General features: G+C 38.4%; 1 protein-coding gene, 1 non-coding gene and 1 pseudogene across 2 annotated transcripts; all 3 read right to left on the bottom strand.

Moving 5' to 3' along the window:
- Positions 1–18003: 18003 nt before the first annotated feature.
- Positions 18004–18110, bottom strand: LOC128098139 (U6 spliceosomal RNA). The gene has a single exon (XR_008214154.1). It is a non-coding gene; the product is annotated as a U6 spliceosomal RNA (small nuclear RNA).
- A 4903-nt stretch (positions 18111–23013) lies between these two features.
- Positions 23014–23621, bottom strand: LOC128096949 (astrocytic phosphoprotein PEA-15-like). The gene has a single exon (XM_052717160.1). It carries the CDS (start codon positions 23521–23523, stop codon positions 23131–23133), a length of 393 nt encoding a protein of 130 aa, XP_052573120.1. The 5' UTR covers positions 23524–23621; the 3' UTR covers positions 23014–23130.
- A 26442-nt stretch (positions 23622–50063) lies between these two features.
- Positions 50064–122965, bottom strand: LOC128097012 (signal recognition particle subunit SRP72-like; annotated as a pseudogene).
- Positions 122966–144179: the final 21214 nt, after the last annotated feature.

The raw sequence follows: 144179 nt of genomic DNA, 5'->3' as shown, positions 1-144179 counted from the left end.
ACATTCAAAGACTCAATTTTCTAGCCTTTGTGTATCCGATTTTGTCAGCTTAATTGAATGTCTGGTAATAGCATCCACTTTTGCCTCCGAATTTATCTCCTTTTTCAGTTCTATTCAGAAGAATGTGTTATTATGTTTAAAATTGCATACTGCTTTCATTTGTTTAGTACAAATGTGAAAGAGTGAAGACAAAGCCTTGAACTTGCAGGAACAAACATTCCATCTTAGATGTTCATCTATAACTCAGCATACTTTTTTAGGCATACAGACAGGATACCTGAAAAAATATCAATGATAACTTGTTTTTTTTCTAAGAGTATAAGTGATTAAATCAAAACAAACAATAGCTCTCTTATTTAATATGAAGAAACATGTTTCTGCAGCCTCACACAAACATAAGGCAGAGTTTCAAATGCTCTATTATTTCTAAGAGTTAGCAACAAGTATCTGAGTCAGGCAGCAACTGGTAAAATTCTGATACAGTTGCTATCAACAGGTTTTGCAAAAGTGATAGGAAAAACCAGGACCTTTTACTCTAAAATTATCTAAATTGTATGAGAACTTGAGTCATCCATTTAGAACTATTCTCATACTGATGCTCCAGCTTTGTTTACAAGGAAAATGACTCAAGAGATAAAAATGAAAAGAAACAGGCCAAAGAAGAATCTGAATTAAAATACAGCTCTCCAGTTATTCACGCCAGTCTTTTGTCTGGATTCATTATTCAGTATCTTGCTTTTCTGAGGAATTAAATGGCAAGATATTTACAGAGAACCTTTGCATGGTGAGTTAACTCTTCTATGCTTTTTCTCTTTTGCTTCTCTTATCTACTGCTCTTTGTTATCTGAGCAGTCTCCCTCTTATCAGAGGACTGAGGCTCTGTTACATATGTGTAATTTACATCCACTGAAAGTCTAGAGTTCCTGTGTATCAACCCTTCCTCCCCATCTTAGAGATAAGAGCCATCAGTCAAGATAAGGTTTCAGTTCTTACTTTGTACTATTAAAGTTTACAACTGATTACTAACTTCAAATATGTTCATACATTTGCATATTTACTGCTGCTGATAAAATACTACAGCAAGTATCTCTGATTTTCACAATTCCCAGGTCTGATTTGAGACCTAAATTAAAAAGCACTGTTGCTTCTCTGTAGACTGCTTCTTTAGGAACTTTGCTTTTTCTGTCGGATATTAAGAAATAAAATGTCATGTCTTTTCTAAATAGTACCCTTTAAAAAGGATATTATTTCTATCTGAAGCTTTACAGTGGTTTATTTTTTATTGATAAGTATAAATGAAAACAATACTTCTAGAAGTCAAACATCACAGTATTGTATAAGTTCTAAACATAGCAGACATGCTTAAGTTTCTCATTTACAAATTGAATATGAATATTATATTCTGCAAAAGGTTAGAATTTTTAAATTTGTTTCAGTTTTAAAGTTGCATTCCTTATTTCAAAAAAACTACTTGTAAATGATAAGAGCCTGCTGCTAAATATACAACATATGCATATATATAAAATATATATAGTATGAAATTGTCAAAGAATAGATTTTAAAAGTTCTTAAACAAAAAGGTACTAGTTGTTCTGCCCTGTCTCTTTGTTGAGATAATAGTATTAGAGACAGACTGATGAAGTCTGATGCCAACTGACTGACATCATGAACATACAGTCTATAGAAGGGCCTTGGTAGTTATTGACTTAGAGCTATCCAATCTTGAAATTTTTCATTTGTACATGGAGTTAAACTTTGAACAGGGAGTTCTACATTTTCATTTCCCACTGACACCCATAAATTACATAATGGATCTTGTTGATAATAGCGTGAAATATCCTGAATCCCTGTATATAGAAGAAGACAATGTCCTTGGACCATTTTGCAAGGGGTCTTTTTTGCAGTACTAAGACAAACAGTAACAAACAGTAAACTCCTTGAGAATATAGGAAATCCATAACTCTACAGTGAAAGGGATGATGTTTTAAAGCCTGATTATAAAAAGGAACAGAGAAGTAAATGAACAAGAAACCAATATTAATGTGTATGTCTTTTTTTTTTTCTTTTTTCAAGACAGGGTTTGACCAAGCTGGCCTCAAACTCACAGAGATCCACTTGGCTCTGCCTCCTGAGTGCTGGAATTAAAGGCATGTGCCACTGCCAGCTGGCTGTGTATGTCTTTTGAAACTGATAAATCTGTATTACTCTCAAAGGTGAAGGTATTTTGTGTTTACCCCTTTGGTGATATGAACCGCTCATGTAAAACATTCTAAATTCAGGATTTTAGTGGATATAATAAACACAAGTAAAAAAGCATTTGGAATTTAACACATTCTTTTTCTATATGTTTATATAGATATGCTGTAGGGTTTTAAAAAAACATGTACTTTATCTTTCATTCCTGGAAAGCAAACTCTCAAGTTGTTAAATGCCTCAAGAATCAGAATTTGGTACAAAAGGCAATCAACAATCAGGTAAGAATTATCGGGTGGTGTCAGAAATCATAAAGTACTACTATGTCTTTGACTTTAAGATGATGGTAGCTTAATTTAATTTATTTTTCTGTAAATGAACACCTCTGGAAGGTGTCTTCCGAATTGGGAGAGTTCTTGAAACTTCCTATATATCCATAATGGCAAACTATGCTCTTCTTAATTTTCCAGAGTGGGTTGGTCTAGAATTATGCCCAGTATCCAAGGTAGGCAAACCCAAGTCTTTTCCCCTGAACTTTGAAATTGCCAAAAGCAAAGAGCAAAGAGAAAGAGAGAAAGCAATGCTCCTTGTGAACCAGTGAGCTTAGCAGGTGCCATAGTCACCTCTGCCTGTCAGTCAAGAGAAAATCAGCAGGGGCACTGAGGAAGCACAGAGAGAACAAGGGGTAGAGAAAGAAAATAAAGTATGGCTGCTTCTCTTTACCTACATAGGATTAAGTTTAAAAAGGTCATTAATAGGGAAAATTGAAGTAAACCTTATTTCATATGCATGAAAATTGCTATTATGCAGCAATTCAATATTAATTTGTTGGATTTTAATAATTGAGGGTTATATAAACAAAATATAACATTAAATGTTAATAGCTTTTATCTGGATTAATGTATTACTATTTGAATCTTTGTTTTTTCTCATATTTGTCTTCAAAGTGTATTTTTAATAAAATAATGTCTTTTGATCATAAAATACATGTTATTATCTCTTTAATTTTCTGAACTTCACTTGTTAACAAAGGGGCCCTAATTGCCCAGAAAATTCTGTTTGAAACCCAAGCCCATTTTATTGTGTATTACATAATTATTGCCTAGCAGTAATTTTTTCCTAGTTTGCATTTAATGTTGTATTGACACTTCAGAAGCTTTTTCAGAAGTAATAGACAAAATACTAAGCAATGGTTTCTTTTTAAATGCTTCTATATTTATAGTACTAAAAAAATAAGCATAGCTAGCTTGATTTGTTGTTTGCTGTAACAAGGTGAGAAACTGAAACATAGCGAAAGGGAATATGTTCTTAAATGTGTGGTCTAAGAATGGAATTATTGTTACATTTTTTTTACTTAGTTAACATTTTCCTTTGGCAAATGTTATGTTGCCCTATACAAATTAAATACATAAGTGGTACTACAGAAATTCAATAGGTAATAATAATGTGAAAAATATAGGTAATATAGGCAATAATAATGTGAAAAAAACATTCAAATTCATGTCAAGTTCATGGCAGTATTATGTATTTTTTAACATTGTGAGAATGTTATTCTATTAATGAGTTTATTTGACTATGTTATTTTTAGTGCTGATCACACAATTGTTCTCCCTCCAATAACAAGCAAAAAATAGAAATCAGTTAAAATAATAATCCGAGTCCATAGGCCTGTAAGCTTAGAAGGGCTCAGACATTTCAATGGCCTCTAAAAAAAATCTTAAAAGTTTTCATCATCTGAAAATATTAGTGCAATCAAAATAGTTAGCAGCACATCTATTCATAATAGGACTAAAGATACTTTTATTCCATGGGAAGATGATCTTTATTAAAAACAAAACAAAAAAATAGTAGCACAAATCTAAAAGCCAGAGGGAGATGACACAGTTATCAGCAAGTACAACAGTAAAAACTCTCGGAGATCACCAACTCAGCTTGGTGAAGCCAAGTAAGGGACTGATGCTAGCTGAGAGACCAAATATGGGGTCTGGTAGTTAGTCTGTGCATACATGCTGCCTGTGTTTCTTCATTTCTTGTATTTGTACATAGTCACTTCTCAACCTTTTCTACTTCAAGTTGAAAAACAATGCAGCAAAATTATGTCCTATTTTAGGACTCTAGGTAAAATTGTACCTCAATACACAGTTTCTCTCCAAAGCAATTATTTCAGGGCTTGAAGAACATACCTTGACACCCATTGACCATATACTTGTCCTCTTGTCTCCACATCACAGGATAACTTAAAGCTGAATCATGAAGATGTTTGAACAGTCTCTGCTTATTCTTAACAATTAGGATCCCCTTGTTAATCACTGGGCTATTTTTACATGTTAAATGCTTTCATGTGGCATGATCTGCCATCAAGTGGCTAAAGTAATAAACAATCTATGGATGGACACATTAAGAAGCAAATGATAGTACATTCAACTCACCCCAATCTTTGATGAATTACATCAGCATCTGAGGGTTTATGAGTTAGAGATAGGACACTCTGTGAATATGTATGGTGATATTTTATTTGTACTGAAATATGATTTTATTTGTATGTTAATAAATAAAGTTGCCTGTGGGTCAGAGTTAATAGCAAGCCAAAGCAGAGCTGGGAGTTCATGGCACACGCCTTTAATCCCAGCACTTGGTAGACAGAACTAATTAGATCTCTGTATGGTCAAGGATACAGCTAGCATTGGAGACACATGCCTTTAATCTCAATACTAACCATAGAAGATCTGGAGGTCTGTACAAACAGGCAGTGACGAGGCAGTCATGTGGTTGGGTTTATAACCAATGAGAAGGCAGAACAGAAAGTCTATATAAAGACAAACAGACAGGAAGTAGGTCTCTTTCGGAGAGGTCTCTTGACTGAAGAGGCTAGCTACAGCAGGCGGGTAAGGCTCTTAGCTCTGATCTCTTGGCTTTCATCTTTGCTTTGGCTCTGTGTTTCTTATTTAATAAGATGGTTGGTTACATCTACAAATCTGTTTATGTCAAACCAATAAAGAAAAAATTCTAACCATCTACATGACTTTTCATTTAAGGCATCCTTTTTTTTTTCTTTTTGTATTTTCAGGAGATGGGTCAGAAGTCTCCAAAGGATCAGAAAACAAACATTTCAAACTTCATTGTATCCATCTATCAGCAGGGAGTGTATCACTTTTCCAAGATATGACTTTCAATTGGGCAAGTTGGTGATGAATTTTCATTAACAACCTGATTGGAACAAAAAAACATCATCAGGACTCACTTAGGTGTGTCTATAAGAATGTTTCCATAAAGCTCTAACTGTGGAAGGAAGAGCCACACTTAATATGAGCAGCACTATCCCGTAGGCTGAGGAACCTACCCTGAGAAAAGGGGCAAAGTAAGCCGAGTAACAGCAATTCATTTCCCTGCTTCTTGACTGTTGCTACAGTGTGGCCAGCTGCTCCATTATTCTGCCAGTATGACTTCCTGTCATATTTGAATGTACCCAAAAGGTGTGAACTAAAAATAAACCCTGCCTTCTTTAAGTTACTTTTGTCAAGTGTCTTGTTTAGGAATGAGAAAAGTCACTAACAGTTAGTGTCCAAAGTGGGCCTGTAGCTATGGTAAACCTGATACTATGGTCCTCAGGCCATTGTAGCTGTTGCTATGATGAACTTGACCCCATGGTCCTCAGGCCCTTGTAGCTGTTGATTTCAATGTAGAGACCATTGGTATTACATTATAGGGGGAAAAAAAACAAAACAAAAAAACCAGAAACCAAAACCAAAAAACTGGCTTCATTTTACCCATGTCCTGAGAACTTGTTTGAGGTTGAATTAAAAACTAATGAACTAATTTGTTTGGTGTTAGGTCTTAAATCAGGGACAAAGGCTAACTGAGGTGGAGGTGCCTATTAACATAATGAAGCAGATGCTGTTTACTAGTCTCTCTCAGTACCCTGGTATACCACACAGGGTCTGGGCTGGGCTTCTCTTTACCCCTTCTCTGATTCCTATATAACCTAGCCTCTTGGCCGCTTGGCCTTTTGGCCCCTGATCTTGGTCTTTCTCCTTTCCTCTCTCCTCACATGATCTGGTTCAGTCTGTTGGGCATGTTCATTCTGGACTTTGCTAGATACCTCTGGTCTTTGTGCCTGTGTTCTCCTTTATATCTATAATAAGACCCTCAACCCCATTCATGCCCTCTTTTGATAACTTTTTTAAAAAATTTACTTGGCAGAGGACATAACAAGATAGTTATATTGATTACTTTTCCATTGATGTGATAAATTATCACAACCAAGGCAACATATAAAAGAAAGCACTCAATTGGATAACTTCCAGAGGGCTGGGTACCATGATGGTAAAGTAAAGGCATGGCTGCAGGAATAAATGAGTGTTCATATCTTCAGCTTCAAACAGGGGACATAGAGAATATACTTGGGATGACAGGAGGCTCTTGAAAGATACTCTCAAGCCAGCATCCAGTGACACATCTCCTCTATCAAGGCTGCACCTTCTAATCTCTTCCCAAAAGTTCTATTAACTGGGGACCAGCTGTCTTAGAGTTTCTAATGCTGTGAAGAGACACCATGACCATGGCAACTGTAATAAAAGAAAACATTTAACTGGGCGAGGGCTTACAGTATCAGAGGTTTAGTCCATTATCATCATGGCCAGACATGACAGAATTCAAGCAGACATAGTGCTGGAAAAGGTGCAGAAAGTTCTATATCTTGATCCACAGGCAGCAGAAGGAGATTGTGTGCCACACTGTGTATAGCTTGAGCATATGAGACCTCAAAGTCTACCTCCATAGTGATACACTTCCTTCAACAAGGCGACACCACCCATTAGTGCCACTCCCTATGTGCCAAGCATTCAAACTTAAGAGTCTGTGTGGGCCATACCTATTCAAACTACTACACAATGTACTCCAATATGTGGGTCTATGGAGATAATTGTCATTCAAATGACTGCAGAAAGGAAATGCTTATTCTGTGCCATTATAGTTAGAAGTCTTTCACTTGTTTCTCTGATTATTAGAAAGGCACACAATAATGAGATATTTTTTGAGTCTCAGAGAAGAATTAGGTGTGTAGACTTTTCAACATTACTGGAATTGTCAAAGATCATGGGTATTTTAGAGATATACTTGATGCATTTAGCATGGTGAGATGAAAATGAGACTTTAGGAGTCAGGGGTAGAATGTGATGATTTTCAGTGTTGTGTTTGAATGTTTGGATGACAAGGAGTAGAGTGGTGCTATCTAATCTTCACTGTCAAGTTGACTGGATTTAGAATCACCATGGAAACACACCTATCAGTATGCCTATAAAGGTATTTCCACTGAGTTTTAACTGAGGAGAAAGAATCATGCTGAATGTATATGGTGCCATCCCATGGATTGGGATTCTAGGCTGAATAAAATGTAAAAAGCAACCTGAGAATCAGTTTTCTTCTCTCTTTCCCTCTGCTCCCTGATTTCTATGATGATGGAATGCACCCTCCAACTGTGAGCCTCATGTTTCTGTCATGATGAATAGTATCCTCAAACTGTGAGCCAATGAAGCCTTTCTTCTTGAATTTTTTGTCATGTATTTTCTCACAGTAATGGAAATGCTGACTAATACATACAGGGATTACTTATTTGCATGATAACCAAATTATTGCAATAATGTAAAGGACTTTTTAAACAGTTCTCATATGTTAGAGATGATAATGCTGGAGATTATTTCTGTAAATATTTCTTTTGTCTTTTGCTTTTTTTGTATTTTAATTACAACATTTCTTCCTTCTCTATCATACTTGCAAATTCTCCAATATATCCTTCCCCACTGTTCTTCAAATTCAAGGCCTCTTTTCATCATCAACTGTTATTGTATGCATAGATACATTGTATATATATATACATATATATGTATATATATATATACATATTTACCAGTATAACTTGTTGAGTCTACTTGTAAGTGTGTTTGCAGCTGACCATTTGTCATTGGAAAACCAATTGGTGTTCTCTTACCTGGGGAGAGATACCTCTCCTGCTTCCAGCTTTACTCAGTTGTTTGTAGTTCATGGCATAGAATTGAGGCCTCTTGATCTTTCCCCATGCAGTTTAGCGTATGTTCACCTCACATTTGGACAATCATGCTGGTGAGACTGTACAGATATAGATTCTGATTTTACTAGGAGACACAATCTCACAGCAAAGTTCCTGATCCTCTGTCTCTTACAATCTTTCCACCCCCTCTTCTTTAATGTTCACTGAGCCTTAGGTGTGGGAGTGTTTTGTAGACTTATGCATTTGGACTCGGATCCTTAACTGTGCATGTTGATTATTTGTGGCTTTCTATAGTGTAGCTGGAGAATTTCTCTCCAGCTCCCTCCAAGTCCCACCAGTCCCAGAGCCCACTTACAAAATAAACACACAGACTCTTACATTATTTAAACTGCTTGGCCATTAGCTCAGGCCTATCATTGTCTAGCTCTTACCCTTTTTTTTTTTTTTTTTTTTTTTTGGTTTTTCGAGACAGGGTTTCTCTGTGTAGCTTTGCGCCTCTCCTGGAACTCACTTGGTAGCCCAGGCTGGCCTCGAACTCACAGAGATCCGCCTGGCTCTGCCTCCCGAGTGCTGGGATTAAAGGTGTGCGCCACCACCGCCCGGCTTAGCTCTTACTCTTATAGTTAACCCATTTTTATTAATCTATACTTTGCCACGTGGCTTGTGGCTTATTGGTACCTTATATCTTCCTTGTCCTGGCGGCGGCTCCAGCCAGTCTCTCCCTTCCCTTCCTGTTTCCTCCCTTCTCCTCTCTGTTAGTCCCGCCTATACTTCCTGTCTGGCTATTGGCCAATCAGAGTTTTATTTATATAGCGTGATATCCACAGCACTATAGTGATATCTTTCTGTTGCAAAGAGAAGTTTCTCCAAGGAGGTGTGAAGACTACACTTATCTGTGGATATAAGGACAAATGTTTATAGATTATTGGTAAGAATTTTGCTAGTTTAGTAAATTAGTTGTAGATACTTCAGGAACCATGATTTCACTAGCACTGATTAGTTGGCTTGGTTTTCAATTCTAGGAATGGCATCCCTCTTGTTGAATGGGTTTTATGTTCAATTAGAGAGCCATTGGTTACCACTAAGTTATGTGTGTAACTACTGCAACGATAGGGTTATTATGCCATGCTGATAGCTGAGTGGTACTGCTGGCTGCTTTTCTCTTTTGGAAGCTTGCCTTATGCCTTCTAGTATGAGGAAAACTACACCTCAGAGAGCTTTCAGGAAAGTTCCAGCTCAAGGGCTTCTGGTACCTATTTTTGAAGTACATCTTGTCTTCAGCAATAGGAATTTACTTTCAGCCCCTGAAGGATAACCAAAGGTGTCAGCAGTAGACTATATGTTTTGGGAGTCTTTTAGACAGCCCTGGCAATGTTGTAGGTCTTAATCAAACATGTTTCACAAAGGAGGTATTGGGGGCCATTGCTAATCTTTGTAAGGTCTATCATGATGGAGACACTTGAAACTTTTCAAGTACTGCTGTTCAGAATACTGTAGTGATGTCACAACTAGCATCCAGGCTAGTTTCTTTCTTAGAAAGTGACCAGCCTGCAGAAACTTACTGGATTATCTGTGCCCCATTTTGACAGATGAAAATTTGAAGGTTTTATATTATCAACTTCACTTTGCCCAATGATTTCCTGAAGTCACCCTGTCAACAGGACTATTTAATGTCTCCAGTACTGAACAGCCTGCTTTTAAAGTCCTTCATCCCCTGGAACACTCGATGACCAGTTATAAATGAGGTTATGTCTATTCTCTCCCAGCTCCTGACCTCACCCCATTAGATATAGTCATGAGATCACACATCTCAGTTTTTGAGGTTTGATTAGGCATGCATACTGAGTCCCCTCTACTTAGTGTAATATGTGTGCTGCTGATAGCCATGTCAGAGGAGCAGCAGATGGCAATTGACTTCAGGGGATCAGCCCACCAGGAAATAAAACTCTGATGGGTGAATCTTGGATAGGCAAGCCCCTGAGAGCCTCAGTCCTAGAATATTTCTTGCTACTGCTATGTATTTGCATGATTGCTGCTGCCATTCTTCTCTAGTATCTGATATAATGTGAATGGGCATGGGGAGATCCCCACTGTCCTTAGTGCAGTATGATCATCCCTTGGAAATATCCTAGTCTACTAGGGATTTTTATCTGTGGATTATTATGAAGATAATTTTCCCTTAAGCTGTATTGTTTAACTGAAGCAATGATTTTATACATTAATAGTGTTAGCTGAAATAGGATTTTGATGACTGAGGGTTTTTAATAAATATAATAAGGAATTATGATAGAGGTTAGTTTAGTGGAAAAATTAACATAGGTAAATGTAGGATAAAATGTTGACCCAACCTCTGATGAAGTAGAGGTTGCAGAGGATAAAAAATAAAACAAGGAAATGTCACACAGCTAGAACACATGAGTTTCTATTGAGGAGCTGTATAGACTGAGGCTTAGGTCAATGATTAAGAAAAACAATTGAGTCCCAGTATCCCAGCTAGCTAAAATTCTTTTAATTTTGGGAGATGTGTTTACAGATTTCAGAGTGCATCATAGCTGAAAAAAAGCTTTGAAAATAGCTTAAGATTAGACTAGGACGTCTTTTATCAAATAGCTTTGAGGTGAAAAACCCAAGAAGACAACCTAAAGTTTTAGAAAGGTATATAATTGAGTGAGGGACTCATTAAGGTCAGGGAACAAAAACAAAGCAGCCCAATTATTATTGGCTGACATACCTAGGATTGTTGGCTGGTGATCGAAAATAATGATTAATTCCTTATACGCTTTTCTGGCCTCAGCTGATATATATATATATATATATATATATATATATACTGTTGGTGAGTGGGTATATACCCTGAGGATTTAAAATAGAGCTGGCTGATTCTATAAAAGTTTAGATTTGTGATTCTTCTAAGATTTCTTATATGATTACCTTTTGAAATAATAAAATAATTGATCATTTTTTTGTAACCACAAAATGCAGCCTGCCAGCAAAAGAACTGGCTGAGAAAAAGATCTTGCTTGCTCACATTCTGTTAATCTATAACTAGTTGCTTGGACTTGAATGTGTATTGATTCTTGGGGCAACTTGTTTTTCACCTGTAATACATAAAATATTTAATCATATAAGGGATATGAAAAAGATGCTGTTTTTTCTTGTATTCACAGTAATCATTCACTTGAAAAATAGAATGTAACCACATTGTAATTTTTATATTGCTTGAAAGATTTTTGCAAGGGTATATAAGCTGTAATGTAAAAAAAAATAAAGTTAGTTAGAAGGAAAACATCAAGAATGAGGAAAGAAATCACCAGTAAAGGTGTAGAGGAAGAATACAGAAGAATAAAGAAAAATCAGAAGAAAACTATCAAGAGTGTGTGTGTGTTTCTCTTTATTCTCTCAGATAAAAAAGTACACCAACTCAGTGGATCCCCTTTGAGCCCTGTAATACTTCAGGCTGGTCCTTATGACAGCAGTAGTTTGTTTTTGCAAGCTCTTTTTCCTATGTGTTCTTTATGCACTAATGATTTTAAATAAAAGTGAAATATAAAATAAAAGAACCTTTAAAGAGGTTTCAATGTGAGTACAGTGCCTATCTCACTGAAAAACATTAGAGAATGAAACAGTTTAAGAAATATTTGGGGATCAATTAATTATCAGATAGCACTTCCAGACATAAAACAGGGAAACATCAAATCTGTGGGTTCCTAAAGTTCACTGAAGAACATCAAAATAAGTGAAGAAAGAAGTTGTATTTGTATGTCATGGTCTTCCACATGCTTGATGTCAGTAGTCACAAATAAAAATGGCTAAAAGGAGTGAAACTAATAAGAAGAAATTAATACTTCAGTGGATTATGCAAAGGGAAAGAGCTTAATGATAGAGCAAACACAGCCAGGCCTCTATGATCTGTCTGTGCCCCCAAAACTAAGGCTGAAACTTAACTCAATATACCAGATAAAAGTTGAGCCTTTGAGAGGTACTTAGATGGGAAAGGGTCATGAAACTGGGATCCTATAAAGAAACTGCTGGTTTTTATAAGAAGAGGAAAAAAATACATGTGTGGCACACTTCTTGTTTTTAAAAAGTGTTGTCCCAAACATGATACAGCCACAAGGCCCACACTGAATGCCAAGAAAATGCTGGTGCAATTTTCTTTGACTTCCCTAAGCTCAGTTAAAAACCAAAAAAATCTTTACCAAAGCTGTTTCTTTGGGCTCTCTCATTAAAGCCTTCTTTTTTTTTAGTGGAATTATTTTTATGGACAATTTCTTATGGAAGTTAATCATTTAAAGCAATTTACAGTATATATAATAGAGTGCATGAAATATATTCAGTTCTAGCTAACATTTGGTCTGATTTATCTCAAATTCCTTTGGTAATTTTTTTTGGGAATTTGAAATTTCAGGAAACTATGTCTTTATTTTGTATTTATGTATACTACATAAAATGGCAATACATTGATCCACAAAGTCAATCCCATTAATTAAATATTTACATTTTCAAAAGTAAGAATATTATTTCCAATCAACTGATCAAAACATTTGAAATTGTCTAATTGAAGGGTTGCATCAATATAAATATTATCTAAATAAAAATAAAAGTAATTAGTGCTACATATCAAGAAATAATGAGGTATATACAGAAAATAAATATTTTTAATTTTTGGAGCTAATGCATAGTATTGGGTGACTTGTACTGGTTCAATGAGAGTTTAGTTATAAAGAAAATTAATTATTAAAAGTATCAAAATAGAAAAACACAAAAGCTGTGGAAAAATCCTTGGAAAGTAGGACAGTTCCCAATTGTAGACAATGGTTATGTTTGTCTCTGGAAAAAGGAACATCAGATAATTCACAATTGATTATTTCACAGTTTGATAAATTCTCTAGCTGTATATCCCAGATGCCTAATAAATATGCTTTATTCACAATTTCAAAATGCGGTACAGGGTCCTGAGAAAGCTTATTTTCTCTCTCCACATTCTTTTTTATTATTATTATTTTTTATTTTGCAACACAATTCAGTTCTATAATTCAGCCACGGATTCCCTTGTTCTCCCCACTACGATCCCCTTCACCTTCCCCCCAGCCCACCCCCCATTCCCACCTCCTCCAGGGCAAAGCCTCCCCCGCGGACTGTGATCAACCTGGTAGACTCAGTCCAGGTAGGTCCAGTCCCCTCCTCCCAGGCCGAGCCAAGCGATCCTGCATAGGCCCCAGGTTTCAAACAGCCAACTCATGCAATGAGCACAGGACCTGGTCCCACTGCCTGGATGCCTCCCAAACAGATCAAGCCAATCAACTGTCTCACCCATTCAGAGGGCCTGATCCAGTTGGGGGCCCCTAAGCCAGTGGTTTATAGTTCATGTGTTTCCATTCGTTTGGCTATTTGTCCCTGTGCTTTATCCAACCTTGGTCTCAACAATTCTCGCTCATATAAACCCTTCTCATTCTTGCTAATTTGACTCCCAGAGCTCCACCTGGGGCCTAGCGATGGATCTCTGCATCCAGATCCCTCAGTAGTTGGATAGGGTTTCTAGCACGACAATTAGGGTGCTTGGCCATCCCATCACCAGAGTAGGTCAGTTCGGGCTGACTCTTGACCATTGCCAGCAGTCTGTTGTGGGGGTATCATTGTGGATTTCTGTGGGCCTATCTAGCACTTTGCTTCTTCCTATTCTCATGTGGTCTTCATTTACCATGGTCTCCTATTCCTTGTTCTCCCTCTCTGTTGTTGATCCAGCTGGGATCTCCAATTCCCCCAAGCTCTCTTTCCCTTGACCCTCGCCCTTCATTACCCCCACTCATGTCCAGGCTGTTCATGTAGATCTTTTTCATTTCTGTGTCATTGGGCGATCCCCGTGTCTTTCTTGGGGACCTGTTTTCCAGGTAGCCTCCCTGGTGATGTGAGTAGCAGTCCAGTCATCCTTGTTTCATGTCTAGTATCCTCCTATGAGTGAGTACATACCATGTTTGTCTTTCTGAGTCTGGGCTACCTCACTCAGGATGATTTTTTCTAGATCCATCGTTTATTTGCAAACCTCAAGATGTCATTGTTTTTCTCTGCTGAGTAGTATTCCATTGTGTATATGTACCACATTTTATTTATCCATTCTTCAGTTGAAGGGCATTTATGTTGTTTCCATGTTCTGGCTATTACAAATAATGCTTCTATGAACATAGCTGAACAAGTGCTCTTGTGGTGTGATTAAGCATTCCTTGGGTATATGCCCAAGAGTGGTATAGCTGGATCTTGGGGGAGATGGATTCTCAATTTTCTAAGAAAGTGCCATATTGATTTCCAAAGTGGTTGTACAAGCTTGCATTCCCACCAGCAGTGGAGGAGAGATTTCCCTAGCTCTACATCCTATCCAGCATAAGGTGTCTTCAGTGTTTCTGATCTTAGCCATTCTGACAGGCATAAGGTGGTATCTCAGAGTTGTTTTGATTTGCATTTCCCTGATGATTAGGGATGTTGAGCCCATTTGAGTTTCCTCTGTTGAGAGTTCTCTGTTTAGTTCTATAGGCATTTCTTAATTGGACTGTTGGGCATTTTGATGTCTAATTTCTTGAGTTCCTTGTATATTCTGGATATCAGTCCTCTGTCAGATATGGGGTTGGTGAAGATCTTTTCCCATTCTGTAGGCTGTCGCTTTGCCTTGTTGACGGTATCCTTTGCTCTACAAAAGCTTCTCAGTTTCAAGAAGTCCCATTGATTGATTGTTTCTCTGTTTGTGCTACTGGTGTTCTATTTAGGAAGTGATCTCCTATGCCAATGCGTTCAAGACTACTTCCTACTTTCTCTTCTAGCAGGTTCAGAGTAGCTGGATTTATGAAGAGGTCCTTAAGTTTTGTGCACGGTGATAGATATGGATCTATTTGTAGCTTTCTACATGTTGATATTCAGTTATGCCAGCACCATTTGTTGAAGATACTTTCTTTTTCTCATTGTAAAGTTTTGGCTTCTTTGTCAAAAATTACGTGTTCATACATATTCGGATTAATGTCAGGGTCTTCAGTTCGATTCCATTGGTCCACATGTCAGTTTTTGTGCCAGTACCAAGCTGTTTTTATTACTGTAGCTCTATAGTAGAGCTTGAAGTAAGGGATTGTGATACCTCCAGAGGTGATTTTATTGTACAGGATTCTTTTGGCTATCCTGGGTTCTTTGATTTCCATACGAAGTTGAGTATTATTCTTTCCAGGTCTGTGAAGAATTGTGTTGGTATTTTGATGGGGATTGCATTGAATCTGTAGATTGCTTTTGGTAAGATTGCCATTTTTACTATGTTAGTCCTGCCTATCCATGAGCATGGGAGATCTTTCCATTTTCTGACATCTTCTTCAATTTCTTTTTTCAGGGACTTAAATTTCTTGTCATATAGGTCCTTCAGTTGCTTGGTTAGTGTTACCCCAAGGTATTTTATGTCATTTGTGGCTATTGTAAAGGGTGATGTATCTCTGATTTCCTTCTGAGCTTCTTTGTCCATTGTATATAGGAGGGGCACTGATTTTTTTGAGTTGATCTTGTATCCTGCTATGTTGCTGAAGGTGTTTATAAGCTGTATCAGTTCCTTGGTGGAATCTTTGGGGTCGCTCAAGTATACTATCATGTCATCTGCAAATAGGGAAAGCTTGACTTCTTCCTTTTCAATTGTATCCCCTTAATCTCCTTATGTTGTCTTATTGCTTTGGCTAGAACTTCAAGTACTATATTGAATAAGTATGGGGAGAGCAGACAGCCTTGTCTTGTTCCTGATTTTAGTGGAATTGCTTTGAGTTTCTCTCCATTTAATTTGATGTTGGCTGTTGGCTTGCTATAAATTGCCTTTATTATGTTTAGGTAAGTTCCTTGTATTCCTGATCACTCCAAGACCTTTATCATGAAGGGGTGTTGGATTTTGTCAAATGCCTTTTCTGCATCTAGTGAGATGATCATATGGTTTTTTTTTTGAGTTTGTTTATATGGTGTATTACATTGACAGACTTTCGTATGTTGAACCACCCTTATCCCTGGAATGAAGCCTACTTGATCATGGTGGATAATTGTTTTGATGTGTTCTTGTAGTCTGTTTGCCAGTATTTTATTGACTATTTTTGCATCAATGTTCATGAGGGAGATCAGTCTGTAGTTCTCTTTCTTTGTTGTATCCTTGTTTGGTTTAGGAATCAGGGTAATTGTAGCCTCATAGAAGGAGTTTGGTAATTTTCCTTCTGTTTCTATTGTGTGGAACAATTTAGAGAGTATTGGTATTAACTCTTCTTTGAAGATCTGGTAGAATTCTGCACTGAAACCATCTGGTCCTGGGCTTTTTTTGATTGGGAGACTTTTAATGACTGTTTCTATTTCGTTAGGGGTTATTGGACTAATTAAATAGTTTATCTGGTCTTGATTTAACTTAGGTACCTATCCAGAAAGTTATCCATTTCTTTTACATTTTCCAGTTTTCTGGAGTAGAGGTTTTTGAAGTATGACCTGATGATTCTCTGGATTTCCTCAATGTCTGTTGTTATGTCCCCCTTTTCATTTTTGATTTTGTTGATTTGGATGCTCTCTCTCTGTCTTTTGGTTAGTTTGGATAAGGGCTTATCTATCTTGCTGATTTTCTCAAAGAACCAACTCTTTGTTTCATGAATTTTTTGTATTGTTCTCTTTGTTTCTATTTTATTGATTTCAGCTCTCACTTTGATAATTTCCTGGCGTCTATTTTTCCTGGGAGACTTTGCTTCTTCTTGTTCTAGAGTTTTCAGGTGTTCTGTTAAGTCACTAGTGTGAAATTTCTCCAACTTATTTATGTGGGCATTTAGTGCTATGAATTTCCCTGTTAGTACTGCTTTCATAGTGTCCCATAGGTTTGGGTATGTGGTGTCTTCATTTTGTTGATCTCTAGGAAGTCTTTAATTTCTTTCTTTATTTCTTCCTTAACCCATTGGTGATTCAGTTGAGTATTATTCAGTTTCCATGAGATTGTAGGTTTTCTGTAGTTTTTGTTGTTGTTGAAATCTAACTTTAAACCATGGTGGTCTGATAGAACACAGGAGGTTATTCCAATTGTTTTGTATCTGTTGAGATTTGTTTTGTGGCCAAGTATGTGGTCGATTTTAGAGAAGGTTCCATGGGGTGCTGAGAAGAAGGTATATTCTTTTTTGTTAGGATGGAATGTTCTGTAGATATCGATTAAGTCCATTTGAGTCATGACATCAGTTAAGTCTTTTATTTCTCTGTTAAGTTTGGATTTGGGAGATCTGTCCAGTGGTGAAAGTGGGGTGTTGAGGTCTCCCACTATTAATGTGTGAGGTTTTATATGTGATTTAAGCTTTAGTAATGTTTCTTTTACATAGGTGTGTGCCCTTGTGTTTGGGGCATAAATGTTCAGAATTGAGACTTCATCTTGGTGGATCTTTCCTGTGATGAGTATGTAATGCCCTTCTTGATCTCTTTTGATTGATTTTAGTTTGAAGTTTATTTTGCTGGATATCAGGATGGCTACACCCACTTGTTTCTTAAGACCGTTTGATTGGAAAGTCTTTTCCCAGCCTTTTATTTTTAGGTAGTGTCTATCTTTGGATTTGAGATGTGTTTCTTATATGCAGCAGAAAGATGGGTCCTGCTTTTGTATCCATTCTGTAAGCCTATGTCTTTTTATAGGTGAATTAAGTCCATTGATATTGAGGGATATTAATGACCAGTGATTGTTCATTCTTGTTATTTTTTGGTGGTAATGTGTGTGTGTACTTCTCTTCGTTGGGGTTTACTGCTGTGGCTTTATCTATTGCCTGTGTAAAAATATGGAACGCTTCACGAATTTGCATGTCATCCTTGTGCAGGGGCCATGCTAATCTTCTCTGTATCGTTCCAATTTTAGTATATGTGCTGCCGAAGCGAGCACTCATTAAAGCCTTCTTAACCATGTGTTGTAGCAGAAGGAGCAAGCTATGGCTGTAGAATTCAGCAAAGCTCTTTTATCACTCTCCTACTCTGTCCCTGTTCCAGCTCGACCCTCCCATTCCCTTATGTTCTCATCCCCTATCCCCTACCCTCTACTGCCCCCCCTCACCCCCAGTTTATTCATGGAAATCTCATCTATTTCCCATTCCCAGGGCGATACATGCAAGGGGCATTAAGATCATGATGGGGATACCCACAGAGACAACTGAACCAAGATAGTGGGAACTCATGAACTTTAGACAAACAAGTGGGGAGCTTCCATGGTACTGGGCTAGGCTCTGCATAGCTTGATCTGCTTAAGGAACCCCCTGGCAGTAGGATCAGGATCCATCCCTAGTGTATGAGCTGGCTTTTTGGAGCCAACTATCTATGTTGGGACAACTTGCACAGCCTTGATGCAGGAGGAAGAGCTTGGACATGCCTCTACTGAATGTACCTGGCGTCCAACGTGGTGGCAAGAGTTTCCACCTAAAAACTGAAAAAAAAGATTCTAAAACGGAGCTAAAAACAGCTTCCTAATTGTCTGTCTCAAATGAGCGGCAGCTGCCCGTTTGAGCTACTGGCGGGTTGCTGGCGTGCGCGCTCGACCTGCCATATGGCGGGAATGAGGCCTCTGCAAGTGGCACATTAAGCTACATTGTGGATTTATCCTTTGCTAGTACAAAACAAAAGAGGTTTCTGGGCTACATGCTGCTTGGATAAAAGCATAGACCCACGATAGCTCCCAGAGCTGGTGGTAAAGTACCACACCATGTTGGGAAGCTGAGGTGGGCGGAGCCAGCAGCCACAGCTGCTGCAGCTTAAAGCAATAGATTCACAATAAGACAGATTCAGATGTAATAGTTTAAAATGTGTGTAAAATACACGTAGGCTTAAAAGAGACAAAAAAAAGGTGATATATACAGTATAGAAACAAATACATGGTTTTAAAAAATAAAGTCTTTAAAGAGACAGTAAAATTAATATAAAAAATAAGCCACATAGAGATGACTATTACACAGAGAGTCTGGATTGTGTTGTCTTTGGGATTCTTAACTACAGAGAGATATTTGATTGTAAAGGAAGCTGAGTTAAACCAGTATGTATATTTTAAAGATACTTTGACTTCAAAATTTGGATGTAAGGATATGTTGCTTTGGAAAAGAGTCTCTTTTGTTTCCACAGAAAGCAAGAGGCTATGGATTTGTTCCAGATTAAGATACATCAGGTTTGACCAGCCAAGACCCCCTGAAAGGTCTCCGATGACACCATGGCCCAGATGATCCAACATCCAGAACCGTTTCAAGACAACTGGCTCAGATGATACAGCCTCACGGACTACTCCATGATCCTAAAATTTTCTTTGTTTCCCCAGAAGATACAGCGCCCCCCTCCAGCAGGAAGTAGTAAGAGAAGCTACGCCCAAATTCCCAAATATACCAAGCTGACTTTGGAGATGTGTAAAGGTTAAAACCTTCCTTTTTAAGAAAAGAAAAGGGGAGGTGCTGTGGGATGGTCTGTATGTCAAATGTGTTGCTGATTGGTCAATGAATAAATCACTGATTGGCCCGTGGCCAGGCAGGAAGTATAGGCGGGACTGACAGAGAGGAGAATGGAGAGAACAGGAAGCTGGGTGAGAGAGACACTGCCAGCCGCCATCAGGATAAGGAAGATGTAAAGTACCGGTAAGCCACAAGCCACGTGGCAAGGTATAGATTAATAGAAATGGATTAATTTAAGCTGTAAGAACAGTTAGCAAGAAGCCTGCCACGGCCATACAGTTTGTAACCAATATAAGTCTCTGTGTTTACTTGATCGGGTTTGAGCGGCTTGGGACTGGCGGGTGAGAGAGATTTGCCCTGACTGTGGGCCAGGCAGGAAAACTCTAGCAACATGTACCAGGCTCTGCTGACTCCCCATGGAAGGCCTTACCTTGCGGAAGAAGGAAATGGAGGACGGGTTGGGTTGGAGGAAGGCTGGGGGTGGAGGGAAGAGATGGGTATCTGTGGTTGGTATGTAAAATGAATAAAACATTTCTTAATTAAAAAAAAGAATTCAGCAAGGCAACATAAGGCCATCACAGTATATAAAAAGGTTCAGTGTTCAGTCCCTCCATTCCTCCATCCCTTTCTCTTTCCTTCCCTCTCATTTTTCCTACCTCTCCTACATTCTTTCTTCCCATAACTTGATGGCACCATGCCCAGTTGGTGATCTGGAAGTGGTTTTACTGCCTCCCTCCCTCGCTAATCTGGCATTACCTTCCTCCTTTCCTGATTTTTATACTTTGTGTTACTGTTTTTATCTACCTTTGGAATAAAAATGTCTTCACCTCTATTATGAATAATTGTGCGATTAACTAATTATTAACATATAATAAAAATTTTTAAATTTTTTTGTGAATATTCCAATATTTTGGCAGCTCTGAGATCAGAGATCTTATAGATAGATTCAAGATTGTAATTTTAACATCTTTTTATTTCCTGCCTGAAGTGGGAGAGAAATCAATTTCATGATCAAGAATTTATTTACATTGTAAGCCTGGGCAGTGGTGGTGCATGCCTTTAATCCTAGCACTTGGGAGGCAGAGGTAGGTGGATTTCTGAGTTTGAGGCCAGCCTGGTCTACAGAGTGAGTTACAGGATAGGCTCCAAAGCTACACAGAGAAATCCAGTCTCAAAAAAACCAAAACAGCCGGGCGGTGGTGGCGCACGCCTTTAATCCCAGCACTCGGGAGGCAGAGGCAGGCGGATCTCTGTGAGTTCGAGGCCAGCCTGGTCTCCAAAGCGAGTTCCAGGAAAGGCACAAAGCTACATAGAGAAACCCTGTCTCGAAAAACCAAAAAAAAAAAAAAAAAAAAAAAAACCAAACCAAAACAAACAAACAACAAAAAAGAGGATTCACATTGTTATGGAAGATTTACAAAAATTAGTTCATATCTTAAGGAGAACTAATTAGTTGAATGTTAAACCTTTTTACAGAGACCAAAAACTTGAAATGTTCAGTATCTGTCGATGTTGCAGTATTTTCCAGCACAAACCACTGCATCTGTAAAACTTTTTTTTTTTTTTACAGTACAGTCAGTCACCTTTATTCCAGGGTTAGAACAAGGCCATGCACGCTGCAGACAGGGAGCACAGGCTAGGAGCAACCTCACGGCAGCAAGGGGAGGTAGCAGGGTATCAGTCTATTAGGGCAGGTTAGTCTATTTAAAGTTTTTGTTTTTTTCTGACAGAGAAACTGCTGAAAAGCACCCTCTCTTTCCTGTTTCTTCCATCAGGAAAGCTCCATCTCACTTTTGCTCTCATAGACCATCCCAGATGGAAGGATGGTTTACGCTTATTTCCTTTCTCCCGGTTGTACAAGTATCTCTTTTCTTGAAGGAGAAACCAGACAGGACTAGGGAGACTTAGGAAGCACCTTTAAGGCAAAACTGGAGTCTTCGAGGTGTGTGTATTAAGGCAGGTGTCTGCAGCAGTGGCCAGAGGGGAAGGGCAGACTGGGCTGGGCTAGGAGTTGAGGGCGCTCTAGCCAGTCTGGCTTCCTCCCTCTGCTGACAGCCTGACCTCCCCTCCCTGGGAAGCTTTGCTCCCACGCCCTAGAAGCTCCTACCTTCAACTTCCTCTACATAGTCTCTGAGCTTGCATGTAAATTAAATTTTGCTGTGGATGGTTGGAATGCTTTCTTTTCTGTTTGGACTATGTAACAATGTGGCTCTGCCACTCCCTTCACTGTAGCATCCCCTCCCACTCCTGTCCTGGCCTAGACAATAAGTTAATGCTCAAAACCACAAAAAACGGCAGTCATAGCAGTGCGGGTTTAATGTACATATATGTAGAATATATATGTACACACAGTTAGCACGGTCAAGATGGGGAAGGGCATCTTGGGATAGGTAGGAGGCTGGGTTCACTCACTGTACTCTAGTAACTTGGCTTGGAGGCATCCACAAACCCAAATGAGAAAGGTTACCAAGTCCCTTCCTGGATTGAATTGGGGTGGTAATCAGTGTCAGTGCAGAGGAAACCACTGTAAGTAACTTTCTTGCTTGGGGAATTCTAAACTGGAGAGTGTGAAGGTTGCCTTATTGGGACCCTGTAGGTTTGGGCAGGTTGAGGTTAAAACCTACAGATCTCATTCCCCAACCTTCCTAGGCTCAGGGTCAGTATATTCAACAGTCTGTGTTCAGGAATGGACTAGAAAGTGGGCCTGTCTCTGTCTGCATCCCCATGTCAGGCTCAGTAGTGCATGGGTCCCAGCATAGTCTCTCCAGAGCAGAAGTTGAGGACATCAAATGCTGGCTTCTCCATGGGGTTTGATTTTTGGTGCCAGGAAAGGATCTAGTGGTCTTCTCATTAAGATTTCTGGCTCATATCTATCCCAGGCCTGTGACAAGGGCATAAAAGAGGGCCTACTGGCACTCAGAACTTCAGCCTAAGGAATAGCCGGAAACTGGGTTCTAGCCAGTCCAGCACAGATTTACAAGCACTGAATTCTGGCTCTTCTTTCCCCTTCCAGGTAGAGGTTGAGTAGCTCTTATCTTCCTTCCCCATTGGTTTTCTTTAGCTCTAACCATCTCTCCCATACCTCATCTTCACCTTAGATTCTCAGTGTAGGAAAATGCAGGTTCTTCTGCTACCATACTTTAAAGATGTGGGGAAAGAGTGGGGGAAGAGTAGAGGAAAGGGGAGGAGGAGGAATGTGCCAATTCCTATTTACACAGAAATAGCTTCTACCTCCCCTATAGTGGGGAAATTAAGCTCCCCCTCCTCTGACTCCAGTCCTCTCATGAGGAGGAGGAACTAGATGAGCTAGACAGACAGACAGAGCATGTGAACACGCACACATGCGCGCATAGTAAGGGGGTTAGGACCAAGTTAGTATGTGGGTACAAGGAAGGGGGGTTGCCCTAGCCCCTCCCATTGAGGATGGGGAAGGGAGTGGTCTGATGAAGATCCAACCTTCCTCCTCTTCCTCCCCCTTGCTCAGGCCTTCTTTGGTGGGGGAGCCAATTTGAAGATTTCTTCCTCAGAGGGTTGCCGGATAATGTCTTTGTATTTCTTGGCACTGGGGATACGGCTTAGCTTGGTATCCAGTTCGTCCTCCTCCCAGATCTTCAGCACACGGGCTCTGTAGTCAACCACCATAGTGAGTAGATCAGGACGGCAGGATATCTCAAAGATGTGCTCAATGTAGGATAGGTTGTCTTTGTCCAGCTTGTTGTGGCTCTCCAGGAAGCTAAACCAGGCACTGCCTGTGGTGATCTCCTCACTCTCCTCGCTGGGAATGTCCTCCTTGCAGGCTGACTTGAGCTGTTCCAGATCTTCGAGGGTGATGTTGTTGGTCAGGTCCTGAAGGAGAGTCCCGTACTCTGCCATGACGCCTCCAGAGCTGAGAGCTCACGGTGAGGGCACTCCTGGGTCCCCGGTTCCTAAGCAGCTTCTGGAGCCTGCTCCTTGGCTCCTGCCTCCGCTGCCGCAGCCTCTTCTCGCATCTGTAAAACTTAAACTTATGTTGGGACAATACAAAATTCTGGGACATTTAATAGGCCATATTCTGTGAGCACAGTGTAATTTGTTAGAAAGCAATCACAAGAAATATCTAGAAAAACTGCACTTATTTGAAAATTATCAAAATATAGCCCAATGAACAAAATATTGACTTGTCAAAATACAGAAAAATTTTAAAAATAAATTTATAACTCAAACAATAACACCTATAACTAAACAAAATGAGGATGTAACATACTTGCAGGCATAGTATACAAATAATATATTGTTAGGAATAAATTCAGGAGCTTATATGCTTTTAATAAGAAAAGTAAAATCATTAAAATTAAACGTAAAACCAAATCCACACCTAAATGTGCACTTTTAAAAGTTGGAATGCATATCAAATAAAAAGTCCAAAGATATAAGAGGAAAAGAGAAAAACAATAGCAAAAATAATAATGGAAAATACTGAAATCAAAAGAAGATACAATGGGGGTAGAAACAGCATATCTAATTGTTAGTTATCTGAAAGTCTAAAATAATTGACAAACCTACAGCGTGATTAAGAAAAATAAGACAAAGCATCAGAATGAAAGGAAGGCAGAACCAAAAGCTGACATCATTTTGTAATAAGAATACCAGAAAAGAAAAATATTCCTCTTGAACTTGATTATATAAATAACGTAACTTGTGTTCATAAGATCATCATGATGCATCTGGCAGACATTCACTTGACAGAAGACCAGTTACTGCAAATCAATGTTATGAGATGATTAAAGAGATATAGGGGAATATGCAATGAAAGTTGGCATCCCTTTTTTGATAAAACCTCTTTCAAACCAGCAACTGTAGAAAACCAGTCTTGCACATGGCTTCTATTTGATTTCAGTGTGGATTGTACTTTTTATCTACTTCGAGCATTTGGCTGCACATGTCTCTGCTTTCTTGCTTTGGGGATTTTACTAGAAAGCATGAAGGCTCTTAATCTTGGCATGGGCAGGCCAGAAAATGCTAAAAATTCATGCACAGTTGCAATACTTAACTACTGGATTTGAGACTACTTAGTAAAGTGAGTGGCTTCAACAAATAATTAGAGAACTTGGAATAAATTGATTCACCACAATATGAAATTCTCAGAGGAAGGTTTTTCTCTAGAAAAACACAGAAGTTAGCATACCCCATCTTGGCCTACAGTTAGAATCTGCTTTGTCAGAAGAGTGACTCAATGGGGAAGCATAATGCATAGCATTCCTGTGAAGGTCATGTGGAAAGACAGCATTGCAGCATAACCTTTCCTAGAGAAACATGAACAAGTAATCTGTTCACCTCACATAGGGCACTATTGACACACCCAATGAATCCACCCAAGTGAAGCCTAGAGAACCACTGTGCTTATTGAGTTACTTACATGGGTGACTTAGAGGCTACTACATCACCACAAAGCCCACTCAGCATGGATGGTCAACCATGAAAGCTGTATCATAGAGGTTTTCTCTACAACTGATGGGTGGCTCTATAGAAGACTTCTCGCCACAAGAATTATTTCTATAACCATGTGGGAGTTAGACAGAGGTGTCCTGTGAATTTTAAAACTTCCTTATTGTTTCTTGTTATTATGTTGTTGATTTTTTTTTTTTAATTTCTGTGAGTTTTGTGAGCCTCTCATCTTCCCTCCATGAGGGAATGTTTCAATCCTGAGAAATAGCTCCCGAACAAGAACCTGTGGCTAATTAAAACATTTTGTATGAAACATTAAGATAGAGATCAAGTTGAGTGTTAGGGGAACCTACCTAGTGAAACATTTAAGGTTGTTTGAAGGAGTCTGTTTAAAGGAAGCCTTCCTTAGCACTGTGTTTGAATGCTAAATACAGTTCGCCTTGCATAAGCAGGTAAAACGAATGTTATATAGGGAGGAGAAATTGAAAAAAAGGCATCTGTAGGAGTAACAATTGAGTCATTCATCTGTAGAGTAAGGAGTATGGTGACAGGTGGGACAACAGCTTCTTTACCCCATATGGCTCCTGCAGGAGCAAGTGGAGGTCACAAAAGTTTGTTAGAAAGAAGAAATTTCTCAACATGCCATGACCCAAACTGCATTTAAAAGTAAATGTGTAATAATTTTGGGATGTTACAGCAGCACTCACACATGTTGCATTGTGTGACTCCACCTCTGGCTGTGTTCTGAATGTACCATATGCACACTTTGGACAGCATGCCTTCCCATTAACAGAAGCTGCCTCCAATCCAAAGACTATTACACCTTAGGAACTGCACTGTTTTTACTGCTTGTGTGAAGTTTTCTGCTCTTATAGAAACATGAAAGGTTAATTATGGAAAAAAAACCACTTTGAATATTTTCCCACTCTAATTCCTTAGCATGTAAGTATCAAAGTTGCCTATCTTTTTATTGGACTATGTGAGGATGATTAACTTTTAAAACCACTTCTTAATTTGCTAAGGAGGTTCAGAAACATTATCAAAATCATTTTGGGGATTAGGACAGGATTTTTTGACGATTTCTGAAATGATCCTTAACATGCACCTGCCATTTTGTACTCTGTGTTTAGGAAAGATATGTTCTTGCCATTGATTATTTTAAAATTAATCCATCAATCAACTCTGAAAAATGAAGATGCTCTACTTTTCTTAATACCAAGTATTCAGTCAAAGTTTAATGTCTTGTGTAAAAATAAGGAACAGAGCCATTACGGTGGTATGCAGATTGCCTTTCATCTTTAATAAATGAAAAAGATATGTGCTCAGCAAAAAATATTTTTAAATAAATTTCTTTGAGTTTTTATCAGTAAATGCTTAATATGAATACCTATTTGCTTTGAATTGTGAAAAATTCTTAGCATAAAGGATCTTGTGCCATAAGGTTACAAAGCCCTGGGTTGGACCATCAAGAGTTGCATTCATGCAGGCCCTAGGAAAATGGGCACATTTGAATATCTGAGGAAATAATACATAATAGCCTGGATTCCAAATACATGGGAAAATAATAACTGAAAGGTGAAAGTCTTACGGATTCTGGGGAGAGAAAGATGGAGAGGAGAGAGTACCTGGAGAGACTGTGGGGATAGGTGGACATTTAGGTGGTGATGTGGAAATCTTGTGCAGTGGAAACTTTCTGGAACATATGAAGGTGACCCTAGTAAGAATTTCTAGTAATGGAGGATATAGAGCCATCATCTATAACCAGGCTAGGCTCCCAGTGGTGAAACCAGGACACTACCAGTCACAAAACCTTCAACCTAAAAGATGTTCTGGGGCAATAGTGGCTCAGAGCTTGTAGGAGTGGCCAACTAATGTCTGGTCTAACTGAAAGCCTAAATCATGAGAAGGAGCCCATGCCTGACACAGCCAAGATGACCAGAAAGTGGAAGCTAGATGGTCAGAGACCTAGGGGAGAACCAAACACAACTGACAAAAACAAACAATCAAAACCAAACCAAAACAAAACTAATGTGGGAATTTAACAAGGCAACTCCATGTAGTTTATTGAGTAGTTAAAAGGAGGTTTATTTTGGGGTAACTTACATCCAGAAAAGGGATTGATGATAGGATCCGGAAGAGGTGGAGTACAGTCCAGTGGGGTTCTTTGAAGAACTCTAACTTGATCTGCCATCCTGCATCCAGAATCATGAGAAGCCAAGAGGCACATAAGGATCTCAGTTCTTGGGTCTTAAGGGCTCCTGTCTTGGCCACACGCCAGGGGCAGGTCATAGGTAGGCATGGCAGTTAATGCCTGCCTCACTGGGGTGGTGCTTCAAGGTCAAAGCTGGAACAGCTATCCACTACACAAAACAAAAACAAAAGTCAACGAAATAATTCCTAATGATATTCTGCTATATTCATAGGTCAATGTCTAGCCCAAATGTCATCATAGAGGCTTGATCGAGGATACAGAGAACCACAAACAAACAGAACTTGCAGAACCCTGCAGAAGAGAGGGAGGAAGGGTTGTAGGAGCCAGAAGGGTAGAGGACACCAGGAGAATCAGACAACCCTCAAAGTTAGTTAAACAGGGCTCGTAGGGGCACATGAAGACTGATGCACTAATGACCGAGCCTGGACGGGTCTGAGCTAGGTCCTCTACATACATGCTGTGATTATTTAGCTTGGGGTTTTTGTGGAACTCCACACAGTGGGAGGGGGGTGTCTCTGACTCTTTTGCTGTTTGTGGTACCTTATTCCTTCTCCTGGGGTGCCTCATCCAGCCGTTCTATGAGGGTTTGTACATAGTCTTATTATATCATGCTGTGCCCAGTTCAGTTAATATCCCTGGAGGCCTGCTCTTTTCTGAAGGGAAATGGAGGAATGGTTAGATCTGGTAGAGAGGGGATGTTGGTGGGGAGGACTGCAGGAGGGGAGGTTGTGGTCAAGATGAGAGAAGAATATTTGTATGAGAGAAAAATTACAACATGAGAGAAGAATAAGTAAAAAGAAAAAAGAAAAAAGAAAAAAGGGAAGTTCCAAACTTCACCTCCTCTGGGAAAATGAGACATTAGCATGTCGTTTTAGAACCTTGAGGGATGAAGGAGAAAAGGAAGACAAGTTAGGAGGAACCATGTTTTTTTTAATATAAAAGGAAGCAAAAACAAATGTTAATGGATAAGAATTTAAAACATGATTTTTTATAATTTAGATGTTCATTGCATATTCATCTTGAGTACCACATGTTCTTCTAAGGATATGACATATCTTTTAGGAACTTGATTGGATATTAGAGAAAAAAAAGGAAAAGAAAAACCTCCTTCAAAACATTCAAGAATTATTGTATAGGCTAAACAGAGTATTTTTGTTTCTTCAGCATATAAAAGTATCCTAGATTTGCTTACACCAAGGCACATAAAATGACTTTTCAACATAATGAATCTCATTAGACCGTTAACAAATGAAATCACCTACAACAGAGTGTAACTACTCTTTCAGAAATGAAGATATTCTAAAGAGACACTTCTGTCTCCCAATTTGACTATCAGACTGTTGAAAAAATGGAACCCAAAGAAATGAGAATTTTCTTCAGGACTCTCATGCTAGGAGAAGGGAATAGCACCAGCCAAAGGAAGAACTTGTCTCCAGGAAAGCGATTTCACAGAGTTCTAACTATTTGTCAGACCAAGGCTGAAACTAAAACCCAGGAAACATTGGGTCAGTGGTGGGTGTCACCACAGCTTGACTGAGGCTACTTAGATGTGTGTATCATTGGCCATCTATTTAAACTTTAATCTTACTTCAGAACCCTGAAGACGGACTTGGAGGTTTCCCTAGATCTCTCTGTTCATCATCCCAATGTGTCCACATGGAATACATCTTTCTTCTTTTCAGTTTTAATTTGGCTTTTCAGAATATTGGAGCCAGGTGGCCAGACCCGATTTGTGGCAAAAATTGTGATACTCACATTCAGGAACAAGAGGACTTTTTTCTTCCTGTTGCTGAAATGGAAAAGTGGGGAAGAGAAATGAAGTTACACATACATTGTCATAAGCAGGCATACTAGACATGGCAAACCAGCCTGAAACACCAATGGCTCTGGCTTACAGAGCTCTGATGCTTCAAGTGGTGATGGCAGAACCATCTTCCTAGAGGATGATGGTAATGGTGCTTTGTTTGTTAGTGCTGCACCTGGTCCAGTGGTGGCATTTCAAGTCTCACCAACTTCTTTTTGTAAAAATCTGAGCAAATGTCTTACTTCTGTTTCATCAGTGTGATCATTTCTTATAAGGCAATACTTTGAGTTAGATATCTACATGTTTCCCAAGTAAAGAAATAGTTTAGTTAAATATTTGTGTAGTGGGCAAACACATGTGATGTAAAAATAAAAGGGTATACAGTCAGGGTGGAAGTGGCTAAGCAGAGGCAGAAAGATTTAGTAAAAGCTGGGGTGTTGGGAAAGGTCAAGAGAGAATAAGTGTGTATGAAAATGTTATGAGGAAACCAGCTACTTGCATTTGAAATTTAAAAAAAATATTAAAAACTTTATGGAGATTTAGATATGTAATAGATTGCCAAGTATCCTAAATTGACCCAATCTGCCATGTCACTTTTTATTCATGTTGTTTTAGGGTAGTCAAAATATTCCGAAATGTTTATTCAGCATATGCTAAACTCTTTCCTCTATTTTCTATTGTAAGGAGTTAATTAATGGGACAAAGTATGCCTAGAGGTCTTAGAAAATTTCTAAGGTGTTGATATTAAATTGAATTGTATACTCAATAATTCTTGAGTTGAGCCCTGACTATAGTATTCACAATGTATCCTTATTTGGAAGTTGTCGAAACATGGTACTTGAGTGAAGCTGTGTGAGGAGTTTTTTGAGAGCTTGTGAGAAAACTCCAAGTAAACAAGAAAAGAGTGTTGTAACCTATGTTCCTCTTTAAGATGGATTTGTTCTTGATTTGTTTTTGAAATGTGCTTCTGTGCCCCTCCCAGGTGTAGTAAATAGGAGTGGACTTGCTTCAGATTATACAAGACTGCTTACTTTTGTTATTCAGATGTTTCCAAGAATGGGTTGTCTTTGTGACTGGATACAGCCTAAAACCCATGTGAACTTTGTTCATGACCATGATTGGAAAAAGTAGGGAGACAGCTAGCCAGACTAGTGGGAACACATGAACTGTGAACCAATAGCTGAGGAGCTCCCATGGTACTGAACTGGGCCCTCTGGATAGGTGAGACAGTTGTTTAACTTGAACTGTTTGGGGGGCCCCCAGGCAGACCTGTCCTTGGTGCATGGGCTGGCTTTTTGGAGCCTAGTGCCTATGCTGGGACACTTTGCTCAGCCTTGGTGCAGGGAGTAGGGGCTTGGACCTTCCTCAACTGAATGTACCAGGTTCTGCTGACTCCCCAGGGGAGACCTTGCCTTGTAGGAGGTGAGAATGGGGGGTGGATTGTGGGGGGAAGGCTGGGGGGTGGGAGGAGGAATGACAGGGGAGTTCGTGGTTGATATGTCAAACGAATGGAAAATCTCTTAAAAAATAAAATCAATGAAATATTATAATTCTTAATGTCTATGTGTCAAACACAAGAGCAAACAAGTTCATAAAAGAAACATTACTGTAGCTTAAATCACATATCCACCCTCACACAGTGATAGTGGGTGACTTCAATACCACACTCTTGCCAAAAGATAAAATTTAAACAGAGAATACTGGAGCTAATTGATGACATAAACCAAATGGACAAAACACACATTTATAGAACATTTATCCCTAACCCAAAAGAATATACCTTCTTAGTACCACATGGAACATTTTCCAAAAATTGACCAAATATTTGAACACACAGCAAGTCTCAGCAGATAGAAGAAAATTAAACAATACCCTGCATTCAATCTTACCATCACAGATTTAAGTAGGATATCAAAAGAAGAAAGTGTGAGAACTCTTGGAAATTGAACAACAAATTCCTGAATAAAAAAATGTGGCAATACATAAATTAAGAAAGTAATAAAACTGTTTAAAAATTGAATGAAATGAAAGCACAACATATCCAGACTTATGGGACACAATGAAAGTGGTTCTAAGAGACAAGTTCATAGCATTAAGTACCAACACAAAAATTTGGACAGATCTTTTAGTAGTAACTTAATGGCACATTTGACAGCTCTAGAAGAAATAGTCCCTGTGGGAGACCAGCTCCCACTTTTTATGGGATAAGAGATATTAGGTAGAAAGATAGAGAGGAGAGAAACAGATAGAAACACAGGATAGCCTTGAGAGGACCTGGATTATTATCCACTGGCCCCCTTCTGTCTCTTCTAAAAGGCCTTTTATAGGAATGCCAAGGGGTGGAGCAAAAGACCTCCCCCTAGCACAGCCAAGTACAGACCCTTCCAATCACCTGGTAACCACACAAGTGGTCAAGCAATTCTCTAATGCAACCCTGCTGGGTAAAGCAAGCTCAGATCTCACTAGAAAACCTTTGTGGGTCTCCACAATTTCAAAAAGAAGTAGATAGCAAGAAATAATCAAACACAAGGCTTAAATCAATACTATCAAAATGCTACCACCAACAACAAAAACAATACAAGAATGAGTGAAACAAAGAGTTCTTCAAGAAAAGCAGTTAAGATTGACAAAACATTAGACAAATTAACTAAAATGTATATATGGAAAAACCCAAATCAACAAAGTTAGAAATAAAAAGGGGGAAATAGCAACAAACACTAAGGAAATCCAGAGAAACATAAGGACATACTTTGAAATCCTGTACTGCACTAACTTGGAAAATCTAAAAGAAGTGGATAATTTTTCAATCAAGATCAGATAAGCAATTTGAACAGACTATAACTCCCAGTGAAAGAGAAACAGTAATTAAAAGTCTCCCCTCAAAAACCAAAACCAAAACAAAACAAACCAGGGCCCAGAACCAGATGGTTTTAGCACAGAATTCCACAAGACTTTCCAAGAAGAGTTAATTTCAGTCTTCCTTAAATTATTCCACAAAACAGAAACTGGAGAAACATTGCCTAATTCTTTTTACAAAGGTACAGTTACCTTAATATCTAAGTCACATAAAGACTCAAGAAAGAAAGAGAATTACCAACCCATCAACTTCCCTTATGAACATAGATGCAAAAATTCTCAATAAAATGCTTGTAAATCCTATCAAAGAACACATCAAAATGATTATTCACCATGATCATGTAGGCTTCAGGGTAGACAGATTTTTCTTTGGGCTGGCAGCTCACAAAAATGACATAGAGACTAGTTATTAATTATGAAAGTTTGACTGATAACTTAGACTTGTTTCTAATTAGCTCTTATAACTTAAATTAACCAATATCTTTTAATCTATGTTCTTTTAGGTTACTCAGTTACCTTTACTATATAATATTCATTCTGCTTGCTCTGCATCCTGGTGCTTCTTCCCTTCTTCTTCCCGGCATCCTCTGTTCCTGGTAATCTTGCATATCTATTGGCCATTTAGCTTTTTATTAAACCAATCAGCGTGACATATTTACATAGTGTACAAAAAGATTATTCCACAGCATTTCCCCTTTTATTCTAAACAAAAAAGAAAGGTTTTGACTCTAACACAGTAAAATTATGTACATTAAGAACAATTATCAGGTAAGAATTACATTTATAAGGTCAGCAGTCCCTTTGCATTGGGCAAATTTAGAGAAAATATCCATTATCTGTCTTTTCTTAGTCAAAAGTTTTATACCTAAATCATTTTTGTCATAACTTGTATTACCATCCTAAAATATCTTTTTAGATAAACAAATTAAGCTTTTATGTTTCTCAACCATATAAACTTTACATCTCTTATGTAAGTTTTTTTCTGAATTTGGTAATAAGGAAAACTGCAAAACTGTAGGTATCTAGTCTTCAATCACCAACATAGACCCAAGAAGGATTAAATATTACTTGAGTAAACAGAAGTGCAGAGCAAACAATTTTCAAAACTAAGAAATGATAGAGACATCAAGCTGCCTGGACAGTTACCCCAAGGTTCTTCTGTAAGATTGGGACATCCATCTTTGGCTTATGGGCCTAAAGTATCTGACAGACTTTGCTGTAAAGCAGGAATTTTGAAGGACTGTCCTATATTGTCTTGGCAAAGTTTGGCAGACACTTACCTTTGTGTCCTGCTTGTTTAGTTTGGACAGTATACTGTCTGCAACTGAGGCAAAGGCAGTTTCTTTGCCCAGTGGCTTTTGCCACAAAGAAAGCAATCTCCATAAGGAGTTTATTCAATGCCCATCATCTTCACTGAAGCTGCCAGGAACAGATGTGTCTTACTGTCATGAAAATCCTCAGGATATTAAACATCTTAAATGTCATATTTTGTAGGTCTTTAAAGTGTTTGAAGATCACATATCTATCTAAATATATATATGTTTAACCTTAAAAACATTGCAAGTATGATTATAGTTTGATTGTTATAAATGACTATTAGCCCGTATTTCTTACTTATACATTACATTTTTAAATGAGCTGCATAAGCACCATACCTCAAGCAAGGGTAGAAACATACATCCAGTATAACAAAAATAACTTTAAAATTTGTATCAATATGCCAAAATCCATACCGATATAAAATATTTGAGACTAGTGGTTGAAAAGTAGACTCATCAATCCAATCTTTTATTTCACTATTTTTATATTATATCCCCCCTTTTCCCTTTAGGAAGAGATCCTTGAATCCAATCTCCTTTTCAATTTGTTCAATTTTTTTTTCTGACCATGACCAATAATAATATGTAATCAACCTCCTTTAACAATGATAAACATCCATAACCTACAGAATGATAAAAAAAAATAAAAACACCCACTGTTGGCAGCAGACACTGAACAGGCCTTGTGCATAGCCTGTTTGCTTGCCCTAAGTTGCCCTAAGGTGCCTTTTTGTTCTTCCTCTTTTCCTGTGGTCAGTAAGTCACAGGATGTTTACGATATAGCTGTTGCTGGAACATTGTTTCAGCAATCAGTTCTCTGCTGATTCGCTTGCAGTTTTCCTGTTTGGCTGAGCTGCTGGGACGCGGATGGGAACCTGAGGACCGTACCCTGACCCCATGGAGAGTAGGAAGTAGCAGGGTATATAAGTCTGATGGATAGTCAATAAAGAGGCTCTCTTTGAATGACGAATCACGGTGTGTCCTGAGTGCTGCTTAACCTCAAAGTCCCTTGCCAGTTCTCGGTCCCAGGCCATGCGGGTCATGGCAACCTACCCTATCTCTTGAGAATGTGGGTGTTGTGTTCTCTAGACTGTTTCCTGTTGTCTGGGGGTGCTGGAATCTTTAGGGGATCCTGGGAAAATTGGGATAATGATCAAGTTCTGGGAAGGCCAGCTGCTGCCTATTCTTGGTGTGATGAAAAAATGTTGGACTTATCTGAAGTTTGGCTGTAGTAGTCTGTGAGGCTGCACAATCTCAACCAGCAACCTTGAAGCTGTTCTGGATACAAAACTGTGCAAACTGCAGCAGAGGCACTCTGAGAGGCTGGATCACCTGGGTCACCCATCTTTATTGGTGTCTAGACCCATTGCTTCGTCTTGTAGGTTTTTTTTATGTTTATTTTTTTTATATCTATAGCCAGGATTTACAGGGATTCTTCCCTGATCAAATATGATCTCTATCAACCTGTAATAAATCAACAGACTTTCATTTTCTATGGAAACAAAACCATAACCTCTTCCCTAATGTAATACAATTTTTTACTTCCATTTTAAAGTTAAGGCATTTTAAAAATATATAGGTTGGTTTAATTTAGCAGTCCTTTCTACAATTCAATGTCTCCTAGCAGTTTTTGTCTGTTCATTAACATTCCAAGACTTCAAAATTAACAAAGCACCATATATAAGGTCCAAACTCTCCCTATGTTGTAGTATTTCCCATCTTTACATGGCATATTCTTTTTTTTCACTTCTCTCTTTAATGACTTTATTATTTTTAAATGTTTTTTTTTATCTTTAAACGTTTTATTTTTTATGACTGTCTATTACCCCTTCTCTTTTTTTCTTAATCCCAAGCACCTTTTTAAAACTCACTGTAACCTGTTTAGAGTTTTTTTTTCCCATCTGAGCCTGTGTTACTGCTCATCTGCAACCTTTTTTTGTCTGCATGAGCAAAATCTTCAACTACCACAACGATTAGCTCATGGTATGCTGGTGGCTTAAGCCCACAGGCATCAGCCAGGAGATGTGTCTCTGTACTGTGGCCCACATGGGAGATTGTGAGACAGGGAGCCATGTTTGTCTGTGGCTCCATTTTTGTGTATTTAGAACCTTTTTAAGCTTCTCAAGCCTTATGTAGAAATATGTAACCAGACCTTGGATGCCATTTTATCCCAGAGATTCAGACATAATTCAATATATGTAAAATGATAAATGTAATCCACCATATAAATAAACTGAAAGTCAAAAAACCCTTAGTTATTTTTATTAGGTATAGAAAAGTCCTTTGATAAAATTCATCACCCCCTTATGGTAAAAGTCATGGAGAGATTAGAAATGCAAGAGACATACAGCAGCACAGTAAAAGCAATCTACAGAAACCGCATAACCAATGTCAACCTCAATGAAGAGAAACTCAAAGCATTTCTCCTAAAAACAGGAACAAGGCAAGACTGTCTAGTCTCTTCATATCTATCTAATATAGTATGTGAAGTCTTAGTTGGACAAGAAAACAACTAAAGGGGATCTATGAGATACAAACAGGAAGCACAATAGTCAAGGTATATTTATGTTCAAGTGACTTAATAGTATATACAAATGACCTTAAATATTCCACCAGGAAACTCCTTCAGCTGATAAAAACTTTCAGCAAAGTAGCAGGATACAAAATTAATACACAAAAATCAATATCTTCTTATATACAAATGACAAATGGATTGATAAATCAGGAAAATAACACCTGTCATAACAGTCTCAAAAAATATAAAATATTTGTGGATAACTATTGCAGGATATTTGATTGCACTTTTTAAAGATATGTCACTGTGATTGGTTTAATAAAAAGCTGAATAGTCAATAGCTAGTCAAAATTTTCAGGCACAGAGGCCTCTGGGAAGAAGAGTGGAATTGCCAGGAGATGCAGAGGAAGTTGGTCATGGAGGAGATTAGATAACAAGCCATGAGCTACATGGCAGCACATAAATTAATAGAAATGGGATAATTTAAGTTATAATAGCTAGTTAGAAACAAGCCTAATCTATCAGTCAAGTTTTCATAATTAATAATGTCTCTGTATTATTTGGGAGCTGGCTGACAGGACAGAGAACGATTTGCTACAAATAGTGTCCAATGTGGGGACATGTGTTGCCACATAAGACCTGAGAAAGCTTAAAAAAATGGTCCCAAACACACAAAAAGGAGCCAAATGTGGCTTCCTAGTTCTTCAGTCTCTCATGTTGGATTCCATACAGAGAGAGGTCTCTTGGCCATTGCCTGCCAACTTGAACTATCAGTGCACCATGAACTAAGTTGCCTGGCTGTGATGATATTTCATTTGTGCTGAAATGTGGTGATATTTTATTTCTGTTTTAATAAATAAAGCTTGCCTGGAGATCAGAGGAAAAAGTTAGCCATTATAAGTAAACACAAAAGTCATGCAAAAGTAGCACATGCCTTTAATCCTATCACTTGGCAGGCAGGCATCTGTCTGGATTTCTGTGAGTTCAAGGCGACACTGGGAACAGAGCCAGGCATGGTGGCACATGCCTTAAATTTCAACATTAGTTAACCATGGAGGTCTGGACGTCTGTACAGACAGACAGGGAGTGACAGAGCTGGGCAATAAAAGAAGTGATGTAGCTGGACAGAGAGAGCAAATCAGATGGCAGAACAGCAAGGCATATAGACATGGGTAGACAGGAAGTATCTCACTTTTGGAAGTTGTGGGTTTGGTAGGTGAGGTTAGCATGTGGCTGTTCCTGTTCCTCTGATCTCTCTCAGGTTTTCACCCCTGTATCTGGTTCCACATTTTTTATTTAATAAGACCTTTTAGAAATTCATCTATACCTGGCAGTTTAAGGTTTCACTCATGCAGAGAGAAAAGATTACTGGTACACAGGTTCAGACAGAAATAGAACCTCCTAAACAGGTTATAGTGTGTTTAACAATTTGTGTAGGCTTAAGGAAAAAAAAGGGTACAGTCACAAAATAGTTTAAAAATAATAAAATTAAGTCTTTAAAGAGAGAAGTAAAGTAATAATAGTAATAATAATAATAATAATAATAATAATAATAATAATAATAAGCCACATAGAGATGGGAAACACAGGGAGTCTGGATCCTGCATGGTGTTGTATTGACTTTAAATGTTTTGATTGCTGATGAACAAACAATAGCTCCTGAGAGATATTGGATTATAAAACCTACTAAATCAAACCAACCTGTCTATTTTAAAAATGGGAATCAATCTCCCCCAAGATCCAGCTATACCACTCTTGGGCATATACCCAAGAAATGCTCAACCACACCATAAGAGCGCTTGTTCAGCTATGTTCATATCAGCATTGTTTGTAATAGCCAGAACATGGAAACAACCCAGATGCCCTTCAACTGAAGAATGGATAAACAAAATGTGGTACATATACACAATGGAATACTACTCAGCAGAGAAAAACAATGACATCATGAGGTTTGCAGACAAATGGATGGATCTAGAAAAAATCATCCTGAGTGAGGTAACCCAGACTCAGAAAGACAAACATGGTATGTACTCACTCATAGCAGGATACTAGACATGAAACAAGGATGACTTGTCTGCTACTCACATCACCAGGGAGGCTACCTGGAAAACAGGACCCCAAGAAAGACACAGGGATCACCCAATGACAGAGAAATGGAATGAGATCTACATGAACAGCCTGGACATGATTGGGGGTAATGAAAGGCGAGGGTTGAGGGAAAGAGAGCTTGGGGGAGCGGGAGATCCCAGCTGGATCAACAACAGAGAGGGAGAACAAGGAATAGGAGACCATGGTAAATGAAGACCACATGAGAATAGGAAGAAGCAAAGTGCTAGAGAGGCCCACAGAAATCCACAAAGATACCCACACAACAGACTGCTGGCAATGGTCGAGAGACAGCCCGAACTGACCTACTCTGGTGATGGGATGGCCAAACACCCTAATTGTTGTGCTAGAAACCTCATCCAACTACTGAGGGATCTGGATGCAGAGATCCATGACTAGGCCCCGGGTGGATCTCTGGGAGTCCAATTAGCGAGAATGAGGAGGGTTTATATGAGCGAGAATTGTTGAGACCAAGGTTGGATAAAGCACAGGGACAAATAGTCAAATGAATGGAAACACATGAACTATGAACCAATGGCTGAGGGGTCACCAACTGGATCAGGCCCTCTGAATGGGTGAGACAGTTGATTGGCTTGATCTGTTTGGGAGGCATCCAGGCAGTGGGACCAGATCTTGTGCTCATTGCATGAGTTGGCTGTTTGAAACCTGGGGCCTATGCAGGATTGTTTGGCTCGGCCTGGGAGGAGGGGACTAGACCTACCTGGACTGAGTCTACCAGGTTGACCTCAGTCTGTGGGGAAGGCTTTGCCCTGGAGGAGATGGGAATGGGGGGGGGTTGGGGGGAAGGTGAGGGGGACGGGAGGGGAGAGAACAAGGGAATCCGTGGCTGACATGTAGAACTGAATTGTATTGCAAAATAAATTAAAAAAAAATGTCTTAATTTCAAAAAAGAAGTAAAAAAATATGTTGCATTGGAGATGTGATGCTTTTTTTTTTCACAAATAGTGAAGGACTGGATTTGTTCAATATTTAAAAGGATCATATTTGATCGGGGAACATCCCTTGAAAATCCTGGCTATAGACATAAAGAAATAAACAAAAAAACCCTATATTACAGGTAATAATATATTTTAATTGCTCAAACATAAAACAAATCATCATCTTTAACTGACTTGTGCACACTACACATTTCATATTTGTGTTAATGCAGATACATGCTACCTTTGAAAATTTGTGTGTTTTCAGAGCTAGGGACCAGAAACCAATGAAAATGGGTGGCCCAGGTGATCCAATCTCTCAGACTGCCTTTGTTGCAGTTTCCTCAGAGCTTTACATTCAGAACAGTTTCAAGGCTGAGATGGTCCAGCCTCACAGACTATTGTAGCCAGGACTTGACTGCTGTGGGATGGTCTGTATGTCAAATGTGTTGCTGATTGGCCAATAAATAAATCACTGATTGGCCAGTGGCCAGGCAGGAAGTATAGGTGGGACTAACAGAGAGGAGAATGGAGAGAACAGGAAGCTGGGTGAGAGAGTCACTGCCAACCGCCACCATGACAAGCCGCATGTGAAGATGCCAGTAAGCCACGAGCCATGTGGCAAGGTATAGATTTATAAATGAATTAATTTAAGCTGTAAGAACAGCTAGCAAGAAGCCTGTCATGGCCATACAGTTTGTAAGCAATATAAGTCTCTGTGTTTACTTGGTCGGGTCTGAGTGGCTGTGGGACTGACAGGTGAGAGAGATTTGTCCTGACTGTGGGCCAGGCAGGAAAACTCTAGCTACACTTGACCATTTTCCTAATTATCTGAGGACCCTCCAAAGATGTCAGTGCCCCCAGAAAATAAGAAGCAGTCTGCAGAACACAATGCCCATATTCCCAAGAGATGGGGTAGGTTGTTTTTGGTAATTTGGTGGGTTATGTATGTTTGTCATTGTTTAATAGGGGTTTGTTATAAATTGTTGTTGGTCAAGGTAACAAAAAAAAAACTGAACAAAGAAGATTAGATTCAGGGATCTCTTTCTGGAAGGAAGATGGGGATATAGTATAGAAATAATGGGATAAAAAGGTAGATTGTTCAGTCTACTTTTAAATAACCAATAGTCTCAAATATTTTACACTGGTATTTATTTTGGCATATTGATGCAAATTTAATGTTATTTTTGTTATACTGAATGTATTTTTCTACACTTGTTTGGGGTATTGTGCTTATGCAGCTCATTTAAAAAATGTAATATATATTTAAGAAATGTACATTAATAGTTACTCATTTATAACAATCAAACTTGTAGTAATATTAGGCATGTTTTCAAGGCTAAATAGATATGTTTTAGATAGATAGGTGGTCTTCAAACACTTCAGATACCTACAGAATATGGCATTTAAGATGCTTTACTATCATAAGGCTTTTCATGATACACGTCTGCTCATCACAAGATGATGGGCATTGAAGAACCTCCTTATGGAGTTTACCTTCATGTGGCTAAGCTGGCCATTTGAGCAGGATACTGCTCTTGCCGTGACTGCTGACAGTATGCTATACAAACTGGACAAGCAGTATACAAAGGAAAAAGACTAGAACCTTCCCAAGATAAGGTGGAATAGTTCTTTAAATTCCTGCTTCATAGAAGTCTACCAGACATTCTTCAGAACACACAGAAAAGCAACTGCTGAACTTTGCCAAGACTGGGTGGGACAGTCCTTCAAAATCTGTGCTTCATAGAAGAGCCTGTCAAATAATCTAGGCCCGCAGACTGAAGATTAGAGGTCCTAATGTTGCAGAGAAACTTTGGGTTACTGTCCAGGAAGCCAGATGTCTCTGTTGTTTTTATATTTTTGGAAGGTGCTTACAATGTACTTCGTTTAATCCAATAATATTATATATTTCTGAAGACTTTGATGATGTGAAAGACTAGATATCTATAGTTATAATTTTCCTTAATTATGATAGAAGGCAAATTAGGTACTAAATTTGAACTCATCAAGATAGGTAAATAATGAGAGTATTTTCTTTGAAACTGCCAAATACAAATGGACTGGGCATTGTAAATGTAATTCTTACTGGATAATTGTGCTTATTGTATATAATTTTACTATGTCAGAGCTAAAACCCTTTCCTTTTTATTTAGACAAAAGGGGGAAGTGTTATGAAATATTTGATTACACTGTGTAAAGATATGTCACTGTGATAGGTTTAATAAAAAGCTGAATGCCCACTAGCTAGGCAGGATTTCCAGGAACAGAGGATTCTGGAAAGAAGAAGGGCAGTGTACCCAGGAGATGCAGAGAAGCAGGTCAAGTAGGAGATGAGGTAACAAGCCATGAGCCACATGGCATCATGTAAATTAATAAAAATTGGTTAATTTAAGTTATAATAGCTAGTTAGAAGTAAGCATAACCTATCAGCTAAGCTTTCACAATTAATAATAAGTCTCTGTGGTTAGTTGGGAACTGGCTGGTGAGACAAAGACTTGCTACAGATAACTCTAACCAAGCAAATGAAAGACTAGTAAAAACTTATCAGACAATGAAAGAAAAAAATTGAAGAATAAATCAGAAGATAGAAAAATTTGCCATACTGATGGATTAGAAGGATTAATGTAGTAAAAATGGCTATTCTACCAAAAAATGATCTATAGATTCAATGCAAACCCCATCAAAATTTCAACACAATTCTTCAAATATCTTGAAAGAAAACTTTCCAGCTTCATATGGAAACACAAAAAATCCAAGATAGTTAAAAAAAATTCTGAATAATAAAAACATCATGGGAGTTATCACCATCTCCAACCTCAAATTTTACTACAGAGCTATAATAATTAAAAACAGCATGGTATTGGCAAAAAAAAAAACCCAGATACATTGATCAATGAAATAGAATTGAAGACCCAAAAATAATTACATACATCTATGGACATCTGAAATTTTGATGACAAACACACACATACACACACACACACACACACACACACACACACACACACACACACACACACACACAAGACATCATCTCCAATAAATAGTGCTGGTCAGACTGAACTCAATGGCACAGAAAAACACAACCTGAACAGAACACAGTACAGATATTAAGAATAACAATTAACAAATGGGATCTCATAAAACTTAAAAGCTTCTGTGGGGTAAAGACAACATCATTTAGACAAAGCATCATGTTACAAAACGTGAAAACATTTTTACCAACTGCACATCTCATAGAGGGCTAATACATAAAATCTCTGAAGAACAAAAAAATGAACATCATAGAAGCAAATAACCCAATTTAAAAATGGGGTACAGTTTTAAACATAATCTTTTGTTTATAAACTATCTTCTGCTTCATCTTACATGATGAAACAAAAATAGCTAAGAAACACAGAAATACTCAACATCCTTAGTCATCAGGAAAATGCAAATCAAACATGCTTTGAGATTTCATCTTATAATAGTTAGAATGGTCAAGATCAATAAAACAAATGACATCGCATTGTGGATAAGTTGTGGAGTAAGTGGAATACTCATTCATTGCTTATGTGATTGCAAACTCATGTAGCCACTATGGAAATCAATGTGGTGGTTCCTCAGGAAACTGGGAACTGATCTGTCTTAAGATCCAGCCATACCACTCTTGCACATATATCCAAAGGACACTTCATTGACTACAGAAAAACTTGCTCAAACACGTTCATTGCTGCTCTATTCAAAATAGCCAGAAATTAGAAATTACCTATATGTCTGTCGACATATAAATGGAGAGCAAAAATATGGTACATTTACATAATGGCATATTACTCAGCTGTTAAAATAAAGGAAATTTGCTGGTAAATGATAGAGCTAGAAAAAACTATCCTAAGTGAGGTAGTCCAGACTCAGAAAGACAAATATGGTATGTATTCACTTATATGTGGATATTAAATGTTAAGTCATTGATAAGCAACCTACAATATGTATAACTACAGAGGTTAGGCATAGAGTAGGGACAAGGGGGAAGGGAGAGCCCACTCTATGAAGGGGAAATAGAATAAATAGTTGTGGATGGATGGGGTGGGCAGAAACAGGATAAAATAGGGAGAGGGAGAATACAGGGAGTCAAGAAAGGGGATACATAGAGGGACAGCTAGAACTAAGAATGATTGGAGGGATCATATGGAAATCTAATACAGTATAAACTTCACAAAATATATACACATATGTAGGAGATCTAAATGAAATCTTCAAATAACAAGGGAAACAGCTCCCCAACTGGACATTCTCTGTCACCAAAAGAAGCTTCCAGTACTGAGAATGGGTTACTTCTAATTGAGCTATTAGCCAAACAGGTCCCATAGGAATCCCCATACAATCTAGGTTATTATCAAGGCTACTGCTTGCTGTCTACAAATTGATGGTAAGACCCTATTGCTAAAGACAATACCCATACAACTCACTGAACACAGAGAAATTGAGTTGGTGCCAACTTAGAGCCTTCAACCCTATAGATAAATGTTCATGGTACTGGAAGGTACTCTGCAAACTACCAGAGGAGAAAGGTAAAGACCAACACAGCTACAAACAGTGCAATCTGCAATAGTGACTTTGCCTGAAAGATAAGCAAGCTAATACAATAATGGCACAAAAGTTGTGGGAGTAACCAATCTCTGTCTGATTGGATTTAAGGTTTACTCCTTGAGATGGACCCATACCTGGATACTGCTGGGGGACCAAACACTTGCCACTAGATAGACCATAAGGCTAGAAGAAAACTAAATTTAATGTTCTGCTAATAAAACGATTCCTAAAGACATTCTGCAATACTCATAGATCAGTATCTTATTCAGTCATCCTCAGAGATGCTTACTCCTACAGTAGATTGGAACACATACAGATACCCACAACCGAATGATGTACAGAGAGGGAGAGAATTTGGGAGACTCAGTTCTAAGTGGGGTGTCTCCAATAAATCCCTCCCCTTAGGGCTCAGAGAACTCTGTATAAGACGGATCAGAAAAACTGTAAGAGCCAGAGGAGATGGTAAACAGCGAGGAAATACAGCCCTCTAAACACAGCCTAACTGATGCATATTTAAACTCCTAAGGACTGTCTGTGATAGCATTCCAAGGGCTTGCATGAATCTGTACCAGATGGTGTTTGTAGTGGTTTGAAAGAAAATTGTCCCCAAAGGGAGTGGCGCTATTAGGAGGTGTGACCTTGTTGGAGTAGGTGTGGTCTTGGAGGAAGTGTGTCACTGTGGAATTGGTCTTTGAGGTCTCATATGTGCTTGAGCCATGCCCAATGACAAAGGCCACTTTCTGTTGCTTGTGAGTCAAATGTGAGAACTCTAGCCCCCACATTTAAATATTTTTCCTTCATAAAAGTTGCCATGGTCATGGTGTCTCTTCACAGCAATAGAAACCCTAAAAGAGAGTCCTAATTCTGAGAGAAGAAGTGAACACATGCCCCCGTCCCTAACCCACAAGCTAGCTCCAGTTGATTACTTTCAAATGAAAAATTAATTTTCTCTAAGGAAGTCTCCCTGGGGAAACAAACTACTCTTAAGCATAGGCCCTGTGCCCAACATTAGATGGCTAATACAAAATGAACTCTCATTACCATCTTTGGGAGTTCTTTGTCTCATAATGTTGTGTTAGGCGTTTTTTTTTTCCTTTTAACCTTACATATTCTTTTTGCAGGTATATTACAGCTTACAGTTTTGTGCTTTTATGGGATTCCTGTGTGTGTGTGTGTGTGTGTGTGTGTGTGTGTGAACATGTGTTCTCAACTTTTTCTTTTACTCTTTTTCTTTTGTTTGTTTTTGTTTTATCTTTTTCTATTTTATTGTCTTATTTTATTATTATTCCTTAGATGTCTATTTGTTTTCTAATGAGGGACAAAAAGTGTGTGGATCCAAATGAGAGAGGAGGTAGGGAGGAAATAGGAGTAGTTGGCGGAGGGAAATTTTTAAATAGACTATATTGTTTGAAAAAATGTCAATTTTCAATAAAAGAAAAAATATTTAGAAATTGGCAAAACTGCCTGGACTGGAACATATTTTTAAATTTTGACATTTTATGTATTTATGCTGAATGAACTAGGAATGATGGAATTTATTTGGGCAGCTCTGCCAATTTGGGTAGTAATATATGGCTAAAGAGTCTATCACATAATGCTGACACATGTATGTATATATATATATATATATATATATATATACATGCATATATATGTGCACACAAACACCAATTCAGAGAAATGAAGACAGTAAAAACTAGTTATAACTAAATATAAAAGTAAATGAATAAAGAAATGCAAAATGTTTCCAATTATTTTATTCTAAAAATTGTTATGGAGACATGGAACATGGTGAAAAAGTTACAGATTTCCTCTCAATGACGGAATTTTCTCATTTGTGCATATTATGTTTTTTTCTTTTATGCATAAGTGCTGCCGTAAGAGACTTCTGGAAACTTTCCAAACAGCTCTAGTTGAGAACTCTGCAGACATTCCAGGGGAAATATTTGGTATTAGTATTCAGTGGCATTTTACAACTTTCAAAATCTACATGAAGCATACAATTCAATCAGAAATTTTGCAAGTCAAGCACCTTGTCAGGGCTGTTTTGAACTCTTGGTTTCCTACTGGGCAGGATTATATCTCAGCAAACACAAAAGATGTTTAATTATGTTGGATCTCTTTCTAGAAGAAATATATTTTCCTTTAGAATTTCAATGGGTAGGGCAGAAGTATTTATTAGCTCAATTAAATATTGGGAGTAGAAGAATTATTTTGAAATGTCAGAAACAAAAACTTTAAAAACTCCTTTTTGTTATTGTGTATGTTCATTTTAATGGTTATTGATTTACCTGCTAAATAGCCAGATACAAAGTAACAGGAAAATAATTGAAGTTTCTCTGAAATTCTTCTGAATAATTCTCATAATGTCTATGTTTGTAGCATTCATGGTAGCACAATGAGAAAGAGAGAAATCAATTTGATTGCTTGCCTGAAGTTCTATTTAAATTATTTTTATTCTGAATACACCATACATTCTGAATGGGACTGCTTCATTTTTCACTTGAAATTTAAAACATTTGAGTGTTTGTTAAGATGTCATTCTTCTATATAGCTCAGTCTATCCTCAAACTGGTAAACTCTAGCCTTGGCCACTGAACCACAGTGACCTGCATCTTGACTAGCTTCTAAACACTCAATCTTCCTTCTGAAATCTTCCCAAGATTAGGGCTACTCTTCTAATACTTTACCACTGTGACACTCTGAGAAGTCCCAAGTCACATCTGTGGCACCATTCAGGGGAAAGAAATGCCTACATTTGAATCAGCCATGAAGTAAAATGTTCACCTTGTAAAACTGAGAACCTACCTAGGGGATATGAGCAAGGATTCCTGAAAAGAAGCTGAATGTTTATTAAAACTACAGTGATATGGAGAGGTTTCTATTGGATTTAAGGCCTGATCCATGAACTGGAACCCATACCTTACACTGTAAATAAGGCAAAGAACTGGAAGCTAGATAGGACATGGGCCCTAAGTGAAGAACTTCTCCTTTTGTTGTGCTAAATTGACACAGGAATAAAGTGAGCCCTAACGACATTGCTATATCCATAGATCAACCCTCATTGAAGAAGCTTCTCCTAAAAGTACATGGCATTAACACAAAACCCTACAACTAGTCAACATGAAGAGAATAAGAGACTTGGAAATGCTCATCTTTAAATGAGATATCTATATCATGACTCTCCACTTCAATGCTCAGAGGTCTACATATAAGATAGAGTAGAAAGACTGTAAGAATCAAAGTGGTGGATGATTCCAAGGAAAGTTTTCCAGATACAGTAGGACAGATGCACATATGAACTCCAAAATAAACTATCTCATCACTTTAAAATGAGAGCTAGGGATTTTATAGTCCACTTTCAAGGAAACATGCTCTCTGGTATAGGGGAGTGCTTATAGCACACACTACATGCAGAAGATACGCTGCAGCTCAAGCCATACAAAACCCAAGCATAGAAGAGTGTTCCACCCCTAACTGAGGAGGTATTGACATTTGGTAACTACTGGGAGGGGAAAAGCAAGTTTTCTTTAGTGGAATGACAACTTTTAGCTAAAATTTCTTCTTAGATAGGGAGTGAGGGGGCACAAAAGCAATGCCTACCCCTTCTCTTAAGGTCTAAACAACAAACAGTTCCACCAAAGTTTAATCTGTAGAACAAGTGAGTTGGTTCTTCCTGTGATTTCCTTACAGGATATAGGTGAGGTGTCACAAAGATGTTGACACTCTCTTCCTCTAGCAGGTCATACCTGAAAAGCCTTACACAGAAGAGATAATAGCTTCTATGTAACTGTGTAGATGGAGCTTCACTCTGTCCTTTCCTGCTTTTTAATATTGTTGCCTCTCTTCCAGGCCACATTCAGAGATGCCAGGATGTAGGGAGCAGCTAGGTACTCAGGTGGGTCTCTCATGCCTTATTCTGGTCCTTTCTACTGTAGTGTAAACTATCAACAATCCCAACTGGGATGGTACTTTACAAGGGGGCACAGTTGAATGGCCCCAAGAAGACAGTTGAATCTGAAGAAAATCACTGACAACACATTTGGATTGTATATGGACCATACTCCAGGCCAGGTCTTACACAGGCCAGAAATGGGCCAACATATATACTGGACACCATTGTTGTTCTTTAAAGAGAAAGAGAAAGAGAGAGAGGACATGAAGTTGGGCAGATAGAAAGGTAGTGTGTAGGAAGCAGAAGATTAATATGATCAATATATATTATATGATATTCTCAGTGAATAAATAAAAGCATTATTTTTTGAAGTTTGTCATTTGAAGTATGTTTTTGATCATGTTAACCATTCATGTGTGTTTGTATATGTCTTCATGATGACACATTGCTTTATGTAATGCAGATTTTCTTCCAGAAAAACAAAACTCATGATCCTCAAGAGCCTCTTTTCAGTTCACAACATGATTTCCACTTTCACTTTTGTTAAAGTGGTTGAACAATCACAGTTCAGGAATGAACTGAGTTATCAAAGCCAAGACTGAAGACTAGATGTACAGGCAGAATTGGGTTACCATGGTATAGGAAGCTACTGATGAAGATGTCACTTAGACGGCTGGTGATGAACAATAAAGAATTTGGCAAGTTCAGTTATCTCTAGTCAGTAGAGCAAGGGTTAGTTTTAACATCAGAACAGAGCAGCATAAAATGGTGTAGGATTAAGAAATCTAGAAGCCCAGTAATAACAAAATCCATAATAAGTTACAAAGTAACTAGGGTTAGGGTTGGCAAAAATTTTCCTATAAAGAGTATGACATGAAATGTTTCAAGGTATGAAGTATTGGTACAAGCTACTCAGTTCTGTAGGTATGGGACAAAGTCAGCCCAGGCAGCAAATGACCAGTAAATGAATGCACATGGCAAATTCTAATGAAACTTCATTTGTGACAATGATATTTGAATTTCATGCAATTTCTCATGTGGCAAAATATCTCTTTTTCATTTTTTCACTACCTCAAAAGGTAAATCCTATTCTTAGTTGATGGGCCGTAAGCAGATGGTAGGCCAGATTCTTTTTTCAGCCTGTTCTAAACAGTCTTGATAATAATATACACAGTTGAATTAGGACTTTTGAAATGTGAATGAGTATATAAAATGTTAATTAAACTAGATAATTTTTTATATTTTTAATGTTGCTTTATTTCTATAGATCATGAACTGAGGTTCAAACTAGATCAGCAACATTTTTACTGAGGCTTAATTTAAGAAACCGATTGGGCAGCTGTAATTGGCACATGTATGGCATGTGAAATTCATTTGTTACAACTGTATGGTTTGTGCATATTCTAACTCTTTAAAAAATCCATCTCTTACAATTTATTTGCATTCTTTATTAGCTTTGTAATCAAATATAAGATGTGCTTATTCAAAATGAATATGTTAATAGATTTATAGTAAGTTTAATAAAAATATATAGTAATACTCCAGTCATAACCACAAACATTAGTTCATGGAATTTTAATTTTTTTCTCTAAGATAATATTTATATTTCCTATGAAAATAAATAAAGTGATCAAATGAATAATTTTTCTAATATTTCATAGCTACTCTTTCTTATTGAAAGGCTACTTAGTTTCTCATTCTCCTATATGTTTTTCTGTAGTAACAAAGGAGAACTTAATTCCTGTCAGTCTTGGACACACTCAATCTTTCTGTTTTGGGGAAATATTTTACCAGTATTTCTACACTAATAAAAAATTATGAAAAAAAAGAAAAGCTAAACATTCAAAGAGAAGAAGACCAAGATATTTTAATGCCATAATGAAATGAATAATAATTTTATGACTATTTCCAGGGATAACATATTTTTATCATATGTCTATTCAATGCAACTTAAATATTTTGAAAGATTTTAGTATGCTTATTAAAAAGCAAGTTGCTCATTCATCTATTTATTAAATCAGTAAATATTTATTGAGTGTCTACATATGCCAGGCAATATGCCATGCTTGAGAACTTGTGGTTGTAAAAGACGGACACATCCTCTCTGGCCCCACCTATTGTTAAAGATATTTGCTAATCACACACATATTTTTAATTCATACTGAGAAAAAATGATAAAGGTTGTCTGTTAAATAATGGGTTTATTCTGGGATGGGACTCAGGGAAGACTTGTGAGGTGAAAGTCAACACAGCAAAAATGAGATGCAGAGCAAGGCCAGAAATATCCAGGCATAGTCACTCAAGGGCTTGAATATTAGTCTGTCATATAGCGAAGGGCAAGGAGAGTGTCAAAGCTCAGGCCATAGTCAGGGTTTGGGTATGATCATACCAATGTAAAGGGATTGCTGAAGTTTAGGCCTTCAGACTAGGAAATATGGGATAATCTCGTTTTAATTAATTAATTTAATTAGAAATTAATTAAGAAATTGTGTCACTAAGTAGCCCAGGCTGGACTGAACTTGTGACATTTCTGTGTCAGTTTCCTGAGAGCAGGATTCACAGATGTGTACCACCAAACGCATATGAATGGGAAACTTGGTTCTATAGGCCACTCTTCAATCTGCTCTAATCTATTACCTTCCTGTACTGAACTCATTCTGTTTGAAGCCATCTTCTCTGTGACATTGATAATCACTTTGCCTCAGAATTATGAAGGGTACAAGGTAGTCCCTGCTGATGTAGCTGGCCATAGTTTCTCTTCTTATTCTCTATTTGTCATCCATTGTAGATGATGCTCTCATTGAGAAACTGAGCTGGTATTACTGGTTTGCCCTGTACATTTTCTATTCCCTCTTCCCTGAGGGGAGTGAGCTTGTCATCCTCATATTCTCCTACTGGCATTGCTGGGACTACCCATTTATTATAAGATTGGGCAGGAGAGTAAGTACAGATAACCTGGATGAACTACAAAGCACTGAACAGGAACACATTAATTATTGGTGAATCTGTGCATGGAGTCAACAAAATCTGCTATTATAAATTTTCCCTAAGACAAAAATTATTGTAAAATAAAAGGAGGGGGGTTATACATGGCTTGTGGCCCACTGCTTAAATTTTTATAACTCTGCTGTAACCACGGCCTCATTGATAACTGTTCCCACTAACTGAAGCTGCATGGGCTGCCAGTGAGTTTCTGTTGTGATTTGACCATGCCTATTATGTAAATAACTGAGTGGGGAAACAACAGATGCTAAAGAGAACACAAGCTGTTTTGCAAAGCAGAGACCTCTGTATCATCTTCCAAGAGGGGATAGTGAGTAATTTCTACAGCATTATAAGATTAACATAAGCAGGAAAATTAAAAACTATTGCACATCATAATTTATATATCAGCATTCTAGCCTCAGACTCCCTGTTTCTCATCTTGTCATTGTAGCAGATAGAGCAGAGTAGCAGAGTTGAAAATTGAATCTTCTCAGGAATTGTAAGATTTCTACATTTATGTTATAATCCTAGCCCTCATTATTTACACTCTTCTGGCTGCATAAAATGGGAACATCCATACATTCTGCAAAGAATAATTTTAACTCTCATATTTCTTTTTAATTACTGATTCATTCCTATCAGCTTTTTATTCATTTATTCTTCAGTATTCAAACTCAGCAGCACTTTTATTAACAATCTGGTCACAAGGAAATAAAAGCCTGAAATAAATTATATCTTGGGTGGCATAAATGAATATCAAACATGAGGAGATACCCCAATGTGCATCTCATAGCTGTTGAGTGTGAATTCAGTTTGCTAGCAAGGTAAAACAAGAGCAATATCTACTCCATAAGCGATCTGCAAATCAAATTACTTTGAGAAAAGTAGTGAAAGGTCAGACCCCATAACAGAAAGGGGAGCCATCTGAGTGCTAACTGGGCCAAATGCTCTTGTTCATTTTTAATAGTGCCTGATACTATTACTCTTAAAATAAAGAAGTCAAAGTTTATGTTCTTGATAGTGGCCATTAAATGTTCTTATTAAGAAGCCAAAATTCATTTGCCCTCAGAGCACTGGTGTAAGATTCAAGTATATGGATCATTGATATGTTTGTGGAGGTCTTCAAAGGAACTGAATCGGCTGTTAACATAATCTGAAATTGAAAATAGCAAGGGCATAGAGGAGTCAGGCTTGTTCGCATACGCATACAAGTGAAGAAAATCACAATCCCAGTATCACGGAACAGAGAACTTATGGTAAAATTACTTTACACATTGAGTGTTTCTGGCCACTTATTTAATTAAGCACACTAGTATTTTAGTAAGATTCCTTTTCATCACATGATAATCCAAACCAAGGACTTGGATGCACAGAAGAGTCCACATTTAACCTACCCAGGGCCTCCTAACACATAATTTAAGGTGAGACTTAAAAGTGAATGTATGTCTTCTCACATTAATTGAAGCAGGGGAAACACGCTGTATTTAAATTCCGGGAAACCTTAGGTAATGTGTCTGACACTCAGGCATGTTCAGTTTCATAATTTGTGCAAAGCTATTTTGTGAAGTAGGCTAAACCTGATTAGTCAGTTTGATGAAGTTCCCATGTGAAGTACAAGAAATCATTTCCTGACAATGGGGATGGAGGAGGGAGCTCTGGGCTTCTTGCTGTGTTACCTTTATTATGTTGGCAAAGCCAGGAACTCTGGATTTAAAACAATCTGCAACAAGTACATCACAATCACTAGCCCCTTTGCCTCCTTTCTCCTTCTCCTGTTGCATGTTTCTTTTTTGTTTCTGGGGCCCTATATGCTTCTGGTGTCTTGAGGTACGGATTACTTTAGATGCAGGTATTGTAGCAAGACAGGTCTTAGTGAGGTGAGTGGGCTGTTCCCAGTTTTACTGGTGTCTGGTTCAGAGGAAGTTCTTGCAGTTGCTCTCTTTGTTCTTTTTCCAGTCTGGTTCTTCTCTTCACCTTTCTTTCTTCCTAGGTAGTAAGAATGTTTTTGCATTGGTAGCCATCTTTTTACATCTGGTGTTACTTTGGGGTCATAATTCTAAGGCAGTTTCTTCTTCTTCTTCTTCTTCTTCTTCTTCTTCTTCTTCTTCTTCTTCTTCTTCTTCTTCTCCTCCTCCTCCTCCTCCTCCTCCTCCTCCTCCTCCTCCTCCTCCTTCTTCTTTCTCTTCCTCTTCCTCCTCCTCTTCCTTTTTTTTCACTTCGTCTTCTTTCAAATCTCCTTGTTCTTGCTCCTTAGGTTGATTTTCTCCAATAACTTTCTCACCCCTCTTTCTTGGTATGAACCACCTAGAGAATTTTCAAGAGACTTAATATCTACTTTTAAACATCTATTATCTACTGAAGACAAGCATTTACTAAAGGCCTTTGCTTTCACTAGGTCCATAAGCAAGTAAGCAGAAATAATGCTAACTAGGGTGTAAATATCTTTTGGATTTTGTTTCCGTAGCTGTTCTAGGTCAGTAATTACCTCTTACTTACTTCCATATTTAAGCTTAAAGATTGCAATTTCTCTTATCAAGGACAAATTAGCATAGAATAATGGTTGATGGCTTTGATACCACTGGATGGCTGTGTGAAAACCTCAGTGGCACCACCAATATCTTCTTTGTGGCTGTACATGATCACTAAAACAGGTACCATATTTGGATTATGATTTAACTTCTCTGTTCTTCTAAATATTAGACAGGCTTTGGAAATATTTCTTTGAGAAAATTTCAACTGTTACATGGTGAGCTAGATTTCAACTGTATTTTCTGGATGTTGGTCAGAAAATTCCTGAAGCAGCTCTATTGTTTTTGAATGTTGCTTTTCATGGAAGAGATGGGAGATTGGATTAACATAGGCAAGAGATACTCAGGATGTCGGGACTGCAAGTTGGCAGATATTTTGTGGCATTGTTCTGCCTGGTTTTTATAGATAGCAAGCAAAGCTTTGTTAAACTGTTGTAATTGCAATTGTGTCTTCGAAAGCTTAAACTCTACTTCTGCATTGGTTAATTTCACTTTCTTTCTTGCAGTTAAAAACACTTTGGTCCTTATTAATGATAATGATGCTATTTGCAATTAGGGCTAGTAGTACTACATCTGTTGGCTTTAGTTTTATTGTCTTGTAAAGTTGCAGAGCCTCTTCTGTATGACCCTGAAACTATAGGAAGTAACCACTGAACCATGAATGATAGGCAGCTTTTCTCCCTCCTCATTGTTGGAATTCAGATTCCTTGCCAGAAATGGATAGTTGATAGTTCTTGCTTTGGATGCCAGGGGTACTCAGAATATTCACATTTATTGTGGATGGAGGCTTCTGTGAAACAGTGTAAAATCATTATACTACTTCTTTTTTTGTGCTTACTTAAATTTCTTATTCATTTCTTGCCTACTTAAAAAAAGGGAACCTGGGTAAAAACATCACAAAACACAAAGAATTGTAGCATGTTTTTCAAAGCTAATAAAAGTACTCCAAAGTTTCCATTATCAAAGAATATGATTCATTTTACAAATACTTTATGACTATTCTGTGCAGCATGATGGCCATTAACTAATGTGGTTAAGGACAGTGTGACAATTTGACTTCAGTGATGGAAGACCTGAATTTGCAATTGAATTGCTGTGTGATATAAAGGTAAAGTAAATATACTTTGGTTCATGAAAGCTTAGTAAAAAAAACTTGTAATATTTCTCATGATTAGATTTTTATTTGATTTCATGTTGAAGTTTAAATGTATTTCAATAAACAAAATTTATGTTTAAAATAATCTCATCCATTCTTTTTACTTTTTATTGCAGTGGCTAGGAAATCTTAACTAACATACAGGACTCATTTCTATTAGGAGTGCTTGCACATAAATTTTACTCTCTGATCTCCATTTCTCTCTGCTTCTGTTTCCATCTTTGTCATTTTTCTACCCCTGAGCCATTACCAAACCATGTGAAGGAAGATGATTATCGTAAATGAATCAACACTATACTACTAATAAAATGAAAGAAAAGTTAAGCTCTGAAAGGCAACAAAATGCCAAATGGCTAAGATACCTTAATTATGGTAATGGTACATTAAGGTTATGAGCTGAAGTCTTCAGATGGCATGATTTGTACTCAAATTAATCATTTGATATTACTTACTATGTCATTATCATGTGTTGGGATGAGATTCCAAACACGTTCTAGATGACATCTCATAATCACCACCTATGGCTCTGACTCATGATCATATCTTCTTTAGCTGCAGCCTTCAACTGATTAAATTGAATGATGAATTGATCAAATTAACTGTCCTCTTTCATTTGATAAGTGATAATTTTTCTCACCTAATACCCATTAATTGATAATGTTCTGTAATGGGGAAACCTTGAGCAAATCATTCCTTTGGACTATATGGATGGAAGCATGCTTCATTTCTGCAAGTACTTTGAAGCCTCCAGGGGCATTTATGGTTTGAAATCTGAATTGTTGAGATGGACCCAAAATCATTAAATCTCAACTATCCTGTCATGAGATTTCTGTGTCTAGTAATGCTCAGAACATATTTTTTAAAGAGTCCTGTATTTTATTCACCCACAGATAACATAGAAATAATGGTTAAAAACACAGTGCACAGATAAATGCAATCTTGAGTCATGTCTCAACTCCTTATTTACTTGTGAAAACTCGCAAAGACTCTTTAGCTCTGGACGTCCACATTTCTCATCTCTAAAGTAGAAATTATAAGAAAGCCCCATGTGTTGGAATGCCATGAGGACTGATGGGACATTACATATGAAGCGCTTGGACAAATGCCTGTCACATAGAAGGTGATCACTGTAACACTGTACAATGTCACTGTAACTATCACTGTTTCCTGTCATTGTTAGATTTCAGGGCAGTGAAAAGTGGAAAGTCAAGATGAGCTGCTCAGTAGCAGAGTGATCACCTCCCCACATCTATCTCAGATGGAGTTGATTCCTACAGAAATAGCAAGGAAGAAGACACAGCAGAGCACACAGGCCATGATGGGCTATCCATACCTAAGCCTGGAATTAGGCATTTGTTACAGTGCTGTGCAGAACGGTGCAAGTGAGACAAACTCTGAGAATATCTCAGAGGGACCCTGACTTCCCTCTCACTGGGAAAGAGTCTCTACAACCTTCAGTGAGGCACACTGGACCTGAGTGAAGGAACAAGGTCCCTCCTGATGAGTCCATCAGGCCATAGCTGCCGTAAAATGTGGGAAGGCAGCAGGTTAGACAGAAATGTTCATCTAGAAAAAAAAGGAATGACTACTTCTTGTGGGTTACTGGAAGCCAGAACACAAAGCATATAAGAAGCCAAAAGAAGATAAGTGAAAATGGGCAATGTGCCGCTTTTTGATGGAAAATAACAAAGCTTAAAAGAACAGATCAGCAACATGTAAGATGTTTAGCACTTGATGGTACCACATATTTTAGGAAATAAATACCTTTATATTTTGCCCATTAATTGTTAGAGTCTTCTCAAGGAGGAACTGAACAACATCTCTTGAACTCTAACATAAGTACATTTAAATTTAATCAACCCCCTTTTAGATTTTTTTTGCATAGAACAAATAGGATTTAAAAGTACCTGGAAGAATGCAGCATAGAAAATCAGTGCAAATGTCCTGTGGCTGATGCCACAGCTGCCTGTGGGAAGTTGTAGTAGTGCCTGCAATGGCAAGGGTTTGTGGTAGGAAGACAGAGTATGAGAGGTAAGGCAGAAGCCCATATGGATCAGGGCTTTGTTCATTTAATTTGATTTCCAGTAGAAAGCAAACACTAAGCACAACTGCAAATATTTTACTAATCAGTCAGTAAAGGTCTTGCCACACAAGCATGAAGGGAGGACCTAAGTTTGATTACCAGAATTTATTTAACAAAGCCAGGAATGATGGTAAATCCTTGTAATTACAACTGTAAAGATAGAGATGGGCAGATTTCTGGGCTTGATGGTTAATCAGCCTAGAAACATTGGGAAGTCTCGGGCTAATGAGAGCTCATGGCTCTCCCATGGAACAACACCTGATGTTCTCTTGTTTTCATACACAGATGTATACATACCTGAACACAAACATGCACTCATGTACACATGCACATACATATATACAAAACATAAATTAATAAAACCTAAGATCACTCTGGATAAGCCTAGAGAATACATTAGGGGTGTGATTGGGAAAGGCAAGTGTGAGAGACTCTGGAAACAAATCTGTAAAAAGCTAAATCAAACAGAGATTTTTTTTTTTTTTTTTTTTTTTTTTTTTTTTTTTTTTTTTTTTTTTTTGGTGATGGGCATCAGAAATCCACTTCAGGGTGTAAAACAATAAGTGTTTTTCTTGAAAGGAAAGGAAGGCTTTCACATGATCTAAAAGACCTCACATCAGAGATTTCTAAACCATTGAATATCAACCTTATGACTGTAAGAGAGGTTGCTCTTTACCCACAGTTGGTATAGGACACCCAGACACTAAATTCTCAGTATAAAGGAGATTTATTACCCCAGCGGGGCAAGTATGGGGGTGGTGGGGTTTTAATGGCAGACAGCAAGCAACAAGCAAGTAAACAGGTGTTTTTGAGGAGAAAAGGGGGATTCTGTGCTAGGGTGATGTGCTAAATCCTGATTGGATGGGTTAGCTAAATAATGAATTTCGATTGTTGGCCTTGGTATTTTGTGTCAGGAATGAATCAGTGGCCAAATAAGGGAATAGACCTTGGGGGCTAGCTTTAGGAATGTAGTCTAATGGTTTTTAGCAAGGGAGAGGGAGAGGAAGTAAAGGGCAAAACCTGTCAGCACCATTTCCACCAAACTCAGGCCTCTTAGAGCCCTTTGATGATCCCACCTTAGTCTCCTATGTTTTGGCAACACAGATACTTGTCTCTGTCTTTATTTTCCTTTCTTTCCCTCAGTACATTGGTACATTCTTTTTCTCCCCCTCCCTCCCTCTATCCATCCCTAGCTCTTCTCCCTGTCTCTCCTCTCTCTCCTTGTAAATGACCTCTAACTAATTCACTCAGGAAGTTGGGAGATTGGCAACAGATCCATATGTAAGTCATTTGTTTTAACAAAAGGAGAATGAACAAAAGCTAGCAACGTTTTGTACAGCAGTGGTGAGGAACTGAAAGAAAGGTGAGTTCTTTACAGGTGGAAACTCTGTGAGCTCATGGATAGGCTGCTGGACAACTCTAGCCAGAGACACAGTGGGACAATCAGTCACTGGGAGTATGACTCTACTGCTGTGGGATGGTCTGTATGTCAAGTGTGTTGCTGATTGGTCAATAAATAAATCACTGATTGGCCAGTGGCCAGGCAGGAAGTATAGGCAGGACCAGGAGGAGAATAAAGCTGGGAAGTGGAAGGCTGAGTCAGAGAGACACTGCCAGCCGCCATGATGAGAAACAGCATGTGAAGATGCCGGTAAGCCCCGAGCCATGTGGCAAGGTATAGATTAATGGAAATGGGTTAATTTAAGTTGTAAGAACAGTTAGCAAGAAGCCTGCCATGGCCATACAGTTTGTAACCAATATAAGTCTCTGTGTTTACTTGGTCGGGTCTGAGCGACTGTGGGACTGGCAGGTGAGAGAGATTTGTCCTGACTGTGGGCCAGGTAGGAAAACGTTAGCTACACTCTACTACTAGCCTTCTAAAAAGGAAAAAGAAAAGCTAGAACTTTAAATGAATTGGTTTTCATTATTGATCATTTATCAATTATCAATTTGGTCTACAATATTTACCTTTTATTGAAAATGGACTTCATCTCAGATCATGAAATCAGATAACAATGACAAAGTGTCATAAAGGAGTGGGTTGTTTCTTCCACTCTGGGATTTGAGAATCAAATTCAGGTTGTGAGGCTTGTGAAACAAGAACATTTACCTACTGAGCCCTCTTGCTGGCTGACTGCTAACAATTTTTAACATCATTCTATGGAAAGCTTGCAATTCTCAAATGTTGTCTTTTATGTTTTCCTACAAAGAGTAAAAATCACAAATGAAATTTAACTGAAGAATTATGAGTCATGCCATGGTAAAAATGAGATGACTTTTTTTTATTCTGCAACTGAAAATCCGTAGATTTTTGCCTAAAGGGTTGTGAATGACAAAGCTTTTGGGGCTAGACGAAGGAAAGTCAGAGAAGCAGATTTTTTCCTCCTCTTATTTCTACTGTTTTCCAGCTCAGAAAGCTTCAAGTGAAGAATAAGAAAGCATGAAACCTTGCAAGATAAAATGATGATTTAGTCCGTCTATCCTTCCCAGCACTGACATCCACAAAGTCAGCAGATGGAATGTTTCTACCAGGAACCAGATCTTGCATTATTTCTCTATCTACAATTTCCTGATGCCTTCCAAAAACCATCTCACTGTCATTCCAGGGCTCAGAAGCTTACTTGCAGGTTTTCTTGGGTAAAAATGGCTTCACAGGGAAACCCAGAGTTGTTTGGAGTACAACTCGGAACTTTAAAGCCTGAAATGGCTTCATTCACACATGATTTTAGATAACTATGCTTTTTACTCCTCAAATTAAAATTCTGAGATGTAGGTCAGGTTTTAAGAGGAATTTGGATGCCAACCATGAATAATACCATTAGAGCTGGGAAAGACAACTCATGAACTCTACACATCAGATGGCATCAAATGAGATAACATGGGATTAAAGGTTCTCTGAGGCTATTCAACAGGCCCACTTGATTTGTGGCACAAATATGACTTAAATCATAAAATTACCAGCCTGTCCTTTCTGATGTGGGAGAAAAACTAGAAAATGAATTTTGCACCCCATTAACTAACTAGAAATGAGCCAGAGTGCCCCTTCTTTATCATACACTTTGTTTAAGCACTGGCAAGGAGTGTTTATAAGGCTATTATCCTTCAAAAGTCTATCTACCATCAAAATGACAAATGTCATCTGACAAGACAAATATTTCAACATGAATTATTTTAAACCTTTTCACGCATGACCCATTATTTAAGATATAGAGTAGGGTGTTAGCTACTCCCAGAGTCTGACACTGAGCTCACATGCTGGGTGGAATCCTCCCCTGCAGCTGTCATGTGTTAAAAGCCTGGTGCAGTAGAAACAGTACACCCCTAGCTTTCTCTTCCCGTCTTCTTCAGTACTCTTCAGTATGTCTTCCACAGTCAAGACTCTTTACAATTAGCTCTTTAATGATCTATAATTATGAGCACATCACCATTTAAAGGAACATTTACAAGTTGTTAGCTGACTGACTGCCCTGCATACTTAGAAACAGCTGAACAACTTGATCTTCTTGACACTGCCTTTACTCTGGAACTCATATGCAATTGGAACTTGGATCTTATTTCTGTGAACTTACGTTAATCACATCTTTTACCATCTCTCACTAAATGGTACTGTCAATGAAATGCAGGACGTTTTTTCTTGTTTCCATCAACATATACACAGCACTTACTATAAGAAAGACCTGGTTGTACACTGGATACTCTGGGCAACTTTGCATATGTAAATTCAGGTAGCATTTACCATGTCATGTAGAAATGATGTTCCTATATTGATCTTACCCCAAATTTTATGCTTCCAAATGACAAGAAAAAAATGCAACTATTCTCCCAAGTCTAAGATGTGACTTTTAAAAGATAGCTAAATTTTGTCATGTCATGCTTAATGCGAGCAAAGTTTTAGAATCCTCAAAGCATGATTTACTTCAGTCCTCCAATACTTTGTGAGATGCAGAAGATTTTCTTATTTACAAGTAGATGAGGTAGTAGAAAGTTCACAAATATTAAATGAAACTATGTTCTCTAACAGTAGATACTGGAAAAGTGAATAAACACTAACTGGAGGGTAGAAATTTCTCAATAAGATAATGAACCCCACCCCTGATTCCTTTAGGGATGTCCTACCCTAAGCATGTAGTTATATTTCAGTAAGTTCAGATCTACAGAAGGCCTATGTCCATAGGTACTCATCTGTATGTGCTTTGCTTCCTTATCTGATTTAATTGAGGAAGATTTTAAGCTAACCTGTTTGTTTCAGTAACTAGGGCTGTAGAGTTGACTTAGCGGTTAAAAGCATTTGCTGCTCTTACAGAGGACCCAGGTTCAGTTCCCAGAACCCACATGGTGGTTCACAACCATCTATAATTTCAGTTCCAAAGGATGGAACAACCTCCTCAGACCTCCTCTGACACTGTACACGTGGGCTACACATGCATATATAAAGGCAAAACACCCATAAAAACAATAAAATAAATAATTCTAAAAAGCAAAAATATGATTTATTTTTCCCTTTGCTAAGTAAAAGTATATAAACATCATTAAGACAATACCCTGACTATGCAGCTCTCTATAGCTGCCCTTCATGATTAGTAACAGCAAACCGTGGATGATAATCTTATGGATCTATATACTACATAGACATCCTTCTGTAGCCACTAATCACCTCTAGATTTCTTATAACACTAACGCACTATACATAGATGTTATGTTGTATGGTTTATGGAAGAATGGCAAGAAAATAGGGACCTATGCATGCTTAAAACAAACATACTTCTTCATAAGCATTTCCATCTGTAGTTGTTTGAATTCACAAGTAAGAAATGCACATATGTAGCCAGATGACTACATGCAGGTTTTTCTTTATACAGTTTTAGCAGTTGCAGACCTTGGGTTTGATTTCTGAACTTGAAACTCCAGAGATACTGATAAAATCTTGTTTAAAACTTTCATTCTGTAACCTATACTTTAAGATGAGAAAATAAAAGTTTATTAATTATTTACTTGGCCTAAATGATGATAACGATGATAGAATGATAGCTTAATAAATTTTCCTGAGCAGGAATTCACCTAAGAGAAAAGAGAAAAACCTTCAAATGTGATGTCATAAACTCTGAAGTTGGAAGCACACCAAGGTTTGTAGAAATGACCCTTACTTTATAGCTGTTTTCAGAATGTCTGTTAATCAATATGATCTTATGATTTCTGCTCTATCTACTGATTCAGAATCAGGATTTATTTACAATTTCCTTCCATCATGTACTGATCGAGAAGGAAATTGCAGACCTTAGGAACCAATTAGAGCTTAACTCTCCTCCTCCTGACCATCCCTCAGCAGCTGTTTCCAGAGAAAGCTGGAAAGAGCTCAAAGAAAAGCTGCTTTGGAACAGACAGACTCGCCTGGAACTCATAGACCCAGCTAAGGCTGCCCTGCCAGCCATCCTGGCATCTCTTGGAGTGGTGATTCCATTTAGCCTGAGTGTGGTGTTCTGTGTCGGGTGCTAAGAAGAATTTAGATCGTCAATTAGACACGGTTTGTACCCTCAGGAATCTCACAATGTAGTACAGGAAACAAGATAAACAGTCAATTAACAAAAAGTAGATACACATGTACACATAAAAATATTGATTTAGTTTGAGGAAAAGGAGGGTCTTGATTAACATGCTCATCAAGGAAGTCTTGCATATCAGCCTTTATGGACTATACCAGAAAGGGGAGTCTCTGAGTGCCAAGATATAAGGGCTGCCTGTCAGGAAGAGGTTCCCCCTTCCTTCTCCTTCTTCCCTATTCTCTCCTTTTCTGTCTCTTTCCTTCTTTCTCCCTCTTCATTTCCTTCTTTTCTTCATTCTCTCTTCCCAGAGACCCAGTTCAAAGAAAAACTAATTTAAATTCAAGGACTGAGAAAGCCTTCCAGAGGATCTGCCCTTTGAGACTTTGGATGATATCTTAGGATGTATTCATTGGTTGTCACATGATCTGAGATTAGCCTATTTATGATATACTGTGTCTGTCCTTAGGTCTTTACATGTCAAAGGAATTAGTTCAATATATTTTCTCTCTTTCATCAAAATCATCATTCGGACAAGTTAATAACTCCTATAAAGGAAAGCTAAACTTCGTATTTGCTTTACTAAATACTGTATTTGTACCTAATTTGTGGTTGTTCCCAAGCTCTATTTTGATTTAGGATGGTGTGCAGGGAGAGTACCTATCTAGACATTGCAAAATCACAGCCAAACCCTGGAAAATCCTAGAGAACATCCTAAGACCCCTTCACAGTCCTCTCTGGTACCTCTGGTACATCATCCTGGTACGGTAAGATATTCCACATCCCTTTAACAAATAATGCAGTCCATATCTTTGGATGTTGTAATGTCTTTCTCTTCTTTTATTTTAGTTTCCAGCATTTATGGTATTAAATTTCTCTCTTTTACTTTTTGAATCTAATCAGAGGTTGTTTTGCTTTCCCATGTAGTGAGGGACCAGGGGGGAAGACACAGATGGCAACGCTCGCAAAAAGAAAACTGAGAAATTACACATACATCTTTCAGCTTCATGGCAAATGTGATGCCAAGATTCTTGGGTAAAATGTGCAGTGTGCTACAGGCTGAGGCATACTGGAGAGGGCGAGGCCAGCCCATGGAGGGCAGCGCAGTAAATCTCTGTGGGCCGATCCAACCACAGAACATGTGAGCTCTTAAACTCTGGCAGCTATTTTCTGTTTTCCTTATGGAGTTTTTGACCTCTCTTGTACACTGAGATAGGTTTCATCTGGTTAGAACGTGTGTCATATTTAAACTTCCTTTAGATCTGTGGAGTCGAAGTGAAAAAAGATAAAAATAAACCTAGCATAGTCCATAACACATTGAAATGATGCTGGGGTGGGAGAGGGGCAGTAATTGTACCCAGATAATGTTGTCATACTTTGTAAAGCCTTTAATGCTGGAATTTATTTATTAATGATGCATGGGTTATTACCTACCATCTGTCTTGTGTTAGCAGTGGGCTGTTTCAGATTATGGTAATGTGTTTCTGATTTGAGTTGTGTTGAAAGCCAGAACAAGGCATCTCATGTGCAGTCCTCTTTGAGGCCTGCTGTTTTCAATTCCTCTTCACAGAAAGAGCTTTTATTTGATTTGTTATGGGGATTTTTTTCTTCTGTTGCCAAAACAGCTGCAAGCCTGGAAGGGAATAAGACACAGAGCCACATCAAACTTGTTAGCTTGTAAAGGAAAGAAAGAGAGAGGGAGAGAGAGAGAGAGAGAGAGAGAGAGAGAGAGAGAGAGAGAGAGAGAGAGAGAGAGAGAGAGAGAGAATGGATTATTACAACAGCAACAAATGTGGGAGAGGAGGTAGAAAAGGAACAGGCATAATTTGCAGTTTATGCACTGTAGATTGAATTGCAAAGTATTTGACTGATACACCAAATACAATCACTTTCTTTTGGTTACTTTTAACATACAAACAATAAATACAAGTCTTCAATGAGCTGGCTCCCCCCTCTAACCATTAAGGAGAAAATCCAGTGCTTTGAGCTGTGATGTATTTTAATTACTTGTTAATAGATAGAGAAAAAGGAATTACCTAACAGGAGCCCATCCTTACCTACTGTGCATGTTTGCCCTGACGGGGTTCTTTGTCTCTTGAGTCTCCCTGTTATTTCAGGGTACCAGTGCTGATGGAATGCTTCAAGTCTTCCCTGCTTGACATGGTCACCACAAGTTACACAAGTTATTAGATATGTGGCCAGAATTACTAAATCTTGTTAAGTTTACATCATTTTTAATTAATTTAAATTTAAGTAAGAACATGAGCTAATAGCCACTATTTCAAGACTAGAATTCTAGGATTAAAAAGTGATAGAGTTTTCTGCTACAGCCCCAAAGCTGTGTGATTAGAACTTAATCTCAACCAAAGGAATTTGTTTGAAGACTTTTTCCTCTGACATAGCCTTCGAAGTTGGCAACAGTAAACCTTTTTTTACAAGGGCAATGACAGGATCTTCCTTGAAACACATCCATAAATGCTTCTGTCTAAGGAAATACTGTTTTATTTTTAAAAAAAATGTTTCTTATGGCAAAGAAATAGCTGTCAAGAACTGTAGCCAGCCGGGCGGTGGTGGCGCACGCCTTTAATCCCAGCACCCGGGAGGCAGAGCCAGATCTCCGTGAGTTTGAGGACAGCCTGGTATACAGAGTGAGCTCCAGGACAGACAGGCAACAAAACTACACAAAGAAACCCTGTCTTGAAAACCCAAAAACTTAAAAAAAATAAACTGTAACCAGAACTGTCAAGCATTAACAATTATTTTAAATACAGTCTATTTATAAAATATAATAGGTTCACAGAAAAGCCCCCAACTATCTGAAACTCACTTTGTTCCTACAGACCCTTTGTTCATACACTGACTATATTTTATCTAATCAAGTTTTTTTTTCAGATTACATTTATTAAAACCTAGAAGCATATTTTTTGATGATTTTTGTTGTTGTTATAGATCTGCCTTTCCATAGCTCCTTGGTTGGTGGAAAAGAGACTCTAGGGAGAGATGTTGAAATAAAAAGATATGACATGGCAAGATGTGTGCTCCCCACCTTGTGATGATGACTCTGTTACCTATACGCACATAAATCTGTTTCTCACCCACAAATGAAGAATATGGAATTATGCACACAAATTATAGCTAGTGTAGTATATAACTAATATTAGTGTACTTTCTGTATACTTCTCTCCTGTGAGATGCAGAAATGATAGCAAAGTCTGATAGCTCATGGCCATGAGATGCAACAAGCCCAGCGTGAGTGGCAGTTTAGCAGAGCCATCTTTTGTAACTAAGCAAAGTTAGATTGTGAATAAAAGAATGAATTGTTTTCAAGTTAAGAATTACTGAGATTTGTCAGATGCGTTAGCAAAATGACATCTTAGTAAAATAAGTAGTTAGTAAGCCAGAGTACCCACCAAGGGCCTGCTTGCTCAGTGCTCTGCCCTGAGCCCTGCCATCCAGAGCCTTCCTTCCAACAGTCGGCCAGAGTTACGCACATTTAGAGAAAACAAAGAGACTTTTCCTCTAATTACAAGGCCAATTCATACAATATGCTTATTTTGAAAAAGTAGAATTGTCATAAAGATTATTTTATCTAATCATTCTTTCTGTGTTATAAGGTCAAAGCAGCAAGCCAAGCATAGGCCTAGAGCAATGGACCATGGAAAGCACATTCTATCTTCTGCCTAAAACATGACCATGGTTATTTTCCTAAGGCATTAGAGACTTCTCTCTGTACTCCTGTGCTATCTCCTTTTGTCTACTTTGTCTCTTGGCAGTCCTGTCTTCATGACCTCCTTCTGCCTCAGATGAACTGTATAGCATGTTATTTGGTGTTCTCCATATCCTCTAATCCTACATCCATATATCAGTAACCTATCAGCTTTCCCCACTTCTCCTTTCAATCCCCGGATTTTGCCTGGTTTGAATCTGTGCAAATTTGTGCCTGCTGCCATTGTCATAGTCTCTGTGAGATTTTTTTTTTTTTTTTTTTTTTTTTTTTTTTTTGTATATCAAACTGAAACACAAAAGATGCTGTTTCCTTGTCTGTTTCAATTTTAGGTTTTTTTTTTTTTTTTTTTTTTTTTTTTTTTACTTTGTTTTTGTCTTTGAGAGAATGAGCATGAAGCATGAAGTTGGGTGAGTCAGCTGACGGGTAAGGCTCTGGGGGAGTTGGAGGAGGGGAAAATGATCAAAATATAATGCGTGGAAGTAATTTAAATAAAAATAAAAGATACTTGTGGATTGATAATTCCAGGAATAACTAAATTTCTGGCAGGTTTTGCCAGGTAGAAAACAGATTATAGAGGAAAAGCAGGCATAATAAGTGGCTGTTGAAAGAGAAGGACATGAACCTGATGGAATTAAACTTCAGTAGGTCTCAGGATACCCAGCGACAGGAATCAGTCTCTATGTGCAACAGGAGCAAACACAGCATGACCAGGCTGCTGGGGTACCACTGATCTCATCAGTCCTACATGAACTCTGACACACTGTTGGCCTCAGTTCTGTTTTCACCAACTCCATTCTCACCATGTCAGTAAGTGAAACAAATGACTGATGCACATAAGATAGCTCTTTGGGGTTTAAAATCTGATGTTTTTAGACTTAAAATTCATTATTATTTCTGCCTCATTTCTGCATTTAGGTAATCGTGGGATTTTGCAGGCTTTCAGCATTTCAGTGATATTAAAAAAAGAAACATCAAAATGATAAAAATGTTGTCTAAATAATTCAATTATCAAAGTAATACAAGATGCTTTTCAGTAATTTATTCTGTAAATGTAAAAATGTCACTGAATTGGAAGCATGATATATGCTCTGTACTACTGATATGCCAACAACCTTCAAAGATAGTTTGGCTCCAGCCTCCTTGTTTCTATTGCTTTCCCACAGATACTTAAAAGTTTCCTGCCTCCATCTGTTCAGTGGGTATTATCATTTGATACATAGAAAGAAGGTTTAAAAATTGCAACTAGTAGGTCTTTTCAGACTTTAAGTGTTTGATCTTTAAACTGAGTTTTTATTCCAATAAACTGCTCTTTCATGATCATAACACATTTGGTCAAATTACATATCCATATAATAAAAGCTTCTGTGATAAACTTCCCAGAGTAATCTCACCAGTTAAGATAATGGAGTGCTTTTTAGATTTGGTCTGAAAATTTATTTTTGTGTATCCTTAATATATTGGCAAGTGTATGCAGTATCTCATTATATTTTTACTATAATGTTGGCTATGGGAACTAAACCATAAGATGTATTTGATAACTTACAAGGAATCCTCCAAATTAAAATACACATAATAGGCCCTGCCCAATACACACATGTAAGGTAATATTCACCCATAATATCATGTGAAAAAAACTGAGATATTAACAATCCTAATTAATGTCTTATCTTAATGATATCAGATTAAGATACTGATATAAAGGATGAAACTGAATAAAATTTATCAAAGCATATAAGCATCAAAAACATAATAATGAAAGTGGTAGTGAGTCCTATGGTGGTATTTTACTTGTACTGAAATGTGATTTTAATTGTATGTTAATAAATAAAGTTGCCCGGGGTCAGAGCTATTAGAGCCATAGCAAGAGTGTGGCGGTGGTGGCGCACGCCTTTAATCCCAGCACTTGATAGACAGAGCTAGGTAGATCTCTGTGTGTTCAAGGATACAGCCAGCATTGGAGACACACGCCTTTAATCTCAATACCAACCATAGAAGACCTGGAAGTCTCTACAGACAGGCAGTGACGAGGGCACTCATGTGTTTGGGTTTACAACCAATGAGAAGGCAGAACAGAAAGGCTATAAAGACAAACACATGGGAAGTAGCTGCTTTTTGGAGAGCTCTCTTGGCTGAAGAGGATCGCTGAAGCAGGAAGGGTGAGGCTCTTAGCTCTGACCTCTTGGCTTTCTTCTCTGAATTGGCTCTGTGTTTCTTATTTAATAAGATGGTTGGTGACATCTACAGAGTCCCATATCTAGAATAAGGAAGAATATGAAAGCAAATGTGAACACATCCATAAAATCAAAAAATAAGACATGTACGAGGGTCTGTAGTTGGACCTTTTCATCTGGACTACTGGTTTCCCCGTAATGTCACAGAGACTTATTAATTGTAAAAGCTCAGTCAATAGCTTAGACTTGTTTCTAACTAGGTTTTATTACTTACATTAACCTATTTCTATTCATCTACCTGTTATCTCATTACTTATGGCTTTTACCTCTCCTCCTGCATGTCTGTTCCCTCTGCATCTGCAGGCAACTTCACCTTTCTTCTTCCCAGAACTCTATGTTTGAAGAAGTCTCACTTACAACTCTTCTTGAGTAGCTATTGGCCATTTCGCTCTTTATTAAATCAGTCACAGTGACATATCTTCACACAGTGTAAAGGAATATTCCTCAACAAGGGTGACTAAAGTGTCCTGGTTGACCTGTGTGCACCTTCAGTTTGTCAGTAACAATCAGAAAAAAAAAAATGGAACAGTTGTTTCCACTTTTGACATCTCCTATTTGGTCTTCTTGTTTATTATAACAAAATACAATAAGCTGGGTACCTGAAGCAACAGAAATTTATTTATTACAAATTTGGAAACTGGTGAGTCAAGATCAAAATTCTGGAAAGGTAGATTACACTGTAAGGCCTCTTCTTTGGGGCTATAGACGATCACTATCTCAGTTCTTCACCAAACAGCTCTGCAATCATGGTGTACAGAAAGAACAAGCTTTTTGTCATTTTTAATAGGGATATTCACCCATCAGAAAGACCTCACCCTCTTCATCTCATTGTGTTCCAAAGTTGATGTCATCATGAATATCAAAATGGGGGCTAGTGCTTCAACATATGAACTTCAGGGGTGATATATTAAGTCAATAAAACCTTCTTGGCAACCTTCTGACAACTACTTAGTTTAAACCTGTGCCATGGTGCATGTGAGAAGGCTAACATACATAACAATTTCTCATGATTATGACAAGTCAGAATTTCAGGTCAGTGAGGGAAAAGCTGATAGGTTACTGATATATGGATGTAGGATTAGAGGATATGGAGAACACCAAATAACATGCTATACAGTTCATCTGAGGCAGAAGGAGGTCATGAAGACAGGACTGCCAAGAGACAAAGTAGACAAAAGGAGATAGCACAGGAGTACAGAGAGAAGTCTCTAATGCCTTAGGAAAATAACCATGGTCATGTTTTAGGCAGAAGATAGAATGTGCTTTCCATGGTCCATTGCTCCCCCCACTAAACACACCCAGGAAAAAACTATTTCCAAATGGTACCTGCTGGGAAAAGAAAACTTAGCTTTTGGCCAATGGAGAGTCATTGAGTACATCATCACACTCCAGACCAACCCCATCCCTCAAAGTAGTTGTTCCCTAATTAACTCTTTTCTTCACCCCTTCAGCAGAAGCTGAATGAAGTTCTTGCTTGTGCAATTTATAGATTGTTTTACAGTGTCCCCCAAATACCACCCACCTCACCTCCTTTATAGCATACCTTAATTAAATTCCCTTCATTTTCAATTATTATTGAAACAGCTCAACTTTTCCTTATATATTAGGATTTATTAGACATATTTCCTGTAAAATGTAGATTTTTCTACCTGCAATCAATAACTCTTTTAAGAACAGATATGAAAAATCTACACTTATGAAATAATAATTTAAAAATCAAGCAGCTCTTTAGTATTGGAGAACTCACACACTCAGGTCAATATGCTAAATACCTAGATTATGTGTAGCTTACTTAATTGCCTCATATATTACAGTTCACTAGATAGTTAATAGATCCATCATTAATTTTACTTCAAGACAGTTCAAAGCTCAAGAGACTCAAAAGAATTTTGTTATAATACTCTATACCACCCTGTGTGGAAAAGACAGCTCAAGCCACTAATAGATATAAAATCTGAGTGCAACTTGAGATGGAGATATGTGGTAGGACCCTATTGATGCTGAGAACTTTGAATCCTCAGATTCTCAAAGGTTTATCTCTCCTGAAGAAGTAATCTCTCTACCTTCAGCAGAAGATGTACTCCCACCCCAAACCCATGAAATATTGTCTTTTTTGCCTTTGACTGAGGAAATTAATCCTTTATTGTTTGCCAAACTAGTAGTGACTTTCTCTGAAGGAGATGCTAGGCAAGACAATCCCTCAGGGTTCACCAATAGTTGTCTCTAAAACTATAATCAGACTAAAGGCTAACTAGTGTCCTATAAGGGAGAAAGAAACCATAGTCTATGAGGAGGTATGCTACACTACTATAAAGCTTAGTGAATTTGTTAATTCATTCAAGCAGAAGTTTAGGGAATATGTGTTGGAATGGATTTTAAGGATGTGGGATAATGGTATAAGAACATAAAACTGGATCAGGCTGATTTCATAGTTATGAGCCTGTTTAGTAGAGATCTAGGTTTAATATGGAAAAATGAACAACTGAAAAATGTCAAACTTTGAACGTTTGGCAGAAGCATTTGTCAAAAGAGGCTACTGTGGTGATATTTTATTTGTTCTGAAATGTGGTGATATTTTATTTGTGCTTTAATAAATAAAGTTTTCCTGGAGATCAGAGGAAATAGCAAGCCATTTTAAGTAAACAAAGAAGTTAGGCAGTGGTAGCACATGCCCTTAATCCTATCACTTAGCAGGCAGGATCTTTGTGTGTTCAAGGTCACACTAAGGAACAGAGCCAAGTGTGGTAACACACGCTTTTAATCCCAGTATCAACCATAGAGTTCTGGAGGCCTGTACAGACATGAAGTGACAGAGCTGGCCAGGAAGAGGAAGTGATGTAGCTAGACAGAGAGCAAATCAGATGGAAGACCAGCAAGGCAATAAAGGCATGGGTAGACAAGAAGTAACTCGCATTTGGAAGATGCAGAGTTGGTGAGGTAAGGTTGGCTGGTGCCTTCTCCTATTTACCTGATCTCTCTAAGGCTTTCACCCCTATATTTGGCTCTGTGTTTTTTATTTAATAAGATCATTTAGAAACTTGTCTACAGGCTACTAAAAAGGAGTTGGAGATGCCTGATATCCCTTGGCTTAGTGCTGATAAAGGGATATTAAGGCTCAGGGAAATTGCAAAACTTGAGTGAGTATGCTGTGTAAAACCTAATCCTCCACTATGGGAAGGCTCAAAAGATATGCCCTTTACTAATTCTATAAGACCCCATATGGTGAGAGGGATGCCAGCATATTTGAGGAGCTTTGTTGTCATCCTTTTCTTGTGCCAGACCTTAGAGTTGGAGATATTGCTGCTTAGTTGAATGAATTAAATGAGATGAGTTTAATTGGGCCTTGAAGTAGCAGGGGCCAGGTACCAGCACAGAATTGCCAAATGCACGGTAATCATAGTTATTTTAATGGGCAGCATAGACAAAGTCATGTCTGTAATGGCCTAACCTGTAATGGACAGCAAGGCAAAGTGAATTTTATGGTAGCATGATTTGTATGGACCTTCGGTACTGGCTAATCAACCATGGTGTTTCAACATGAAATAGATAAGAAGCCTTCTGAATTTTTATTTGATCTGTAAAGTAGAAACATTCTCAAACAAATGAAAGAAAAGCTACACTACACAGTGGCAAAATGGAATCTCTGCCTCTGAAGCAATTTTCAGACTTGAGCCAGTTTGCAGAACCAGAGCCCTTTGAATTAAGGGACAACCAGGTTCCCCTGAGTAGTGCCAGAGATCCTTTGGGGAATCTCTTGGTGCTACCATGTCCTGTGATTAAAATCAGTGGAAAACTACAACAACTTAATCCAAGCAGGATGATAAAGGGTACTACATACTCTTCAGGAATGAAGATATGGGTTACTCCTCCAGGAAAAGAACCAAGACCTGTTGAAATGCTTGCTGAGGTTGGAAGACATACAGAATGATTAGTAGATGAAGGTGTTTATAAGTAATAGCTAAGGTCATGTGATTAGTTGTAGAAATGAAGATTATAATTGACATGAGTGTTTCTTTCATATTCTGTGAAGAATGGGGTTATATTAGATATTTGTGCTTTTTTCTTTGATTTCTTTAATGTATAATGTAACATCAGTTAAAAGAATACCAGTGGTTATTATATTTAATATTTAAGTTTTGAGCTATCAAAAGAATATCCTTCAAAGGACCTTGTCATCTATCCAGAAATTTGTAATGTTTTTGCAATTATAGGGGTTTTAGTTATATCATGTTAGGCATAATTATTACTTGGTTATTGCTTTCATTTGGAAATTAAACATGGTATAAGGGGATATGATAGTTTGCCAAGTTAACAAGGGATGGACTTGTGATGGCGATTCTTGATTGTTAACTTGACTACATATTAATTCAATTAAAACCCAAGCAGCTGGGTACAACTGTGAGGGACATTTTTTAATGAAATAATTTGAAATGGGAAGACCCACACTTAATCTAGATATTACAAGTTGACAGCCTTAATCCAAATCTTTTGAAGTGGGAAGATCCACCTTTAATCTGGGCCACACCTTCTGCTGGCAGCCTATATAAAAGACACAAAAGAAGGAAGTTTTCTCTCTTTGTCTGCTTTCTTTTGCTCTCACTGGCAAGGCCATTTCTTCATCAGCATTAGAGCTTACTTCTTCATGATTCTGGCATATATTGAAGACCAATGAAGAAAATCAGCATTGTGGACTGATCAACTGCTGGATTCTTGGAAGTTCTGTTGGTAGACAGCCATTATCGGACTAACTGGATCACAGCCTATAAGACATTATAATATATCTCCCTTTCATTCATATATATATGCATATAAATATTCTCTGAGCTGTTTTTCTCTTGAAAACCCTAACACACATAGTTTTTCCTTTTCTTAATCATTAGAGAATGAAAGTATTAAAATGAGTGCCAGTGAGTTACTTAAGTTGCAGATCTACTAAGTGTACAACTAACTGAATGCAAAATAACTCCTGGGGGCTGACATGAAGTACACTAGATGAGTACACTTTTATAGTCCTTTAGTATCTTTACTGTGACATAAAGTATATGGCATGGCATTGTAGAATCATGGAAAGTGATGAAACAAACATTAAAGAATTCAGTGTATAAATGTCTATTGTGAGTGATGAGACACAGCTCATGTACACATTCATCCTGTAGTAACTTCTCATATTGTTACTATCAGCATTTCATTTAGTAAATGTGTCAAGAAAATCTCAAGCCTTATTAATACCTACTGCTTGTATATTATTTGTAATATAAATACTCTTTTCTAAGTTCTGTGAGCTAGTTCACAAAAATTTAGCACAATTGTAGTTTGAATAATAGGTGTCCTTCATGGTCTCTTACGTTGAATACATGGTCCTAGGGTTCCTGAGGCTCTTTAGGTAGACCTAAGAGTTGTGGCCTTGCTGAAGGAATTGAATACTTGGGGCAAGCTCTAAGGGTTCAAAGACAGTTTGCTCTCTGTTTCCTGCTTGAAGTTAGAGATGTGAACTCTCAGCTGTTCCTACCACCCGCTTGTTGTCAGGCTTCCCAGCTGGATGGTGCTAGACTCTTATCCCTCTAGAATTGTAGACCCAATATAACCCTTACTTCCACATATTGACTTGGTCATGGTGTTTTATCACAAAAACAGAAAAGTAACTAAGACAACAATCATTCTCGTAATTAATACCATCATCTTTTTTTAAATGTTTGGAAAATGGCTGCTAATAAGATAAAGCATAAGAAGGCATAAGCCCTGAACATTAGGAAGTCTCATTGCTTGTTCACTGTTGGGTGGTGTGAAACAGCATATTCACTCAGGAAGATGATTTCTTATAAACTGTAGCCTACAACTGAACTCATGGATCTCTGCAATGTTCATCAAACTGTCTGCACAATACCCTGAATGAATAGTGGCAACTTTAACTATAATTGTGAAAACGTGAAAGTAGCCCAGGTATAATTTAGAAGATAAATAAATAAATAATCAGTGGTCCATGCAAATGATGTGATACTTCTTAGCACCAAAAAGAAATCAGCTACCAAGCCACAAAAAAATGAAGCTATCTGAAATGCACACTGCTAAATGGAAGAAACTATTCTAAGCAGGCTACCCATTATCTAATTTCAACCTGATGACTTTCTGGAATAAGGAAAACTCTTCAGATAATAAAATTAACAGTTCTGGCCCAGGGATGGAGAAATGAGAGGAGTAAATGAAGGAAGTACAAGGTATTTTTATGGCAAAACAAAGCCAGTTTTGCCTGATACTATATGGATACACCCAGAATACAGAATGCCTAGGCTGAATCCTCATGCTGTGTGCTTGAGGTGAAAACAGTGTCCACTTTGAAACTGTCAGAAATGTGCTGTGCATGGAGAAGTTTCTCCAGTAATGATTGAATATGAGGTGCAAAAGAGTGAAAAGTATGAATGATACCATTTTTTCTAGACTCAGGATTTAGAATTCATTTATTAGAAGTGGAAATTCTGTGGAAAAATTGAGTATGAACATATGAGCAAAGTTGAGAATGAAATCCCTGTTATTTTTTTTTCCAGAAAGTAAATGAGTAAGACAACTATGTAAGTTTGGAGAGATATCAGGGTGAAATGGAGAAATATACTTGGGAAAATTTAAGATTATACACAAGAAATAACACCAGAAGAAGAGTAAGAAGATTAAGAAGAATTGCCTCCAATTTTATGCGTGTTCATTGGTTGGAAGTTAATATAACAATTGCAAATGTTTTTTAAGAAGGACTAATCAGTGTTTAAGGCAGAGATAACCCATGTCCACTGCTCCTGGTTGGTGTAGAAAGATCATTCAAGATAAGGATAATGGATATTCTAGTAATGTGTCAAGAAAAGAACACAATTCAAGAGGTTCAATAATTTTTTTTTTTTATATCCACATGGTCATGACTGAGTGACTCACATGTCTGTGTAAGATAAATAAAGCCCGTCATGCTGTCGGAAGGTTAGCACTTTCATTTAGCTAAACATTGAATAAGAGCAATGCTTTCTGTTGTAAAAAGGGGGAACAACCCTGAAAAGCAATCACTTGGAAGCTTTTTGTTATAAAAATGCTCATGCAAAATGAGTCAGACTGACTTTTAAAAATAACTGCTTCAGCTGTCACTCTAAGTTGAAAAGAAACTTAAGCTCTCTATTTGTTTATTTCAATAAGATTTAAACAGTTGGAAGAGGGCCAGTGCTGACATTGGTTCTGTGCTCTTAAGGACTGTTTTTAAGTTGTATAAAATCAGAATTTGATTTTTATAGCATTTCTATTGTCTTCTTGTCAGCTCCTTTTATCTTTTTCATGCTATTGAATGAGCAGATGTTTTTAATATTCCAGTTAAAAGAGAAGTGCTAGACTCCAAGTAGTTAATAGTGTATAATATGGCATAAACTACAATAGATAATTAGGTATAATTGTCTAATATAAAAATATGTATATCATTAATACAGAAATACCTCTTGAAACAAATATATGCAAATTTAGATATAGTTTTTATATTACTACATTTTGATTAAGACATCAATTTCAAGTTTGATTACTGCAAACTTTCACATCTCCAACTGATTGCTTTTACTGAAGGTAGGATCATGTTATGTTTCCCATAACAGCTGGTCTTGAACCCAGTATTCTGTTCTCACTGTTCTGACTAGCTGTGACTTCAGGCATACACTACTACTCCTTACAACATCTCTATTTTAAATATGTGATGAAATTATTTAAGTATGTTGAATGTTTTTCATATTTTATTTTAGACATAAATATTAAGGCCAAAGATGTGTGTACAGGCTAATAAGTTTTTGGAAGTAAAGTGGGACTGATATTTAATTTAAAATGTATGTTCTCATGCATTTAAATTTGACACTGTATATAGAGAAAAATGTATATTTTTTCCAATATTTCCACAGCTTTCAACAACTGTCTTGCCTTTTATTTTAAAAGCTATATCTGTCTCTCTAGTTGCCTTTTTAAAGTCAGTTTGCAGAGCCATGTTTACAAAAATGGCAATGCATCCTCTGATCCTGCTTAACAGACAAGAATGGAGATAGTGAAATCACAAAGACCACATGGATTTGTCAGAAGCCAGATGGAAGTTTAGAGAAAAAGGTGACATTAAAGGGACTGGGGAGCCACTGAGGCTGAAAAGAGAAAAGGTCACTCAAGTTTGTATTTCACATCTCCAGCCTTTCAAGTAGATCAAAGGTGCTTGTCTTTGTGTGACTGATTCTGTGGGGTTGCCAGATGACCACATATGGCAGGCAGCCTGTTTTATGAGCCCATCCTGCATGCTGTTCTCCCTAAGGGTGCTGACTTCCTATTCACCCTGCCTGCCTACCCTGCTGCTCTGTGTAGCGTGGGGAGAAATGGAGAACTTTAATTTGCTTTGGAAATTTTGGATAAACAAATCGAAAGTTCAACAGTGTCCTTTTGTTTCATTTCCTAGGGATCACATGGAGTTTTCAAGAAGCAAATGCTTTCTAAAAAACCATTTTTAGGGTCTTTAGAAATCCCATATTTGAAATATCTTGGGCTGATAACACACCCAAGCATTTCTACTAGTCTAAGCTCCTATAAATCTCAGTCTTACTTTCTAATGGACAAATAGATTAATCTGTGCTTAAACTTGGAAACATAGAAGAATGGAAGGGACTGAAGATGATGAGTCAGCTGGGACTCCCCTGACAAGACTAAAACAACTGAAGTTGCAAAGTATCTTTGAATAAAATACAGCTGTCCTAAATTCAAATGTCTGTGGTATCTTGAGACTTAGGCATTCTGTCTTAACTCTGTTTATAGAGACATTCCCAAATCCGACATCCCCACTGTGGATACAGTATCACAATAAACAGCTGTAAAGTGATCTCTTTGAATATGTGTTGCTTGTCTTAAGTCTTCCTCTGGTTTTAGTTGGCTTCCCATGCACTCCCCAGACTTTACCTTGCATTTTATGCCTCTATGTAGAAGAAAAATCCAGTGGTCAGTCCTTAAGTCATTTAGACTCATAAAACCCAGTAGATTCCACTTCATAAGAATGTGTCTTATCTTCTCCATCCCATTCTGAGCAACATGCAACAAGCCTGACTTTCACCATGTCATCCTTCCAGATGCTCAGTTGATGTTACAAGGGCTACATGAGTAGATTATGTGGTGGAATGTTTCCATAGATACCAAGCTATTAATACAAATAGAATGCATTAATGGCCTGTACTGGACATGTGTGACTATGTCAAGGCTGTCTTTACAGTTTACAGACTTCTAAACTTTAGAAACACTAGTGATAAACAGACATTGAAAAATAGACATCTAGGCAATAAACAAAAATGTTTAAAAATCAAATAAATGAAATTTAAAACATGGGTATCAAGTGGGCTAAAAAGATAATTTTGGCACTTGTTTGATTAGGTTTAAGGCTTGTTCCATGAGATGGAACCCATATCTAACTTTAACAATGAATTCAAGAAGTTGAGAAATCCTGCTCCCATTATTCTACTAAATGAAGATAACAAAGAACAACCCATAATGACATCCTAGTACATGCAAAAATCAGTGCATCACTCAGTTTTCATTAGAGAACCTTCTTGCAGTAGATGGTAATTAAAACAGTGATCTATAATTGGACGATGTGCCAAGAATTAAAGACTTTGAAGCACTCAGCACTTAATGTTCTTTTTTTTTTTTAATCACACCTTCCCCTCAAGGTTCAGGGATCTATGTGGAAGTGGGAGAAAAAAGATTATAAGAGCCAAAGGTCATGGATGACTAAGGAAACAGCATCTTTTACACACAACAGATTTGATACACACATGAATTTACAGAGACTGTGACAGCAGGCACAAAACCTGAGCAAGTTCAAGGCTGACAAAACACTAATACAGAGAAGGAAGTAGGCACAAAGTCTCATTCCTAAGCAAAAGGCTCTTAGCAATTGAGAGCTGCTAGAGGAGGGGAAAGATCAGTTATCTTTAATGGAGTGACACTGCTTATCTCAACACTGACCAGAGCAGGCCTCCTGCTCAGGAGTAGTTGGCTAACATAAGATGGACCCAAGTTTGTTGTTTTGTTTGTTTTTTAATTTGTGCTATTTTGTGTGTTATTTTGGTTTGTGTTGTTCTTTATTTTGAGGGGAGGGGGCTGAGACAGGGTTTTTCTGTGTAGCTTTGGCTATCCCAGAACTTTCTCAGTAGACCAAGCTGGCCTCGAATTCACAGACAGTCACTTGCCTCTGCCTCCCAAGTGCTGGGATTAAAGGCGTGCAACCCCACCTTTGGGTGGGTTGGGAGTTTTTAAGAACAACAAAGAACATGAAGTTGGGTGGGTAGGAAGAATGGGGAAAATCTGGGTGGAACTGGGGGAGGGGAAAGATGATAAAAGTATATGGTATATTTTTTTAATTTCACTAACTAATTTCACACTAAAACATAACACAGAAATTTATGTTATATTCTAGTAAAAAATTCTAGAAAAAAGAATTCAAAATTTTTTTGATTCCTCAAAGACAGTAACATTCAGGGCATTAAAAAATAAAGTTATTAAACTGAAGTGGAATAGAATTACAAAAATTACCTATATGATTTCAAAATTTCTCAGTGGTAATAATCAAAGGTAGAATATTGTTGAAAAAACTAGCTATAAACTTTTGAAAGAAGTAGTGAATCCTAATGTTTTCATACTGAAACGAATTCTTCAATTACAAAGGTAAAAAGACATATCAAGAATTTGGGAATGATGATGAGTGTGGTGGTATACACCTGTATTCCCAACATAGGAGGCTATGACAGGAAGATCAGGAGCCTCTGGCCAACCTAAAACATACATTGAGAATAAAGTGTTAGTAAATAATGTAAATTAACCAGACACCCCTACAAGTGTCATACAGGAATGAAGTGACTTTCTTCATTAGCTCAAAAATGAAACAATCAAATATCCATCAGTTATAAAAGAATATGTACTTTAAGTAAAGGGTAACCATGCTATAATCCACAGACCCAAAGAAGTAAAGTAACAAGAAAGGCTTGAGGGCTCAGACACATAAATTTCATTGTGAAGGGGAAACAGAATAGACATCACAGGTGAATGGTGAGGTGTAGATGGGTAGGTGGGCATGGGAATAGGAGGAATCAGGTAGGGGGAAGTTGGAGAGAGAGACAGAGAGAGCATTGAGAAAGACAACTGGAATCAGGGGCATCTCTGGGATGAGCTAGAAACCTAGTGCAATGGAAACTCACCAGAATCTATGAGGGTGACCCTAGCTAAGACTCCTAGCTAGGAGATATGGAGCCAGAACTAGCCATCTCCTGTAACTAGCTAAGACTTAACAGTAGAGGGATTGGGACCCCAAGCCAGCCAGATAATCTTTGATCTACTATCTGCCCTGTCTACAAGATACACTGGGGTAAAGACCAGCTTCAGACCCATACCATGGAAGGGAGCCCATCCCTGACACTGCCAGGAGGACCAGGACCTAGAGGTTGGATAGCACAGAGACCTAGGGTAGAACCAAACATGACTGGCAAAAAAAGTCAATGAAATAAATCATAATGCTGTACTCATAGATGGGCGCCTATCCCAATTGTCATGAGAGAAGTTTCACCCAGCAACTGGTGGAAACAAATGCAAACCCACAGCCAAAACATTAAGCAAACTTTGGGGAATCCTGTGAAAGAGGGGGAGGAAGAATTGATTATTAAAGCCAGAGTGGTCAAGGATACCACACACACACACACACACACACACACACACACACACACACACACACACACACACACAAACAAAAAAAAACCAACAACAACAACAAAAAAAACAAAATCCCCTAACCTGGGCTCATAGGGGCTCATTGAGACTGAATTGCAAACCAGAGAGCTTGCATGGGACTGATCTAGGTCCTGTGCACTCATGTTACACTTGCAAGCTTGTTCTTCTCGTGAGATATCTAACAGTGGAAGGAGGGGCTATCTCTGACTCCATTACCTTTCTTTTCTCCTACTGGGTTGCCTGGTCCAGCTTTAATAGGAGAGGAGGTGCCTACTCTTACTGCAACTTGATATGCCGTGGCTGGCTGATATACATGGGAGGCTTGCCATTTTCTAGAGCAAAAGGGGGGTGTGGGGAGTGGGTGGGAATGGGAGGAGAGGAGAGAGGGAGGGGAAAAGGTTATCATGCTGAAGAAAATTAATTAATAAAAATAAAGAGAATATGTATAGTATGCTACATGAACCTAATGAAATTTTTTTTTTTTTTTTTTTTTGGTTTTTCGAGACAGGGTTTCTCTGTGTAGCTTTGCGCCTTTCCTGGAACTCACTTGATAGTCCAGGCTGGCCTCGAACTCACAGAGATCCGCCTGGCTCTGCCTCCTGAGTGCTGGGATTAAAGGTGTGCACCACCACCGCCCGGCCTAAACCTAATGAAATATTATTCACCAAAAAATACATTGAACATTGATACATGCTGCAATATGTTTGAGCCTTGAAAATATCATTGTTACTGAGAAAAAGGCAGTAAATTAAGACTATTTTTTCATGGTCACATATAAAAAGCATAATAGAAAAATTTGTGAGTATACATTTTATATTTTTTCAATAATTTCATTGAATGCTGTGTTTATATCATTTCCAGTCCTTTCTCTTCCCATTCCAACTCTTCCGATGCCACAAACTCCATCTCAGACCTCTTCCTAGTTAGTGTTGGTTAATCTATCAAGGACTCCACCTGGAGAAAACTGATTTTCCCTGTCTTAGCAGCCATTAGTTTCCTATAGATCTTCATTTAGGGATGGAGCCTTGTAAGATCCCCCATGTCTACAAAGGCATGCTAACTTGTTCTGTCCTTTTGCAGGTGTTATTTAGAGGATCATGTTGTTAAGATTTCATGAGTGAAGTTCCCTATCACACATATAAGATATTACCTTGTAGCAGACCTCCTAGTCATCTGGCTCTTACAATCTTTCTACTCCTTTTATTTGATGTTCTCTGAGCGCCAGTTTTAGAGGTTGTGTTGTGGAAAGATCAATCTGGGGTTAGGCAGCATCCTGTCAGTTGTTCTCTATGATGGAGAACATATGGATTTCTATGATGGTCTCAGTCTGCTACAAAAAGAAGCTTCTTTGATCAGCTACACATATCTGTGGACACAAGGATAGATATTTACAATGTTGTTTGAAATTTGGTAAGGTTAGGAAAGTGTCAGTAGTGGGTTCTCCCCTGAGGTCAATGGCCTCACCAGCCATAGGTAATTGGCTGGGTTTACAGTACCAGACATGAATTTCCTCCTATTGACCTCCTATTGAGTAGGTCTTTAGACCAATTTGATGATTATATCCCCAATGTACAAGGGTCACTGTTACATCTTTGAAGATACCTTGCCATGCTGGTCTTGTTGTGGTTTGGAGGATTTACAGATGGACTATTGATTGCTTTTTTTCCCTTGACATCTTACATAGTACCTTCCAGTTCTACTAGAGCTAGTCTTCAGAGAGGAGTCTTCTAAGTCAGACTCAGCTCTATTCTACATCCTGTGTTTGAATTGTGTGGTGTTTGAGGCAATATCTTTTTATCTGAAAGGCAACTAAGGGCAAAAGCAAAAGCCTATATTGTTTTGGGAGTTGTTTGGATCTCTCTGACCAACAACTCAAAGGGAGATTACCCATTTCTGATACTGATGTCTTTGTTAGATAGATGTCTATGCCTCTGGGGAAGGAGTGCATAACTTCATTTAAATTATTTATATATGTATACAAAATAATAATTCTCTCTATGGCTTTTTAATCTTCCTTAGCATTCTTTATCCCTCTCTTCTTCCTCTCTCTTTGTACTGTTCTCCCTCTCAACATTGGTGTAGTCTGCCCAAGAAGATCCAGATGTTTGTCACATTCACATGCTATTTTCACTCTCCACTGAATTGTAATCACCCCTGTACCTCCAACCCCAAAATCAATACTGAGTGTATACAACATTCCCATCATTATAGAAAGCTCATGTCCCTTTGAAGTCAAAATTCTCTCTTCTCCTAGCTCCTAGCGTGTACCAATCTGAGTTTTTTTTCTACTTATAATCTTGCCACTTCTAGAATGTCCTTTAAGTGAATTTTTTTGCAGTATGTTGACATGTTTTGTTTGGTGTCCTTTCCCAACATGATGTTTTTGAGATCTGCCTATGCTGCTGTACATTTCACTGGTTCATTCCTTTCAGCCTCTGAGTGGTAATGGACATGTGGGTGTTTCCAGTTTGGAATCATCATAAACAGAGCTGCTGTGAACATTTATACTCTTGGACATATGGTTTTATTCCTTTGGGGTAAACACCCATGAGGAGGAATGCTGAGCTGCACAGTAAATGTATATTTTAATTTATATGAAATTGCCAAATGTCTTCCAAAATATCTTGAGCATATTCTCACATCCTCACCAGATATGTGATTGCAGTGTGTGCTGTCTGTTCCAGAATGTAAGACTGATCACTGCATATGTACACCAGTGAGTGGATATGTCCCTTGTAATTGGAGGGGTGCACATTGGTGGTTTATTGTGGCTCAAGTGCGTTTTTCTAAGAACTAACGTTGTTAACTTTGTTTTTATGTATTTTTCTATCCTTATTTATTCTGGGTGAATGTTCAAATTTTCTCTTTCTACTTTACTGAGCTTCTCATTACATTCTTCATATGTAGTGATAATTCTTCACATATCAAATAGACATTCTGTCCTAGATATGTACAGCAATATTTCTATGTATTGAGTGTGCCTTTGCCCTCACAACTAAAAATAATATTAAATTTGTGACTTTCAGTTTCTAAGTCCTTTTCTTCTGTGTCAAGCTCAAGAGTTCTCCTTTAGAACTCTTAGTCTTGAAGTCTCATTCTGTTTATGGATTTGGGAGCTGTTAGATGAATTTGCAAGTGGGTGATCTCAGTTACAGTCTCACTGTCCTTAATCACATGTCTTACATAAAAATAAGGATCAGGCTTATCTTCTTGTGTATACTCACCCTAGTAGCTATGTGCAGCTTCCATTCTCCAGTGCTTGCTCATTCCATTAGTCTAGACATCTTTCTCATAGAAACCACATTGCTTGATTACTGTGGCTTTTATTTCAGATTCTTTAAGACAGTTTTCCTATTAGTCCTTTTAATTCTTCGTTTAAACCTGAAAAAGTTTGTCAATTTCTACCAAAAGCCTGCTCGACTGATTATGGTTGCATCAGTTAGAGGGAAATTTATATCTTAACAAGTTGAGTCTTCCAGTTGATTGTCCTGATAAATTTTAGTTTCACACATCAGTATGTTATAGTTCATACACGTTTAGGTATATTCACCTATATGTATTTCATGCTTTAGTAATATTGTACATTTAATGTCAACTTAATGCTGTTGTAAAGGTGATTTCAATGTCAGCTTCCAGTTGTTCAATTACACTCCATGAAAATGCTTAGGAATTTTGTGTGCCAATCTTTTACTTTATAACATTATGAGACACTGTGATTAGTTTCTGTAGTTGTGATTTATTACATATTTGAACAAATTTATGTTCAGACAATTGTACCATATGAATAAAGACAGACTTTTTTCCTACTTTCCAACTTGGATGACATAGTTTAGTCATCTAAATACTAATGGAAGCTAGTAGAGCTATACCTTAAAGGATGGAATGCCAGCAAAGCTTAATCCTAAAACAATCTGCTAAAGGAGTCATGTCTTCCTGAAGAAACAATTCATTTTATTGTTAAGAACATCACATCTTAAGACACCACATATCTTATGGAGGATGATCTGTTTTGTTAGAAATCTACTGATTTAAATATTAGATATATAAAGTTACCATTACATAAATGGTCTTTCTTAATACTACACATAGCCAACTCAAAAGCTAAAGTCATTCTCCACAGAGTAACAACTAAAATGATCCTATGTAGATTTACTTCTTACTTTAGCCCCTGTGCTGGAGAGTTTCATGTCAACTGGACACAAACTAGAGCAGTTTTGGAAAAGGGAATATCAATTGAGAAAATGCCCCTACCAGATTGAGTTGTCAAAAAGCCTATTGTGTATTTTCTTGGTTGATGATTGATGTTGGAGGGCTCAGCTCGCTGTGAGCAGTGCAATCCCTGGGTTTGTTGTCCTGGGGTGTTATAAGAAGGCAGACATAAGCCATGAGGAAGAAATCAGTAAAGTCATGTTTAACTTTGTTCTCTTTATCAGCTTCTTCTTACAGGGTCCTGTCCTGTTTGAGATCTTCTCTTGATTCTTTCAGCAATGTAGTGTGACCTGAGAGTTATAAGTTAAAATAAACCTTTTCCTTCTCAAGTTGCTTATGGTCATGATATTTTACCACAGAAACAGAAATCCTAAAATAGTCCAAATATGATAAATTATACGCATTGATTTAAAAATTTATTTATTTTTAATTATGTATACATATGTGCATCAGTGTAGCAAGATATTTGATTGCATTGTGACACTCCAAGACTGCTAATAAAGTTAGCCTTGAATCAGGAGGCAGAAACAGTGACTAGCTGACCCAATTAACCATATAGAAACCTGGATTCCCTAACAAGAATTCCCTAGTAGGGAAGATTGACAGGGAAGAGGAAGTGAGGGACTTTGAATTCATGCATTCTCTTTGATCTGGGAAGCATAGAAGGAAAGGTAGTTGGTCACACTACTGCCATTTCTTTGATCTGTCAGGTTTTTAACCCCCTTATTTGAATCCCGAGTTTTTATTGATAATAGAACAATAAGCTCATCATGTCTCTGTGTGAGCATGTACACATGTGAACATAGGTACCCTTGGAGGATATTAGACCCCCTGGAACTAGAGACGCAGGTGATTGTGAGCCACATGATGTGAGTGCTGAAAACTGAACTTGGATTCTCTGTGAGAACAGTGTACCTCTTAACTGATGATCCATCTCCCTAGCCCTTCATTACTTTTTTAAAAATACATTTTGATTGAACGCATTGGCATAGGAGACTACTTCCTAAATAGAACACCAGTAGCACAGACTCTGAGACAAACAATCAATCAATGGGACCTCTTGAAACTGAGAAGCTTTTGTAGAGCAAAGGATACGGTCAACAAGGCAAAGCGACAGCCTACAGAATGGGAAAAGATCTTCACCAACCCCACATCTGACAGAGGACTGATATCCAGAATATATAGGGAATTCAAGAAATTAGACATCAAAATGCCCAACAGTCCAATTAAGAAATGGGCTATAGAACTAAACAGAGAATTCTCAACAGAGGAAACTCAAATGGCCGAAAGACATTTAAGGAACTGCTCAACATCCCTAATCATCAGGGAAATGCAAATCAAAACAACTCTGAGATACCACCTTACGCCTGTCAGAATGGCTAAGATCAAAAACACTGAAGACACCTTATGCTGGAGAGGATGTGGAGCTAGGGGAACTCTCCTCCACTGCTGGTGGGAATGCAAGCTTGTACAACCACTTTGGAAATCAATATGGCGCTTTCTTAGAAAATTGGGAATCAATCTCCCCCAAGATCCAGCTATACCACTCTTGGGCATATACCCAAGAAATGCTCAACCACACCATAAGAGCACTTGTTCAGTTATGTTCATATCAGCATTGTTTGTAATAGCCAGAACATGGAAGCAACCCAGATGCCCTTCAACTGAAGAATGGATAAACAAAATGTGGTACATATACACAATGGAATACTACTCAGCAGAGAAAAACAATGGCATCATGAGGTTTGCAGACAAATGGATGGATCTAGAAAAAATCATCCTGAGTGAGGTAACCCAGACTCAGAAAGACAAACATGGTATGTACTCACTCATAGCAGGATACTAGACATGAAACAAGGATGACTTGTCTGCTACTCACATCACCAGGGAGGCTACCTGGAAAACAGGACCCCAAGAAAGACACAGGGATCACCCAATGACAGAGAAATGGAATGAGATCTACATGAACAGCCTGGACATGAGTGGGGGTAATGAAAGGCGAGGGTTGAGGGAAAGAGAGCTTGGGGGAGCGGGAGATCCCAGCTGGATCAACAACAGAGAGGGAGAACAAGGAATAGGAGACCATGGTAAATAAAGACCACATGAGAATAGGAAGAAGCAAAGTGCTAGAGAGGCCCACAGAAATCCACAAAGATACCCACACAACAGACTGCTGGCAGAGGTCGAGAGACAGCCTGAACTGACCTACTCTGGTGATGGGATGGCCAAACACCCTAATTGTTGTGCTAGAAACCTCATCCAACTACTGAGGGATCTGGATGCAGAGATCCATGACTAGGCCCCGGGTGGATCTCTGGGAGTCCAATTAGCGAGAATGAGGAGGGTTTATATGAGCGAGAATTGTTGAGACCAAGGTTGGATAAAGCACAGGGACAAATAGCCAAATGAATGGAAACACATGAACTATGAACCAATGGCTGAGGGGTCCCCACTGGATCAGGCCCTCTGAATGGATGAGACAGTTGATTGGCTTGATCTGTTTGGGAGGCACCCAGGCAGTGGGACCAGATCTTGTGCTCATTGCATGAGTTGGCTGTTTGAAACCTGGGGCCTATGCAGGATTGTTTGGCTTGGCCTGGGAGGAGGGGACTAGACCTACCTGGACTGAGTCTACCAGGTTGACCTCAGTCTGTGGGGAAGGCTTTGCCCTGGAGGAGATGGGAATGGGGGGGGGTTGGGGGGAAGGTGAGGGGGACGGGAGGGGGGAGAACAAGGGAATCCGTGGCTGATATGTAGAACTGAATTGTATTGCAAAATAAATTAATAAAAAAAAAAAAAACTTAAAAAAAAAAAAATACATTTTGAGAGAAAGTGTCAATCTGTTGCCAATTCTGCCCTGGAATTCCTGATCCTTGGCCTCCTAAGTGCTGCAGTGACAGGCCTGAGCCACAGTGTTTGATTTATGTTCAGCTTGTATTCAATGACTGTCAAAGGCTGAAACAGTACAATAGAGTTAAAATAAACTACAGTTCATCATGGTCAGATTTGATTTGTAACTATGGCTAAGAGCTTTGTGGATTTTACTAGCATCCCACTGAAGCTGTAACAAGTAATATCCAATTTACCCTTTTAAAATAGTTCTTTTATTATTAATTGAATTTATGTATTTATGCATGCATGTATGTATGTATGTATGTATGTATGTATTTGTTTTACATCCTGACTGCAGTTTCCCCTCCATTCGCTCTTTCCATTCCATGCCTTATCTCCCTGCCCTCATCCACTCCTCTTCTGTTTATGATGAGAAAGGGACAGGCCTCCCATGGGTATCAACAAAGCATGGCATATGAAGATGACATAGCTCTTCCCTTGTATTAAGGCTGGGCAAGGCAACCCAGTATGAGGAATAACCACCTAAAGCATTAGGGACAGCCCTTGCTCCCACTCTTAGGAGTTGCTCAAGTATACCAATCTACACAATTGTCACATATATAGTGAGGGCCTAGGTTGGTTCCATGCAGGTTCCCTGGTTTTTAGTTCAGACTCTATTAGTTAATATGAGCCCGGGTTAGTTGTTTCTGTGGGTTTTCTTTTGATGTCCTTGACCCCTCTGGTTTGTACAATCAGTTTGGGGCTCAACAGTCCAAAACAGATATCATCAGATAAATTAAATGTGTCAAAAGAGTCATGATCCTCCCAGAGACTCTGCTCTCCCTGCAAGTGTTCATACATGCTTTCCACATTCTTAAGAGAATACTTTAACATATTACTTATAACTATTATGAAATCACTTTGTAATTATTCTAAATGGAGAGATCTGTAACTTTCCTTCTTTCCATTTTCTGCCTTAAAAATAAGTTAGACTTTCCTCATTAATTTTTATATCATAGTCTTGAACAGAATTATAGAAATTATATGTTGAGAGAAATGTATGGAGATATATTGTTTAACCCCTATGGATGGACATGCCTTTTCTAAGTTGATAGAGTTAGCCATTGAACTAGGCATTGTTTCCCCACCATTACCCTTGTGAACCTTTTACTTTAGATCCCTATAGATGTTACCTCACATTCTAGTACCAATATGTAGCCTGGTGTGTGGTAGTTTTGTCTGTTTTCATATTCTTACCTTATTTTTAGACGGTTTTTGGATTATTGTGTCATGGGGGTCTATCTATGATCATTCCCAAAGATCAGCAAACTTTTAAAGGATAGTACGTGATTTGGTTTCTAGAGTATATGTTGTTTCCATCCTAAATTCTGCTTTGTTTTTATTTTATAACCCTTTAAAACTGTAGTTTAGTTTCTTAGTTCTGGAGCATTGCCAAAATAACCTGCTGTGTAGAAGTGGTCCAAGGTTGTCTATTAGCTTTCCCTTGAATTCTGAGGCTGAGCAGATCTCTCGTTGCCTGCTAACTTGGTGCTGGGTCTGTAGGTATGAGGTAGATCCCTGTTTCCTTGCCTCCATTCTCACCACCTAGGTCATCAGGCTTGGTAACTGGGGCAAGGGGCTCTTTAAGTTTTCTTGCCCTGGGTCTCCAAGGTGAAAAAATTCTAGCCTGTGTCTTTGGAGCTCCTGTGGCAGAAGAGTATCATCATTCTTTCCCCTGTATAAAAATAAATCTTTGTAATTTTACCCCTCTTTTAGAGTATATGGCTTTTTTGGAAGTAATAGCTTTTGCTTTCTGAGGGTAGGAAGTGGCTTTCAAGTTTCCCAAGAGGCAAAGGTGTTTGATTCTCCACTTGGCACACTGTTCCTGAGAATAACAGGGCTTCTGATCAGAACCAAGTCTCCCACTCACAATGTGGCAATACTGAGAACAGAGCTCTCTTCAGCTCAGGGCATGGAAGGGGCTCTACCCAGTCTCCATACTGCCTGTGCTTGAGAGCACTCATTCAAAGATGCTGATAGGAAACTTTGTAGTGAATAGTAATTTGGATTTCCTGGGTATTCTAATACACTAATCAAAATTTGATCTTTAAAATCTCATAACATTTTAACTGACATTTCGTCTTGCTTTAACATAACATTTCGTCTTGCTTGCCCCTACTACAGCCATCTCTCCCTTCCTTGTCTTGTTCTTCCAAAAATAAAATATGTATGCTTAGTGTCTCTCCTTAGAAGACCATGTTTATATTGAATCCCTCTTTGGAATTCAATTCCCTTAGCTTTGTTAGGATCTAAACTATGGTAGGTCTACCAACAGTTTTAACTTCTTAAATTATCTGTTGCCCTCTCACAGACTACTTTTGTGGCCCTCCAAACCCTAAGGAGAAGTACTCCTATTACTCCACTTCCAGGGAAAAGTGACAATGAATACTTAATAATATTTATAGTTTTAAAAGTCATAAAAGCAATGAATTGTTCCTTCTCAGTATTCTAATTGATTTTGATTGTTTTGCTACATATGGATTGCATAAACACTAAGGATGATTTTTAAAAGTATCAATCATCACATATATCTGGAGAAAATAAAACTGAACTAGGGTTGAGTAGTGAAAAATTTGTCAGTTCTATTAATTTTATTGTTAATAAAATTCTGGTGGACGGTAGAATACAGATAAGTAGCAAATATGTTTAGGAGGAATATTTCATTTTTATGCATTCAGATTAGAACAGGAACATTCCTGAATAGTATAATATTCAATAGTTATTAATTTTAATGTGCAGCATACATAATCCAAAAATATGAAAATTAAACTTCTCTAAAATGCAAAACCTTTTGAATAGTATGACACCACAAATGGGAAACTTCAAAGATGATCTCATAGATGGGACTCAGTGAAAGTTCAAGCACATATTTCACATCTACAGTCACCAGCAATGCCATCTTTAACTAACCAGGGGCACTTTTGAACATTCATTGTGAGAGAATGTTTTGGGGATACTCAGCAGATAACCTCTATCTGGAATTGATGCTCCATTAGATTTAACTGTTTGTATAAGAGACAAGAAGTGCCACAAGGCCTCTCACATTTTCCTTGGTCAATGGCCAAAGAAATAGCCTATGGCCCTGAAGGAGATCCTAAAGTGTGTGTAGTCCATTTCTCCTGCATGCAGCCAGCACCACCATGTTCCTTGGATGACAGTAACAATTTGGTCACCTAGAGAAAGCCAATGAACTACCTCAGCTGCTCTCTAACAGCTGCATGAGCCACAGAAGGGATCTTGGCTCCTTGTAGAACTGCCACCCCTTCTGGCATTCATGGGGTCACTAGTGACCTTCTCAAAAATGTCTTTTGATGGCTGACCAGAAAGCTATGGAAATGAGACTGAAGGTTTTATGTAGGAAGAGTGATGTAAATTAAAAAGTCATTCCCTGAGGAGTTTTTTTTTTGTTTTTATTTATGCATTTATTCTTTTCGATTTGGGGGTGTTACAAAATGTATTTCCTAAACCTCCCAAATTCAATGAAATGAATTGTCTTCTACTCAATTAGTCAGCCAGAGTCAAATAATATGAACAGTTGGTTTGAGGTCCTTGGCTCATTAATAGGGCTCACCTATACCCAATGATTAACAGGGGTAAAGTATGCAATGGGTGCTTTCAGTTAAAAACAAACAAGCCGCCGGGCGGTGGTGGCGCACGCCTTTAATCCCAGCACTCGGGAGGCAGAGCCAGGCGGATCTCTGTGAGTTCGAGGTCAGCCTGGACTACCAAGTGAGTTCCAGGAAAGGCGCAAAGCTACACAGAGAAACCCTGTCTCGAAAAACCAAAAAAACAAAACAACAAAAAAAAAAAAACAAACAAGCCAAAAGCAAATGAAACAATCTGAAAAAGGTATTTATTTCCCAGTAGAATTATGTAAGATCAAATTCATTACTAGAAAGATAAGAAAATGCTTGCTGGTGTCAATGGCTGGCCAAATACAACTTATTTTTCATAAGAGAAAAATAAAATCAAATATTATAAGATAACACAAAAACTAATACATTGGAATAGAACAAAACAAACAAAAATAAGGAAAAGAGCCCAGGAGAAGCACAAGAAACAGACACCCACTTGTTAGCATATCCAGGAATCCCATAGAAACACTAACTTGGAAACCATAATACATACACAAAGGACCTGTAGGGTAAAAATAGAGAATAAAAATATATATAAATAAAATTAAATTTAAAAATTAAGGTAAAATTAAATTAAATCTTACTCATGATGAATTTTTCTAGTTTTATCCATTTACTGCAAATTTCATAATTTCAATTTTAACAGCTGAATAATACTTCTTTGTATAATTGTACCATATTTTCTTTATCCATTAATTTGTTGAGGGGCATTTCAGGTCATTTCTAATTTCTGACCATTATGAACAGAATAGCAGTGAGCATGCTATTCAACAATTGTTTCTGTGGTAGGATAAAGTGTCCTCTGTATATCTGTTCAAGAATGGTATGACTGTATACTGAGGTAGATCAATTGCCCTCTTCCTTCGAACAACCACGCTGATTTCCACAGTGGCTGTACAAGTTTCTACTCCCACCAGCAATAAATGAGTGTTCCCTTTACTCCACATCCTCTCCAGCATGAGCTGTCACTTGTTTTTATTGATCTTAGCCATTCTGACAGCATAAGATGAAATCACAAAGCAGTGTTGGTTTGCATTTCCCTGGTGACTAAGGCTATTGAACATTTCTTTAAGTGTTTCTCACTCATTTGAGTTTCCTCCTTTGAGAATTGTCTGTTTATATCCGTTCCCCATTCTCAATGTGTTCTCCTTCAGGGTCTTGATTTCTGTTATTTCACCTGCAAAATGGGAATATGAGTTGGTTTTGACTTTTAAAAAATACTGTAAACATTGACAAACTAAAGTAATGTGAATCATCTTTTCAAACATAATAGTAAATAAAGAATACCATGTTTGGCCCTAAAAAAATACAGGCACACCAAAAATACCATTCAAAATTACTTTTGGGATATGTGTGCTGAGTGTATATGGGATATAAATAAATAGGCTTAGACTTGGACCTTATCCTACCCTACCACACAAAAACTCCAAATCCAAAATACTTCTGATTGCACATTTTACTAATAAGAAATACTTACTGTGTCTTGTTTATTCTTGTTTTCACAAAATGTTTCTGCATGTCCTATTATATGTTCTATAGGTCAGATCTAGCTCAAACTGAGGATGCTCTTTATATTTTTAAATGATACTAAAATGTAGTGTTCAAAAATAAAGACACATATGATCTCCTTAAACCAAATAATATATACCATTAAGTCCTTCATAGAATAGATTCATTGCTCTCTATTTTTGGAAGATAAAAAGTTGGTTAGGATAATATCCTTCTGCACAAGGCTCTTTCACTCTGGTAACATGAGTCAGCCACCTATATGAACAAGTAAGCTGGGATTATAAAGTAGTGTTGGAAAAGTGCCAAACAAAATTGTATAATGAAATTGAGAATAATTACATTCAGTTAAGAAATCGAGGAAAATTCGTTGATTAAAAACTGCATTTTAGTAGCACAGTAAAACCTCTGGTAGTCTATGCAGGGAAATAAATATGGGGCTGGATACCCAGGGCTAAACAAGAGAACTGATTTGATAATATTTGAAATTCAAAAATAATTTCTTCCACTTTTTTCCTATTTTTGGTCATTAGCCTTTTCCCAATCAGATACCTTCACAGTTAGATTTATTTCAACTTTTAAAATAATTGGACTTGGACTGTCCCTCAGGAAACCACTAAAGATGGCCATAGTTTAACCTGTTGGTGATCCCCATATAGAGAACTGATGGACTGTAAGGCCCTGGTACTGCAGTCTCTGGTACCCATGCTGTAGAAGAAGCAAGTACATGGGCCTAAAGTAAAATGGGTCTGAAACTGTCTGCTGTTGTCATGCTGTTGTGTGTTTGAGAGATTTGTATGTAAACATACAAGATTCAGCACGATATATGTTCACCATCAGCTAATATTTTTCATGAAAGCCTAAACAGCAGAGTGTTCTCATGTGCCAAATAAGATATATAGGATCTTTGTCAAATAAGAAGTATAGCATCTTTGTCAGTTAAGAAATATAGCGTCTTTGTGCTAATTACAAACCCAGCATGCCATTCCCCTCACAAACAGGGAGTAATGCTGGGATGAGGCCAGACTTTGCTAATGTCACCGGCCCTCAAGGCTAACTCTTGTCTGTCCAAATAAGTTATAGGAAAATTTGAAAATTATGTTTTCAGCTCATTTAAGCTTTTCCATTATTTTATAGATTAATATGTTAGTCTATACAGCCACTTCTCCACATTATTGTTTTAAATGAGCAGCCATTGGCTCTCCTGACACATCTGCATTCAGTAGGAGGGTTTATGGACCAAGAGTGAATTTAGTGATTATTAAAATTCCTCCTGAGCTGTTCTTGATTAGATTCAGTCTTGTTTCTTCAGTTATTAAAAGCCTGCCTTTTCCTCCAGCTGTTAGAAAAGAAAGATAGTCCAACGAAGACAAAAATGACCAGGGCTCAGAAAAACTTGAGGGTAAGAAGTTCTGCTTTGCTGTCTGATCCCTTGAAGAGACTCTTGCTGCAAGGGATGAAGCTAGATGAGAAAGATGACTTCCTTGGCGTACCTGGTGCCCTCAGAAACTGGTGCCCTGTAGAGATAGCTGCCGCAATGTGAACTATAGTGAGCTCACAATGACTGAACTGTGGCTGACTCTCGGAGGGCAGCCCTTCCCTACATTTGACCTCTCATAATTCTCTTTGGATTAGTCACATGGAGTTCTAGATGTTGATGTCTCTTCTGCATGGTTCAATGACATGGATTGAAGGTTTACTCCATCATTTATTTCCTTTTCATTATAAATCCTTAATTTAAAAGTCAAAAAACTCAGCACTATTTTAAAAAATAATTTAAAAATCTGGCTCTCCAGGCACGACAAATGTTCCTCGATAGCTACAAAAGATCACAATCAAGTAAGTTCACAAAAAAAACATGAACATTAATATTTTGATCCATAAGTTGAACAGAATTCCATGAAGACATTAATTTTAGCTAGAATTTCAACCATAGTGAGGAACCACCATGTTACAAAATTAACACTTTTGTCAATTTTATACTAACAATAACTTGAGAAGCAGGTGAAGTGTTGGTTTAACACAAAAAGAGCAAACCTGAAGCTTTGGAAAATGTGAATTTATATAATAAAAATAGGATTAAAAAACCACTGGTAAATATTGAGTTTTCTCAGTAAAATATATTTGCCAAAAGTATAACATCCGATCCCGGGGCACCAGCAACTCCAGGGAAGACCTGCCCAACTTGGCCCCAGGTTCTGGCCACCAGGCAGGTTCCCTGCTAGCCCCATTGGGAAGGATCCCCTTCTCCAAGACCCCTGACAGACCCTGCAGTCTTCACGCCCTGCCCCCACGCCCATCTGCCTGAGCCCTAAGCCTCTTCCTGAGACTTAGAGGCCAGCCCCCAGCTCCCATCTTGCTCCAGACTTCCCTTTTGCAACACTGGTGAGTGCCCTTCCTTGCCCTGGACCCCATCCCTGGGCACCAGCCACTCCAGGGAAGACCTGCCCAACTTGGCCCCAGGTTCTGGCCACCGGGCAGGTTCCCTGCTAGACCCACCGGGAAGAATCCCCTTCTCCAAGACCCCTGGCAGACCCTGCAGTCTCCACGCCCTGCCCCCACGCCCATCCGCCTGAGCCCCAAGCCTCTTCCTGAGACTTAGAGGCCGGCCCCCAGCTCCCATCTTGCTCCAGACTTCCCTTTTGCAACACTGGTGAGTGCCCTTCCTTGCCCCGGACCCCATCCCTGGGCACCAGCCACTCCAGGGAAGACCTGCCCAACTTGGCCCCAGGTTCTGGCCACCGGGCAGGTTCCCTGCTAGCCCCACCGGGAAGGATCCCCTTCTCCAAGACCCCTGGCAGACCCTGCAGTCTCCACGCCCTGCCCCCACGCCCATCCGCCTGAGCCCCAAGCCTCTTCCTGAGACTTAGAGGCCGGCCCCCAGCTCTCATCTTGCTCCGGACTTCCCTTTTGGAACACTGGTGAGTACCCTTCCTTGCCCCAGACCCCATCCCTGGGCACCAGCCACTCCAGGGAAGACCTGCCCAACTTGGCCCCAGGTTCTGGCCACCGGGCAGGTTCCCTGCTAGCCCCACCGGGAAGGATCCCCTTCTCCAAGACCCCTGACAGACCCTGCAGTCTCCACGCCCTGCCCCCACGCCCATCCGCCTGAGCCCCAAGCCTCTTCCTGAGACTTAGAGGCCGGCCCCCAGCTCCCATCTTGCTCCGGACTTCCCTTTTGCAACACTGGTGAGTGCCCTTCCTTGCCCGGAACCCCATCCCTGGGCACCAGCCACTCCAGGGAAGACCTGCCCAACTTGGCCCCAGGTTCTGGCCACCAGGCAGGTTCCCTGCTAGCCCCACCAGGAAGGATCCCCTTCTCCAAGACCCCTGGCAGACCCTGCAGTCTCCATGCCCTGCTCCCTCGCCCATCCGCCTGAGCCCCAAGCCTCTTCCTGAGACTTAGAGGCCGGCCCCCAGCTCCCATCTTGCTCCAGACTTCCCTTTTGGAACACTGGTCTGTCTGAACCAAGTGTGCGGATAAGGCCAAGAACGAACCACAAGGAGATGGGCAGACGTCAAGGCAGAAACATATACAACAAAATGAATAGCAATACAGCATCACCAGGCCCTAGCCCTCCTCCAACACCTAGACCTGAACATCAGAAATTGGAAGAAGCAGAAGAAAACAGCCTTATGAATGACATCATGAAGAAGCTAGAGGCTTGTGTAGAGGAAAAGACAAAAAAATGTGAAGAACGCTGTAAACAACTAGAGGAAAGGGCAAACAAATTAGAAGAAATCAATAAAGTCCTGGAAGAAAACAATAAAATACTGAGAGAAAATCAAGAAAAATCAATGAAACAAATGAAGGAAACAGTCCAAGACCTGAAAAGGGAAATAGAAAAAATGAAGAAGACACAAACAGAGGGAATGCTGGAAATAGAAAATCTGAGAAAACGATTGGGAACTTCAGATGCAAGTATAATCAACAGAATGCAAGAGATGGAAGAGAGGATCTCTAGCGTTGAAGATACAGTAGAAGAAATACATTCATCAGTCAAAGAAAACACTAAAGGCAACAAAGTCATGAACCAAAATGTCCAAGAAATTTGGGACACCATGAAAAGACCAAACCTAAGAATAATAGGGGTCGAAGAAGGAGAAGAATACCAACTCAAGGGCACAGAAAATATATTCAACAAGATCATAGAAGAAAACTTTCTCAACTTAAAGAAGGAAATGCCTATGAAGATACAAGAAGCTTATAGAACACCAAACAGACTAGACCCCCAAAAAAAGTCCCCTCGCCACATAATAGTTAAACAACTAAACGTACAGAATAAAGAATATTAAGAGCAGCAAAGGAAAAAGGCCAAGTGACATATAAAGGCAAACCCATCAGAATAACACCCGATTTCTCAATGGAGACTTTGAAAGCCAGAAGAACCTGGACAGATGTAATGCAGACACTAAGAGACCATGGATGTCAGCCTAGACTAATATACCCAGCAAAACTTTCAATCACCATAGATGGAGTGAACAAGACATTCCATGACAAAGCCAGATTTAAACAATACTTATCCACAAACCCAGCCCTACAGAAAGCACTAGAAGGAAAATTCCAACCTAAGGAAGTCAGATACACCCTCAAAAACACAGGCAACAGATAAAGCCACAGCAGTAAACCCCAACGTATAGAAGTACACACACATCACCACCAAAAAATAACAGGAATGAACAATCACTGGTCATTAATTTCCCTCAATATCAATGGACTTAATTCACCTATAAAAAGACATAGGCTTACAGAATGGATACGAAAGCAGGACCCATCTTTCTGCTGCATACAAGAAACACATCTCAAATTCAAAGATAGACACTACCTAAAAATAAAAGGCTGGGAAAAGACTTTCCAATCAAATGGTCTTAAGAAACAAGCGGGTGTAGCCATCCTGATATCCAGCAAAATAGACTTCAAACTAAAATCAATCAAAAGAGATCAAGAAGGGCATTACATACTCATCACAGGAAAGATCCACCAAGATGAAGTCTCAATTCTGAATATTTATGACCCAAACACAAGGGCACCCACATATGTAAAAGAAACATTACTAAAGCTTAAATCACATATAAAACCCCACACATTAATAGTGGGAGACCTCAACACCCCACTTTCACCACTGGACAGATCTCCCAAATTGAAACTTAACAGAGAAATAAAGGACTTAACTGATGTCATGACTCAAATGGACTTAATCGATATCTACAGAACATTCCATCCTAACAAAAAAGAATATACCTTCTTCTCAGCACCCCATGGAACCTTCTCTAAAATCGACCACATACTTGGCCACAAAACAAATCTAAACAGATACAAAACAATTGGAATAACCTCCTGTGTTCTATCAGACCACCATGGTCTAAAGTTGGATTTCAACAACAACAAAAACTACAGAAAACCTGCAATCTCATGGAAACTGAATAATACCCAACTGAATCACCAATGGGTTAAGGAAGAAATGAAGAAAGAAATTAAAGACTTCCTAGAGATCAATGAAAATGAAGACACCACATATCCAAATTTATGGGACACTATGAAAGCAGTACTAAGAGGGAAATTCATAGCACTAAATGCCCACATAAATAAGTTGGAGAAATCTCACACTAGAGACTTAACAGCATACCTGAAAGCTCTAGAACAAGAAGAAGCACAGTCTCCCAGGAAAAATAGACGCCAGGAAATTATCAAAGTGAGAGCTGAAATCAATAAAATAGAAACAAAGAGAACAATACAAAAAATTAATGAAACAAAGAGTTGGTTCTTTGAGAAAATCAACAAGATAGACAAGCCCTTATCCAAACTAACCAAAAGACAGAGAGAGAGCATCCAAATCAACAAAATCAGAAATGAAAAGGGGGACATAACAACAGACATTGAGGAAATCCAGAGAATCATCAGGTCATACTTCAAAAACCTCTATTCGACAAAACTGGAAAACCTAAAAGAAATGGATAACTTTCTGGATAGGTACCACATACCTAAGTTAAATCAAGACCAGATAAACTATTTAAATAGTCCAATAACCCCTAAGGAAATAGAAACAGTCATTAAACGTCTCCCAACCAAAAAAAGCCCAGGACCAGATGGTTTCAGCGCAGAATTCTACCAGATCTTCAAAGAAGAGTTAATACCAATACTCTCTAAATTGTTCCACACAATAGAAACAGAAGGAACATTACCAGACTCCTTCTACGAGGCTACAATTACCCTAATTCCTAAACCAAACAAGGATACAACAAAGAAAGAGAACTACAGACCGATCTCCCTCATGAACATTGATGCAAAAATACTCAATAAAATACTGGCAAACAGACTCCAAGAACACATCAAAACAATTATCCACCATGATCAAGTAGGATTCATCCCAGGGATTCAAGGGTGGTTCAACATACGAAAGTCCGTCAATGTAATACACCATATAAACAAACTCAAAGAAAAAAACCATATGATCATCTCACTGGATGCAGAAAAGGCATTTGACAAAATCCAACACCCCTTCATGATAAAGGTATTGGAGCGATCAGGAATACAGGGAACATACCTAAACATAATAAAGGCAATTTACAGCAAGCCAACAGCCAACATCAAATTAAATGGAGAGAAACTCAAAGCAATTCCACTAAAATCAGGAACGAGGCAAGGCTATCCACTCTCCCCATACTTATTCAATATAGTACTTGAAGTTCTAGCCAGAGCAATAAGACAACATAAGGAGATTAAGGGGATACAAATTGGAAAGGAAGAAGTCAAGCTTTCCCTATTTGCAGATGACATGATAGTATACTTGAGCGACCCCAATGATTCCACCAAGGAACTGATACAGCTTATAAACACCTTCAGCAACATAGCAGGATACAAGATCAACTCAAAAAAATCAGTAGCCCTCCTATATACAATGGACAAAGAAGTGGAGAAGGAAATCAGAGATACATCACCCTTTACTATAGCTACAAATGACATAAAATACCTTGGGGTAACACTAACCAAGCAAGTGAAGGACCTATATGACAAGAACTTTAAGTCCCTGAAAAAAGAAATTGAAGAAGATGTCAGAAAATGGAAAGATCTCCCATGCTCATGGATAGGCAGGACTAACATAGTAAAAATGGCAATCTTACCAAAAGCAATCTACAGATTCAATGCAATCCCCATCAAAATACCAACACAATTCTTCACAGACCTGGAAAGAATAATACTCAACTTCATATGGAAAAACAAAAAACCCAGGATAGCCAAAGGAATCCTGTACAATAACACAACTTCTGGAGGCATCACGATCCCTGACTTCAAGCTCTACTATAGAGCTACAGTAATAAAAACAGCTTGTTACTGGCATAAAAACCGACATGTGGACCAATGGAATCGAATTGAAGACCCTGACATTAATCCGCACACCTATGAACATATAATTTTTGACAAAGAAGCCAAAAGTGCACAATGGAAAAAAGAAAGCATCTTCAACAAACGGTGCTGGCAAAACTGGATATCAACATGTAGAAGGCTGCAAATAGATCCATATCTATCACCGTGCACAAAACTTAAGTCCAAGTGGATCAAGGACCTCAACATAAATCCAGCTACTCTGAACCTGCTAGAAGAGAAAGTAGGAAGTAGTCTTGAACGCATTGGCATAGGAGACTACTTCCTAAATAGAACACCAGTAGCACAGACTCTGAGAGAAACAATCAATCAATGGGACCTCTTGAAACTGAGAAGCTTTTGTAGAGCAAAGGATACGGTCAACAAGGCAAAGCGACAGCCTACAGAATGGGAAAAGATCTTCACCACCCTCACATCTGACAGAGGACTGATATCCAGAATATATAAGGAACTCAAGAAATTAGACATCAAAATGCCCAACAGTCCAATTAAGAAATGGGCTATAGAACTAAACAGAGAATTCTCAACAGAGGAAACTCAAATGGCCGAAAGACATTTAAGGAATTGCTCAACATCCCTAATCATCAGGGAAATGCAAATCAAAACAACTCTGAGATACCACCTTACGCCTGTCAGAATGGCTAAGATCAAAAACACTGAAGACACCTTATGCTGGAGAGGATGTGGAGCTAGGGGAACTCTCCTCCACTGCTGGTGGGAATGCAAGCTTGTACAACCACTTTGGAAATCAATATGGCGCTTTCTTAGAAAATTGGGAATCAATCTCCCCCAAGATCCAGCTATACCACTTTTGGGCATATACCCAAGAAATGCTCAACCACACCATAAGAGCACTTGTTCAGCTATGTTCATATCAGCATTGTTTGTAATAGCCAGAGCATGGAAACAACCCAGATGCCCTTCAACTGAAGAATGGATAAACAAAATGTGGTACATATACACAATGGAATACTACTCAGCAGAGAAAAACAATGGCATCATGAGGTTTGCAGACAAATGGATGGATCTAGAAAAAATCATCCTGAGTGAGGTAACCCAGACTCAGAAAGACAAACATGGTATGTACTCACTCATAGCAGGATACTAGACATGAAACAAGGATGACTTGTCTGCTACTCACATCACCAGGGAGGCTACCTGGAAAACAGGACCCCAAGAAAGACACAGGGATCGCCCAATGACAGAGAAATGGAATGAGATCTACATGAACAGCCTGGACATGAGTGGGGGTAATGAAAGGCGAAGCTTGAGGGAAAGAGAGCTTGGGGGAGTGGGAGATCCCAGCTGGATCAACAACAGAGAGGGAGAACAAGGAATAGGAGACCATGGTAAATGAAGACCACATGAGAATAGGAAGAAGCAAAGTGCTAGAGAGGCCCACAGAAATCCACAAAGATACCCCCACAACAGACTGCTGGCAATGGTTTAGAGACAGCCCGAACTGACCTACTCTGGTGATGGGATGGCCAAACACCCTAATTGTTGTGCTAGAAACCTCATCCAACTACTGAGGGATCTGGATGCAGAAATCCATGACTAGGCCCCGGGTGGATCTCTGGGAGTCCAATGAGGAGGGTTTATATGAGCGAGAATTGTTGAGACCAAGGTTGGATAAAGCACAGGGACAAATAGCCAAATGAATGGAAACACATGAACTATGAACCAATGACTGAGGGGTCCCCACTGTATCAGGCCCTCCGAATGGGTGAGACAGTTGATTGGCTTGATCTGTTTGGGAGGCATCCAGGCAGTGGGACCAGATCTTGTGCTCATTGCATGAGTTGGCTGTTTGAAACCTGGGGCCTTTGCAGGATTGTTTGGCTCGGCCTGGGAGGAGGGGACTGGACCTACCTGGACTGAGTCTACCAGGTTGACCTCAGTCTGTGGGGAAGGCTTTGCCCTGGAGGAGATGGGAACGGGGGGGGGGGGGGGGGGTTGGGGGGAAGGTGAGGGGGACGGGAGGGGGGAGAACAAGGGAATCCGTGGCTGATATGTAGAACTGAATTGTATTGCAAAATAAATTAAAATAAATTAAAAAAAATATAACATCCAATAAAATTTAAAAATTATTTGATAGGCACTGGAAAAATAGCTCGTAGTGTTTGTTGCTCTTCTATAGGACTTCAGTTTGCTTCCCTGCACCCACCTGCTGGCTTACAACAATACCTCACTCCTGTCCCAGGGGATCTGACACCCTCCTCTGAACTGAAGGCATAAGCCACACATGTACATATACATATGAACAAGTTAAAATAGTCACACACATAAAATATAAATCTAAAAAAGAAGTGAAAAGCATTAAAAGTTATTCTATAAATACTAGGTGTCCGTAAAAGAAAATATTTTAGAAATTTATTTAAAATGTAAGTTTGTACAATAGAGAAAGAATAAACCCAAAACCTGGAATTTATTTACTACAAAAATATTATGACATAGCAGTCAAGTTTTACCCCCTATGTACCAGCATTTACAACACAATAAGCACAGCTTAAAGAATAATTACTACAAGTTTTCCAAACAAAGAACAAGAGACTTGGCTAGAAGCGATTCAATGAATATACAAACAGGCAAATAAAGTATCTTTCAAAGTTACCTTCAAGGTCACATTTAAAAATAATTTAAAAGATGAAGCTCCTATAACATAAGACTGCTTGACAGAGCCTTGCTATTGGTATGGTTTAGGATCAAAAAGAGGCAGCCAAGCTGAAAAAGATACCCACATCAAATGCTAGGAGTGGTACCCTGTATTGTGGGCATTACTCATCCTGAGTGACCTTGCAGCTGCTGCATCATTTACCAAGAACACTCACCTCAGACAGTCTTGGTTTCCTCTGTGTGCTCAATGGGGTGAGAAAAGTGGAAACATTTACTTGTAAAATGTATGGTTATTTGAATGCTTTTTTTTTTTAAACAATATTAAGTGACTTTGAAAAGGCACTGCTCAGTTGAAAGCTAGTTTCTTTCAGAAAATGGCACTACAGATGTTCAGGAGGTAGAGTACAGTAAGTCATTTGTGTCAATGACTGTTTTTCTTACAGGGAAGGAGAATTAAGATGTTTAACAAAGGGTCAGCCTTTGGAGAGGATAAATTAATTCTTTTGTCCCAAATGATAAAGGATATTTAACAAAATTAGCTTAGGTAGCATATACTTTACCAAAGCTAAGTAATCTCAAATAATAACTGCAAGATGAGACTCAAAGTTTTTAGCACATCTGACAAGATCATTGCAATTAAAAGGAATGTTGAATTCTAAGATGGAATAAAGCCTGTGCTAATGAAGGGATGTCTGAATATTTTAATTCAATTTAAAGTAATGATGTTTACAATGCCTTTGTTAAAGATAAAAATAAAACCATCTTCTACTCTTCTTCACTGAGGAGGCATTGCAGTTGAAATGAATATCCAGGGGAGGAGAGACCTTTCAGTCCTCAATATGACTCAAGCATAAAAATAATTCATATAATTTCTGACAAGACAGTGTGCATATTGCACTGTTTTGCACTGTATCTTTGGGGATGTCCATCGCATTTTCGTTCAGTAGTTATTTCAATAAACCTCCTATGTCAATAAAAGAGAGTATTGTGGTCCATGGCCTCCCTATATCCATACATGTATGCTGGGATCTTTACTGAAATACAAGCTTCACTTTCACAGCTTCACAGGAAGCCAAATCAGGAGCTCCATACAAGATATTAACACTGTTCCACATCACCCAGCGTCAGTACACACAACCTCCTAGACTCTTGCATTTGGCATGCCTACAAAACCAATACTATGTAAACAATATTGCCAAATTCTGCTGCTAGCTCAAGACAGCCTGGTCCCCTTTCACCAAAGCAGCAGTGGCGTCTGAACACTTACCTAGATAAACCTGGGAAAACACTTTCCCACACAGCAGTAATGGACAATAAATCTTGAGGCCTGCATCCTAGGCTAGGCCCCACCTCTGTAATGTTCGCCAACCTCCCCAACAGCACTACCAGATCAGAACCAAATATTCAAATATATGAGTCTATGGGAAAGTTTTATATCCAAGCTACAATAGCCACAGACCTGATACCTGTGGCTGCATGGCTGCCTATCCCTCTTTCTTTAGATAAAACAGTAGAGTCTCTGATGGAGAATTTTTCTCTACATTCAGAGTTCTAAGATAAAAGTATTTTTTAATTTCTGCTAAGAAACTGAACACTTCAGCAATGTACAAGCTGATGTAACTATATATCTTCTCCCTGGATTTTGTATTATTAATCAAAGTGTGAAAATACTGAAGACAATCAGCTCACTCACCCAAAGTCAGTGCTTGAGGGCAAAGGCCCAGTGGCTTGGATTCTGTTCTCCAGCTGGGCATCCCCTCCTTTCATCCAGACCTGGAAGCACTCTTACAACCTAACAGAAAAGTCCATTTTTACTTAACAAAGCTAGAGTTTCAGTTAGAATTCTTGACAACACCAATTATTTAGTAATATTCTAGACAGTTAGCATCTTGCATTGCTCTCTAAATGCCTCTTTTAGTAACCCTCGGTATGTTCATGGAGAGCAGAACTCTGCTTGTCCTACTGTGGAATGTCTCTTACTGAGGCATTAGGAAAAATGCAAAAATGTGGGAGATCTCTGTTCACATGCTCTTCCTGCTTTTGAGAATTGGCTGACAATTTATAACTGCAATCTTCAGGGTGTGATGACATAACCACCAGTTTATGAGAAAATCAACTTAATTTTGTTTGCAGATGTACCTTAATATGTTGGAAGCCATTTGGTCCTTCATAACACATGCTAGGTCAGCAGTTCTCAAAATGTGATCCCAGTGTCAGCCTTACTGTGTTACTGTCATGTCACTGCGACAAATAAAACCTGAGGGAGGAAGAATTTGGCTCATGGTTTCAGAAAGTTTTCAGTCCAGCATGGAGGAGAAGGCATGGCTGATCAGCTCAGTTCCCATAGAAGCAGAACACGTGGTGGAGGTTATTCCTAGCAAATTGGACCAGGAAGCAAAGGAGGAAGGAAGGAAGGACAGATATAATCTTCAAAGACCTAGTTATCTACTTCTTTCAGTCTTCACCTACTAAATGTTCCACAGTCTCGCAAAACAGTGTCACCAGGTGGGTGACCGGTATTTAAAGCATGAACCTCTTGGAGACATTTCAGATTGACACCTTATAGTTTGGGAAGCTGGTTTTTGGGGTTTTTTTTTTTTTGTTTGTTTGTTTGTTTTCTTTTTTTTTTTTACAAAGCACATTTTCTTTCTCAGAAACTCTGGAGATGAAGCAGCTATCTTAGCTTTCTAACGCACTCTGGTGCGTCTGGTGCCTGGTAAAGGTTAGTGCCTTTGAGCTAAATAAGGTCTTTGATTTGTCTTGCCACCAATTGCCTTGGTGAGAAAACAAGAGGCATCCTGCTAGAGGTCTTGTCCTAATTGGTCCAGAGCCCTCCTGCTCCTTCTGCTCTCAGGAGTTCTTTATCAGGTATCTGAAAAGAAAGAGCAATGCTCATTAAGGGTGCAGGAAGTCCACAGTCTGGTCATTTATGTGAAACCTGAAACTATTTGATTGCTTTATTTGACCCAGAGGCAAAACTGCTCATAATGTAGCTCCTTATTTTAGAGGGGACCCACAAAAGTATTGTCCAGTGCTTCGGTACACTGCTCTTACAATTATGCCTCTTAAATTTTGAGAAAATTAAAGCTAATGCATATAATACTATAGCAACTTTTTAAAAAATGAGGGAGGTCTATCTCCTAACCAAAAGAGCTGCCCCGGCAAATGAAAAGTGATGAAGCCAGGAACCTAATTCATTCATTCATTCCTCCAGATAATGTGATGAAGTCTAAGAGGGCTGCAATGAGGAAGTTGTACTCCACCTCCTCTTGATTTCCCCTTTTTCTGTGTAGAGAAGGTGAATGTGGGAAAATCATGACCTTCAGCTCCACTTCCTAGCAAAGCAAACAAGTATTTCTCATGGCCTCCTAATATGAAAATCTAATTGTAATTTTAAAAACTCCTTGTTTATATGAACTCATTTTTTTTATTTCAAAAGTCTTTAACATTTTAAAAATTATTTTTAGCAAGCCTGGAATGAATTCCAAGTAGCTTCAAAACTACTATCAGAATAGTACTTTGGCTACAAGTTAGAAAAAACAGATATACAATCTGCAGTTATTTTATGATGTTATTAATTTGAATTATGGAATTCTAATTACCTAGAAACTTGTCCATAAACCACTGCTCTTCTATAGCAGGATGGAAAAGAACACCAAGTATTCCCTCCAGGAAGGCTGGAAGCTTTTCAGAAACAACAAATGTTTCTCAAACTTCATGATTTTTTCCAGAGGCCTGGCTGTTTTGCAAAACTTCTGATCAAAAGTTAACCATGACTTCAGAAGTATAAGCGTGTGTGTGTGTGTGTGTGTGTGTGTGTGTGTGTGTGTGTGTGTCCACAGATTTAGCTTTTTCTGGACCTGCCTATGCATGTTGAAATAGTGACATCTGAAGAAAGAAGGACTCCTCGACTCCTCCAATAACTGAGATGTGCTTCTTTCATGATGTTAATGAACAACTGGAATTATTCAACAGGTTGGCTCAGGTGCACATTTGCCTGTGTGTTTTCTTCTGTATATGTGCTGCCACCTGCATATGGAAGTGTAACTTTGTATGCATAGACTTTTGTTTTTTCTAATTTTAATTTCAGCCACACAAATTTGCAAACTGACACAAATTTGTTTCAGGCATTGGTAATTAATCCATTGTCATTGCAAATCCTGTTTCAAGGAATCATTTTTCAGGGGCTGAGGATTTAGCTCAGTGGTAGAGTGCTTGCCTAGCAAGCACAAGGCCCTGGGTTTGGTCCTCAGCTCCGGAAAAAAAAGACAAAAAGCAAAAAATAAATAAATAAATAAAAATAAAATAAAAGATATTAATGGAGCTAGTTTTCTTTAAGGGTCTGGTCCCTGGAAGGTCAACCACACTCTAGTGGATGGCCACACACCCAAGAGTAATTGGATTTTCTGGGTTTAAGAAAAAAAAAAACTGAGCACAGAAAGTTTGGTGGGTATATAATGGCTTGTGTGTGTGGGGGGGTGGATTCGCAAAGAGAGGAGGGAATAGGTCAAATATAAGATATTTTAAAATAATAAATACATAAATAAGTTAAATAAAATTTTAAAACATTAAAAAATACCAGGTCAATATTTTTCTTCACCTTTTTTCACTTTTAAAACAACCATTTTCCTGTTTTTTTTTTTAATCAAGAGGAAATGATTTTCACTCAGGTTATCTTATCAGCTGACTGATGCAGATGCTGTGAAGGCAATATACCTATCATCAAAGCACAATGTTGTCATTCTTATCTGAGTGCAGTGCTCAGGATCAGCACTGGGCAAGTACTGTACCACTGACTCATAGCCCAGTCAATTTTGATTGCGTTTATTAAATGCCATACGTACATCTATAAACCACATAAAATGAACACAGTATTTGGGGTGATATGAAAATAGGGATCACTTATAATGTCTGTGTACAGCTAGAGCCAAAAATACAAATAACATACACTGAAGAAAGACAATAAATAGAAAAATAAAAGAGAACAAATTGAAACCAAACAGTATAGCAAACATCATTAATTTCAATGGTTTATAATCAGATTCTACTTAGTGAAATATTGAATTATATTACAAATGCTAATTAAAAAATTCTACCAGATTCTCCCTGAACAATTAAAATGTAAATTCATATATGAATCCAGGCAGGTTATGGAAGTTCAAGAATGAGCACCACCAATGTGTTAGTAAAAAAAAAGGACAGAGTCTTTGTGTCCCCACATAGGTGGGCAGCTCACTGTATTAACCCTGAGATTCTGCACATTGAGAACAACTGTCCAGCTGCACTGATTCTTAATTGGTTTATTCTGGGTGTTGAAGTATAGCGAGTACTTAGCTCATAGAAAATCCCCAAAGAAAACAACTTTTAAAAAGGCTTCTGGTACTTAGAGGTTTGGGAAAAAATGATGAGAAGAAGCATTTTCCTAGAATAAATATTATTCCTTGGAACAAATCATGGTATCAACTCTAACAGCAATAACAACAAAAAAGGTACCACAAGTTCTATACAGCAGTCACTGGGTAACTTCTGAGAAATTACTTTTTAGTGACATTAAAATGTAAATCTCCATCTGATTTATAGTGGTGTTTTCTTTTGACTAAAAGTGTGTGATGTGTGTGGCTTGAATGTGTGTTCATGTCTCAACTGTTCTGCCACACACATTTCCACCAACTGTGAAGGCAAACACACTTTAACTAATGTTATTGCTTATGAACAATTTTCCCTATGACTTGGAGTCCTAACTCTGTGTTTTCTTTCAAAGTCTCACATTTATAAATGGGCAATTGTTGAACCACATGCCACTTCTCTTCAAGTTACCATTATAAGGGGAATAAAGTCAGAAATGCAGCTTTTCAGATACTATGAATTTTCCATTTTCTAGTTGAAAACAGTACTTACTAAAAAAGAATCCTTGAGAGTATGAATTGTGAAGATTACTTCTTAGTTTCCCAGGCCTCCCATTAACAGATCTCCAACGAGGGGGTTTCAAGTCATGTAAAGTTGTTTTATATAGAAAAACAGCTTAGGTAAACTTGTCTGCTCTTATATTTTATAACCATTGAGAAAATACATGCTCATTTAGCTGGGTATAGAGATTCATGCAAACAGAATAAAAATATGCCAGCTGTTGCTACTAGGATTATATATAGAATTTGGTTATAATGACTACTTAGAATAAGAAATCATTCTCAGTAATCTTTTTTATATAGTGTCTAGTACCCATTTTATAAGAAGTTGAAATGTTTCCTGAAGAAGTCCCACTCTCAGTGTTAGCCTTATAGGCCCAAGGATGTGAGCAAACCTATCTGACATAGGACAGAGTTCATGAGAAAGTGTTCTGTGTCCATACAGAACTTCACAAAGATTTACAGCCTTAGTTCCTCTGATATCTAAGACTGATGTTGCTATAGAACCTGATGTAGGTCTAGGATACCTCCAAGAACCCTGGAACAATACAGTTTAAGGAAACATCCTCTAAAATAGTAGACATACTGTTATAAGAAAGCAGGGTCCAGGAGAGCAGTCTGTAAGATACAGGCTGGAGTTCCAGTTCTGACTGTTATGTCTTGATTCTATGTCCCTAGGGGCCTTTAAAAGTATCATATATTTTATGAGTAAAATGCTTGTTCTGGTTAATATGACAACTGTCAGATCTTAGTTTCCTCTTCTATATTCTGATTTCTGTGGTTGCAACTGACACTCAGCCAACTCCAAGTCTTTGGTGTCAGCTGGCGTCTTCCTGTCTCTTGGTTGCAGTTCTCAAACTGCTTCTTTCCAGCAGTAATTCTTCTTTCTGCAACAACTGTTGACCCTGCTGTTGAGCTCCCACTGGTACACTGTGCAGCAAGGCTTCTGGGCCCTGCATGGTGTCAGCAGCAGAGCAGGCGACTACTCCTTACAAGTCTAATTTCCAGTTCCTCAGCTCCATTGTTTTGGAGCTGATACATTTGAAGCTAAAGGTTGGAGCTGATATATTGAGCCACATTTTTTCCCTCTGCTTCCCCAGTCTTAGGTATGGCAGCTGATTTCTGGGGTATTTCCATCTTCTTACTTCCTCATTCAACAATCCAACACCCATGTACCAATAGCTGTACTAAATCCTTCTGTTAGGTTACATAGGGTGATTTATGTTTCCCTGACTGGTCCATGACATACAAAATGGAAGACAGAGCTACTCATGTACACTTCCACATGTGGATTGAATTATGGTTGCATGCCAAATGCCCATTACAAGATGCTATGTTTGAAAAAGTGGTGAGAAACTTAAGAGATGAAGGGGCCAGATGGCACCAGCCTCATAAACAGTTTAATGACATCATCAAGGGCCAAATTAATTCCTAGAAGAGTAGCTTGTTATAAAATGAGTTACCACTCCACTTTGTCTCCTCTGAACACCTTCATTGACCTGACATTCTGCTGTGTTCAGAGACAGCGTGAAGCCCTCATTAGAGATGACTGGGCAAATTTGGGTTTCCAACATTTAGAACTATGGGCTAGATATATTTCATTGTTTTATAAATTGTGCAGTAACAGATATTCTGTTATATAACATAAAAAATACTAAGAAACAAAGCATGACACAATAGAGTAAATGAAATGCATGGTTGCTTTTTCCATGTCTGTGTGATATTGGCAAAACGATTTTTTAATATGTGCCATTAAACATAAAATATTTTCATTTAGAAAACTCTAGCTTTAAAATCTCAGATATTTAGTCTCTGGTTCTTGGCCACTTTAGCAGTGTTAGCTATAGGTTCTATCTCATGGAGTGGGTCTAGGTCATGGGCTCAAGAGGAAACCTACTGTTATTATTCTGCTAAAGGAACGCAGCAATAAAATAACTAGTAACGACATATTGCTACATCCGTATTTCTTAGTTATGTTTCCATTGCCGTGGAAAAACAACATGACCATTATAGTTTATGAAAGAAAGCATTTGATTTGATGGCTTGCAGTTTGAGAGGATTAGAGTCAATGACGGTCATGACAGGGCACATGTAAACAAGGAGGTAGACATAGCACTTGGGGTGCTGAGAGCTTATGTCTGATCCACAGGCAGGAGGCAGACTAGAAAGAAATAGCCTGAAACCTCAAAGCCTACCACAAGTGACAGGCCTCCTCCAACAAGAGCATACTTCTTAATCCTTCGCAAACAGTTCCACCCACTGAGAACCAACCATGCAAACATAGGAATCTGGTGGGGGGGTATTCTCAGTTAAACCACCACATTCCACTCCCTGGCCCCCATAGGCTTCTAGCCATATTAAAATGCAAAATGCATTTAGTCCAACTTCAAAATTTCCTTTAGTCTTTTATGGTCTCAACACTGTTTCGAAGACCAAAGTCTAAAGTCTCTTTTGAAACACAAGGCAATCTCTTAATAGTTACCCTCTATAAAATAAAAAAGTAAATTGCATACATCCAGCATAAAATGACACAGAACATACATTACCATTCCAAAAAGTTAGAATGGGACATAGTGAGGAAATACTGGACCAAAGCAAGACTGAAACTCATTAGGGCAAATGCCAAATCCTGTATCTATTTTTGACATCAAAGGGCTTAGATGGTTCCTTCAATCTCCTACTGATCTAATTTTTTGTTGACTGCAGCACACTTCCATCAGCTGGGCTGGTTCCACTCCCTGTCTGCAGCTCTCATTGGCAGATTTCCCACAATTCTGGTATTTCCACATCTGGAGGTATCTGGCACATTCCAGACTCCACTTTCACAGATTCATACAATGGTTTCTCTGGACCTCCATGCAGTGACTCACTTACCACATACCTGGCATCAGCCACTGTCCTTAACTTCAGAGGAAGATTCTAAAACTGTGTTACATACCCCTCGATCCTTCATGACCCTAAAGCTAGAACCACTTAGTTAAAGTTGCCAGGTTCTGTTGCTTATTTGGAATGGAACCTGACCCCTGACTTGAACTACATTTGCATAAGCTTTGATTTGTTGTTTCTTTCCTTTGTTGGACAAGCTGTCTTTTGCTTTAGGAGGTTATTCATTAGAAGATGGAAAATTAGCTGGGCGGAGTATTGCCCCAAGGGCACTATTCTTTTGATTCCATTTCCCATCAGGACATTCTTTAAAGTTTTCATCTTTTTGCACACAAGATTTGGCCCTAACATTAAATTTCTTGGTGCTCCTTTTCACCTCAAATTGTACATTTTGTACTTTTTTTTTGTGCTGCTTGTTCTTTTTAAATGTAGATCTGCATAAGCATTATCACTAATAACCATTGACACAGTCAATAATAAGATGACTTAAAGTCTCCTTCGGCAATATTAGTCCAAAACGCTTCAATTTAGCCTTAGACAGACTCTTAGGACAGGGGCAAAAGTCAGTTACATTCTTTGTTGAAATATCGCAAGAATAGTCTCTATCCTAGTTGCTATTTTTCTTCCCCTCTGAAGCCTCTTGATCTAGGCTTCCATAGTCCACTTACTCTCAGCACAACTGTCTTCCAAGCTCCTCCTAGGCCCATTAAGCCCCCATGTATAGCTTCTACTTTCAATCATTCTTCTAGCCCAAAGTCTCAAAGTCTTCCACATTTCAAAAACAAACAAAGACCAGGATGCTCAGGCCTGTCAGCAATATAACAATCCCAGATACCAACTTCTGTCTTAGTTATTTTTCTACTATTGTGATAAAATATCATTGCCAAGGTAACTTATAAAAGAAACACTTAATTTGGGGCACTTAGTATTCCAAAGGCTTAGAGTCCATGACTTCCATTGTGGGCAACATAGCATCAGGCAAGTTGGCATGGTGCTGAAGCAGTAGCTGAGAGCTTACATATGATCCACAAACAGGAGGTAGAGAGGGAGGGCCAAAGAGAATTACACTGGTTTGTGAAATCTCAAAGCCTAACCGTAGTAACACACCTCCTCCAACAAGGCCACACCTACTAATTCCCAAACCATTCTACTAATTGGGGACCAAGCATTCAAAAATATGAGCCTATACAGGCCATTCTTATTCAAACCACCACATCATAGATCAGTGCATCACTCAACCCTCATCAGAGAAGCCTCTTCTTGAAGTAAATAATAGTTAACATAGTGACACACAAATGATCAATATACAGAGAGTGACAGATTTTGGAGTACTCGGCCTTAAATGGGGTATCTATCATACCTGCCCCTCGGCAAGGTTCAGATGCAGAAGATAAAGCAGAAACACACTAAGAATCAGAGGTAATGGATGACTCCAAAGAAATAAGATTTTTCAGACACAAACAGTTCCGATATACATAGGAATTCACAGAGAATGTAACAGCACACACAAGACCTGCAAAAGTTCAAACCAGACAAAATTAAATCATGCATAAGGTGAAGTGGACACAAAATCCTACACCTAGTCAAGAAGCTATTTGCAATTAATACCTGCTGGAAAGGGGAAATTTAATTTTTTCTAGTGGAGTGAAACTGGGTATGTCAAACACATTCAAGGACAGGCTCCATGCTCAAGGGTAGTTGCCCAACCCAAATGAACACCATTTTTTTTAAACGGATTGTTTGTTTCATGGGGGAAGGGAACATTTTTTTCTTATTAGTCTTTTGATTGTTTGTTTTGATTTTTTTGGGGTTTTTTTTTGTCTTTTTGCTTGAGAGTAAGGTAAAGAGAAAAAGAGAAAAGAGAGAGAACATGAAATTGGGTGGGAAGGAAGTTGGGAGGGATCAGGAAGGAGTTAGAAGAGGGAAAATATGACCAAAATAAATTGTATGGTGTTTTTTCTAAATAAAAATATAATTATAATTTTTTAAAAGTGGACACAAAGTTGGGTAGTTAGAAAAATAGAGGTGGATCTGAAAGGAATGGTGGGAGGAGTGAATATAATTAAATACATTGTGCAAAATTCTCAAAGAACTGATAAAAGTGAGAGAAAATGCTAAAAAAAAACCCCAAAACTTCAGTTAATACCTACAAGGAATGGAATCATAGAGGAAATTAATGACTAAAAACTCCGGGATTTTCTTAATGTCTATGAACTTGCATAACTGAAATCGTCTTTGCTCATTGTAAAGCTTTCTATTCCTTTGCCTATTTGTTTTAGTGTTCACAGAAATAGTACAATGGTGTATCATAAAATGATTACTCAATTATTTTTCTTAATCTTTATATATATATGTGTGTGTGTGTGTGTGTGTGTGTGTGTGTGTGTGTGTGTGTGTGTGCAGTAGCCATATCTAAGTGCACCTCCTTTATCCATCAGGGGCCATGTCTTTATTTGCCAAATCAAGAGCATCCTCTCTTCCTCTCCTAGAACTGCCTTTCACTACTCAGGAGTTAACATCATATCAACATCATTAGGCACGTCCTGTCTACTTTTTATTTTACACTTTTACTCTTCCCTTTTTATATGATGAGAGCTGCAGAGCATTTTGTGGAGATTGTTTCCTGGCTAGGACTCTTACCAGTTTACTTTAAAACTGTCATGATATAGACAGTTTATGTCATGACCTAATGGTTTGAAATAAATATTTTCTAGATCATCAAGCATTTTTATATACTTTATGATGTATTTATCAACAAGAAGGGCTATAATAAAAATTTTATAGTCTTTTAAAATTATAAACTCAGCAGTGACAACTAACCTTTGAAATACTGTTGGGGCTATTCCATAAATTTTGCTTCTGCCCCTGTATAGATGATACAAAATATTTATTATATAGTCATGATCCTCATAAAAGAACTGGGCACTTTTTGGAGAAATTGAGATGTTTGATCTTGAATTAGTCTATTTTTGAAATGGGTAGAGTAGTGCAAATTGGAGCAATTTCCTGTTCTTTTGCACAACAACTAAATTTGTAAAATGAGAAACCAATCCCTCAGCTTTTCAATTGTCAGTCATTACGATGATAGATTGAGTGGTTTATATAAGTTATTGCTAAAAACAACTAGAGAATCCATATATAGCTATTCACGTTGAAATACATGCAGATGAGAGCAGTGCATAGCAGGAATTGTCTGAACCTGAATTGAGCTGATACTGCCGGAAAAGATCTCAGAACTCTCAGAATTCATTCTGAGCTAAACAGTAGTTTAACACTATTACCTTTAATGTGCATGCAACTTGATAGCATGAAAATGATAAATGACTAAAAATGCAAAGTCTGTATTCAGTTTAACTCTTAGAATATCTGTAAATGCTGGAATGTGACAAAAATTTATGATGACTGCTTTTAATCCTTATAGCACTTAAATGTTTTTCTCCTAATTCATCACTGAGTGGGTTATCTAGGCAGGGAGTTGTGATGCTAGGGACTTGCAAGCTGAGCATAAGCTAGAGAATTAAATGAGACTCACACATGGCAATGCTCTTCATCTTTCATTTCTCAGTATACTTGGCAAGCATCAAACTACACCTGTAACCAAGGTTTTGAACAGTTCTTTATATTTCTTCCTCATAGCAGTGGTACCCAGCTTTTGAAAGAAAGATGAACCCTCTCTTAGTAATGATGGGTCCAGTAAAAATTAATAATGAAAAAATTATATGCCAATCATAAATGAAACAGAAGAGACAGTGTTTGCTATTACTTCTGTAAGTCAAAGTACTTTAAAGTATGCTTCTATCCTCAACAAAAGGAAAGAAGTAGATGCAGGATAAACTTTCTTGCCGCCGGAGTCTACTTTTCAAAAGCATGCACTAATGGTTTATTGCCCACTAAATGTCATCAATAAATTCATATTTACCTAAAATCTGGAACATACAATTTTGTAAATTTGCATGTGAAGATGTGGTAATGTATCTGTCTACTGAGATGGAAATGAATCACATTAGTAAAAAACAGTTAAGTTGAAATTCCAAAATATTTGTATGCTTCTAAAAATTATTAACTTTCAGGGCTGGAGAGATGACATTAGTTAAGAGTACTACCTGGGTTCAAGTCCCAGCTTCCACACAGTGGCGCACAGTTGCCTGAACTCCTGTTCCAGAAAGTGTGATACCCTCTTTTGACTCCCCAGGGACTAGGCACACATGTGGCAACCAGAGATACATGAAGGAAAAATATTCATACAATATAAATAAATAAAGATACAATTTTAAAATATAGACCTATGTGTGCCTAATAATTTTTAAAAAAATAAAAAATTTATTAACTTTCTAAATTTAATTTCCACACTGGCTTGCACAAGACTCCTAAAAATCTGAGAATGCAAAAAAAAATTAAAACTAATATTTTTTAGAATTCTTTTTTCTCATATAGCAGGTAGATGATACTCCAATTCATTTTAAACCAGAAATGAGTATACTGGTTACCAACAACAAAGCAAGGACCATTGGTTCTGAATCCTCTGGTTGTTGTATATTAGTTTCCTTCTAATAGAAGGATTCTTGGGATTATAATGGAACAACCTGAATTATTCAGAGCAATATTTCCATTTTAGTCAGTAACTCAGTCATATTGGCAACATCTTTTCCTCCCTGTTAAGAGAGATTTACTCTGTTTCCTCCCCCCCCCCTTTTTTTAAATATAAATTCTTGAAAGCTATTCACTTTGTTTGAGGTCTGATACCATGACATACAAGCCTGTCAATTTGCATTATGGAACACAGTATTATAGATGTAACATACTTGGAGCTATGTTTATGTTGCTTTGCATGGTAAAGATATTTTGCGTGTATGATTGAGATGGGAGACTCATGGATGGGGATAATTACAAGAATCTTTATAAGTGGAAGGGGGAGGCAGAAGAGAACACAAGAGAAGATGTGACTGCAAGAGTGAAGGTTGCAGTGAATGTGGTTTATAGCTTTGAGGGTGGACCTAGGCTGTGAGTCAAGGAATGGGGGAGGCCTCTAAAGTCTGGAAAAGCCACTGTGCACCGCTCTCCTTTGGAACTACCAAATGGTTGCAACAACCGTACCAATATCTTGACCTTAGTTTCATAACACTCTTTACAGACTGTACACTTCAGAGCTGGAAATTAATACACTAATTGAATTATTTTCTTTTGGACTAGGTTCTTTTTTATTTTTCTATGCAAGGTTGGCCTAGAACTCATGATCTTTCTGCTTTAGCATTCCATGTGCTGGGAATATAGGTATGTGCAACCATACATAGCTATTATTATTTTAAGCTTTCAATTTTGTGGTAATTTGTTCAAAAGTAATAGGAAACTAATACAATAGTGAGTTTTCTCTTCAGTAAATGCTATTTTAATATAGTTCTAGTACCTCTTCATTGTTGCTGCACTGTGAAATCTGTTCTGTTTCTCCTTGCAACAGCTGTTCTATTTTCCCATGAACCAGAACAGAAGTAGGAAATCAGTATAGAGTGGTCATGAAATTGATTTGGAGACATTGTTCCTTTTCCATTAGTGACAGCTTGATACAGAGCAGAGCAGAAGCTTCTATCAGTCTTCCAGAACTGTTCAAACTTTAGAAGTCATGACTGCATTGAAATTCCAGTAATCATGTCTCAGCTTTGCAGTTAATCTGCTAAAATTCTTTGAGAATAATGGAAAACTCTGAGTTTGATTGTAAAACTAGCACAGTGGCACATGGCAAAAAAAAATTCCCAAAATGGACTGTGTAACACGAATCTAAAATGGTCATATTAATAAAAAACAAACCAGGAGCCGAATATTGCGGTGAATTCTGAAAGATCAGAGAAGCAGAACAAGCGACAGCTACCCTCACCTAGCCAACTTCTCAGCTGATCCTGTTTCCTCAAACTGGAAACCTCTGAGTCCTCATCTGAATGGATCTCAGCTAAACTGCTGCTAAAAGCTTAAAAGCCTAAAAGCCTCTAATTCCTGGTTCTCTCGCCTTATATACATTTCTGCTTCCTGCCTTCACTTCCTGAGATTAAAGGTGTGTGTTTTTCCCAAGCAAGACATGAGGTCTCAAGTGCTGGGATTAAAGGTGTGTGTCACTATGCCTGGCTCTGTTTCCAGTGTGGCCTTGAACTCACAGAGAGCTGGATTGGATATCTGCCTCTGGAATGCTAGGATTAAAGGCATGTGCTACCACTGCCTAACCTCTATGTTTAATATAGTGGCTGTTCTGTTTTCTGACCCCCAGATAAGTTTATTGGCATGCACAATATATCAACCACAGGAATGAATTCATTTCACCAAAAAAAAAAATGTAATGCATATTACAGGAATGCACAAGACATGGCCAGTTAATATAATTAAATATATCAGTCAAAATAAAATGAACAATGGTATTTTATGCTAAAGAGATTACCTTGAAGTAAAGACTTTCATGCCACTTCTGTTTCACTAATTGATCAAGATTCATAGACTTCTGTTTTCTAAAAGCAGTGTGAACGTCTAAGTGTAGATGTTTATGTTAAGCAGTATGTAGTGAGAGTAATCTGTAGTTATTATGATTTGGAGGATAGTCCTCTTCATTGGTTCCCTTTATTGTTAGTCTTTTAAACATGTCTGTTTTTGGAGGTATATCAATTTTATTGATTTTTTTTTCTTATGCCTGACCCTCCTGTATACTATACTTTCCCTAAATGCAAAGTTTATGTCATATTTATCTTGCCATGATCATTGCTTCGAGTTCAGTGACTATTGGGCCAAAGCATAGATGTTCCATATGTAAGTGTCTTGGGTGACCACTCAGAAGCTGCTGAGGACAAAGTTACTAAACTCTACTAACTGATATACAAACTCCCAACAGACTGAGAAAACAGCATCTGGATGCTCATTTCAATTTTCTCATACTTATGTGAAATTGTGCAGATAAGAAAAACCCAAGGAGTGTCACATATTTGTGACTTTAAAGACATGTAATTGCATGTATTCTAAGGAAGCTGGGTGACTCTCTACATCACATACTGTGGTTTCGGACCAGTGTTACACAGTTTTCTGATTCTACGATGCTGTCATAACTGTGTATAGCAACCAGCTTGTCACAAGCCCTGAATTACTTTCTGTTCCTTTCCTTGGTCAACATCTTTAATCCTGAAGAATTTCTCAATGCAACAGAATGATGCCTCTAATGTTTCAATACAATGAATAGTACATTTTACTTTTCAAGAAAATATGTTGACAACAATTTGTATTTCTATTTCTATAATTCTTCCTGAGTAACCACTAGTTTGGTCAAATTGTATCTTGCAGTTCTATTACTTAGTAGAAGTCACATATTGACATATTATTTACCGTTGCCATTTGCACTTGGGCCAGTGGTTCCTACTTATAAATTGATATCTAAAACAAAGTATGGCCCAACTTCTGGCTTCAAATCTAATGGAATAACAAAGATCAAGCTTACTCTTTGTTAAACAGTTTTTCTTTGAGTAAACAGTTTTCCAGCTGGACTAAATAGAGTGCTAATTGGTTTCAGGCATTGAGCAAGAGATTAAAACAGTGAACTCTGACAGAAAGGCAAGGAAGTAGGCCACATGGTTACCCCAATTTCTGTTTAGATGAAGCTTTGGAGTCAGAGGCATGGGAAGAAAGAGCCACATAGAGCCTCAGAAGCTTTCTATTTTGAGATATAAACCAGAGATTGAGAAGGCTGGGGTTGCACAGCTGGAGTTCTGGAAAGGAGGGAGAGGGTCTGTGGAGAAAAGGTTCCAGAAGTGTATTTACAGTGCCCTTTAAATACTCTTCCCATGTTTGCATTAGAAAACAATATACTTAGAACCCCCAGAGAGTTCTAATCTGTGGGGCTCGCAGAGGGGAAATAGGAACTTGTGTCCTGAGTAATTCTTAGAGTTGACATAAAGGAAAAAGTATGGGAGATGAGGCCACTGAGAGCCCTTGCTGAAAGTTCATGGGGACATGATTTAATCCTCAAGCTGAAGGATGCCAAGAGTGAACCTGCTTTGTGCCACAACAAAGTTTAAAAGAGGCCTTGAAGAGATCACATTGATGTTTAAGTAAAATAATTTGCTTTTTAAAGGAAAACAATGTCACCATTCACAGTTACAGTACAACTTCTAAAGGGAGGCAAAAATAAGAATTTTAAAATCTTGACATGCCAAGAAACACATACACACATACACACACACACACACACACACACACACACACACACACACACACACACACAAAGTGAAGCACAACTACAGGAAAATCAGACACTAAAAGTAAAATGAGCATTGAAAAAGCCAATGACACTGTAAAAATCAATGTTTTTAGGTACCATAGAAGTATGTTTAACTATTTTAAAAGTAGACATAACAGGCTGTGTAAACTGTGAGGTGACAAGGGCAGGAGCACAATGCACAAGTGGATGAGAAATTAGCTACAAAGAGAGTGGAAACTGGACAGAAAAAAATAGGTGAACAAAACGCAATAGTAGAGAGCAGAAGACATAGAGCTCTTTTAGGACTCTGATGATAAAGTCTATGATAAAACTTTACATGGTCTGTAAATAAAGTGATAAATAAATTTTAGCATTATGTGAGAAATGCAAGCAACAGCAAATCAATATTAGCTATTATACATGATAACTGTACATTGAAAAAATAGGGCAAAGAGTAGTAAACTAAAGTACTTTAAAACTAAGCACATACATTATACTGTTAGTTTGTAAGTCTGCTTTTATGGAAGTATGAGTCTGCAAACATGACATTACTTTGTGTATATGCTAGCATTAAATGAAAAGTGTTTTGTAGATGACTAAAGCCAAATTTTCTACTAGAAAGGAACATGTTCCAAGATAACAAAAGAGAGGTTATAACATATCTTGTAATGTTTAGTTAGAATCAAAAACATTGGCTTGAAATAATTATTTCAGCATGTATACAAGTCGATAAACATAATTTGATATCCATTATGGTATGTTATATCTTAGTTCCTCTGCCAAATGAGTCTACAAATAAGAATACCGTTTTCTCATTAAGATTACCTAAACTCCTTGGACAAGTGCTTGACATTAAGTAGAAGGATTGTAGGATGAGTTCAGAGCTAAGGACTTACTTATGGAATATTGAAGAAGTGGTAAGGACACAATTCCTTAAGGAATCACCACAACCAGATTTTGGGGAAAATTAAAGTTTAATAATACTGATAGATCATAACCTACAAAGAAGATAGCCCCAAGTTTTTAATAATATAAATAAAAATGAAAAAATTAAACCAAAGAGGAGCAGGTTTTTCCTTAATAAAGTTTTATTTGTAAATTTAGAAGACATGAAGAGACTATAAAAACTCACATTTGAAGTCTGTATCAGTAATAATACACACTGCAAAGAGCCCCTTTAAGAAATGCTAAAATAAATAGTCAAGGCATACTTGCAACAACGTCTTTACACAGTATGGAAGTATTTTTCCATAAGGTACTTAGCAAAATAGTGATCTTATGGTAGAGATGCCACCTCAAGTAGGTGATTGAAAGTAACATCATTACTAATAATATAAAACAATATCAGAAGTCTTCTTATGCCAGAAAAGCTATTAATTATTGCTTTAAATAAAATAATGATTTAAAAATTTTTAAGCTTGTTTAGTTTGTGGATTATAATTTAATTACAACATCTTTCCTCCATCCAAACTTTTTCGTATATCACTCTCCACTATCCTTCAAATTCATAGCCTATTTTATTTCTACTAAGTGTAATTACATGCATACATGTGTAATCAGGCATTTCCTGTCCTGACTGCCCAGTGCCAAATAACTGACTTAGAAGTTGAATATGAATTTTAAATACTCAGCTGATAGCTCAGGCTTGTTACTAGCTAACTCTTACACTTAAATTAACCCATAATTTTATTTATGCTTTGCCATACGGCTCATGACTTGTTACCTCATTTTCTACACATCCTGCTTCACCGGCAGCTGGCTGGTGTATCCTCCGACTCTGTTGACTCCACCCTTCTTCCTTCCATCATTCTCTCTGTGTCAGGCTGTCTCACTCAATCTCTTCATGCCCTGCTATTGGTCAATCAGGTTTTTTTTTATTAACAATGAGCATAATCCACAGCATACATGTATATACATATGTATTCCTAAATGCAGCCAGCTCTGTCCATATAATGTTATTTATATGTATGTTTTGAGAGCTGGTCACTTGATAATGGTAAACCAATTGGTGTGCTCTTTCTGAGGAAGGTCACCTTTTCTGATTCCAACTTTCCTCAGTTGCCTATATTTCTTTGAGCAGGGTTGAGGCTTCAAGGGCTTTCCTATTTCCAGTGTGGCATGTCCATTGGTGTCATCCTTGTTCAGTACACATTTGGGCAGTCACGTTAGTGAGATACCAAGGGTGTAACTTCTGATATTGCTAAGAGACACAGTCTCAGAGCAAACGCCTTGATTCTTCAGCAGTTCAATCATTCTGTCCACCCCTTTTCCACAATGTTTCCTCATCTTTAGATGAGGAAGTATTTTGCAGGTATATCCACTGAAACTGAGCTTCACAAACTGTATATGGAGAATTCTCAAAAAACTAAAAATAAATTGATTATATTAGCCAGTAAACCTCTCCTAGCCATATTCGCAAAGGATTTGGCATCCTATTCCACAGATACTTGCTCAGTCATATTCAAAGCTACCCTCCTAAACAATAGCTAGGAAATAGAAACAACCTAAATGTTCCTCAACTGACATATGAATAATAAAAGTGTGGTATATATACATCATGGAATACTATTCAGAAAAATGAAATCATGAAGATGTTTGCTTGTAAATGAATGGAACTAGAAAAGATCATATTGAGTGAAGTAACCCAGACGCACAAAGACAAATATTACATGTTCTCTCTTGAAGGCTGATAAAAATAAAAATCTCCTTAAATTTAAAAGACAATCAACTTCTTTAATAGATATGGTATTTTATTTTCTATTTCTTAATGGGTCAGTTTTGATAAATAAGAGTTTTAGAAAGAATCAGACAAGTTATCTGGTAAATAAATAAAATAATTGAACCTGCAAATAACTGAATAGGTGGTAAAACAAATCAAGTTGAAATTCTAACATGATTACAAGGTAGATTTACCATCTGAAAGTCGATGTGATTAATTAACCAATTTTATTCATGTACATGGTTTTGTACAACAAGAATCAAACAGTGCTTCAAAACTGGAACATTCCTTTCATGTAAACCACAACTTGTCGCGTCCGCCTCAACCAGCAAGGAAGACACAACACCGAGCTTTTTTCTAAACTGTTTTATTCAGATCTTTTCAAAATCTGTCTCCTTTGTTCTTCTCCCTAGGGAGAGCCCGCCCAGCCTTATATAGGTCTCAGACCACCAGCCATCATGTGCCACATGGGATTCCTGAATAGGTACACATATGCCTTAGCAAGCCGAAATCTAAAGCCAAGCCAAATAAGGAGTTGTTTAACATAGAGAGCACTTGCCATCGGGAGGGTGGGGGTGGGGGGTGGGGGGGGTGGGGGGCAGAAGCCAGAGCCATCTCAAGAATGCAGCTTCACGCAGCTCTCTACAGTTCCCCCTTTTTGTTTTAGACAACAGGCAAGAGTAGAGGTTTGATCTCTGAGAAAACAATAACCTGTATTAATGCTATCCAGGTGTCATCCACCTAGAGAGTACCAGACCAGTTCAGCATCCTTTTTTCAGAGGCGGGAGATAGATGCCAACCCGCATGCAATCAAACATGCTCTTTTTGAGGTCAGTGTTATTTCGACCTCAAGTGCAGTGCCATGCCTCGCAACCTGTGCTTCAAGATTGTAGCTTTACTAGCCAAGTCTGAGGGGACTGACCAGCCTCAATGGTGGTAAATGCTTGGACAATCATGGCTGCCTGACGGCACTGTGCAAACCTCATCTTATGGAAACACCACAGGCAAACAAGGAAGGCAAGTATCACAAGAACCAACAAGGCACCTAGTCCCGCCCAGTCCTTCAAAAAATTAAAGGACTGCAGAGAAACCCTGTCTCAAAAAAACCAAAAAAAAAAAAAAAAAAAAAAAAAAAATTAAAGGACTGATGAATCCAGGTCAGAAGTTCCTCCGTTGTGGCCACATGGACCCGCGTGCTGTTAGCCGCAACAATCTCGTTTCTCAAGGTCGCTGTTAAATTATCAAACTCAGCAGTCCAGGCTCCTGTAATCATAGCACTCAATTGTTTAGAAAGATTAGCTGCTCGAGTCCAATTCTCATAGGTAATAGAGGTAATGCACAACCCGGTCATGGGTGCTATGCAAGCAGAAGTAAGTACTCCCTCCATTATATCAATTTGTTCTTGTAATAGGTCTACCCTCTGATTAAGTAATGTGATCCCACGATGTAGATGCACATTAATAGCATTTTGACTTTGTAGGGCTTTGGCAGTATTACCCGACAGTTTATTTAGTGTTTGTGCTGTCGGGACAGATGTGGCCATGGATGCAGCAGGCAACCCTGCAGCAGTAGCTGATAATGCAACGGCTGTTACTATTGCTTCTGTAATGCCAAAGTCTCTTTTCTGCCTACTTAAGACCACTGGTAATTGTGCATCATCGACACGGACGGGCACAGGAATATAGGTGGGTACACGCATCACCATAGCGGAATCATGCTCAGAGGCATTCCAGCATTGTGCAAGAAAACATTTCTGATATGAACAATTCAACATTCCACCCGAATAATTAAACAGCAGGAACAAGAAAGGGGGCCACACACAAACTGGAGTAGGACTAAAACAAACTGACTTGGAATGGGTACAATTTAGGGTGACATCTGATTCAAACGTCATCCCCATATGTACTGAATAACTACAATTCTGAAAAGCACCCCCTTTTACAAACCCCAAAGCATTAAGCTGGGTACAGGCACTGCGGGAATTACACAATACCCATGAATCAAAGGGATTAGAAAATGCTGCCTGCAAAGGATTATTATAAGAAAAATTAAACCCACTAAAGGAATTATTATACGGACTTACTTTCAATGATAAAGAAAAGGTCCTATTAAGATTAACAAAATTGGGTTGTAGGGTGCTTTGGCATCCTGTCCATGCCGGAGGCCAGGTGACAGAGCTCATACATCTAGGTAATAGGGATGGTTGTCGCAGAGGACTAGCACCTCCTTTACTTATGGCTCTGGGTGTAACTCCTTGCAGAAGTATTGCAGTACCACGACCAACAGAGGTGGTGGACCTATTGACTAAATGATGAAAAACACCTAAAACATGATGATGCAACACCAAGCATGGATTTTCACTAATATTTTTTTGTGACATAGAAAAACATAAGGTATTATACAAAGAAACCCAAGTAAAATTATCTATGGCTTTTACATCATCAAATGGCAAAGAGGGCCATTCTAAGGTATCATTAGTAGTAAATATGAAAGGCAATATCCCCGAATCAGATGTCAAAGGAAGAGGATAGGGCCATGTTTTTAGGACGGCCCATAATTTAGTTTCCCTCTGTATTGTTCCTGGGAACATCAGCATCACCGTAATCATAATTGCCAGTAACCTTTTCATGGTCATTTTCTTCCCTTTCCCGGTCCGGTTGTATCTTCCTCACGAGTCGCTCTGGAATCCAGATCGGATCTTGTTGACCCTGTGGGAAAACACAAACAGAGCCTCGTGCCCATGCAAGCACGGGATCAGGTCCATGCCAGATACCCTTCAAGGCATCTTTCCATTTTACCATCCCTTTAGAGGGACTGTGCTGACATTGATGTCTATCTGCAGCTGAACAGTTTGATCCATCCAAATTTAAAAAATTCAAGGTAAATAATGTAAGAGAGAGTCTATCCTTAGGGGTACGGCTATGGTCTATTTTCCCTTTTTGTTTTTGAAGCAGTTCCTTTAAGGAGCGATGTGCGCGCTCCACAATGCCTTGACCCTGGGGATTATAGGGCAGGCCATGTACAAGTTGAACATCCATTTGACGGCAGAAGGAGGCAAACTTGTGACCCGTGTAAGCAGGACCGTTGTCTGTTTTTATTTGTTGTGGTTTGCACCATGCTGTCCATGCCTCTAGGCAATGGGTGATCACGTGAAATGTCTTTTTACCTGCCATAGGGGTGGCATGGATGACTCTAGAACAAGTGTCAACAGAAACATGGACATATTTGACCCGTCTAAATTTAGAGATATGTGTAACATCCATTTGTTATATTTTCAGAGGGAGCAAACCACGAGGGTTGACTCCTAATGTAGAAGGGTGCTGAAAAACGACACATTGAGGACAATCTAGAACTACCTTACGTGCAGGAGCACGTGAGAGAGAAAACCTTTGTTGTAATGTTTTAGCATTAACATGATATTCCTTGTGGAATTTTTGTGCTCGCTGTACTGTTGAGGCCACAAACATCCACTCTTCTCTGGTACAGAGGTCTACAACATTGTTGCCCTCAGCTAATGGGCCTGGTAGGCCAGTATGAGCACGAATATGTTGTGTAAAGAATGGATTTTTTCGCTGCCAAATCAATTGTTGCAATTGGCAAAAAACCGACTGTACGGGACTAGAGGATTTAAGAGGCCCTGTACATTTAAGAATTCTTAAGGCATTAACAACATAGCAGGAATCTGATACCAAATTAAATGGAAATGGACAAACCTTAAAAACTTTAAGAGTAATTAAAAGTTCCACCTATTGAGGTGCACCCGGTAAATATTGGTGCTTCACAGGCTCCCCTGAGCCCACCATATAGGCCCCGCAACCTGTTTTAGATCCGTCAGTAGAAACAACGGCGGCTCCGGGAATTGGCCGGGAAGCAGTTATTTTAGGAAAGACTACAGGATGTTCCTTAAAAAAATTCAATAATGGATGTTTTGGATAATGGCAATCTATATGCCCCGCATAGCTACAGCGCAATATGGCCCAATCATCAACAGTAGCACATAAAACTTTTACCTGATTGACATTATAAGGTACAATCAGCATTTGTGGGGAAGTTCCAAAATATTGCAAGCACTGCTGAATACCTTGTTGGGCAAGTAGTGCCACAGTTGTGGGATAATATTCAATGGATTTTGTAGGGGAAATTCTAGTGTAAACCCACAATAAAGGTCCATCCTGTCATAAAATACCAGTGGGCTGCAAAAAGGTGGGCAGAATGCATAATAAATTGTGTTGGGATCTCGAACTCTCTGAAGAAAGGCTTCCTGTAATCTATCCTCAACTTTGTATAGTGTTTTACGTGCTTCTGTGGTTAACTGTCTAGGGGAATCCAAAGCCGTGTCACCTGTTAATGTATCATAAAGCGGCTTTAGCTCATAATTTGTCATTTTTAAACTGTCTCTTATCCAATTTATGTCCCCTAATAATTTTTGAAAATCATTTAATGTACATAAATGATCTTTTTTCAATTTTACCTTTTGAGGCCTAATCTGTTGACTGGTAATCTTAGAGCCTAAATAAGTAACCACCTGATCCTGTTGTACCTTCTCAGGAGCGATGTACAACCCTTTAGCTCTTAACACTGTCCCTAAAAAGTGATATGTAGCTTGTAAAACATCCTTTTTTTTTGTTGTGAGGAGGATGTCGTCCATATAATGGACACATCTAACAGTAGGGAAGCGGGCCCTTAATGGCTCTAGAGCTTGTGCTACAAACAACTGACACATAGTAGGGCTGTTGGCCATGCCTTGTGGTAGGACAATCCACTGATATCTCTTATCTGGCTCTTTATGATTAGTAGATGGCATTGTAAATGCAAATCTTTTATTATCCTTGTCATGTAAGGGGATGGAGAAAAAACAATCTTTAATATCAATCACAATAATGGGCCAGTTCTCTGGTAAGGCTGATAATAATGGAAGACCTCTCTGTATAGGCCCCATAATATTCATCTGGTCATTTATTGTTCTAAGGTCATGTAACAATTTCCATTTTTCTGATTTTTTCTTTATAACAAAAATAGGTGTATTCCAAGGAGAAAGGGAAGGTTTGACATGTCCCTTTCTCAACTGTTCTTTCACTAGCTGCCTTGTTGTTAGTAGTTTTTCGGAGGAAAGTGGCCATTGAGGAACCCACACTGGTTTTTCCGTTTTCCAGGATATGGGAACTACTGTGGGATGGTCTGTATGTCAAATGTGTTGCTGATTGGTCAATAAATAAATCACTGATTGGCCTGTGGCCAGGCAGGAAGTATAGGCGGGAGAAGGAGGAGAATAGAGCTGGGAAGTGGAAGGCTGAGTCATGGAGACACTGCCAGCCGCCATGATGAGAAACAGCATGTGAAGATGCCGGTAAGCCACGAGCCATGTGGCAAGGTATAGATTAATAGAAATGGATTAATTTAAGCTGAAAGAACAGTTAGCAAGAAGCCTGCCACGGCCATACAGTTTGTAAGCAATATAAGTCTCTGTGTTTACTTGGTCGGGTCTGAGAGGCTGCAGGACTGGCGGGTGACAGAGATTTGTCCTGACTGTGGGCCAGGCAGGAAAACTCTAGCTACAAATGGCGTCCAACGTGGTGGCAAGAGTTTCCACCTAAAAACTGAGAAAAAGGATTCTAAAACGAAGCTAAAAACAGTTCCTAATTGTCTCTCTCAAATGAGCGGCAGCTGCCGGTTTGAGCTACTGGCGGGTTCCTAGTGTGCGTGCTCGACCTGCCGCCATATGGCGGGAATGAGGCCTCTGCAAGTGGCACATTAAGCTGCATTGTGGATTTAGCCTTTGCTAGTACAAAACAAAAAAAGAGGTTTCTGGGCTACATGCTGCTTGGATAAAAGCATAGACCCACAATGGCTCCCAGAGCTGGCGGTAAGCATACCACCGCCATGTTGGGAAGCTGAGGTGGGCGGAGCCAGCAGCCACAGCTGCTGCAGCTTAAAGCAACAGATTCACAATAAGACAGATTCAGATGTAATAGTTTAAAATGTGTGTAAAATATACGTAGGCTTAAAAGAGACAAAAAAAGGTGATATATACAGTATAGAAACAAATACATAGTTTTAAAAAATAAAGTCTTTAAAGAGACAGTAAAATTAATATAAAAAAAAAGCCACGTGAAGACTATTACACAGAGAATCTGGATTGTGTTGTCTTTGGGATTTTTAACTACAAAAAAACATTTGATTGTAAAAGCTGTTGAGTTATGCCAAAATGTATATTTTAAAGGTACCTTGACTTCAAAATTTGGATATAAGGATATGTTGCTTTGGAAAGGAGATTCTGCTTTTGTTTCCACAGAAAGCCAGAGGCTATGGATTTGTTCCAGATTAAGACACATCAGGTTTGACCAGCCAAGACCACCTAAAAGGTCTCCGATGACACCATGGCCCAGATGATCCAGCATCCAGAACCGTTTCAAGGCAACTGGCTCAGATGATACAGCCTCACGGACTACTCCATGATCCTAAAATATTCTTTGTGTCCCCATAAGATACAGCGCCCCCCTCCAGCAGAAAATAGTAAGAGAAGCTACGCCCAAATTCCCAAATATACCAAGCTGACTTTGGAGATGTGTAAAGGTTAAAACCTTCCTTTTTAAGAAAAAAAAAGGGGAAGTACTGTGGGATGGTCTGTATGTCAAATGTGTTGCTGATTGGTCAATAAAAAAATCACTGATTGGCCTGTGGCCAGGCAGGAAGTATAGGCGGGAGAAGGAGGAGAATAGAGCTGGGAAGTGGAAGGCTGAGTCATGGAGACACTGCCAGCCGCCATGATGAGAAACAGCATGTGAAGATGCTGGTAAGCCACGAGCCATGTGGCAAGGTATAGATTAATAGAAATGGATTAATTTAAGCTGAAAGAACAGTTAGCAAGAAGCCTGCCACGGCCATACAGTTTGTAAGCAATATAAGTCTCTGTGTTTACTTGGTCGGGTCTGAGAGGCTGCGGGACTGGCGGGTGACAGAGATTTGTCCTGACTGTGGGCCAGGCAGGAAAACTCTAGCTACAGGGAACTCCTTCCTTAATGGCCCCTAAGAAAAACCCAGCCCTTGCCTGGGCTTTCTAGGTGTTGCCTGTATTGGCTCCTGTCTCCCTTGTAAAAACTTTCCTAATTCAAAATTGGGATGGCATCCCATCTTTTTTATAATATCTTGAGATTTTTTGGAATACTCATTGCTTAATTTGAAACCCATAGACTTCATGAGGTCCCTCCCCCAAAGGGAAACTGGAAGCTCAAGGACATAGGGTTGCATAACACCAGAATGTCCTTCTTCATCATGTCAATTTAGCAAACTTGTATTAATATTAGGAGCGCTAGCATAACCCAGTCCTTGTAGTGTCTGGGAAGAAACTTGCATTGGCCAATCCCGAGGCCAATCTTTGTTAGCAATAATACTGCGGTCCACTTTAGTATCTAAAATTTCCATAAGTTTAATACCATTGACAGTTGTAATGTAGGTCTCTGATCTAAATCCAGTGATAAGAATGTGAGATCTGTTCCTGATGACCCAAATCCTTTGTCTCCTCTTTCTTTGTCATAAGCCAGATGGGCACCATGCAGACGGGGGAGTAAAATAAGTTGTGCAATTCTATCCCCTGGGGATATGGCAGTAATTCCTTTTGGTAACTCTACCATAATTTTTACTACTCCTATGTAGTCAGAGTCAATCACCCCTGGATGAATACGCAATCCTTTCAATAAGGTAGATGATCTCTCTATTAACAGCCCTACTGTTCCTGAGTCAAGGGGGCCTTGAAAATCAGACTCTATTACTTGTACCCCCATTTGCGGAGTTAGTACGAGTCTGGCAGTGGCACGGAGGTCCAATCCTGCTGAGCCTGCAGTGGCTCTCCGCGGTGCTTGGGATGGCGAAGGGAGGGCCACTGCTCCGGAGAGGAGTCCTGTCTTGGGGTCTCCATCGCCCCATATATTTGAGGGCCCTGGGAGTGTGGGCCCCACTGGCTGTTTTTTGGAAAGCTGTCAACCGCAATGGGTTGCCCGTTTATGTCTTTGACGGACCGACATTCACTGGCCCAATGTCTCCCCTTTTTGCATTTTGGGCAGAGTCCTGGCTGAACGCGGCGCTGGTTACTTTCTTGTTCCTGTCTACTATTCCCTCCTAGTGGGCAGTTGTGTCTTATATGCCCTCTCTTCCTGCATTTAAAACAAGCATTTGGAGTATTACTCTCTTTTCTCTGGGTAAGCTGAAGGACTGTAGCTGCCAGACCTGTATTGGTCAGAGGTCCTCCTAATTCCCTGTAAGCCTTCATCCAGGCTTCCAACCCCTTGGCCTTATATGGGATGATGGCAGTCCTGCACTCCTTTGTACACTGCTCATATATTAGCTGTTTTATCAGGGGCATTGAGGCATCTGTGTCCCCAAAAGTTCTACCAGCAGCCTCTATCAAGCGGGCCACAAAATCTGAAAAGGGCTCCATGGGACCTTGGAGTATCTTGGTCAAATTGTCACTCATTATCTTTGTTAGGCAAAGATTTCCAGGCTCTAATGGCTATTTGATTAATTTGAGTATATACATTAGGAGGATAGGTAGTCTGTTGATTGACATATCTGTCCAGACCAAGCAGCATATTAGCATCCCATTGTAGGCCCGTGCTGTGGTTTGCCGCCGCTGCCTGTTCATTAGCAAATTCAATAAAGAAGGCCTTCCAGTCTAAATACTGGCCTGGACTAAGGCAGGCACGGGCAAGATTCATCCAATCTGAGGCAGTCATGCATTGTCTTTGCAGAGTTTCAATCTGAGTAAGTGTAAATGTAGCGGTCACACCATAACTTTTTACAGACTCGGCTATAGACTTGACAAGTTTAAAATCCAAAGGTTCATGATATCGTTGATTCTGATTATCTACAAAAACAGGACAAGCCACCTGCATCTCTCTCCTAACCTCCCTCCACAGCTGTGGGTGGAGGCTGCTACTGACCGGAGATGCTCCGGGAGCCTCCGAAGCCTCAGGGTAAGGGGGAGGAGCGGAGGGGATTAAGGACCCATAAACCTCTTTTCTTTTGTCTTTCTCTCTCACCTTGTTTTTAATCTTTATTTTTTGTAATGATCTAACTAGAGACTCTATCTCCTCCGAACCGAGAGAAGAGTCAGTAGACTCGGGGTCTTCAAGGTCCAATAGGGAGGGATAGAGTCGTGTCTCCTTTTTCTTTTGTTTTTTACTGTCCTTGGATTTTACAGATTCCGCCTTTTTAGACCCCGCCTTTTTTGATCTCTCCTCTTGTAACTGTTCTGGCGCAGCTTGTCCGCTTTCCAATGCATTGTTACAACGCTGATCCTCTAAGCAGCCACGTACTAATCTCCAAACTGGTCTCACCCCTGGTTTTAGGGTCCCCTGTTCTGTTGCGAAGTCTAAGTCTCATCCCAATTTTTCCCAGGAGGACACTGTAAGACTCCCAGAAACAGCGAACCATGGGGCCACGACATCACATTCCTCTAAGAATCTTTGTAAAGTTTCCTTCTTTATCTTTAAGTCTTTTGTTAGAAGCAGCTCATTGAGAGCCAAAAAAATTGGATGTGAGGAGGAAGTGTCCATCCTTGTACAACCCTTTGTTTTTAACCTAAGAGGTTTCTCGGAGCCTCTGTCAAACAACCCCAGTTTATCACCTTTACTTTTGTTCCATGCGTCCGCGGAGATGTAACAGCCAAACTAGTTTTGTTTCAATATATCCCGTCTGTTTTTGACGCAGCTCTGCGATACCGTTCTCTCTTTATTTACAGAAGAGAGCAAAACCTGCTTTTGTTGCGGTTCCCCAATTAACCCGGGGACTTACCAGGTATACCTACCCTGACAGCAAGAAGTTCTGAGCTCCCTTTCTTCAAAGAGTTTTCCCCGTATGGGCCACCAATTGTCGCGTCCGCCTCGACCAGCAAGGAAGACACAACACTGAGCTCTTTTTCTAAACTGTTTTATTCAGATCTTTTCAAAATCTGTCTCCTTTGTTCTTCTCCCTAGGGAGAGCCCGCCCAGCCTTATATAGGTCTCAGACCACCAGCCATCATGTGCCACATGGGATTCCTGGATAGGTGCACATATGCCTTAGCAAGCCGAAATCTAAAGCCAAGCCAAATAAGGAGTTGTTTAACATAGAGAGCACTCGCCATCGGGAGGGCAGGGGGCGGAAGCCAGAGCCATCTCAACATCTCAAGAATACAGCTTCATGCAGCTCTCTACAACTCAAGTAAACAGAGCTGCACATTAAAAAAAGGCGGGGGGGGGGGGCGAATTTCTCAGTGTAAACAAAGTTGTTTGTTTACAATAAAGAAGAAAAGTCTGTGCTTGTGAGGTGTATCTGAGGCACTACCCACTGTTCCCATAACCTAGCTTGCACACAGACCTGGTCCTCCCCTCTCTTCTACTCCAGGTGTATTTCAGATGCTTGGTCCCACTTCTACCGCATGTGGAGTGGCAGCAGATGGACTATCCTAAAGAAGGTAAAGTTAAGCAAGGTTCTAACTTTACCTTCATATTCTAGGTGACATGCATGAAGACAGTGGCAATCAATACACAGTAAGCACACTGACAGGTTACATGAGTCAACTATATGAAACATTCAGCTAATGAAATTAGTTTCATGTCTATCTTTTTCTAGTGAGATTGTGCCTAGACACACTTTGCTCCATTTTTCAGTGCCCTTATTTTCTTGCATTGCATTACAGAATCTATGATTAGGCTACTAAGCTTCAGTGGGGAGCTCTGGAAACTTCCTTTGTGTTTGTGTGTAGTGCTGATGGATGGCCCTGTTTTATAATCTGTGTTATCTTAATTGATCCTCAATATGTGGAGACAGAAACATAACAATTCTTTCCTATGGGCTTCTACATATCTATAGAACAACAGTGTGGGCTGCTGAAGTTTATATAACACCAAGAATCAAAAAAATCTGTTCTATTTCTCAGTTTTGTTCTGAGCAACGACGCAGCTGGCTTGCATGATTTCTGTGACTTGGAATTATCCATTTGCACAGCTAAGAAATTGATTCAATAATGATTACTCTGATTTGATTTCAAAGTGTTTCTGTGTAGGAGAGAAGGGGCATCAGGAAACGCTCTAAAGAAAGAATGAACATCTGCACTAGATTCAATAGAGCCTGCATCACAATTACACTTTAAAGTTATTGTTTTATTTCAACAAATATCTGCTTGGAATCCTTGGAAAATGTAGCAATTGCTTTCAAAATTACACACACACACATACACACATGCACACACACACGCACACACACACACATGTGTGTGTGTGCATGTATGTGTGTATGTTTGTACTGGTGCATGCACACACCTCTGCATGTGTAGAGATCAGAAGAGTTTTGAGAATCAATTCTTACCTTCCACTATGGAGTTCAGGGATCTGAACTCAGGTCATTAGGATTCATGGCAAGTGTTTTTACTCACTGGCCCAGTAATTAGTTTTTAAATGTGAAAGTAAGGCTGCGGATGTGGCTTAGCAAGGGAAAATGTACTTACATGTGTAAGGCCCTGATGTGACAAAATTACCAACACCAAATAAGAAAAAGGGGCAGGGAAGGAAAGTATACATTGGCAAATGATCACCTGGATGTACTGTAATCACTCAGAGATAACATTGGACCTAGAAATTAATATCAATACATCTAAAATTAACATCAGAATATTTATTTATGATTATGTAAGTATATATAGAGAGATAATGCTATGAGACTTTCAATAATCATGTTTATGTATCATTTTGCCTGTTGCTTTTCCAATAAATATTCAGTGTACTGACTTTCCTATTTGAATAAATAATTTATGAAAGTATGCTTTTAGTGGCTTCATGATATTTCATCATGAAGCCTGACATTCTTTTCCAGTTATGATTTTAAATACATAACTTTTTCCTGGAATTTTACTTCTATATACTATGATATGATGAATCAACTAGTACTTAAATTTGTGTCTACACATCTGACTGTTTAAACACAATTTATGAGGTGCTTAGAATGATTTTTTATTGCACATTGCTAACTGATTTCCAAAAATATTGTCTTATCTATACCACAAATAATTGTTTATGAGCAAGACTATGTTGTGGAGGGAATAATATGTGCAAAGTCTATCTTTTGGTACAGAATGATTTACTAGAGAGCATATATGCATTCTGTTCACCCTCAGAATCATCTACCTTGGACATTCTTGTTTGATTTGCCGTTAATTACATCAAAACCTTTCACTTAAAATTTACTTCTAAAGTTTTTACTTCTAAAAAATTGTGAAGTTGCTTTATTGCTTGGGTTTTTCTTACTTTTTAGTAGTTGTTTGGGAATTTCATGCAATATAATCTGACCATATTCATCTCTCTTCCCCAACTCCTCCCAGATTCAGCCCCTATCCACAGTCTTAGTTTCAGTTGACATAGTGTGAGTGAACAGGTCTATGGGACAGTGTGACATTTCAGTATATGTGTGAAATGTGTAAGGTTAAACAAGGGTGGATGAATGATCCAGCTCTACAAACATTATCATTTCTTTTTGTTGTGGGCATTCAAAACCTTCCTTGTCAATTATCGTGGAATATACAATTAAATATTGCTAAGCACCACTCTCCCAGAACACCAGAAGTTAGTTTTTCTAACTCAGTGGTTCTCAGCCTTCCTAATGCTATAGTTCTCAATCTGTGGGTCGCAATCCCTCTGGTGGCTGTATATCAGACATCCTGTTTTCAGATATTTAATACATTATAACTCACAATAGTGACAAAATTAAAGTTATAAAACCGCAATGAAATATTTTTATGGTTGAGGTCAATACGACATGAGGAACTATATTAAAGGGTCACAAGTAAAGTGTAGATGAACTATACACCTGTGCTTAGAAGGTTTTGGAAATTATCTACGTATTTTTAAATAATGTTTTTATTTATTATTTTATAATTTCATACAATAAATTTTGATCATATTCATTGCCCACCCTCTTACTACCCCCAGGTCCTCCCTAACCTTTCAACCACCTAACTTCATGTTCTCTCTCTCATTTTCTCTAAATGAAACAAACAAACAAACAAACAACAACAACAACAACAACAAAACACCTATGGAGCTCAGTTTGTGTTGGTCACCTACTACTGATATATATATGACCAGTCCTGGAGTTTGGTTGATATGCCAGCTATTCTTCCATTGAAGAAAATCCACTTTCCACCACACAGTGACAATCAAATACCAATAGCTCCTTGTCTAATGATAGGATTTTGTGTCCACCTTCTTTTCTCCATGCTCGGCTATTATCTGGCTTGAACTTGAGCAGGTATTGTGCATGCTGTTGTAGTCTCTTTGAGTTCATATGTGAATCTCTCCAGTTGAGTCTGGAAATCTCTGTTTACTTGAAATCATCCATCACCTCTGTCTCTTAAAATCTTTCTGCCTCCTCTCCTACATGAACGCCCTAAGCTTTAATGGGAAGGTTTGATAAAAACAATCTCATTCATGGTTGAGCATTCTAACGTCTCTTATCCTCTGCACTTTGGCCAGTTGTGGATCTCTGTGCTGATTAACATTTACTGCAAGAATAAGATTCCATAATGTATAGATGAATAACTTTTAACCTGTAGAAACACAAATTGTATAAAATTACAGATGAAGTTTATTTTAAAAATGTGTTAGAGAAACATTTAACTTCATTTTTCTTCATACACAGTTTTTTAAATCAAGCACACATTTTACACCTAGCTCAGATTTCACCTCAACCTAGAGGTAATCAAACATCTCATGGACAAATGAGATGACAGTTTCAGCTCACATTTGATGTGCAATGCAGATCCCAGAATGTTGAGGTGAATGAAGTCCTCTTATTTTCTATTTGTTCCATCTTTTCTTTACAGTATTTTGCTTCTGTTAATTTCTGAGTCAGTTAAAAAAAGTTAGCTACTGTCTCTACTATACTGCTGTGTTTTCACTAATTGAGATGAAACTTACAGGGAGCAAATCATCACTTTCTACACAGACTAAGAATGCTATAAATGTCTCCACATATTCATTTTTCCTCTTAGAGCTATTGTCTTTTCTTTTATTTCAACTAATGAATAACACTCATCATACATTGCTAAAACTTTCATTTTAATTGTGAAATTGCCCTCTATGGAAATTTTAAAAATTTATTTACATTTATTATGTTCATCTGAGTTTATGGCATGCTATTTTCATGTTTTCTGGAAAGAATTTCCTTTGACATTTCTTGCAAAACTGGTCTACTAATGATAAATTCTTTCTGTTTTGTGCATTTAATAAAGTGGTTCTACATTTTCGAAGTTTTTTTTTTAAGAATACAGAATTCTGAAGATTGCATTACAGTACTTCTTGTTAACATTGTTTCCTAAGAGATCTGGTGTGATTCTTATCCTTGCTCTATAGGTAGTATTTTTCTTCTCTATTTTCAGGAGTTTTTCTGTCTTTGATTTCTGCAGGTTGAACATGGTATGGTGGGTATGTTTTAAGTGTTTTTCCTACTTGTGTTCTTCCAGCTTTCTGGATCTGTGGTTTGGAGAATTGCTGCCTCAAGCATTTCTCCTGTTCTATTACCGCCCCTATGCTCCTTTTGACGCTCAGTTCACATGGTATCAACCATTACTTATCTTTTAATTTGGGCTCCCCCTTTCTCACCCTTTATCTCCTTTAATTTTGAGGTTGACCTTTGCATTTAAAGCACTCCAGCTTACTGGATCTTTCCTCTGCTGACATCTCTCTACTATACCAAAGGCAGTTCCTTTCTGTCATAGTTGTTTTCATTTGGTACTTATTAGAATGTTCATCTTTGCACACATGCCCATCTTTTCTTTCCCTGTGCTCCTTGTTTATTTTTCTATGGCATCTCTTTGTGTACTGATGATTATGACTGTTTTAAGTTCTCAAGCTGATACTTCCATGCATCTCTTCTACATGGGTTTGTTTCTGATGCATTCCTGTGCATCCAGTCTGTTTTTTGTCTTTACTGTGCATTTTAATCTTTTCTTAAAAGTCATATATAATGTTCTGAATGAAATGAACTGGGATAATGGCTTTTAATTCAAGGTTTTAGGACCATCTGGCTTAGACTGAGAGTATTTATTGTTGACTGCAGCTAAAAACCAGAGGTTAGAATTGCCTTTGATATTTTTGTTTTGGTCACTTACCAGTGTTTTGAAGTATCCCTAGAAAGCCTCTCTTAAATCAGGATATGAGACTCTTTTAGCTCCAATCCACTGTTCTCATGAGTGAGCTCATTGGTGTGACACTAATCCATGAGGCCTTCATCTTATAGTTAGAACTCAGTACTTCCTGAGTATGTACCTTTGCTTCCAAGCTCCTTTCCTTCCCAGTTACATGGAACAGAATAGCTACTGGGATCTGAACTTGAGTGTTTCATTTCCCTATTGTAAAATTAATAGTAGGCATCTTGCCCTTTAATTCATGAGGTGCTGGCAAGCCCAACTTTAATGGGAGTTCTCTGTTAAGGGAAGCTGAATACTGATGGCATCCTTTAAAGTGTTGATTTTCTCCTGCAACTGTAAACACAGTGATTTTTTTTCTTTTTCTTTTCCTTTTTCAGTTTGTACAGTGAGAATTTTGTGAGATCAATAATTGTAAAGCTCTCACTAATGTGAAAAGCCCTGAAAAACTGGGTCATCCACAGCATGTCACTGTCAAACTAGTCCAAACTGGCCCTCTGACAATGCCTGTATTGAAGTGTATCTGTCAAAAATGGCTTCTCCTCTGAACAAACTGTGCTTCTGTCCTCTCAACTTTGAGTTGCCTCATGGTTCGACCTGTGTTTTCTGATGGATCCTTGAGGGGTTTTTGTTTGTTTGTTTCTTCATTTTTATGTTCTTTTTTTTGGAAATAAATGGATAAAGAGACTATATCCAAGCCAATCAATTACAGTTTAAAAAATTCACAGAATAAAGACAGTGTTCATTGACTTCATTGTATCTGTTGATTGTACATTTACTTTTGTTAACTGGTTTTCCTCTTTAAGTTTATATTTCTCTTGTTCTTTGCCCAGCTGAAAATTTTGACTGGAGAGTGGATCTGGGGTTGAGTTGAAGGTAGATCATGCTGATATCATCAAGTGTTTTTTTTTTTTTCTTTTGAAACCATGTCCTTATTTAGGGGAAACTTATAGTAAATAATTTACTATGTGTGTTTAAGTTTCACAATATGATGTTATGCAGTGCATATGAATGATAAAATTATTACTGTAGTGAAGTAAATTAGCATAAGCAATATATCAAATAAGTATCCTTGTTTTTACTTTTATGGCAAGAATATTGCACTGATTGCTAGGGTCTATTGCAGGCCATGAACAGCATACTGATTACTACAGTCCTCCTGCATGTCATGCACAGGCACTCATTAATAGAATCTTCCCAAACCTCATGCAAGGATGCAATACACACTGAGTTTGTTGGTTACTTTCCCATTGCTGTAACCAGTTTCTTCTATTGCTGACAGATACAATTTAAGAGAAAAAGGATTTATTCTGGCACAGTTTCAGGGGTTCACTTCATGATTCCTTAGCTCTGTACTCTTGGGCAGAACAGAGTAGAAAGAGCAAAGGGTGGAAGACATTCTTTAAATAGTTGCTGACAGGAAGCAGAGAGAAAAGAGTGAGTAGAGGACCCAGTATAACTTCCACAGATATGCAGTCAGGGACATTTCTTCTTCTAGCTTGGCCTCATGTCTGAAAGTTTCCATACCCCTCCAAAAAGTACCACAGTCTGGAATCAAAGTAGGGAACATTTCATCCCCAATGTCTAACAAAATGAAGCAATTCCCATAAAGAATTTCACTAAATATTTCTCAAATCTTTCTCTCATAAAAGAGTGCCAATCCCCATTCTCACACTGCTAGAAATTCTGCTACATTCATGCTGACATTTTTCTTTACCATTTTGGAAAACAGCTCTCCTGACGGGTGGACAGATGTATAGTGGTATATGCTCACACTTTGAGTTTGCCTCCTTCTGACCAGAAAGTAGATGGAGCAGCTTATGTATCTTTTCTACTTTTCTGGTTTGTAGCAGTAGTCTACTCCTACAACAGTTAGTTCTCAGGGAGTTTAAGAAGATGTTTCTGTTCTCACTTACAAAAATACCTAAACGTGTGACCACTTTAGAAATTTAGGAAAATTTTATTTGGAAATTAGGATTATCTACTAATTGTTAACAATAAATAAGTTTTCCATACCATTTGCACTCATTTTCAAAATATCTTTATTTAATAATATAACAAAATAATTATCCAATATTAATCTACTTTCATAATTTGTTCATAATGGTGGATATAGGTTGTTATCACGAATCAGTGATTAGAACATTTCTTTTATGAAAACAACAACAACAAAACAATAAAAAAAACAACTTAGCAATGTACCTTATCATTTTACTTTTAATCTGCTACTGATGTAAAGCTATACGTTTGTTTGTTTTTATTACTAATTAATGATTTATTATTATTATTATTTTTACATCTTGACTGAAGTTTCCCTTTCCTCCTCCCCTCCCCTCTGCCCCACCGCCCATTCACTCCTCCTCCATTTCTATTCAGAAATAGGGAAGACTTCCTGTAGATATCCACCAAACATGGATTATCAAACTGTAGTAAGACTAGGCACCTCCCCTCATATTAAGGCTAGACAAGGCTACCCAGTATGAGGATAAGGGTCCCAAAAGCTGACAAAAAAGTCAGAGACAGTCCCTGTTTCCACTGTTAGGAGTCCCACAAGAAGACCAAGCTACACAATTGTAACATATATGCAGACGGCCTAGGTCAGTCCCATGCAGGCTCCCTGATTGGGAGTTCAGTCTCTATGAGCCCCATAAGTCTATCTTAGTTGTTTCTGTGGTTTTACTTATGGTGTCCTTGATCCTTCTGGCTCTTAAAATCATCCCTCCCCCTCTGTCACAGGGTTTACTGTGCTCACCTTATGCTTGGCTGTGGATCTTTGAATCTGTTTCCATCAGTTGATTGATGAAACCTTTCTGATGACAATTGGGCTAGGCACCAATCTATGAGTACAGCAGAATATCATTAGGTATTATTACATTAACTTTTTTTTTTTTTGGCCAGTTGTGTTTGGTTCTATCCTAGGTCTCTGGGCTATCCACCTTCTGGGTCTTGGCACTCCAGGCAGTCTCAGGGGTGGATTGCCTCTTGTGGCATGGGTCTTAGTCATGAGTTGGCCACTCTCACAATTTCTGTGCCACCTTTACCCAAGCACATCTTGTAGGCAGGACAAATTGTAGGTCCCAGGTTACATGGATGGGTTGGTGTCCCAATCTCTTCATTAGAAGTCTTGCTTAGTTATAGGAGATGGCAAGTTCAGGCTATCTATCTCCTGTTGTTAAGAATCTTAGCTAGGAGGGTTATGGATTTAGCTCAGTGGTAGAGCACATGCCTAGCAAGCACAAGGCCCTGGGTTCGATCCTCAGCTCAAAAAAAAAAGAAAGAAAGAAAAGAAAAGAATCTTAGCTAGGGTCACTCTTGCTGATTGATGGGAGTTTCCATTGCACTAGGTTTCTGCCTTATCCTGAAATGGACCCTCTTTCCAGCTGTCTCTTCCAGTACTCTCCCTTCCTTCTCCCTTCCCCCATCCCTCCTGTTCACATCCCCACCTGGCCCCAGTCCACCTTCAAAATGTATTCTACTTCCCCTACCCAAGAAGATCCAAATGTCACCCCAGAAGCTGTCTTTGTTACTTAGCTTCTCAGTGTCTGTGGATTGTAGCATGGTTATTCTTTACTTTATAGCTAATATCTGCTTATAAGGAAGTAATATCATTTTTGTCTTTCTGGGTTTGGCTTACCCCACTCAGGATGATTTTTTTTTCTAGTCCCATCAACTCGCTTGCAAATTTCTTGATGTCTTTGTTTTTAACAGCTGATTAATACTCCATTGTATAAATATGCCACATTTTCTATAACCATTCTTCAGTCAAGGGACATCTAGTTGTGTCCAGGTTCTGGCTATTAAGAATAAAGCTTCTATGAACATAGTTAAGCAAGTGTCCTTGTGGTATGATTGAATATCCTTTTGGTACATGCTCAAGAGTGGTATAGCTGAGTATAGAGGTAAATCATTTCTCAGTTTTCTGAGAAACTATTGATTTCCAATGTGTCTATACAAATGTGCACTCCTATCAGCAATAGAGGGGTGTTCTCCTTGCTCCACATCCTCTCCAACATAAGATGTCACTTGTGTTTTTCATCTTAGTCATTCTGACAGGTGTAAGACAGAATCTCGGAGTCATTTTGATTTGTGTTTCCCTGATGGCTAAGGGAATTGATCGTTTGAAATTGTGCTGATGAGAATTCTCTCTTTAAACCTGTACCCCATTTTTAAATGGATTATTTGGTTTGTTGATGTTTAGTTTCTTGAGTTCTTTTTATATTTTGAAAATCAACTCTCTTTCAGATGTGGGAATAGTGAAGATCTTTTCCCATTCAGTAGGCTGCCATTTTGTCCTAATGACAGTGTCTTTTGCCTTACCGAAGTTTTTCAGTTTCAAGAGGTCCCATTTGTTAACTGTTAATCTTAGTACCTGCACTATTGGTGTTCTATTCAGGAAGTTGTCTCCTGTGTCAAAGGTTTCTAGTCTATTCCTCACTTTCTCTTCTGTCAGATTCAGTGTATCTCGATTTACGTTGAGGCCTTTGATCTATTTGGACTTGAGTTTTGTGCAGGATGAGAGATATGGATCTATTTGCATTCTTCTATAAGCCGACACCCAGTTACACCAGCACCATTTATTTGTTGAAGATGATTTTCTTTTATTCCATTGTAAAATTTTGGCTTATTTGTCAAAAATAAGGTTTCCATATGTTTGTAGATTTATGTCTAGGTCTTCAATTCAATTCCATTGATCAACGTGTCTGTTTTTATGCCAAAATCATATGGTTTTCATTATTGTAACTTGGTAGTAGAGCTTAAAATTCAGGAAGGTAATACCTCCAGAAGTTCTTTTACTGTATAGGATTGTATCCTGAGGTTTTTGTTTTTTCATATGAAGCTGAGTATTGTTCTTTCAAGGTCTGTAAAGAATTGTACTGGAGTTTTAATGGGGATTGCATTGAATCTGTAGATTGCTTTTGGTAAAATGTCTATTTTTATTACATTAATCCTGGTGATCCATGAGCATAGGAGATCTTTCCATCTTCAGATATCTTCTTCAACTTTTTTTCTTTAAAGACTTGATATTCTTGTCAAAATTTTCTTTCACTTGCTTGGTTAGAGTGGCTATTTCTTTTTCAGGTTATTTAACATTTATATATAGGAGAGCTATTAATTTATATTTAGTTAATTTTGTATGTAGCCACTTTACTGGAGGTGTTTATCAGACGTAGGAGGTCCCTGGTAGAATTTTTGCAGTCACTTATGTGTACTATCCTATGATTTGAAAATAGCCATGCTTTGATTTCTTCCTTTCCAATTTGCATTCTCTTGACCTTCTTTAGTTGTCTTATTGCTCTAGCTAGAACTTCAATTACTATATTGAATAGATATGGAGAAAGTGAACAGCCTTTTCTTGCCCTGATTTTAATGGAATTGCTTTAAATTTCTCTCCATTTAATTTGATGTTGGCTATTAGCTTGCTGTATATTGCCTTATTATGTTTAGGAATATCTCTTGTATTCCTGATCTTTTCAAGACTTCCCAAATAAAAAAGCTCCCATATTTGTAAAAGAAATATTACTAAAGCTTAAATCACACTCCAAACCTCATCCAATGATAGTGGGAGACCTTGCATTTGGGGAATAGACGTTGGGAATTGAAACATCATCTTGGTGGATTATTCCTTTGATGAATGTGCAGTGTCCTTCCTCATCTTTTTTGATTAATTTTGGCTTGAAGTCTATATTGTTAGATACTAAAATAGCTACACCAGCTTGCTCCTTGGAGCCTTTTGGTTAAAAAATCTGTTTCCAACCTTTTACTGTGAGATAATGTCTATCTTTGAAATTGAGGTGCTTGTCTTGTATACAGCAGAAGAATGGGTCTTGTTTTTACATTCATTCTGTTAGTTTGTTTCTTTTTATTGGGGGAATTGAGTCCATTGATAGTGAGCGATATCAATGACCAATGATTCTTAATCCCTGTTATTTTGTTATGGTTGTTGTAGTTGAGTGTATATGATTTCTTTCCTTCTTTCTTTCTTTCTTTTTTTCTTTCTTTCTTTCTTTCTTTCTTTCTTTCTTTCTTTCTTTCTTTCTTTCGTTCTTTCTTTTTTGGCTATGCTGGTATAAGATTATTTATTGCCTGTGTTTTCATGGGTGTAGTTAACCTCCTTGGGTTAGAACTTTCTTTCTAGTACCTTCTGTAGGGCTGTATTTGTGGATAGACATTGTTTAAATTTGACTATCATGGAATATCTTGTTTTCTCTGTCTATGGTGATAGATAGTTTTCCTGGGTATAGTAGTCTGAATTTATATCTATGGTATCTTAGAGTCTGTAGCACATTTTTCCAGGACTTTCTGGCTTTTAGAGTCTCCATTGAGAAGTCTGGTGTGATTCCAATGGACCTGCCTTTATATGTTACTTGGTCTTTTTGTTTTGCCACTTTTAATATTCTTTCTTTTCTCTCTGTGTTTATTATTTTGATTATTACGTTGTGAGGGGACTTTCTTTTTTGGTCCCATCTATTTGGTGTTCTGTAAGCTTCTTATACCTTTATAGGCAAGTACTTCTTTAAGTTAAGAAAATTTCTTCTATGATTTTGTTAAAAATATTTTTTGGAGACTTTGGGCTGGGTATCTTCTCCTTCTTCTATTCCTATTATTCTTAGGTTTGATCCTTTCATGGTGTTTCAGATTTCCTGGCTGTTTTGTGTTAGAAGTCTTTTTAGATTTAACATTTTCTTTGACCAATTAGTCTATTTCTTCTATTATATTTCTGATGCCTCAGATTCTCTCTTCCATCTCTTGTATTCTGTTGGTGATGTTCATGTCTGCAGTTACTTTACACTTACCTAGCTATTCCATTTCCAGAATTCTCTGTTTGTGTTTTCTATGAACATAGTTGAGTAAGTTTGGTATGATTGAGCATCCTTTGGGTATATGCCCAAGAATGGTATAGCCAGGTTTTGTGGCAGGTTGATTCCAAGTTTTCTGATGGACCACCACACTGTCTTTCAAAGTGGCTGTGCTAGTTTGCACTCCCACCAACAATGAAAGAGTGTTCCCAACAAGGTCTAATATTTTGAAAGTTGATCTATGGCTCTAAGTTATTGGAACAGGGATGGAAAAAAATTAACATCATGAGTCTACAAGTATAAGTAATAATCAGATATAGCCATCCTGTAATGCTTTTGTGGGGACTTAAGTGTCCCCACTCACTGCTCAGGACTATGCAGAAGCACTAAAGCTTTATAAAGAATATTTAGTAAAGGAGAAAAGATATTGGATCAGTGATTCAATGTATCAGGTTAATAACAAGAATTTATCCCACCCTATTTCTTATCAGTATAATTCCTGAGTGTTGTGACACTGCATACCAGTGCTATCCTATCTTAACCTTAGCTGTGCTGTCACAATGTTAGAAATAAATAACTGTCCTTTCACTTTAGAAGTCTATTCTGGATGTAGACACAATATCTATGATGAAAATAGGTGAGAAATTCAGTACCAGGCATTTGGACAAAATCAGGAGTGAACATTCTTCTTCATTACATTCTTTGTGTCCTTTATTATCTCGAATTCCTTTTCTTTTCCAAACTCTGCCTGTACTTACTAGTTCTACAGTAAATAAAGTAACTCTAAAAAATCATCCTTTTAATATCTCCATACACTAATTTCTCTAAAGCCTGGTGGGATAACTATATCAAGTATCCATCTCTCTAGACATTGTGTCTTGTGGGAGCCATATTTTTGCTACTCACACCTGCTCATTCTTTTTTCAAGCATGAGGGGAGTGAGTGAG

This window comes from Peromyscus californicus, unplaced genomic scaffold, assembly GCF_007827085.1.
Source record: "Peromyscus californicus insignis strain IS unplaced genomic scaffold, ASM782708v3 Scaffold_5__1_contigs__length_169319896, whole genome shotgun sequence".
Lineage (NCBI taxonomy): Eukaryota > Metazoa > Chordata > Mammalia > Rodentia > Cricetidae > Peromyscus > Peromyscus californicus.
This window is presented reverse-complemented; position numbering and strand designations above follow the sequence as displayed.

What these genes read in the sequence shown, in the direction of transcription:
- LOC128096949 (XM_052717160.1), bottom strand. Translation starts at nt 23,523, where the DNA reads ATGGCAGAGTACGGGACTCTCCTTCAGGACCTGACCAACAACATCACC.